Source organism: Leiobunum rupestre, chromosome 4 (genome assembly GCF_980474605.1).
Source record: "Leiobunum rupestre chromosome 4, qqLeiRupe1.1.hap1, whole genome shotgun sequence".
Taxonomy (NCBI): domain Eukaryota; kingdom Metazoa; phylum Arthropoda; class Arachnida; order Opiliones; family Sclerosomatidae; genus Leiobunum; species Leiobunum rupestre.
The window spans coordinates 52706219-52821733 of NC_143387.1; the positions used below are offsets into that span (position 1 = coordinate 52706219).

The 115515-nt window shown below is 37.9% G+C and overlaps 3 protein-coding genes across 4 annotated transcripts; 2 read left to right on the forward strand and 1 right to left on the reverse strand.

Moving 5' to 3' along the window:
* Nucleotides 1-15984: 15984 nt before the first annotated feature.
* On the reverse strand, nucleotides 15985-83467 carry LOC149948244 (uncharacterized). Its single transcript, XM_090173216.1, has 4 exons — nucleotides 83114-83467; nucleotides 39076-39138; nucleotides 19597-20001; nucleotides 15985-16632 (listed from the first exon to the last, which is right to left on the reverse strand). The coding sequence occupies exons 1-4, from the start codon at nucleotides 83160-83162 to the stop codon at nucleotides 16385-16387; spliced, it is 765 nt and encodes a 254-aa protein (XP_090029342.1). The 5' UTR covers nucleotides 83163-83467; the 3' UTR covers nucleotides 15985-16384.
* Nucleotides 83468-94970: 11503 nt separating this feature from the next.
* Nucleotides 94971-99412, forward strand: Mob3 (MOB kinase activator 3). 2 transcript variants are annotated; one of them, XM_090173218.1, is made up of 7 exons: nucleotides 94971-95157; nucleotides 95415-95565; nucleotides 95634-95727; nucleotides 95787-95920; nucleotides 95989-96104; nucleotides 96171-96257; nucleotides 96855-99412. In XM_090173218.1, the coding sequence occupies exons 1-7, from the start codon at nucleotides 95122-95124 to the stop codon at nucleotides 96909-96911; spliced, it is 675 nt and encodes a 224-aa protein (XP_090029344.1). In that variant the 5' UTR covers nucleotides 94971-95121; the 3' UTR covers nucleotides 96912-99412. The 2 variants fall into 2 exon arrangements, with proteins under 2 accessions (XP_090029344.1, XP_090029343.1); XM_090173217.1 differs by having other exon boundaries at nucleotides 95400-95565; nucleotides 96855-99411.
* A 14732-nt stretch (nucleotides 99413-114144) lies between these two features.
* Nucleotides 114145-114876, forward strand: LOC149948246 (uncharacterized). Its single transcript, XM_090171050.1, has one exon. The coding sequence runs from the start codon at nucleotides 114145-114147 to the stop codon at nucleotides 114874-114876; it is 732 nt and encodes a 243-aa protein (XP_090027176.1).
* Nucleotides 114877-115515: the final 639 nt, after the last annotated feature.

Below are 115515 nucleotides of genomic sequence, written 5' to 3' on the forward strand. Positions count from 1 at the left end.
AGCAGACAAACCCCGGCGTACCATGGCGAGCGAAGATTGACTTGCAATGGTTGATGACACTTGCCGTCTTGAAGGACGTAAGGAGCGCAAGTTCCGGATAACGAGAATAAATACCATTTATCTTCAAGGAAAAACAAGTCCATGGCCACCTTCTGCCAAGGCCTTTCTGGAAATACCGAAGGTAACAAAGGTTCGTGGTAAGGCGTACGCTCTTCAATACACCTAAGGCCAGTGCGAACCATGTTGTTGATCTGCAAGGATAGCCTAGGCCACCACACCGACTGCTGAGCGCGCCGACAACATTTGGTGATTCCCTGGTGCCCTTGATGAATGCTGACCAATAATTCTTTCCTCAAGGACGGCGGAACAATGATACGAGAGCCCTTTAAGAGCAAGTCCCTCTTTCTCGATCTGGGCGTACCGTTTCTCAGTATCGCTCAGAGTTTTCGAGGCATACGCAACAGGCTTGAAGCTTCCGTCATCCTGCTTCTGTTTTAGAACGGCTCCCAGCCCATACGACGAGGCATCAGAGGGTACGATCGTTTCCCGCCCAGGGTGATAGCTGGCTAAGACAGACGGGCTTTTTAAGGACTTCTTGATCTTGTCAAAGGCCTCCTGTTGACTCGGCCCCCAAAGCCATCCAGCTGTACCGCGAAGTAGTGCCGTCAGTGGGTGTGCCAGATCAGCTTTCTTTGGAATGAAACGTCCCAGATACGACGCCATCCTTAGAAATCGCTTTAACTCAGTAGTGGTTGTTAGCGGTTTCATTTGCACAATTGCAAGAATCTTCTGATCATCAGGGCGAATCCCTTCGCTATCAATAATATGGCCAAGGAATTTTATTCTTGAAACGCCGAACTCACATTTATCCGGATTCAAAGTCAGACCATGTTTGCCCAGACGCTCGAGTACCTTTCGAAGACGCACATCGTGACAAGCCACGTCACCCGCCAAGATGAGGATATCATCCATATCAAGAAGAACGCCGTCCAGGTTTACTAGCAGTTCCGACATCCACTTCTGGAAGAACTCCGGCACCGCGGAGATCCCAAAAGGTAACCGCTTAAACTTGAAACGGCCCAATGTAGTTATAAAGGTCGTCAGCAATTGAGATTCTTCAGCAAGACCGAATTTCCAAAATCCGGAATTGGCGTCGAGCTTAGAAAATACCTTTGCATCTCCAATCTGCCCCAGGATGTGCTCAGTAACTGGAAGAGGATGAAGTTCTCGATCCACCTACTGATTCAGTGGCGTTAGATCGACAGATATACGAACGGACTGCTCAGGTTTGGGGACTACCCCCCAAAGCACCAATCCGTTGGTTCGTCTACCGGAGCAATCACATCCATCTCAACCATTTTCTCAAGTGCCGCCTTGACACTGCCCATCAACGGAAGTGAAACCCGTCTTGGAGTTGAGAGTGCGAACGGTTTTGCATCCGGCTTCAGTCTAATCGTATACGCAGACTTCACGTGCCCCAGCCCTTCAAACATTTCAGGGAACTCTTCTTTAGGCTTGACAGAGGTGCTGGCCCCCGGAAATTCCACGCCGAAGAGTCGCTTTACCAGTCCGAGCTGCTCACTTGCGGTACTGGACAACAGTGGTTGATCTAGCCCATCAACGACAAAGACTGTGATAGGAATCACGTGACCGTTATATTCAGATTTTGCCCAGAAGGCTCCATCACATCGTAGTAAACCTTTGTCCGGTCCAATTAATGGTCTCTCTGGCGGTGACAACTGCAGATTGAATTTCTGCTTGAGCACTAATAATAATAATAATAATCAGCTAGGCCAATACCCAAGGCACCACCTTAGGCCTAAGTCATCAAGCGACTTTTAAAGCCATTAATTCAGGTGGGTTACAATGCGTAGGAGCGTGGTGGCAAGCCCTTCATGCCACGCGTGCCAACAGCTCCCTACACTAACTATTACACTTCCCTGGTTATAACCGTTTCATCGGCCCCGGTATCAACTCTGAACGTAATTGAGGAGTTGTTCATAAGAATTACTTGAGACCATCGTCCCTGCACCTCAACGGAACCGACACTCTAAATTCCTCCCATGATAAATACATCACTTGGACCCTTTTCTTGGATCTACAGACCTTGGCGTAATGACCAACCTTCTGGAAATTATTGCATTTCGCAGACTTGGCCGTACAAATAGATGACTACTGATGTCTCCATCCACAATGAGGATCGCTATCAGACGAAGTTCTTCTTGACCTCTTCACGAGCCTTTTGCGTCGCCTTCTCCAAAGGCAAGGTGTCGTCAAACTGCATCCTTTCAGACAGACTTCGATCTCGTATACCGACAATTATCCGGTCTCGGATGAGTTCATCATGTAGTGTTCCATACTGACAATGTTGAGACAAATTGTGTAGTGACGTTATGAATTCCTCGACGGTTTCCCCTTCCCGCTAAACCCGAGAATTGAATTTCACCCGTTCATAGACGACCAGCCGTTTGACTATGAAATGAACCTCAAAGGCCGTGATCACCATATCAAAGTCAGCTTGTTGAGTTACAGTCAGCACCAGGGAATCGAGAATATTATCCGCCTGATGTCCCATAAAATAGACCAGGAGATCAATCTTCTCTGAACTAGTTTTAGATGCTAGTCCACTGACATTGAGATAACGTTCGGAACGCCTCCACCACCGTGACCAATATTCGGGGATAAACGTAAACTGCTCCGGAGGTTGAATCATGGACATGGTTGAAGGACTTGAATTGTCTTCAGTTTTCTCTTGAGGACTTACGTGGGTCGTAACTTTCCGAACTGAAATAGGGGAAAACTAAACGCGTAAACAAAATAAAAAATCCCGACTGATTTCAATTACTGGAGTCCCACCGTTGCCACCATGTGTTGTAAGCTCGAATCAAGACATACCATTCGAAAGCATAACGGTAACTGTTTATTACAATGTAACACATGACTTTATATACAAATGATAAAACACAACAATATAAGATAACGTTAGTTTTTTAAGGCAGAAATACGATTACATCACAGGTAGACCGTTTTTTCTCTTTTGGATTCTTAAAGAAATGCGCTGTTTTACCCAAAAAGGGTTACAATAATATGCCGAACAATAACTTCCAGGAATTTTCAAACTATTTTAAGGAATTAAACTCGAATGAAAGATTTATTTCGAAGAGATGAAAACGCGTTTCATTTTTTAAAAATCGTCGATCGGTTCGAAACACGCAGGGCATCGTTGATGCTAGGATGTTTCTTGTCGAATTTTTCGGCTGAGCCTAAGGATACTGACTGGATTCCAACGCTAAATTTACCATCTAGTATAATAATACTCCAATCAAAACGTGAATTCGTGGGGACAAAGGCAGCAAGATTAGAATAAATATGAAATTGGTTAGTTACGATATATTAAATGAAATTGGTTCAAAAACTTAAGCCTTTTTAGTAACTTAAATTACTTAAAAACTCTCCAAGCCCCGAGTTCGTACCGCTCAGCGTCTAAATCATTTTTCCTGTAGTGTGATTAATGATTGGAATTCCCTTCCCCAAGAGATTGTTTCTATCCCCAATCGCCACACGTTTCGCCGCCATGTCTCTGCCTTTTTTCATTTTAAAGATACCTCTCGCGTTACTTGATTTTTAACCAATATTTCCAAATTTACTCATTTGTTTTCGTCTCTCCCTTTATTTAATTTTTTTTTTTAATTTTTTGGTTTTGCGTCTTTCTGTAGCGATGCTCAAACAAAAGCCCACCTGAGGCTTATTGAGCAATTATATAAATAAATAAATAAATAAATATTATTTGATTATGCCTTCTTTCTAGGAAGAGTATAAAGTTTTTATGAATGAATTGGTTCACCAGCAAAGACTTTCACTAAATTTTAATAATAATTACATGTCACTTGTAGAGATATAACCATAGAAGATAATATGGATAACTATTCTAAAGAAGTTGAAAACTCGTTCCACCGTTCACAACCACAAGATAGTATTAAAAAGACAACCATATAACCATAAGTAACATAATACCACTAAGTATGACATTAGGAAAATGTTCTTCTACATCCTTTCTTCACAGTGACCTCAAAATCTTTTCGAAATAGCGCCACTCGGTAGCGGCGGTATGAACTAATCTAACCAAACTTCCGGGAACGTGATTCCCGCAGTTTTGAAAACAGACATTTTTAGGCTTAAGGCGTATAGCCGCACTAATTTCGTTTTCGCCACGGAAACTTTAACAACGGAAGAAATTAAAGAAATTGTATGTATTTTCCCCAACAATATTAAATCTTTATATATTAGAAATTCACCAACAACTCGAAATTTGTGGATCACTAGTGTAGTATATTGAGAAGATCAATCTCATTGATGTTTATCAATGTTACGCACCAAATACTGTAGACGTTAAAAAACCTTCAGCTTGTTACGTTCTTAATCATGTAGGCCTAAAAAGGTTTCTCATTTAGTTTACGAATATTTTATTACAATTTCTTCCAGATTTTTACTATTATAATTTGAATATACTTGTATTTTATACCTGGATGAATGCCTCGTTTTGTCCGCTGTGATCAAAATAAAAATGAATTGATGAATTAAAATGTAAGAATTAACCTTTTTAAAACTTCTGGGATAACTTTTACAATTGCTAATTACGCAATAAAAATATTTTTTTTCAGTTCAAACTTTGAAAATGACCCTAATAATATTTAGTATTTAGGTATAATTTTCCGATAGAGTTAGGCCTAATAAGCCGACTACCATAATGGCCATTTTATTTCTTACATTTGGTACCTCATAATATTTTGTAGCGCTATATGATTGGCTAAATTTGAACTCTTGACTCCTTTTCGATGACCAATAAAAAAATCAAATCCCAAAGAGTATTAAACTTCTGGGTTACAGAGTTGCTAGTCGTTTTTCTGATTTACCGTTGGTGAAGAATGGATGTAGTAATAAAAAATGCATGAGCAAGGCTACAAGTATCATACTTAGGGGTATTATGTTACTTATGATATCACCAATAGAGAATTTGCATGAAAATTTTATCCAGAAGTGAATGGAAATGTGCCTACGGAAGTTAACCTACTACCCGAGGCTTTTCGATTAAAGTTTTGTTCTAAAGGAACCCAGACAGACTACGTGAACCTGAATTTGAGAACCGAACTTTACGAGAGAGAATTAGAGCACTGAAAGAGGAAACAAGGAAGATTTGGGGAGTAGAAAAAATAAGAGGCAATGATGAAATGACCAAGTTTTATTATTATTTTAAAAAAAGAAGCTTTTTATTGTGGATTAATTTATCGCTGTCATGATGAGACTGAAAGTCTGTAACGGGGTGCTAAGTATGGGAAACCTCGGTAGGCCTTTTTACTCCTTTTCCTAGGTATTCTGTTGGGTCGGGTGGTTAAAGGTCGTCAACGGCGCGGTCTTTTCGGCGTATAAAAACAGCATGCAGAAGAAGCTTATGGTCAGATCAAGATTGGTAATCACAATTGTAACCTGAGCTCCTGTGAATAAACTATGTTCTTAAATCCTGACTGCAAAGCCTCCTCGTGGCGAGAGCCGGGCAACGTATGGCTAATAACCTGCGGCTGATTTGCACAGGTACACTGTTCCTATCCAGTGGTTTGAGGGGGTCACTGGAGCTCTTGAGGGGCTCCACACCCGGCGTTCGGTGTCGCGGGGCACTTGGGGGCGGTCCACACCTGGTTTGCTGGGTCACTGGAGTCCTTGAGGTGTCTCGTGATCGGGGCGCTGGGTCACTGGAACCTCGGGGGTGTTCCATACTTGGCATTCAATATCCTACTGGGGAGGATTTTTGTGGTGGAAGAGGAAGTCACTCTAGTCCTCAGCTGTGCGAGGGTGGGAATTAGGGCAGCCCATGGTGTCGCCTTTTGTTGGGCCATGATGAGGGCGTTTGTTTGCCATATGTGAGCCTGTCTTTATGGCTGTCTCACTGGCCGAACGTTTGTTTCGCAAGGTGCATTTTTGTCCGGCATAACTCTTTGTCTTGTGTGCCGCCGTAGTGCCCAGCGGAACGGCGGAGTACAAATACATAACTTTATGTTTTTTAAAGTATTATAAAGAACTCTTTTGTTGAAACTCGACACACCCTTGCAAGTCCAATTCGAGTCTTAAATTTATTCCAAGTCTACAATTTGCAGTTGAGTCCAATCTGAGCCTTATATTAGTCAGAATCATTCCAAAAATTAAATCATGTTTAAAATTAGTACCAATGTAATTAAACATTTTTAAATATTACGAAGTAATTAACTAATTTTCTTCAAAAATGTTTTTAAAATTTCTAGATTTGTTGGTTTCTAACTTACAACAGGAGCTATTTAATATTCACCAACAATTTACCATAGAAAAATAGAATATATTTTGCATTTCCATTTCACAAAATCAATGTTAGAAATCTCACAATATTAATGTATAAAAAAAAACTAAAAGAGCTTAGAAAGGAACTTTGTTTTAGTTAGCTGTATAATTTTATATAACATTGAAATTATTTTTAAATTTCCTATAAAAATAAACTACAGGAGTTTAGAATTTTCAATCTCTTAAAACTTAAATCCTTAGTAATCCTAATGAAGTGGTTTGAGTAAACCATATCAGTTAATTTTCCACTCTGGTGTACCTTTCCATGTAAAAGAGTAGCGCACCTACATGACTCTGATGTTATAATATACAAAAAATATATAAACCATTAGAAAAATTTTAGAACTTGCTAATAAGTTACAGAAAATATAAGAACACAATTATACCCAATAACCAAATCGCAAGCCCCACCACAAATAGTTCTATAAAAATTGTCAAGTCCGAGGCGTACCAGCCTGGGTTCAGGGGTACATTTAGAACTGTGCGCCAAAAACACTCCTATCTTCAAAATATCAAAGCTATTTATAATTTGTTTTGTCTAGAACCGGGTACCATTTACCCACAGTACGCCTCTAGGTCAAGTACCATAACCACAAGGTAACTGACGGATCTCCTAGATGGGTAACATCTTGATTTGATGTAAAGAAACTGCCCATAAATTTATTTATTTAGAATGAAAAATTAGTCACTCAACTCACCACACTCGATTCTAACCCACCGATAATATCGTTCGCTTCAAGATGGGCCACTGCTTTTTCAAAACCTTTGAAATGTTTATTGCTGTTGTTGTCAATGATCGATTTTTCATATAATTGTAAATTTCAACAGATGTAATTTGTAGTAGAGTTGAAGGAAGGGTACGAGTTTTCCAGTAGAATATTTTATCTGGGAGCATCTTTCCCGCATAAATCTATTCATTAAAGATATAAAATGTTTAATGACTTAAGTTATTAAAACCTAGCAGTATTTTTTTAATCAACTTACCTTGGAAAAACTTATGAACACCTAGCAAAATTTCAGGCTTGTTCTTTTTGGATTCCTTTGATATTTTAGTTGGAGCTTTTCTTTTACTAGAGCATTCCTCCAATAACCATTGCACATATCAAATTCTTAAAAAAATTGTAGAGCTTCCTCAAATTTTAACAAAATAGTTAAATGTGCTTTCCAACTTCTGTAGAAATAGAAGGCCGAACAACATCCACGTTTTCGTCAAGGCCTAGATTTTCATCATGATCTAAGTCCGGCAAACCGTACCTGTTACCACTTACATGTAATATTGTCTCGTTTTCTCTCTTTTTTCTTTAATTCAGTAATATAATCACTTTTTTCATTTAAATTTAATTCCTAAACTTGTGTATAATACTTTCAACGTTTTATTATAAGTTTCACTAAACATTCGTTATCCATAGTTAACATACGGAGAGATATGGCGTCGTCTGCTTCTAAGAAACATTGGACCGTAAGCGCATGCGCGAAATAAAAAGCAAAAAGGTGTAATCATAGCCGCCTAGATTATCTAGGCGGCTATGGTGTAATCCGCGAAACGTCCCACGTCTCAGCCATAGAAATCTCATAGGTAACTAGAATGCTGCCGTGTAACTGGCAAATGGGCCAAACGCCGTGGCAGACGATAGCCAGATCTCAGCCAATCAGAACTCAAAGAGTGGCTCTGCCAAGAATTTAATGTCACCAGAGAGAATGACGTCACCTATCTCCCGCTATAGTAGCGGATCCAAGGAGGATTATTATCCTCCTTGGCGGAACCACTCTACGGCCTCTCATTGGCTGAAGGCTCAAGGCGAACTGGCGTCAAGCTCGGCCGTAGGCGGCAGCATTCTAGTTACCTATGAGATTTCTATGGTCTCAGCGGATACTTTTCGCGCAAAGATAGTCGATGTAAACAAACCGTGACGTCACGATTTTGAAAGCACGTGTAAAAGTCGTCTGCTTTGCCTTATCTATTTGGAACAAACAAAATGAAGATATATTAATTTTAGAATTTAAAATAAATTATCCTAATAATAAATTAATAAAGAAAAGAAAAGATCGCAACGAAAAAGTCTAACCCTAGGGCTCATTTTCTAACAAATCCAGGAGAAACCATTCCTACTATGACCAAATGTGTGTTATTGTGGAGCATTCATACGCAAACTAATTTAAAAAAATTACACAACAATCTCTTATAAATGGTTTATTGTATCACCACCATACCTTATATTCATCTGTTTCTACCTAAATTCACACGTGAACTGTATCACTATCTAGCGCTATGTTAGCGCCTACTGTATTCCCACTGGCATGATGGGCATTAGCTTTTGCCAGTTAATAAAAACTTAAGAACTTTATAACCTAGCGATCCATTCTTTACATAAATGGTTTGTTTTTAGGTTTTGAAAATGGTACAAAAAAACCTTTTCTTTGTTCTTCATAAAACGCGAGTCATTTTTACAGCTCCCATTTACACATCTTTTAGTTTTTCCCATTGTTAAACCTATCTGGGATAACCAACATTTTCAAGACAATAGTAAAATGCTAAAGCTCGCCTAAATAACACTCGGCTCCGCCATTTTGTTTGTTTACATCAAGGACAGTAGATACAGGGACGAGAAAGCAGGAAAAAAAATTTCGATTTTAAACGTCTTCATATTCACGGGGAGTTAGATGTAAACAAACCGCGGCCATTGTTAAGACGTGGTTCACCATGGACCGTATTATTGTAGTTAGTTTTTACCATTTTGATGTTAAATTAAAAATAAAACTACGAGCGTAAATAAAAAATGCCCTTTTGTTTTGAACACTTAAGCCTCGTCAAGAACCGCTAAAATTAGGTGATCGCCATTTTTTTTTGTTTACAACTAACTCTCCTTGCGTTTAGGTTGTTTTAGGTGATATATTCCAACAGAGGCCGCCAATACACTTTCTCGTCCCTGTATCTACTGTCCTTGTTTACATCGACAGTGTTGCCAATGTTTGACGAGCCAAAATCCCACAGTCCAGTTCCAAAATTTCCAGCCAAACCCACTACACGTTTTTAGCCACGCCCCCTCCCAAAACTCAGCGGAAAACATGCCAAATATTTTCCAGTTTCGTAGGCCAGCGCGGGAAAAAAATTAAATAAAAATTACTAATAATTTTTATAAAAAAAATCTTTAGGAAATGTTTTGTTAAGTCATTTTACCATCTTCTTTGATTGAAACGTACGCTTAAATGAGCAGTATTTTTTAAAATTGCAAGAGATTTAATATTATGGTTATTGTGATTATAGAAGTCTGATATTTTCGGTTTACGAATTTCTGGAAATAGTGCTTTTTCAAAAATTCAGGCCAAAAGTCCTACCAAATCAACGATTTTCGCTTAAAAATCCCTTTATCCCACACAGCCCAAAAAATCGCCAAAAATCCCACAATGTGGGATTTACCCCACACATTGGCAACACATGCTCCTTTTAACCGAGAAATTTTGTTTCAGTACTGCCAGATTTTGGGACATGTATGGCGATAATAAAAAAAATGGGCGACTCCATTCAGTGACTCGTCCTGTATATAGAGTGCTAGCAGTTGATGCTTTTTTAAAAGTTAGAGACGTCACAGCCGTAGCTTCCGTAATGGTTGTCATGAAAACTCACGTTTTTTCTCAATAGACATTTGACATTGGTGACGTCGCAGGGTTTCAAGCTGCTAGCACTCTATTGAATGTCCGTGAGCGAAGCGACTCGCAGGACCTCTGGGAGTACGACAGCATTGGGTCAGAAATTTATATCCCGGTGCTCCAAGCTAATAAAAAGCCTACTACACCGGTGGTCTCATCATAATGCCCTACGCCAGCGTCCACCACCTCGGTCAGGTGATAAATCCAGCATGGGTAATAGTACCCTACTACTGATGGTCTCACCTTCGACGCGAGCCACTCATCCCGACAAAAGGCGCAGCAATGGGGCGAACACTTCCCACTTCGCGCACAGCTGTGGAATAGAGAGTGAATGCTATTCGCGACCGAAACAGCTCTAGGTGGCGATGCGGTGCCTTAGTTTTCCCGCCACTTCTTGTGTGTGTAGCGTCTGCTAGAGCCGAAAATAAATACATCTGGGGTCTATGACGTTCTGTGTTGTATTCTAATAATAAAACTAGTAACTTCTGAGGAAAATATTATATATTTTTATATATTTCAGCGCGATTTAAAACTTTGATTGTTAGTACCGTCTGCTAATGCGCGACCTGTTACTGCTTCCGTCTGCTGCCGAATGAGGGCGTATCCATAGTTTTCGGTCGCGAATAGAAACTCCAGTCGACACCCAACCTACGTAAGTAGAGAGCCATACCCTTCGGAAAGAGCTCCTGAAGGGGAACGACGGGCGCACAGCGGTTCACGTAACCCGGTGTGCCCCAAAAGGCCGAGAAACAGGACCACTGCGCCTCATTCGGAGACCCGCCGCCCCACAGCAAGCTACCCAATCCACCGAGGTGGCCAGTTTGCCCGGACCCTCTCCGTTAGCCTGAGCCGAAACCCAGTTTCCAGCCCATACCTGACCGAAGTCGGAGGTGGATATAGGACCATTTGATCAGAGCTAACATCTCCCAGTGCAACACCACCGTTATGGGTTACAAGTGCCGGACCCCGACTCCCCGGTAAAGCCACCAGTTATTGCACACTCTGACCCGTTAAGGGCCGGAGTACGACAGCAGAATTTGGCTAACGGTTTGTGAACGAGAATCTAGTAGCGATTTCCATTTTACTCGTCGAGATTCTCTCCGAATCCATCGCTGACGTGATTGATCACACTCCGATCGACAAGGAAATGGGACTTGTATAAAAATTTTGAACTCTTTATTTCCGAGTGGAAATAATTTATCGCCGGTAGAGGGATGGCAGTTTGTGTTTGCGCTCTTGCTAAGGAACTTCAGTCGAAGAAGGTCATTAATAAGTCGAATATAGCGTGGAATACACAAAACATAATCACTCGTTGATATTTTTTATTTCATCATTTTATTACATATCACAATTTTTTGGATTTGACACCACGCTTACTGCGAAAAGCATTTTTGATCACCAATGTAACAATTATTTTTACAAGCTTCAACACTAGCTTTTTAGGCAAAGGGGATTTCGTATCACATTCAAAATACCTAAAATAATCTGATTTGAGAGGTTAGAAGTGGAAGTTTATCGCTCGCGCATTCTGGGGGAATAAAATAACTGCGCGAATATTTGGGTGGTGTTAGTTTTTTGGTCCAGGGTGTAGAAACCAATATATTTTTGCTTAAAAGTGTTCAAAAAATACCATTTGGTGTAAAAATTTTATAAGTAACGAACATGTACACGTGATATATATGTATAATAATTGGTAGGGGAAGCCCAAAGGGATCCATTTAAAAATTCCACCTAACAACACTATATTTCGGATTTGGCCAGCGCCCAATTTATTCCAAATAAACTGCCAATTAAAATTTAAACGATAAACCATTTTATTTTTAGCTAAATACGTAATTTTTTTTAAAGCGCACAAATTTCACGAAACGACATTTTCCAACGATATGTTTATTTCGATTCTAAAATTGCATCAACAGTTAACGGTGCTTTTTTGAAAGAGCATTTTTCTTTTCGATGACGTAATTTTAAACGCTTATTAAAAAGACTAAGAACAAATTGATAAATCCTAAACAATTCCAATACCGTAAAACTCTATTATATCGCGAAACTTAACAATTTTTTTTCAATCGGTGGCATTTAGTTTTAAATAATTTTTAAATCCGTCAACTTGTCATAAATATTTGATTATTCTTTTGTTACACAATTTTTTGGGCTGAATAGGGTACGAGAGTAAACACAAGCTAGAAGCTTTTAATTCAATATTTAAAAAAATTACTGCGAGGTAAATTAAAATTAACGGTCATTCGTTTATATGTAATTACAATGTGTAGTTGGCTACAGAGCATAGTGAGTTACAAAATTTTCCGTATGGACGAAGAAAAATGTAGATGGACTCACTACTTACATGAAAAATGATTTTTCTGCAAAAACAACAATTTATGGCGAGTCTAGTTCATTCCCGATAGGATAGAAATATATCCAAATGGTGAAGGAAATTCTTTTAGTAGTAGCATCACTAACAATTTTATAACCACGCCTACTTCGTTCATAACGTATTTACTAATGAGTGCCTCTATATAATTCTTAGTCCATAACATGGAGGATAATAAGGAGAGCCAACTCGTGCAATTTCTTGAAAGGTGACTGGTTATGGTTAATACTTTTATACCCGCAAGATAAAGAAATGGCGATAGTTCTTTTCCGTCTGTTCTTTCAATTGGTGGTCACAGGGGTTTACCGTGGGACGGATAGTGTCGCTTACTCGCTTTCCTAAATCACTGTAGATACCTCAAAGGCCAAGTTGGCTCTCCTAAAAGTCTCGCTATTTCCTTCATGTCCATGCTCTGAAGACAGCGTCATAGGTGTCGCGGTTGCTAACTTCGCCAAGTTTCAACTATGAAGAAATTATGTGGGTGATATAGGAGGAAATTTAACTGATACAAAGTTAATACAAAGTAGCTATTTAGGGCCAACTGGCACGTGATAAGGACCAATGGGCGCCGACATTACAATCTGAATTTCCGGGATCGTCGGCTAAAAATATTAGGTAGTTGGAAACACTGCAGTACACGACGTGGCCGTTGATACGTTAATCTTTTAGTGTAACCGCGCCCTATTTTTCCAAACCACGTGGTACCGTGATAACATTGAACTGGGGAGACCCTATTTACAATCTTTATCCGGAGTTATGGGTGAACCACTCAATTTAATATTTGTGTGATATTCGAATTTTTTTGGCACACCTAAATTAATTTTTGACGAATTGTGTCTATATCGCCGCAATATTTTTTAAAGTTCATTTTTATTATTTTTCTAGAGAGTGTTTTTTTTTCTCCAACCAACAGGTACTTTAAGAGACGCATTTTCGCAAACATTTTGCTTTTTTAAAATAAATATCCTGTACGTCTAATACGGTCGCGTATGATGTATCCATGGTTTACGCTCGTATACACGCGAGATTGGTTCAAAATAGCGTTGGTTCCAATGACCCGCGAATATTGAACTATCATCCCGTTATTCAAATCTATAGCCTGCACCATATTTTTGAGCATTTTTTTTTTAAGATTTGAAAGTTTTAAACGGGATTTAAGAGACCTTTTTTGTAGAAACGGAGTGCCTCCTACCGGAGAAAACGGGAAACCAATAGGATCGAATATTTTAACGTTAAATGGTCAGAATATTTTATCAACGGAACTTTTTATTGTATTTCTATACTGCGAATGTTATTTTCAATATTCAAAAATGTACCAGGATCTTTTTTCGGAGAGGTCAGCGCACGGGCCTATCTCCGATGTTCGTCACAAGAATAATCTGCTCCTGGTGGTTAGAATGGGAGGACATCAATATAAGTGTCTCGTCGCACCATCTAACACGACCGCTAGTGGAATTCATTAGAAATTTTATAGCAGACTAGACACGATAAGAGGCGCCATCTATTGAATCTTAAATTTTTTAATATATTACATGATTTCTGTTTAAATATTTGGATATTCTTTCAAATCATTAAGAAATAAAATAATTATATTGATACCATAAAATGTCCTACATGTAGTTTGAAGTACTTGGATAGATGGCGCAAAACATCACATATATTGTTTCCTGGTCTGAAACCGACGAAGAAGTTACGAAAAAATACCGATAGTGCGCTGACCTTTCCATAGGAAGGTCTTGCCTGTACTTTCGCGGACACGTTGTCATTAGTGTTCCCAGCGCTGGTTCCCACTGCTTTTTTTATAATTTCATAGGACTAAAATTTCTTATTACCACCTATTCCAGAAATTCTAATTCCCTATTCAAATTATAGCGAGCAGAGGGAAAATCCTTTACCGAAGTTTTCAATTCATTCCCTAACTGAAAATAATCTGATCCCCGCTGTTACCGTGCTAAATGATAAAAATTCGTTTCCATCTTGGAGACATTGAAAATGGTAAGCTAGCCTTGGAAAAAATGTACGTTTGTAGACGAAGCTAGACGTCCTAGCTCAAATAGGTTTGACTCCGTTATTTGCAAATAGATCTATTTAATTATATATAATAACGGGTCTCTAGCTCTACTTAATAAATCGAGGTATTAAAGTTAATCTAAATACCATTCGGTATCTATACTCGCCGCAACGATAAAAGTATCGAATACGAAAAAGAATGAGCTATTTTATTTCAACTTCCCTTCACGACGAGTTTTATTCGGCTGATTTTACAAAATCTACTTTTAATACCACCAGAAGCTCATTAGACTAGGAGTATTCAACAGCTGTTTCGTGGAAGACGAGCTACGTCACGAAAAATGTAGAGGTCGAACTTGATATTTATTGATGAGTACTAATGGGGTGAAACCGCTCTACAGTTGGAAATTTGGCTAATTTTTATACTTTTTAATTAGTTTTGGACTTGAAGATCTATTTAGTCCGAATTTCGCCTCTTTATTTTATTTTCGAAGACATTTTGGAACGAGTACCTCGGAAGTTTTGTAATATCTTGAATTTCTTCTAGGGTTTCCTCATACTTAGAATTCCAGTCAATCGGGGGTTTTTTTAAGTCGATTGTGACGTGTGGGACAATTCAGTCCTCTCGTCCATTTGATTAACGGCCACGCCAACGGGGGGATACGTGGGGATACGTGGGGACAGGGGTGGGGACACCCGTGGCGGAAGTATTCCCACCACCCGTTGGGGGATTGGTGGTCTTCCTCAAACGGCCATCCACAAACTCTGCCTCCCAGACGCCCAGGATTACAGGAGTACGCCACTACTCCCGGCTCCATCGGGCGTTCGTACTAACATAACATTTTGATATTTATTGGAAGTTTCAACTAAGAAAGCCTCCTGTCACACTCGCGCTGCCTATCGTTCAAAGTCGAAATTAGGCCTAATTGTGAGTGGAGTAAAAGACAATAAGTCATTAAAAATTATGAAAATTGTAAATAATACATTATTACTATAAATTAATTTCAAAACAATTAATTTAAATTGTTTATGAATAATGTTTTATATCAATTTTTAATTAAAATTGTTTATAAATGATTTTTATATCAATTTTTAATTAAAATTAGTTTTTTAATTTAAATTGTTTTAAATTTTAAATCAATTTTTTTCAAATTAATTTTTTAAATTAATTGTTTTAAATAAAATGTTTTTAAATTATATTTCTTAAATTAATTTTTTTAAATGAAATGTTTTTAAATTAATTTTTTTAAATAAAATGTTTTTAAATTATATTTCTTAAATTAATTTTTTTAAATGAAATGTTTTTAAATTAATTTTTTAAATAAAATGTTTTTAAATTATATTTCTTAAATTAATTTTTTTAAATGAAATGTTTTTAAATTATATTTCTTAAATTAATTTTTTTAAATGAAATGTTTTTAAATTATATTTTTTTAAATAAAATGTTTTTAAATTATATTTCTTAAATTAATTTTTTTAAATGAAATGTTTTTAAATTATATTTTTTTAAATTAATTTTTTTTAAATTATATTTTTTTAAATTAATTTTTTTAAATTAAAAAATGTATAAATTTTAATTTTACCTACAAAACAAGTTGGTCACCACCATTTGTCTATCTGTCCTTATTTGCTAATTTTAAATTTCTAAGAACGACTCGCCCAAACAGGTATCCGAAAGACACCGTTCGAAGTGGAATACTCCAAGTCTGACGAGCGGCTGATTCCGCGTGTCAAATGACCGGCTCCGGAATTTTCCAGAAATTAAAAAAAAATCGTCGCTTGTTGGGAAGGAAATAAGGCTCTCGTAATTGATCCAAACATTTTGAGGTTTTTCTCGTTTTAGAATAGAACCGAAACAGCGTGGTGGAATTTGTGAAGTGTGTTTATACTCTATAAAATCGTCGAGCGATGTAGAAGATATATTTTGTCGGTGAATAATTGATAGGGCACGTGATTTCTCCGAAACGCTTGGGAGGGCCTCGCTCGTCGTTACGTTTCCGGAATGTTGAGGTTGGCGTCTTCGTGGCAGACTTCCATGTAGTTGGGGTGGCGGACCACGTCCTTGATCATCTCTTTCAGCATGGTGTAGCGCGGCACGATCGGGTAGATCTTGGCGTCCATGTACGAGACTTTCAGTTCGTAGATGATGTTCCTCAACGTCATGTACTTCTTGAGGAAACGGTACAACTCGTTGACTAGTTGGTTGTTCTCCTCCTCGATCTCCTTCACTGCCATCGCTATGTCGCGCGGAAAAGAACGAATCCCCATTAGTGACACCGGATGTGGATTTTATTTTTCTTACGAGTATCGTTCCCCTTATAATGCCGATGTTAATCCCTCGAAACGTGTGCCTTAGCGGGATCTCGCTGATTTTTCAAAATTCTTTTAGGAAGAAAAATAATATATTATTTAGCATCGTGTAATTTTCACATTTTACGTTGTTAGGAAAAGTAATAGGCGAGGTCGTTTGGAGCAATTCTCGCCCGATGGAATCCGCGTCGAGTCTGCTAAGGTACGCGTTTCATTTTTTAGGGCGGCTTAACCGGAAGGAAATTACTCGTAATTCTTAAAAACACACCTAATCTACTTAAAATTTTACAATTTATTTTAATAAAGTATACAGGGTCTTTTTTTTGCTCGGAAAAGTGTTGTTTTTCAAAAACTATTTATAGTACCGATTTCAAATTTGGAAGGTCAATTCTCTATACCGGGGGACATCAGTTTGAGAAATTTGAGCGTTTTCGGTAATGTTTTTCACCAATTTTGAAAAATTATTTTTCGACCACTAGGTGCGAGATAACAAATTTCTATTATAAAGTTGTAGGCCGTCATCGAAAACCCTTAAAAATTGTTCACTCGACGAAAAACAATTTATTTATCAGTGAAAATTCGAGCTTGAAAAATTTACAAGTTGGTGAAGCCAAATTACGATTGTTTGAAACGATAATTGAAACCGAATTACCTAATCCAGTTGAAACTTTGGTTAAAAAAACGACCGGATTTAAAAAACACGAGGCTATAGGTCAATCCTAAACATGCATTGGGTATTTAAAGGAAAACTTTGGGAGATTATTATCAGTGTTTGATAATATTTCGAACAATGCCTCGTTATTCAGTAGCTGAGCGTACCGAGATAGTTGCCATTTACTATGGAGAAGCAGCGCAAAACCTTAGAAGAGTGACTGAAATCTTCGCAGAAAGACATCCAAATGGAGCACCATCTGTAAATACAGTAAGACGAGCAATTCACGATTTCAATCAATTTGGTCACTTGCAACCTAGGTTTCGCGGATTGGGTCAACCGGATTTAGACTTCGAGAACAATGTACTCGCGTACTTTGTGGCATATCCTCGTCACAGTTGCGCTAACGCCGCTGCTGATTTGGGTTGTTCTGCAAATCGTGTGTGGAAAATTCTTCGTAAGAATCGCTATCACCCATACAGAGCTACGCTCCACCAAGGACTAATTGACGGAGACCATCAAAGACGTTATGAATTTAGCAACTGGTTACTAAATGCTGTCCAAGAAGATAGACAATTTTTGCGCCATGTTTTGTTCTCCGACGAAGCGTCATTTTCTAGAGATGGGCCCTTTAATCATCAAAACAGCCATCTTTGGTCTGACATCAACCCACATTGGGGTTTTGAATATCATCACCAGGTTCAATTTGAACGGGTCAATGTTTGGGTTGGACTTGTTGGAAACCGTTTGATTGGTCCCTTTTTCCTGCCGACGAACCTCAACGGCCAAAGGTATTTACATTTTCTACAGAACGAACTGAGTGACGCAATCGACGACCTTCCATTGGCTGAAAGACGTCAGTTGTGGTTTCAGCAAGATGGCGCCCCTCCGCATTTTTCCCGGCAAGTAACTGAGCACCTCAACAACGAGTTTCCTGAAAGGTGGATAGGGAGAAATGGTCCAGTGCATTGGCCAGCAAGGTCACCTGACCTAACACCGCTGGATTATTTTCTCTGGGGATTCGTTAAAGCAAAGGTATACGCCACGCCCATTGAAACTAGGGAGGAACTCATTAGACGAATAATCAGTGCTTGCCGAGACGTCACACCAGAAATGGTAGAGAAAGCGTTTGAGAACTTAATTGTCCGCGCACAAACCTGTGTTGCAGCCAATGGTGATATTATTGAAAATGTTTTGTAAAAATTTATGTGAATAAAATATCTGCATTTAAAAACCAAACGTGTACATTTTTTCAAGTGTGAAAACTCTACTACGTTTGTATTAGACTTGTTCCCTTTTCAATTATCGTTTCAAACAATCGTAATTTGGCTTCACCAACTTGTAAATTTTTCAAGCTCGAATTTTCACTGATAAATAAGTTGTTTTTCGTCGAGTGAACAATTTTTAAGGGTTTTCGATGACGGCCTACAACTTTATAATAGAAATTGTTTATCTCGCACCTAGTGGTCGAAAAATAATTTTTCAAAATTGGTGAAAAACATTACCGAAAACGCTCAAATTTCTCAAACTGATGTCCCCCGGTATAGAGAATTAACCTTCCAAGTTTGAAATCGGTACTATAAATAGTTTTTGAAAAAAAACACTTTTCCGAGCAAAAAAAAAGACCCTGTATATTAATATAATCATTCAGTTTTGCGTAATTGAAAGGTATTTGATTTAATTATTTGGAAAATAATCCTCGGGTGCAAAAACCCACCATTCTTCAAAACTTCTCCAACACGTTGTGGAAATGTTTTCTCCGGTCATTCGTAACCCGTGTTGACCAACAATATTGCCAAAATATTGATTCGTATGAATAGGACTTTAGTTTGAATTGGAAATGAGAAATCCGCTTACGGAGCCAAGTTACATAATAACACACGCTTGATACTTCGGAATAACACCAAAAAAAGCACCCTATATCAATCTACGGTTAAAATTTCAATAAAATAATCCATTTCACATCGCTCGGCCAATTAACTTTAAAGGACCACAATGGACGATTTTTGTCGTTGCTATTTTGTCCCCCTCTCCTGGATTTGTCACCGCGTAAGCCTATCGCTCTCGTTATTTCTCTAAAGTGTCGAACACTTTGGGAAGAAATGTTAAACCTCAATTTCCGGAATTTTCCCATTGAAAGTAACGGGGCCACGGGCGTCCTAGGAGCGGCTCTTTCGGCGGGAAACCCTTCTGACATTCCAAGGATACGTTAGAAAGTGGAGAGTCATTGGTCGCTCACCTTCGACACGCGCCCGTTCCTTCTCCCTTTGTTCGTCGTCGAGGCCTTTGAGGGCGGATTGAGCGCCGCCGGCGGCCACGGTGGAGTTGTCCCCCACCGTCCTCGTCTCGGAGGCCTTTTCGAGGGCGGAGCAGGCGCGCAGGACGTAGGTGGCCACTTGCTCCTGCTTCTCCTGTTTGGGGATGTCCAGTAGAATCCAATATTGGACCTCCAACACGATGACTTCTTTGATGATGCTGCGGTACGAGTTGTATTTGTGGAAGACGTTCCGTTCCGACTTGGATTCCTCGTAGCGCTTGTGCAGGTTGAGCAGCGAGTTACGGACCATCGTGTACGACTCCGACACCTTGTGCGTCGTGTTGCGCAAACGCTCGTTCGTCTGAACAGCGCCCTCTCTCGTGCCATCTAAAAGAAATTCGCCAGAAACAATGTATTATCACGGTCTTTTAAAGAACTGGGCAGCTCGCTTCCGTCTTTTTGCGCAACTCGGGTAAAAGATAATATAGAACTCTGTACCCTCGATTCGAATTCAGAGAGCTTTGCGATAGACGATTTTATAACGAAGCGATTACCATTTCCGGTTCGTGTTCTCCGAAAAATCGGCCTCCATCGATTGCTTCCCCTTTATGTAGTATGTACTTTCTTAGCATGAGCAGACTAGGCTTGTGACATATTGGTTGCAATTCGCCCCGTGCGCTGACGCACTAACCTCTCCCAGCGCGTTTGAAACTATTTTAAAATCCAAAACATTTTTTGGATTTTTAGACATTTTTAGACGTATTCAATTGCGATAATTTAAAAGAAATAATAGCCCAGTTCACACTATACAAAAGCTAGGGGTGATTAGCGCTAGTTAAGTGCTTAACAGAAGCTAGCGGTGATTAGCGCTAGTGAAGTGCTTAACAGAAGCTAGCGGTGATTAGCGCTAGTAAAGTGCTTAACAGAAGCTAGCGGTGATTAGCGCTAGTGAAGTGCTTAACAGAAGCTAGTGGTGATTAGCGCTAGTTAAGTGCTTAACAGAAGCTAGCGGTGATTAGCGCTAGTTAAGTGCTTAACAGAAGCTATGGGTGACTTAAAAAAGTCATCGTGCGTTTTATACTTCCTTTAAAGGGAATAGGAACTGCAAAAATCGTAGCTTTCATAATCTTTAAAGTCTTAAGCCGACCAAAAAGGTGGAGTGGTCAATACATAAATTGTCGCCTACATTCAACCGTTGGTCAAGATGAAGTCATTTTCTCGGTAATCTCAATAATTCTTGGTCCAGATTCTGTAGCTGTTAATGCAAGTGGGATTTCTAATACACTGTTGAGTGTATTTGTATAGCGGGTACACAAATAACTAGGCGTACGGCCCGTCTGTTTGGCTGTGTTTCCGTTTGTATGTGTCACATAAATCTCTAAGCTGGCTGTTTTATTTTTGTTGAACAAAGGTCTCGCGAGTTACGTCCTTAAAGGCAATATAACGTCCAACGCCTTGTTTACGGAAGATCTAAACAATTTTAGGGATTACCTCCGCGACAGACCAGCGTCGAAATTGTCAAAAGCCAGAGGAACGAGCGGACAATATTGGAACCGTTTGGCCAAGGCGACTGAAATACTAGAGGCTATATTATCTTTAACACTTACACTACAAAAGCGACACTGAATTGATTCACGTGGCTTTTTCTCCTTTTCGAGCGTCGTTGAATAGTCCGTAAATTTTAAGTTCGTGGTAAGAACACATAGAAGTAACAAAAAACTGTGAAAATATTAAATATTGGCACCATGAAGTAATACTTCTCAAACACGGGAAATTGACTGGCGTCCTCTAGTGCCTACATTTCCATACTGTCGAGGAAAATTAAAGTCTATAATTTATTATTATTTATTGTTATTATCAATATTTTATAATTAAAAGTTATTATATTTTAATCAGATAATTTAATTGAAAAAATTATTTGACAATTTTTGAATCTTCAATCATAGTGAGGAAAACATATCCCACTTTTGCATTGTCTAGATGGCGTTACAGACAGATATTTAGGGCGTTTTCATTTTTAGCAGTATAACATCAGGGCAGCCGGGGACGATGTTATCGTGCACAGTTCTTAGTTACTTCTACGCCTTCTTGGTCGTGGATAAACAAAATTAAAATTTTACCAGAAAAGAAATAGTACTTTTTCAAAAAAAAAAACGTCACGGTGGTGAAAAACATATGTTCGAGTTTTCAAATTTCGAGTTCCTAAAAGACTGAAATATATATTTGACCAAAAAGATATTTAGGCTACTGAGAACCTTGAGTCTACCTTCCGTGTCCACTAGCATGATCTCCCTTAAGAAAATAACATGATCCAACGTTCAATTTTGGATCTATCAGCATTGTAATTTTTTCGAATTGAACACATTTTGTAATTTTGATCGAAGTCGACTTAATTTTCTGCCCAATTTTGGAGACAAATTTGATCCACCATTTTCGTAATGGCTAATACCTAACGATTATCTCACAAACGGCAAGCCGCTCAAGCTAACCTGACATATTTGTACCTCACTCTCTTCTCAAGAGCGGTCTCTCTCGCTCATATATGCTCGTATCAAACGCGTTTACTGATAGTTCATCCCTTTGCTTATTTATATTTTGTAAGAAAAGCGACTGCTCACTCATTCGCTCATTACTGCAAAAGCTCTCTCGCACTCAGCTCAAAGTAAATATAATAAATTCCGCTCGTCTCATAAAACAGGTCAACGAACGTAGAAAACTGAATCAGTTCTTTAAAAACCACTGAAAACCTAAACTAATTCCATCATATTATCTATATAATCAACAAAATAAATTCTAGAGATTCCAAAATGATATAATGAAAAATCAACGTAAAAGCGTAGATTTAATAGCCCAGAATACACGCTTTTTAAGCTCGTCTCAATTGTCGAGATTTTAAGAGTGAAAAAGACAGCTCGAAGCCTCGGCTCTTTTCTCGCTTAACCTATTACTAATAGCAGCGCAGAGGGATCCGACATTCTTAAAAATCCTACGCACTCTAGAGAAAAACCATTTTAAAAATCTGGAAAGCAACTTGAAAATCCCGAAATCTAGGCGAAAAATCAGTTCCAAAATCTCGAAATCAGCCTAAAAACAGAAATCAACACGAAATTTGCACTCCGAAATCCAAAATCAGTTTCTGATATCTGAAATCACCTTGAGATTCAGAATCCGGTACACTAAATTTTCAAATGTCGGAGCCCTCGTGCAGCGCTCATCTCTCTTTCACTCTTTTAATCACTCTCAAATTTCGGTTCTCGCTTAATAACTAAATATAGAGGCAGCTTCGCTCTACTCCACTCAATTATTTGAAAGTTAGCGCTCATTCCAACGCCAAACGCTCCGACTCTCACTAAAATGTGCGGAAGGCGCCCATCACAGGTTTTCTCTACCCGTTTTTGTACACGCTAAAACGGCTACACCGACTTTTTTATTTTCCTCGCTAGCTGAAAAAAAGCTTGTGAGTTGTCGGATTCATCGAAAATTTGAGATTGAAATGCAAGGGGTGTTATTTTATTTATTGTTTGCGTAGTTTTATTGCTTTTTCAAGGCGCGCAAATAAATATTTTTTCTCGGAAATAAATATTTGATATCAAATAAGGCTGGTTCAAAAAGCTTTAAAAAAACTATTAAACATTAAAATTTCAAATTAATGATAAGTTAATTACAACCGTACCAGTACGCTTTACTAACTTAGCAAGGGGTTCAACCTTCGCAAATTTTGTTATTTCAGAAATCAGGGGTCAATTTCAGAGCGTAGATTTCTGTTTTTTTAGGCTGATTTCGAGATCTTTGATCTGATTTTCGCCCAGATTTCGGGATTTTCAAGTTGTTTTAAAGATTTCTAAAATCATTTTTTCAATAGATAAATGATAAAACGGCAATAATTTGAAAAATATTTACAATCTTACGTAAAACAGCAATATTTTTCCAAATTGATCAAATTGATCTAAAAATTAAAATTTTGATAAAAAATTTATAAAATTTTATAAAAACAGATTAAGCTTGATTATTTATTGAAAATCGGGTAAAAATGGATAAATTTAATTTATTTGATCAAATCTTGACCTATTTTGATCAATGTGATCAAAATGAGTTGAAGTAATTCAGAATGAGTTAAATGAATAAATATAAGAGAAAATGAATAAAAATGGCTGTATAATTGGCTAAATATTTTAAATGTTTGGTAATTCAAATTATTTTTAAAAAATTATAAAATTTTAAAAATTTTATTATTTTGATAAAATTGATCAAAAAGGTGAAAATGGTTAAAAATTAGTAAAAACCAAAAATTTTAGAGAAAATGAAGAAAATGATATAATTGTCGAACAAATATCTAATTTTATTTAAAACAAATTTAATTTAAAACATTTATAAAACAGGTTAAACATGATAAAATTTTATCAAAATTGATAAAAATTTATTAAATTTGAATAATTACCTAATATTGGGTAAAAATATTTTTAATTTTATATATTTGATCAAATCATAACGAACTTTGATAAATTTCATCAAAATGTTATAAAATGAAAAAAGGAAATGGGTAAAAAGTGCTATAATAGTAAAAATTTCTCAAACTTCATTTAAATTTGCTTTTTGTTTTTCAAAAATGATCAAATCGGCCAAATTTCACCAACTTAGAATCGGTTCCTTTTCTCATTTTGTAACATTTTGATGAAATTTATCAAAGTTCGTTATGATTTTATCAAATATATTAAATTGAAAAATATTTTTTTAAATGTTTTCCATTTTTAGTTTTTTACTCAATTTGGTAATTTTTTACTCATTTTGATCAAATGGACCAAAAACAAAAATGCATTTAAACTTGATGAAATTTATTTTTTTTAATCAATTTTAATGTATTTTTCCGGTTTTTGAAATTTTGTTATTTCCAATGGAAAAATTTCCAAATTATGTTTTCAAAAACGTTTTCGGTTGCCATGGCAAAACGAAAGTCCGTCACAACTTTTCCTTCGCAGGTTTTTCAAGTTACATAGAGGTGTACATTATACCCGATTTTGAACAAAATCGGTGATTATCACCTCGGGTCGTCTCATTGGGAGTGTGGCAGCGCGTTCTTAAAATTATTATCACACAAAAGTACCATCTTGGCCAATCGCTATAAAATAACAGCGCGTGTCAAAACTATTGAAGTTGGCTGTACTCGTGGTTTTTGAAAATACCTTTATATTATTGGGGGTAACGGGTCACCGGAGTGGGCTTCAATCACGTCGGAAGACGTTAAGTTTAGGAAGCTTACTGGTTGAATCATTCTCCCTAAGTAAAAATATAAGTAACATAATATACATGTATATAAATTATATATAGGAAATATTCCAATTCCTATTCTCACAACGCTATGTCATTGAATGATAGTCTAATAATAATAATAATCAGCTAGACTAATACCCAAGGCACCACCTTAGGCCTAAGTCATCTAGCGACTTTTAAAGCCATCAATTCAGGTGGCCGGGTTACAATGCGTAGGAGAGTGGTGGCTAGACCTTCATGCCACGCGAGCCTACAGCTCCCTACACTATCTATTACCGTTAACCTCCACAAGTTTTTATGGAAGGGGAAACCGAAGAGCTCACGGGAAAAGCCCTTATACCAGCGGAGAGAGAACTTTCAAACTCAACGCGGAAGGAGTTGTTCCGAGTTTTCACACAGTGCCCCAAGTTGGGATCGAACCCAACTCCTCCGCCTGCGTGGCGAAAGTGCTAACCACTCCGCCACCCCACCATCCGTTTCACCAATGACTATATAAATCATTATGTTTCTAAGGACTGACAAAGCAATTTACGATTATATTAGTTAGTTATTATTCAATTTGAGAGTTGAACGCGTTTTCGCTCGTATTAATAATAATAATAATAATAATAATCAGCTAGGCTAATACCCAAGGCACCAAACTAATTTCGCCAGCAAAGAGAGAAAGGAGCTAGTTTCCGGTTAACGTGACTTCCGATTACGCAATCACTCTACGACAGACTATCATTAATTGAAATCGTTCAGTGTCATACTTATGTTATAATGTTACTTATGGTAAAAATAAAAACTTGTAGAAGTTAACGGTAATAGTGAGTGTTAGGAAGCTGTTGGCTCGCGTGGCATGAAGGGCTCGCCACCAGCCTCCTACGCGTTGTAACCCGGTTACCTGAATTAATGGCTTTAAAAGACGCTGGGGCCTGGCTGATTACTATTATTAGAGAGATTATGTAAAGCGCTCCAGAAGTTTAAACAACAACGTCGGGGGTATCTAGCCGTTCGAGGATAAACATTCTTTAAAATTGGTTAAGCGCACTTTCAGGTCGCCGGCTAACGCAATCAAGTAAGTTTGCAATTGAATTTTAACAAATTTCACACCTTTCGCTAACCCAGGCTACACGAAGAATTTAAAACGTTGTTTTAACAGTATTAAAACAGGCGTTATGAGTGTTGTCGAAACACAATTATTGGTTTCTTCGTGAGCCCGGGTGTACCGGGCCAAACGTCTCTCTCCGTAGCTTTGGCCATGGCCGCCATTGTGGGCGCGAATTTTTTATGAATAGGAAAAAGCATGGGTGACGTTGTGTGACGTAGCACTGCCATTACTCTAAACTCGTACTTATTTCACCAAATTCGTCTAGGTGTACCACAGAACCACGGATACACGTTACGCTTCACTGAAAATTAGAAACTGTTCCGAGGAGAGGTATATTTCGGCTGGCCAACTTGTTAACAAGTACGCTGTTGGATAAATAATAAGTTGTCATAACCTTGGAGGAATAAAACAAGTATACAAGAGTTGCGGAGAGCTGCGAAATCGGTTTCGTCAGTGACCGTGAGCTCGCGCGAGACGGAGGGGTTCAAACGCGACTAGCGCCAACTGCATACGGAATTTTGCAACTATTCTCATTTTATATCATTGTTTTCGCGTCGTCTGGTTTGTTTTGAAACATTTCTAAATTCCTTGCGCCTTTTTCCAAAATGACTCGTATTTGTTTGGAGGAATAAAACAAACCAGACGACGCGAAAACAATGCTATAAAATGAGAATAGTTTCAAAATTCCGTATGCAGTTGGCGCTAGTCGCGTTTGAACCCCTCCGTCTCGCGCGAGTTCACGGTCACTGACGAAACCTATTTCGCAGCTCTCCGCAACTCCTGTATACTTGTTTTATTCCTCCAAGTCATAACTCGGTCTCGATTTGTTGAGTTTTTTTTTTTGAGATACACACACATCGGTGTCGACCGAGGCCTTAGACACCAGCACACACACACAATAACTGATTAATCAGGGCGAGATATGTGTAACGGCCCCGCCAACGGGGGGATACGTGGGGACATAAGTATATGTATTTGTACCCCGCTGCTCCGCCTTAAGCACTACAGCGGCCACCTTAAACAACCAGCCCTGGACAAAAGTGCGCTTTGCGAAACAACGTTCGGCCAGTGAGACAGCCATTTTGACCGCCTCACATATAGCAAACAAACGCCCTCATCACGGCCCAACAAAAGGCGACACCATGGGCTGCCCGAGACCCACCCTCGCACAGCTGAGGACTAGAGTGGCTTCCTCTTCCACTGCAAACTACCCTCCTTAGTAGGTCACAGAATGACGAGTGTGGAACACCCATGAGGTTCCAGTGACCCAGCGCCCCGATCACATGACCTTGAGAGCCGGGTATGGAGCCCCCCACAGCCTCCAGTGACCCCCTCACACCACTAGATAGGGACAGTGGGGACAGGGGTGGGGACACCCTTAGCGGAAGTATTCCGACCACCCGTTAGGGGATTGGTGGTCGTCCTCACACGGCCATCCACAAACTCTGCCTCCCGGACGCCTGGGATTACAGGAGTGAGCCACTACTCCCGGCCGATTTGTTGAGTGGGAAAATTATAATTTTCAGTATTTTTATTTAAAAATTTAAAAAAATATTACGGCGTGTCCCGTAAGCTCAAGAGAAAAATGGTCTCGTCCTGAAGTTGTGAAATATTCGACTCCGAAATACAAACGGGAAAGCAAAAGGTCTAAAATGTTCACGTGACCCCCGACGTTGTTGTTCAAACTTCTAGAGTGCTCTGAATAGCTATTTTCGTTACTTCTAAACTCCTTATCCCATTTCTTCCACTTTTTTAATTAATGAATAGTGTTTTTTTGGCTGATAGTACGAATGAAGCCTTATTGCCAAAGAACCAAACTAGAATTTATTAAAGCGCTTAGATAAATAAGAAAACTGTTTATCCGAAACCTCCCTACAGGGGGTATTTCTCCGTTAAAACCTACTTTTTGAGCTGGAGTCGCCGTATCTTCACCTTTTTGAAGTTTTAGATGTCGACTTAGAAACGCGAAGTTGGAAAGAAAAATGTCCGGGTCTACTTTATCTGGCGCGTGAACGAGTGTTTAGTAGCGGAGCTTTTTAAGGCACACTGCCTTTATACGCGTCAAGCGAATAATGTTCTTTTTATAGCGAGCTTTAGGATGAGGATCGTATCTTTAGACTTTTAAACGGAATACTATTTTATGAAAATAGCCTCGATATTAAGGGGAGCTCCCCTAAAGAGTACCCGAGTTATGGTTATTTTTTCCCCACGAGCAATATCCCCAAATCCTTCAGAAAGGCACGTACATTGAGAGAATATAAAAGCTGAACTCCTTAAAAAAAGCTACAATTTATACATCCTAAATTCCTAACCAAAATATAATATATTTATTTTACAATAATATACAGGGCTGGCTGGTTTAATCCACACTGGTCTAATGCGAGGCTTAAACCACGGTTTAATCCTTTACGATTTACTCTAAATTATCGCCAATTATGTGTACATTGTCGTACCAAAACACTACGAAACTAAAACAAAAACGTCTTCTTGGCCAAAATATTTGTACATAATAGAAACTAAAACGTCGTTTCTGGCGAGAATTTTGTAATATTAAGAAAACAGAAAACAATTATTATTGGTTAATAATAATTGACTAGACACAGATAAAGTATCTAAACTTGCGTGCTTGTTTAAAGTCTTTAACAAATATGTTAAAGAGAGTCAAAGAAGTGTAAGTAGAATAGTTCATAATGAAAAAGGATAAGAAAGCTAAACCCTAAACAAATTTTAAGAACCTTAAAAACTTACAAATAGCTCGTACCAAAAGGTCTTCTAGCAAACAAAAAGACGCGAATTAAATGAAATAGCCGGAAATTCCAATGGTAGACCGGTTTAGACCTACAAATTTCTTCAAATTTGTTTAGGGTTTAGATTTTTTAACCCTTTGCATTATGGATAATTCTACTGATTCGTGTTTGTTATCACTCTTTGCAATGTGTAAGCCCTTTAAGTATAGTCCCAAAAATAAAAAAGTTATTTTTTTAATGTGCATATAATTTTGGTACTTTTTAACTCAAAATAAATTTTAGCTAATTAAGAACAGTATGTACAGTTAAAGAGAATTAACACAAGTGAAAAAAAAACAGTTCAAAAGTAATGTAAACCAGTGTATAAAAAACCTGGTTTAAACCAAAAAAAATGGGTTATTTTGATTTTAATTTTCTTTCCCCCAACCCTGATAATGAATGCCGCCACTGAAAATAAAGACAATTTGTATTATATTCAGTTTACCTATGTACATAACGTTTTATAAAAATTAGCTCTACTTCTATCCTTTTAAAAAGCTTACAGGAAACAAGAAACCTTTCTCGGGAACTTGAGGCATCTCACATCTGTGGTTCAAAACGTTGCGCGTAGCTTTGACGGCTAAAGCACTCGCTTTCTGGTTTTGTTGGTGCACTAAGGACCTGCAGTTTCAACTATGGTACACCAGCGTACCCGACGTGATTGAACAAAATATCACATTATATTCATTTTTCATTTTTGCTTTATGGAGAAAAGTACAAATGTTGAAATGTTGAGGGTGTATTGCTGGTAGAGTTTTAAAAGCATTAGGGGCCTACCGTCAAAGAAAAATTACGTTTCTTCGAAATATCATGTCTTAGATAATTATAATAATTCGCCAATTTCTATAATGTAAAAGTATTTTCAAAAACCACAAGCACAGCCAACTTCAATAGTTTTGACACGCGCTGTTATTTTATAGCGATTGGCCAAGATGGTACTTTTGTGTGATAATAATTTTAAGAACGCGCTGCCACACTCACAAGGAGACGACCCGAGGTGATAATCACCGATTTTGTTCAAAGTCGGGTATAATGTACACCTCTATGTAACTTGAAAAACCTGCGAGGGAAACGTTGCGACGGGCTTTCGTATTGCCATGGCAACCGAAAACGTTTTTGACAACATGATTTGGAATTATTTCCATTTAAAATAACATGAGAATCTGAAGGATTTTAAGGGTCCCCCAATTGACCAAATTGTATTTAAACTGGATTAAATTTATTTTTAAAATCAATTTAAAATTTTTTTAACGTTTTTGAAATTTTCAAAGTTTTTCATTTTTTAAAAGGTTTCACCCTTAAAATCCTTCAGATTCCCATGTTATTTTCAATTGAAAAATCCAAATCATGTTGTCAAAAACGTGTTCGGTTGCCATAGCAAAACGAAAGACCGTCGCAACTTTTCCCTTGCAGGTTTTTTAAGGTACATGGAGGTGTACACTATACCCGAGTTTGAACAAAATCGGTGATTATCACCTCGGGTAGTCTCCTTGTCAGTGCAATTTTATTTTAAACCGATACATGGCGATAGTGTTATGTAAACTGGCAAATTATTATGTCTTTAGCGGTTTCACGCGTGTTTAAAAATCTAAACATTGAAAATGAACCTGGTTCTCAGATTGCTCTTCCAAAATGGCAGACCAAATCCGAGGGGTCGGACATTTACCAAAATCCCGTACAATTTGCCTAAAATCACAAAATCTTTCAACTCTCTCTATGGTAAATTAACATTGAAATCCTAAAATCACTTCAAAAAGTATTGAGGAAATCGCCAAAATCTCTACGAAATCGCGAAATCCCGTACAAAATAATGGCAAGTGTCCGACCCCTCGACCAAATCAAATGCAAAAGCGAAACAAGTAACCGGTTTATTGTGAAGTATGCCATCCGATCATGGCTCCCGCGGGTCGCAGGGTGGTTCCAAATTATTTTTATTTTCAAAATGCAAAATGCAAAACATTTTATCCATAACTCAATATGCAAAATGCAAAATATTTTCTCCATAATTCAAAATGTAAAATGCAAAATACTTTTTCTAACTCAACATGCAAAATGGTATTTTTCATTTTGCACGAATTTTCAAAATGCGTTTTGAACAACCCTAGCGGATCGTCTCTGTTATGATCAGAAATATGTTAATTAATTACTCCAAAGACCAGTTTATTTAACCATGGAGTTTATTTAACTGGGTTCGAAGACCAGTTGAAAAAAATTATTTCCAAGACTGTTCACTATACATAGCGCTTTACAGCCACCGATGGAGGCTGAATTTTCGGAGGTCACGGGACGTAAGTGGGTAATCTCTTGGTCATCAAAGCCGTCAATCGGAAATCTAGTTCAATTCGAATACATAGAAAACATGTACGGAATTCTATATTAGGGTGTTTCTTTTCGCTTGTTCCGGGATTTCGGAGTACGGTAAGAAGAGTAACGCTATGACGTCATTTTACTCCGATTCTGTGGTGGAGAATAGTTTGAGTCGGAGTAAAAACATTTTCCCAACATGGCTGCCTGTGGCCTTTTTAGCAGATAAATTATGGCTAGCAGACGACAAAATCCAATGTACTCCTTTACACCTTTTCAGAAGGAATAAAATGAGTAGCCCTAATCACGGCCAACTTTGATCACGCGCTGTTCGGGCTACAGCGGCCAACACATTCGTCGAAATTCCGCGAGCAAGGATTGATTTCAATGTAAAAACTATTCTAAAAATAATAATCCGCTAGGGGCGCTCACGTCATACACATCTTTTGCTCATAAGTTAACACAGAAACGTCAATGAATGAGATGGCCGCTGTAGCGCGAGAGATCAAAGTTGGCCGTGCCCTAATACACGGAACAAGCGATTAGTTTAGAGAAAAAGTGACATAATTACCAAAAGTGTGACAATCCCTGTACTTTCGTATACAAAAGGTTTAATGAACGCTCGACTAAAGATCGACCACATAAAAGACTATTTATTGTCGCCTTTCTGGATCCTTTTTACCTCTCCGAGGGGACAAAGTCCCCTAGGAGGGGTTATACAACCAGCGTATCTGTCTGTGGGTCTGTCTGTCAGGCCTGCGAACGCGTTCGCATTTTCGGTGCAAAGTGTAATCACTGCGTACGCAGTTTCTCGAGATCTCTGCGTTCGCAGTTTCTCGAAGGGTTGGCAAAACCACCGTGTGACGGTGAGCGTTAACGGATTCATTTGCGGTTTGGTTTGGATGGTGTTTTTTCGCTCACCGTCGTGACGGTTTGGTGTTTTACGTTTTTGTAATGTTTATGCGTAGGTTGTGAGTGTTGAGTTGTTTGTGTTCTGATGGTTGTGCATGTTGAGTCTGTTGTGTTTGTATGGGCATTTTCTCTCCAACTTCTTCCTAATGACTTTGGGACGGACCGAGTGCTGAGTGTAATGCTACCTCTCAACGTCCAATGGCAGGGTATCCACCGGTTGTACACGGTATTCGTCTTAGTATCAATTTGCGATCGCATCGGGCGGGATTTGAACCCGGGACCTCCTGCTTGACAGGCGGACGTTCTACCACAGAACCACCGACACTTGTTACGCTTTATTGAAAATTAGACCTTCAGCTTTATCGGAAGCGTATTTAATAGAGTACGAAATTTTGGTTTAATTGAAATAGAATTGAAATTGAAATTATTGCATCGAAGAAATTCTAATTTAGCGTTTCTCTATTGATTAAAAACAAATGCGCCACCCAGGTTTCGAACCCAGGTCATCCGGCTTGGCAGTCGAGCGCTCTACCACAGAACCACCGATAGCTCCTTAGGTTCACTGAAATTAAGACACGCATCGTAAGCATAATAGGTAATAAAGTCTTTTTTTATTAATGAATTTATGAAGGCCTAATCTGGTTTTTTTACGAATGAAATTTTAAAGGTTAAATCTTGTTTTCGCGCAGTCAGCCGAGATTAGAGGGTTAAAGGGTAGACCCTTTGGGTGGTCCACTTTGTTAGTTTTTTGTTATTTATTTACGGGTATTATTAACGACCTATATATAGTTGTGTTAATTCAAAGGAGATAATTTAACGTTAATTGCTTAAGAGCTGGCGGTTAGTCAAGTGGCTCTCTGTGCTTTGTTGATGGTAAGGTTTTTGCTTCTTGTAAATATATTTGGTGTGGATATTTGGATATCTACGATTTCTAACGCAGTCAATGATTTCCTGGGTGTGCGAGTCATTATATGATATTGGAAATTGGACGGCATTGGTCTTTTTCATGCGGTATGTGTCACAACGTCAACTGGAAGTCTACGAGAGTTGAAATAAAATGAGCGTTAAAGATGCGGCAAGTATTTCGTAAGCGAGAAAAATACAAATACCATCTGTAGATATTTCTTTCATTAAAATTTGCTTAGTATTATATTCAACTGATAAATATGTACTGTAAAAAGGGTTAAATTCAATTGTGCATTGTTTTAGTAAGTCTAACTCGCTGTTGTAACTACCTAATTTATAATATTCTGAATAAATTAAACTCGACTGTTTCGTCTCAATTATTTAAATTAAAATTAAAATTTTATACCGGGCAGGGTTTGAACCGAGAATACGTTTTTCGTAAATAACTCTGAATTGCGGAGATATCTTTGGGGGTCGTGTCGAGAAATTAATACCACTAGGGACCATTCTTCCAAGGAGAGGTATATTTTGGCTTGCCAACTTGTTAGTCTAAGGTATTATATCGTAGGTAGATGGCGATATCATCTCCGCAGAACGACGAAAAATAAAAAAATTCACTAACTTTGACCAGTGCTACTTAGTTCCTCCGTTCCTCACTACGAGGCGTTATTTGTTGGTTTTAACTTCCTTCCCTCTCCAAGGCATACTTTCCCTTCTCCCCTCCCAACTTGTATTTCGCTCGTAACATTCATTACGAAATAGGTCCGATTGACACACTTTTGGTCATTACGTCACTTTTGTTTAGAGCCGTAGTAATTCTCATCCCCGGAACAGGCGAATAAAACGTTTTGGTGTAAGAAGAGTACACTTTTAGTGCGAGAACAGGCGAAAAGAAACCACCTATTATATTTGCTATTACTTTCCAGAGTATTTGGAGCTTAGTTTTCATTTGGACGATTGCCAAGATTGGATCGTACCACGGGATCTATAGGGTATTGTGACTAGTAATCTTCGCGGTGAGCGTATTGGCTCGGATTTAGCTCGGCTGTAATAAACGGCGCAATAGTAGAGCGCTTTTCATATTTATCTCTCTGTTTCTCCCCGTGGGATGGTAATTAATTTAATATGGTGGGTAGTTTTATATTCCCATTTCTGTTTCTGGGGCCTTCTTCGGTGTAAGTAATTAACGCGCGTATGACTGATCACTAGTCTCTCGAGAACGAAGGGGACGCGGATAGCCACTTCGTAAGAACCCTTTCGCGGGACTCGCCAACCCTTCCCCTTCGACTTCCAGAAGCTACCGACGCGGACTTCGCGTTCACCGGACGCCGCGTTGCGGAGTACCGCGCGAAGGTAAAGACTGCGACTCGCGGACGTAACCGAACTCTTTAGGTGTCGCGGTCGTTAGGGGAATTTGGAGATAAGCCTCGGGGTTGGGGCGGCTCTGGCGTAGTGGCGCCATCTATCATATTCTCTCTTTCAAATAGTGCTTTTTTTGACGGACGTCATTAGGCGGCCCTTTTTCGAACGGGCTTACTTTAATAAAGTCATTTGAATATATCCGAGAAGTATTGGATGCGCGCGGAAAAACCCTGCTTATTCTTTTTCTCTTTTAACTATTCTCTTTCGTATCTCCTTTTCGCGTGTTGTTCTTTGGCCTATTTCATTCGTAGACGTCGTAATGCCAGAAGCGAATACGCGAGAAGTGAATCTATGTAGAACCTAGGAGCAATAAACACAGCACTGCCCACACGAGGAGAACGCAACCCGTCAAAAGTCGTGCATTTTCATATGTACATTTTTCATTGGTTAGATGCTTTAGCGCCTGCTGCCTTCGAAAGGTAAAATTCAGAAATTGTCTTCCCCCCGCCATTAAATCGTTCAGCGTAAAGGCTCGTCCAATGAAATTTGCACGCAACACTGCCTTAGCGCGTTTAAAGGCTAGCTGCGTTCTCCTTGTGTGGGGTGCTGTGTTTATTACTCCTAGGTTCCACATCAAAAAACGATCCAGTGCTAATAGCTCAAAACCATTAACGATACTACGTTGGTTTCAATTAGAAATGGGTTCCCCGTCATATTTTAAGTCCAAACAACTTTGACCATACCTAATTTGACGAATAACAAGTCGAGAAATTTGAGACAAACAAAAAGGTCGCGATGAAAATAATGTACCAGAGACCAGGTGGAAGGACAAATAACTCGAAATGTACTCATTCTAGATTATCAAAATTTGCTAGACATACACGTCTTTAGAATTTTCCAATGAAATTTGTACACAACACTGCGTTAGTGCGTTTAAAGGCTAGCTGCGTTCTTCTTGCGTTTGTGGCTCCTGTAGGTAGAACCATAGTGGCAGAACGAACTTGACTAGTGGCGTAGCTAGGATTTTTATTCGTAGGGGAGGAATAAAAAATGTATAAAGTTTGTACAACGATACATTTCGGGGTGGCACGTTCCCCAGCGCTCCTTTTAGGCAAACGCCACTGACCTTGAATAGTCGCTGTCGTCGTCGGGAAAGAGTGAGTGCCTAAGGCAGGTAAGAGTCCTAGCAACGATGATCCTTTGGCTTATCGCGAGTTATAACGGAGAATTTTTCAACAGCTTTCGCGGTAATTGATAGATGGCGTTAATCAATCTGAGTTTTTAATTTTAAAGTTGCCAGAGCCGATAGGAATTTAGTACCCTTAGTTTCGGTTTCGAATCCATCATTATTCCAGCTCAACTTATCTTAATTGTTTCGATGTCAAAGATTGAGGGCAATGTTTGAAAGGGAGAGGACAGACTGTGTCTCAACGCGAAAGCCCGCCGCTAAGCCTCGCCAGCCGGTAGTTCATCTTTTTGGGAGAGGGACGATCCGGGGGAAAGTGTCCTTCTCCCCCCCCCCCCGTGTTTGTCCCCTCGATTCTATTGATTTTCTTCTCCTCCTTCCCGGACGTACGAGATCTCCTAGGCCTTTGGCCATCCCTTTTAGCAGCTAGCAGACACGGCCACACGAAAGTCTAAAAGACCAAAATAGGAGTATACCGATAGGTTTTAGCAAACAGCCAAAATACCCGGGAATAATAGTTGCCTCGCTTTGCAGACTTCAAAACGATTGGTTTCAATCTAATTACTCGACTTAGTAACTTCGTTTTCAAGTACTTTGATTTATAAGACTAGGTTTCTATTTGGTCCCCAAACTGAATTTCTTTGCTTAGTACCAAATCAAAAAAAAACAATTTTTCCTTAAAACATATCATTTGACTTTTTCTGGCATAAAATAAAAAAAAACAATATAAATCACAACGGGCATTTAACATGAAAAATATAAATTTTGTCTGTAAACATTCTTATCACGCAGTCCCGGAATTTTAGACAGATAGTTGCCCCATCTGTTGTGCCCAGTTGGAATTATCCTTTTCAGGAGGGGGGAGGGGCGAGAGGAGCGCGTGGCCTGTACAAAAGCGATCGCGAAGACGTCTTTCAAATCATTGAAGGCCAAAATAGGCCGCGTCGTAGGCCGTAAAGCTATATACGATAAACGGGAATAACGCGTCGTATTGTCGGGTGGTTGGTTTTTGCAACGCCTTCTCTCTCTCTCTCTGGCGGCCCGCGAAGAGGTGAGCCACCTCTCTTCCCGAAGATAAACCCCCTAAAGCGGAAAATTATATTTCGGAGGCCGCGTTCCCAGCAATGAGAGAGGGAGAGAGAGAGATTAGCCGTATATTTCCCAGCCTTAGATTCTCTGCGTGCGAGGCGCGTCAAGCCGAAGGATTGGTTATAAGTTTTAATTACGCTTATTTCGGGCAAAGGGGGAATTTCGCGTCTAAGGGCTCTTTGATTCGTTTAAGTAAATCGCTTTCAATTAACAGTTAACTCGTTTGAAATCCAATCTCTCGCGGGAGGCTTCCTCACCCTCCTGGACTGCACCCGCTGCTGCCGTAAAATGTCTTAACGCGTCCTCCTATAGAATTACGCCTGTGATTTTGCATTATATGGTAGGCTTTTAACAGCAGATACAAGATAGCGGAGCTCGTGTGACAATTTCATTCGCTGAAGGCGGGAAATGAACCTTTTTTTTTGCACTAGTGGACGCGTAATTTATGTACTATCATATGGAACATAATCACGTAAAAATGGGGATATTAAAACATTTTCTTTTATGAAACTTTGTTCGCGGGATGAGTCGTACATTACGTAATTTCCAAGTCAGTGTCTAAAACGCGTCATCAACTTTATAGAAGGGGAAACGGAAGGTATCGAAGCGGATTTGGATTTTCTGACTTTGACAATCGATAGTGTATCTCGTTCCTCGCCATCAGGAGATTTCGTTTCCATGGTAACGAGGATTATAAGAATTTTCCAATTTTGGGTCCACTTAATATCGTAGCAATTTTGTCTATGGAAATGTTATACAAACTAAGGCAAATTATGTCATCGAAGGCCTTTCTAACCGAAATTTCAAAGGGAGGGGGTGCTGATTAAGGGCACTATCGTACCGGCCCCCTAAAAAGCGTGTTTGTCGGCCCTTTTCCGTTGGACCCTGGGGATTTGGTACCCTGTTCCCCCCTTTCTGCACGGCCCTGTGATTGTGTTACATTTGCTACTTTTAATTGTAACAAACAACATATTGTCAGTACATTATGGCTACAAGCTTATTTTGAAGGTGCTTCTGGAATTTTTAAGCTAAGGTCATACTAGACCTCAAAACCTAGCTTCAATCAGTTTGAATGCCAGTTTTGACCAAATAAAAATAGATAAACTATCCATGAAAACTGGTTTTGGGTATTTTTCCAATACAAGTCGATCTGCAAGAAAACGATATTACACCCTAGTGTGCTACTTCTCCTATAACAGCCGTGAACAGCGTATGGAACACTTCTACAGGGGCTAGTAGGTCATAAATAGGCCAGATTCTTATTACAAATAGATATAAAAATGACTTTACGTTCCTAAAAGACGAAAAATGAGCTTCAACTATGCCTCGCTATCTCCTGACTAACTTATAATAAATAGGATCCTTTATTTATCTGGCGAATAAACAGACGCAGTCAGTTCCCAAAAAACTAAAAGATTTCCGGTACACCCTGTTACAGACCAAATGAATGGTGAAACTAACTTCGCGAAAGCTATAGATCAGAAAGCTAGGATGATCTATTTTGGGCGTTCTTTATTGGCGGCGGAGCGGCTTGGACTTGCTTGACTATGAAAAACGAACTCGGACACTTTTATTTCTCGAAAAAAACACGCCGCCATTTTTTCTCCACTGATTTTGTTATTTTAGTTTACTTTCCCTGTCCATTTTCATCACTGACTTCGAGTTAAACCTATTGGCTTTTTATCGAATTCTTTTTTTTAACAAAATTTAGCGAATAAATCCTTTTTAACGAACTGCCAAGCTCGTGTCGTTCGTTCTTGGTTTCTGGCGAGATTTTTTTCGCGTCTAATTTGAAAACCGTGACGTAAAACAGTCCCGCCCTCTGCCGGAGAGACGCGACTATTCGGAAACATTCTGAAATTATTTTTTTTAATATGAAATATTTGTTTTAACCGGTTCAAATCGGTTTCGTTCGGGCAAATTCGCGTGTCTCGCGCTTCGATGCTTAATATTTTTCGCTTCATTCTTTGTACTTTGGTTTCCGGGAGGAAGGAAAAGCCGTTTATTTCAATCGATTTTGTTAAGCCTTTGTTAGTTTTTCTTCGGCTAGCAATCTAAAACGTTTTTTATCGCGTTTGCTAGGGGGAAAACTCGATTAGTAGAGTTTTTAAATCTCTCTTTTTCTCTTCGTATTGGCATGGCAAAAGCTTATTTTCAGTTGGTTTGATTCCGTTGCTTATTAGGGGATACAGAGTTAGGCGGTTTCAAAATTGAGCCCTTAAAAGCTTATTGGGAACTAAAATCGGCAAAAAAATAAAATAAAGTATTTGAAAAAAAAACTGCCTCAAATCTAAACTCGAGCATATTTTATCGATCGACGGAGACTCGAGTAGCTGCTTTTGAAATTGACCATCCGCGTCCTGTCAAGAACGGCCAAATTTTTCATATATGTTTATGGAAAAGTAAAAAGGTAAAGGAAGGTAGACTCGGCCAATTTCTCTTCTTCTAAGCCTCGTATCTCTGTTTTCACTCGCGGAAAAAATAAAATAAAAGTTGGCGCCATCTCTGAATAACTCTGATCAAATATAATCCGTTGCAAAAAGTCGAATACTTACCACTTTCTACTTCCTGGACGAATTTTTTGACTGATGTTGTGAATCGTCCGACCAAATTAGAACCTGCAACAGATAATTAACATTAAATTCAATTCAATCTGTACATCTATATTGATAACAAAAGTTAAATTTAAAAAATGTTTAGAAAATATCGGTTTTCAAACCATATCCGAAAAGCACACTGAAGCTTTCTTGTTTAAAATGTAATAAGCTTTTCTATAAAGTATCATTTTCTTTCTTGTTTTGATGTTGCTGCTGCGTCATGGATGACGTATCGATGACGTTTTACTACGAAAAGCCCTGGTCATAAGAGTAATTTCGACGAGGCACCCTGTTTTTAAGCATAAACTGAACTGAACTTCTACGTATTTCGTGACGAAAGAGCTACATAAAAACTAGTTCAGCAGGCGTAGCTTATTTTATTGAAAGGCCTATTGTAACCTCCAGTGCATTTACACATTTACGTTCTTACGTTTTTTCAAGAGCCCATTATATTTCCGCATAGCCGGTTTTTAGCTTTGAAATTCGAAAATTTATAAATTAAAAGTTTACGTTATGACTCAAACATTATCGCGACAAATTATTTGATAAGTAAAAATACTAATTGACAAGTATTTTTTTGTATAGTAAAAAATCGGTTTGTCCAATAAAATATATTTTTGTAAGTATTATATTATTTGCCCGGTATAATATATTTTGGTCCAGTAAAATATATTTTTGATAAGCATTATATTATTTGCCCGGTAAAATATATTTTGGTCCAGTAAAATATATTTTTGATAAGTATTATATTATTTGCCCGGTATAATATATTTTGGTCCAGTAAAATATATTTTTGATAAGCATTATATTATTTTCCCGGTAAAATATATTTTGGTCCAGTAAAATATATTTTTGATAAGTATTATATTATTTGCCCGGTAAAATATATTTTGGTCCAGTAAAATATATTTTTGATAAGCATTATATTATTTGCCTAGTAAAATATATTTTTGCCCAGTAAAATATATTGTTGTCCAGTAAAATATATTTTTGATAGGTATTATATTATTTCTTATCCAGTACGAACAATCATTGGCGCTTTAGCTTTGGAAACGACAGACCTCCCAATTTTTGACCCATTTGATGAAGTGGAGGAAATACGGCCCAAGAAAAGAGCCAAAAAAATATAAAAAAATTGTGTGTTTGCGAATTATTTCGACAACAAAAAATCGGCCGAAAATCCTTTAAAACTCAAAGGTACTTGGGGTTTCGCGTATTCAAATACCAATGAAGAAGGTGTCGCTAAGAATTATCGGTGCAAAAAAGTGAAATCACGAGCTGACCAGTACGCGTCTTCCATCAAGTTAGTGTTTAATTGCGTTAGTGATGTTCAGGACAGACATAGACCATACGTCATTAAAACTAAGACTGGATTTGGAATGAACGAAGAAGTGAAAAAGTTATATTCTAGTTTTGTTTATTAAATCTCGCGAAAAACCACTCGAATCCACCAAGCCTTCGACAGGTGAATAACGTTTTGGTTAATTTAAAGAAAAAACGTACGGACCATCTCAAATAAGCTTAGGGGAACTTGGCAACTCGCTAAGTGACTTCGGGAACACAGTGCTGTTCCGGAAGAAATCTCTAAGCCGTTCGTTTTGGACTACTTTACGGATGACGCTGATGATGGCAGATTTTGGCTTATGGTATCAAACAAAATTATTTTGCAAATTACACGTTTTTACACGTGGATGCTACGTACAAATTAGTTTGGCGGGGATTTCCAGTTCTATTCGTAGGAACCACAGATCGAAATCGCAAATTTCATTTGTTCACAATTGCTATTTGTACAAATGATCAATTGAGTTTATCTTCCGTAGTTTAGCGACTAGCCTGAAGAAGCTTTTTGACCACGATTTGAGACCCACAGTTCTGATCGCTGACGCTGCACCTAGCATTCGGAACGCTTACCAAAATGTCTTTGCAAAAATGGGGATGATTGAATAAAAAAGAAAAGCTCGTACCAACTTAGATTCAAAGATAATTTTTAATTCGAGCAGCAAATTCGTGAGAAGCTCAACTGGAAAATTTAGCTACGAGCTACAAAGATTTCGATGTCTTTAGAATTAAAACGACATCTTTTAGAAAATGTATCTACCCTCAACGGATGATTACAAAAATGGCCGTTGTTCAATGTTCATGCCCAAAGTTCCTTAAAACATATTTTTGTAAACATATTTTAGGATTCGCAATTAGATTCAAATACGTTGAAAAAATAAAATGGGGTAGACCAGCCAAAACCAAAAACGCCCTCCTAACTCACGAGTCAGTCATATTTTTTCTGTAACTTTAAACAGATCTGATCGAAATACAATATTTGCCTTTAAATATCGAACAGTTCGATTTTTCCAAGATTTATTTAGAAATAAATTACTTATCTTAATACTTTGCTTAATTTTGTTTTTTTTATAAGCTCATTTTTCAATAAAATATTGCCCTAGTAATATTTAGCATTTTACTCTCGTTTAGTGTTCAAAAATTAAAATTATGCTGTTCATTTTAAAATTTTATATTCGCTAAATTTGTTAATCGTTACTGGAGAAATAGTATTTTTACTGGACAAAATGGAAGAAAATACATTGTGGTTAAATACTAGCCAAAAATTACTTTTACGAAGTAAATGCTATTTTTTTACTTTTGAGAGTGTTTTCAATTTCCCATGGGTAATAATAATAAAATAAAATAAAAGAGAACCCGTGATCGGGGCTTTGTTAAATACAGTCTATTTTCCTAAGGAGTGGCCTTTAAGGGAATATAACCTGCAAAGCAATCTTTAAGGAAGACCCCTTCAATTTTTCAAATTTCCCTGTACAGTGGCGCCAAACATTTCTAAAGCCAAAAGCCAGAGCGGCCCTAGCTGCAAACGTGGGTGTTCCACATCAAATACCTGAGGTTATATTCCCTTTAATTTTCTTTCAATGGCGCTGTTCGGCGCTGTTTGGTAGCGACGGGGGCCAGCCAATGAGTTTAAAAATACGCGTGACGTCTTATATTCGACGTAGTTTATGCCCTACCATAGGTCAAGAATCTAAGTGGACTCATAGTTCAGGCTTTAAATCGGAAAATCACGATAATTAATTTTTGTTCAATTTTGACAAAATGGCGCCGTTGTGGGCGGTTAAATGATTAGGCTTAGTAAGTTTTAGACCTTTTATTATTGAAATTTGGTTCTTTAAAAGTTTAAGTAATGGTAATTAACCATTGTGCTAAGTAAAATTAACCAGTAAGCCGCGTATGGCTGAGGTTTTTTTATCAAATTCACTGGAATCCATTTCATTTCTGAACAACTTTCTCGCACGTGCTGTCGCCTTAGCCCCGCCTAAGCCTCTCGTAGTGATAGTTGAACAGAAATCTTGAGGCACTTCCGATTTAGGCCACACCTACCGTGTCAAAATATCGGGAATAGTGAGTCCCCTTAGATTCTTGGTCCATGGCCGGTTCCAATGGATCCATAGACATTCCACGTTTATACGTGTATAATTTACCTCTGTTATCTTATAAGCGGTGCTGTATTCCCTGACTAACCTCCATTATAACGCATTTTATTGTTCAAAGAAAAACTTTGTTCAAAATGTATTTCACTTGAACGGGCGAGTATAACGTACGGAATAAGGCAGCGCATTGGCGTTCAACACGCGAAATAGGTGCGCTCGTAAATTTCCAGAACTCGGGTTCTTACTTCCCTTAATAGGGGGTTTCCTTGAAGGAGCTTAGCCGGCCATTTTTAAAGATGGCGAATAAATTAATAGTTTAAATTTTTGTTTAATTTTTGTTAAATTTAATATTTAAATAAATAGGATAACTTTAGAACAATAATTGAACGCTAACATAAATTTTAGACTCAATTGGGATTTTCAGGACTAGAGAATTTGAGCGAGTCTAATATTGTAGGACTCCACCTCCCAAAAACCGGGACTCGAACATCCCTAGTTTTTACGGTGTTCCTCCTCGGACGCAAACTTCGTAATTAGATAAGCATTATTGTTCTCCGGAGACAACAGCGCGCCGTTCTTTTTTCCCGCGGACGGATTTCCTTAGCGAGGCCTTGGTCTAACTCGTTTTTCCTTTACTTTGCTAGAAAGTTTGGTCACGTACTTAGCTGCTTGTACGTAATTTATTACTTTAGCGAGCGTCATCTGGTGGCCGGTTTACGAGTTCCATTTTACCACTTCGAACCTTTTAATTCGTTTTTTCCTTCTCTTCTTCGAGAAAATGACGGCAATATTAGACCTTTCGTAGTTAATATTTCTACTTCAGTGTGTTCCGGTGACATCTGGCGGAAAAAGCTGATGCTTCGAACGGTTTTTTTTGGTCGATTTTGGAAAGGTTTAACGACTCTGGTCTAGAACATGCTGATTCAACTGGTGGTGTTCCCTCAAATATTTAGCGAAAAAGATATATATTTCAGATTTTTGCTCGGTTCTTGACTATCTAGTCGATAAGTCTCGCTTCGTATAGGGCTACTTAAGTTTCTTTTGAGGAATTACACGTTGTATCCCTCCGCTGTAGCAATGGTAAAGGACGACTGAAATTCCCAAGAGACTCTTGGGGTGTAATATTTTTATTAGCAACTAAACAAAGATTTAGTTCCAGCTAGGAGCAACAAACGCAGCACCCCACACAAGGAGAACGCAACCCGTCAAAAGTCGTGGATTTTCTCGCGTACAGTTTTCATTGGTTAGACGCTTTAGGGCCTGCTGCCGTCGGAAGGGGAAAATTCGGAAATTGTCTTCCCCCTTTCCGTAAAACGCTCAGCGTAAAGGCTCGTCCAATGAAATTTGTACACAACACTGTGTTAGCGTGTTTAAAGTCTAGCTGCGTTCTCCTTGTGTGGGGTGCTGTGTTTGTTACTCCTAGGTTCCACATCGATATACAGGGTGTAAACGAAAAACGATCCAGTGCTAATCACTCAAAATGAGTCTTAACTACGAATTTGAAATCTTCCGGACATATAGAACGTGCCGGGGGTAACTTGACAACGGAAATTTTCATGACCCTGAACCATGTCTTCAAGGTCATTCAAAATGTATCTCGAGAACCATTAACGATACGAAGTTGGTTTCAATTAGAAAAGTGTTCTCCGTCACATTTTAAGTCTAAACAGCTTTGACCAAGTTTATAAATTTAAAAGTCCCCTACCAGATGAGAATTTCTAGCAAATTTTGATACTCTACTATGGGTACTTTTCGAGTTATTATCCCTTCAGCCTGATCTCTGGTACATTATTTCATCACAACCTTCTTGTTTTGTCTAAAATCCCTCAATTAGGTATTTCGAAAGCTATTTAGACAAAAATTTTACGGGAACACGTTTCTAATTGAAATCAACTTTTTATCTCTAATAGTTCTCGAGATAAATTTTAAATGACGTTGAAGACATGGTTCAAGGTCATTAAAATTTTCCGTTTCAAATGCCCCCTTGCACGAGCTACGTGACCTGAAAATTTGCAATCAGTACCAAAATGAAATTTTGACTTATTAGCACTGGATCGTATTCATGTTTACACCCTGTATATATCTATATATATATATATATATATATATATATATATATATATATATATATATATATATATATATATATATATATATATATCTCTCTCTCTCTCTCTCTCTCTCTCTCTCTCTCTCTCTCTCTTTCTATATCGGGTGGAACTATTGCTAAGACCGAAATGTAGTAGTAGTAGTTTTTTCCGCGACAGCATTAGAGACTGCGTCGAGTGAATATGATGTTTTTAGAACTAGACTCGAAGGGTGTTTCGATTCCGGGCCTCTCTACGTGCGAGGCCGAAGATACCTTATTTGTTTTGGAACTCTCTCTGGTCTCTAATGGTTTTCCTCTGACCCCCCCCCCCCCTTTTGGTTTATCAATGCGCTTGCGCGAAATCTTTAAGAGGGCAGCGTTGCCAGACGTATGAAAACTATCGTCCCTGTCTATAATATTGAACTGATTTTTCGGCCGTAAAATGTTTTCGGATATTAATTTTCAAAATATTCTGCGTCTCTACCATATAGCCTGACGGGAGTAAAATCCGAAGTAACAATATACATAAGTATGACACTAAATGAAGCTGTGTAACGTACCATCATAAGTAACAATATACATAAGTGTGATACTAAGTGAAGCTGTGTAACGTACAATAATAAGTAACATAATACCATTAAGTACTCAATGACGCTGTACGCGGTTTTACACGATACTTAATTGGTTTCCCTTTGAGATTTTGTAAAATTAGAAGTATAGTGTTTTGAACATGCCTGGGGAAGTAGTTTAAAACATACGATGTGGAATTTCTATTAAGGCCGACTTGTTTTAACACATTCTTATCCCTGATTGGCAGTGCCGGACTTAGAGATCCTGGGCCCCTTTTTAGAAATATAGTAAATTTTGGTAATTGTAAAACAAAATCTTCAACGCAGTTCAACCTTGCAATTTCTAAAATTTTCATGCCTTCGTTAACGGTACTTAAGGTCACTGGAGGGTCCCTTCCAAGGATGGCCCCCTAGGCCTGCTGATTAGTAGTAAAGAAAAGGAGAGCCATATTTCTTATAAAGTGGTTAGTAACACTGCTATAATTATACTATCCGCGAGATGACAAAATGGCGCTATGCACTTTTCATCTGCTCTCCCATTTTTCCAAGTTTTCAATAATAGTCGTCATCATTAAAATATATCTTGAAAAAAGGAGAATGACGGGAGTATATCCGGTAGATGGCGCAAGCGTCACGTATCAAAAACATCTTCATACCTTATTTATCCTTCATGCCCTTACTTAGTTGTGATTTTCTCTAGTGGCTAAATCGTGTCACGAACAAATTTGGCGTTTTTAGCTGGAGTATAGAGAACGCGGTTTTGGAAAAATAGCCGTCTTATTATAAACAGGAAACTATAGACTCTTTTTTTTTTAATTTTGCTGGGCGCGTCCATGTTGAGTTTACCCCCCTTAACCCCCATTCTCCATATTCTGGGACCAAAGACCCGAGCCTAGACCCCCCACCGGTGGTTCCAGGTAATGGCCGACTAGCGGGCGGCCAAAAATAGGGGTCGAATAGACCGCGAAAAAGAGTGTATATACATTTGGAATTTCTAAGGAAGACTACGTTTGCCCTGATTATTACCGTCCAGATTTTCGCTGACGACATCGTTCAGTAAGAATGCATTTATTTAAACCAATGGAGACGATCCACCGCCATCATGGCCGAATTTCGTCATCGGCGTGGCCTTCAATCGCCAAAGAAGACGACAGTTTGAGGAAACCGAAGCGATTTTCTTTTTTGGAAAAGCGAAAAGCGCGCGTCTGCCGCGACACCTGGTGAGAAGTCGGTGAGACAGAAAAACAACGTAAAAGCGCGCTGCTGAAGACGCAAAAAATATGTTTTGCACGCGCGGCGCGTTCCAGTTATGAGAGACCTAAGCCTAAATTGCGCGATTTTAAAAGTTAGGATAGTTCGCAAATCGCTCATACGGGGTCAGGGGCGCTGGCGGCAGCCCCTAAGATGGCGGCGAAAATTCAAACCCAAACACCTGGCTTTATTTTTCGTTTTAACTTTTTGGGCGAAAAGCTATTTTTTCAAGACAAAAAAAGGTACGTGTTAGTATATTGAACGTCTTGTTAATCTTTTGATACGGAAATAAGGCCATATTTGGAAAAGCTTGGCCGTTCCCCTTTAAAATCGCGAATCCCACGTTGATGAATTTTTACGTTTTATTTTGATGTCGCTAAAAAATAAATATAACTAATACCATAAATAACATAAGTAACGTAAGTATGTTGGCTTTCAACGGATTTAAATACGTAATACCATAAGTCTATAAGATTATTCCATAAGTTTGTCACTTTGGGGAATTTTTTACTGAGAGCTAGTAATGGAGTGGCGTCATCGCAAGAAGAACATTTCCCCGTAGCGAGGCGCTGTCAAAGGCTACGTGTGACGCGGAAGCAAGCGGACGCAAAACGGCGACGAAGCCCGTAATGCAGTTCTCTGTTTTGCGAATAGCTCTCAGTAAAACTTTTAATATATATATGCAAATATAACGAAGTTTTTATTTATTACAAAACTTACTAACAAACGCATATAGTAACAAGTGTACCATTACCTAAGCCTTAAAACTTTTACATGAGGAAGTGTCACACTTATGTTTTAATATTATACACTTATGGTAATACATCTTACAATAATTTCTGATTTCACCAAATTTAAGTTCTACGCTACTAAACAATTAAGTATTAGAATTATAAATTAATATAATTTCTTAAATTATTATTATTCCAAGCAATCTGGTCCGTTCGCGTATTTTTCTTCGCGATGAGATTATTCGACTAAAATGAGAAAAACCTAACTTAGACGCTTGACTCGGAAAATGGTTTTCCATTTTGAAACGCAATCAGCGAGCCACGACGTTCATTATACGAGGCTATTTCGGAAAATGTCGAAAAACAATGCTTTTCCCAGAAAGCAAATTTTGAGCGACGAAGGTCCGCTACTTTTAGCGAGTTTCGCCGACGGCGTCTCTTCAATATTCACGCTTTCTCGCGCTGGAATTTCAATTACGAAGACTGGCTCGATCGGTATAAAATGGGCTCCGGCCTTTCGACGCGGTGTTTACCCATCGCCCTCGCGGCGGCTTCACCGTGACGCCAGCCTTTGAAATATGTCGCTGACGGCCAAAATGATGACCTCGATAAGTTTCCCGGGCTCCCAGTCCGCCGTCTCCCGGGCTTCGCTCTGCACCGCCTCTCCTCGAGCTCGTTTCACTTCGGCCACGTGTCTCCATTTTTTCTCATTATCTCTTCGTTAAGATATTGTAATTTTTAATTTATCACGATTAAAAAAGATTTTCGAGTTTCTGATGGAATTCTCGGTTGGCCAAAGATTGCATACATGGCCTTAATTAGTCCCGTAAGTGAAATTAGTTCCTTATTGAGAAACTAATATAAGTTACGGAAACTCTTATACGATAAAGTTAAAGAAATTTGGAATATTTTACCAACTGATGAAACTAGCGATATGAAAGCTGAAACGGACCTGGGGCCCTATTCTGTAAGCAGTTCTCGATCGAGATATGTTCTCACGAGATGTCGAAAAACGCTATTCTATAAAATATTTGTCGAAAAATGCTACTCGAATTCGATGGACTTCTCGAAGTCGATCTCGCCGTGTCCGAAGCTTACGAGATCGCTTTCGACAGAGGTTTCAACCAATCATCGAGCTGGTAGTTCTTTTTAACTCCCTCCCCCCACCCTTCTCCCGTGTTGCCAAAAAGCTACCACTAGTCCACTACCCAAACCGTCTTTCTTACTTTCAATGTCGCTTGAATTGTTCATGATGAGACAAAAATTCCACTATTTCCTCTTGCTGGGAAACTGAAACACGACTTTGTCTCTCCGACATTGAAAAAATTAGTTCAGCGATTAATTTATTTCTTTATAGAAGATAGTTCTAAGCTAATAAAAGAAATTTCACTAAAAAAACACAACCAATTCTTTACACCTAAACTTTTTACCAAACAATAAATCCTTTGGACTTTAAATATATACTGCAGTATTACAATGAAAATAAATATCCTTTCTCTAAACTATAAAGCATGTGCGTTTGTAATCAGCTGTTTTTGTGATCGTGTATTCTTATTGGTCGGAAAATAGAGAGCCTATGCGCGATTACAACCGGAAATATGTAGAACCCACGTGGTCTACTCGCTTGTCGAGAGTCGAGATGTATCACTTCGAAGTCGATTTCGATGAAGTATAGAATAGCGTTTATCGAGAAATGACTTCTCGATCGAAGTGATCGCCTTCGAGATCGACTTCGAGTCGACATCGAGAGTGGGATCGAGATAAATTAGAAAATAGCCTCCCAGCTGTAACCAGGACAAGCGGTTTTATATTTTCGTTTTCGATGCGTTTTACCATAAGTGGCATAATTACCGTAAGTGTGAAAATAAGAGCCTTTCCCATAGAAATTCATCAATGAGAGCTTGTTCTACACGGACCAAAGAAACGTAGGACTCGAGAATTCCGATCTAGTGCCCTATGTGGTCTTTGTAATGTTCCCGCCAATTTCGTCCCCGAATAAAGTGACGTATATTTCGTCACTGGGAAAAGTGACGTCATTTACGTCATTTCCGTTAAACAAGGTATCATTGTAAAATTTATCTTACTGACACAATTAGGGTAATTATGCCACTTATGGTTTTACGAATACAAGACCAACCCCTTGAAGTAGTACACTTGGGAGACCGGCCTCTTTGACGTATTAATAAATGTGAAAGACTGCCCTTTGACGTAGTAGACGTGAAAACCGCCCTCTTTTACGTATTAGTAAATGTGGAAGACTACCCCCTTTGACGTAGTCGACGTGAAAAACACCCTTTTTGACGTATTAGTAAATGTGAAAGACTGATCCATTTGACGTAGTAGACGTGAAAAACCGCCCTTTTTGACGTATTAGTAAATGTGAAAGACTGATCCATTTGACGTAGTAGACGTGAAAAACCGCCCTTTTTGACGTATTAGTAAATGTGAAAGACTGATCCATTTGACGTAGTAGACGTGAAAAACCGCCCTTTTTGACGTATTAGTAAATGTGAAAGACTGATCCATTTGACGTAGTAGACGTGAAAAACCGCCCTTTTTGACGTATTAGTAAATGTGAAAGACTGATCCATTTGACGTAGTAGACGTGAAAAACCGCCCTTTTTGACGTATTAGTAAATGTGAAAGACTGATCCATTTGACGTAGTAGACGTGAAAAACCGCCCTTTTTGACGTATTAGTAAATGTGAAAGACTGATCCATTTGACGTAGTAGACGTGAAAAACCGCCCTTTTTGACGTATTAGTAAATGTGAAAGACTGATCCATTTGACGTAGTAGACGTGAAAAACCGCCCTTTTTGACGTATTAGTAAATGTGAAAGAATACATATTTTTAGGTAATACTATAGTCAGAAATCCATACCTCTAGTTGGAATGCTTATCCTGGCGTATCGCGTATGGTAAGATCACTCTGACGGCTTTGGCCCCGCCTACGAGAGAAAAAATCCCCTCTGCGCGCGCTCCCCTCTCACGTTGTCGTTTGTTAAGTTAAAAAAGTGACGTCAATAAAACCGTCAGACACATCGAGACGAAAATCTACCGCGAGAAGTATTCCAAGTAGAGGTGTGGATTCCTGGTATAGTTTAAAGACCGCCCATATTCGATGTAATAAAATTGAAATGCCGCCCTCTTTGACATCCACATTTTATTTTTAAGAAATTGAAGATACAACCATTTTACTTTGAAACCGGCCACCTTTGCTAACAAATTAGATAATGGTTTTTTTTAGAGATAACGAACAAAACAACGTTATATTTCAACTTTAAAGTGAAATTGTAATTACGTAAATATAAAGTTTAGACGTCCTAATTACAACGAAGAGAGCATGGGTGAATAATGAATGCGAAGTTAAAAGAGGCGAATTCGCTAATTTGTCCTCGTAATTAAGCCGAGTAAAGAAAATATCCATTAACTTCATAATTTGGTACGCGCCTGCCTTTTTAAACTCCTTTTTTGCATTTTTTCTTCAACCTTTTGACGAATTTTTCGTCCGAATAACTTTGAAAAGGTGCGCTGCATCGTGGATTTGACTCTAGAGGGGGTTGGAATACTTCTACAGCCGATAACTCCTCGCGCGCTCTCTGGCGGCCGTCCTTTTATTCAAAATCCCCCCTTTTTTGTGGAGCCCCGAAGGAAGTCGTTTTCCTTTGGAAAAGTCTTAAAATCTTACGTACCTTCATTTTAGCAGACCTTTTTTAGGCGGTCCTTCAGTCTGCTTTTGAGGGCCCTCTAGCGGAGGGAAAGTAAAGGATTTTTAAGGGTCGGCGGAGGAGAAAAAAGGATGTGAAATTTCGTTTACTCCCAACATTAGAACTCTCGCGCGGCTTAGGTTCAAAGTAGTTACGGAAAAGCGTTTTAGGGATTTTTTTAGGTTACCCTTTTAATATGTACAGTCCATGGTTTATTTTTAGCTGTGAATATTTTAATCGTTTTTCAAGTGATCGCGTTACTTGGATCACTCGATTTTTCGGATCACTTGATTTAAATAATATCTAATTAAATGTAATATTAACAGTCACACTTTAAACTAAATGTTTAAAATCAAATTTAAAATGTTATTTTAATAATCAACAATCACGAATCGAACTTTACAATTTTGGCCAAATATTAAAAAATAGATAGTATAAAGATTCATAGAATCATTTAAAAAGTTGTGGTCGAATTTCTGGTGGCTTTTCCACTTCCATCAAGTGATTCGGACATACTATCTAGCTCCACTCTCAACATTCAAAGATTTCGTGGCGCTTTGAGTCCGAGATAGAGTGACTTTTTGAAACCGTTTTGGGTTTTTTAGCGCATACACACCTGCACTTTACCATACGCGTTTTCTAGCGCGGATGACTCTATTCAACATAAGCCTGTTATACAACCAGCGTGCGTGTGCGTGTGCGTGTGCGTGTGCGTGTGCGTGTGCGTGTGCGTGTGCGTGTGCGTGTGCGTGTGCGTGTGCGTGTGCGCGTGAAGAGTAATCACTGCGTACGCAGTCGAACAACCGTTTTAGCAGTTTAAAGGTTAGCAAAACCACCGTGTGACGGTAAGCGTTAACGGATAAATTTGCGATTGCGTTTGGGACGGCCCGAGTGCTGAGTGTTATGGCAACCTCTCAACTTCTAATGGCAGGGTTTCCACCAATTGGTTACGGTATTCGTCTTAGTATCAATTTGCGATCGCGGGATTTGAACCAGAGACCACCTGCTTGACAGGCGGACGTTCTACCACAGAACCACCGACACTTGATACGCTTCATTGAAAATTAGACCTTCAGCTTTATCGGAAGCGTATTTAATAGAGTACGAAATTTGGGCTTAATTGAAATAGAATTGAAATTGAAATTATTACATCGAAGAAATTCTAATTTAGCGTTTTCTCTATTGATTAAAAACAAATGCGCCACCCAGGTTTCAAACCCAGGCCATTCGGCTTGGCAGTCGAGCGCTCTACCACAGAACCACCGATAGCTGCTTAGCTTCACTAAAAATAAGACACTCATCGTAATAAAGTAATAAAGTCTTGAATTCTTTTATGAATGAATTTATGAAGGCCTAATCTGGTTTTTTTACGAATGAAATAATGTTGATTTAATCTTGTAAATATTTATGAACTGAGTTTATATTAAATTTATAATTTTATAACTAATTTATGAATTAATAATTTATTTGTAAAATACGATCAGGACGAAGAATCGAACCCAGGTTGTTGTATTACTGAGCAGATGTTTTACCGCCGAGCTACTGTTTTCCCTGAAACAAAACACATCACAGGCAAAATATTGAAGTAAAGGAACCGTTATGATACGGCGATTTTTTTATTTTGGTGAACTTGTTTATATTATTATAAATGAATTAAACTCCGTGGTTTCGTCTCAATTATTTTAGTTAAAATTAATATTTTATACCGGGCGGGATTGAACCGGGATTACGTTTTAAGTAAATAACTCTGAATTGCGGTCGTCTCGAGAAATTAATACCACTAGGGACAATTCTTCCGAGGAGAGGTATATTTTGGCTAGCCAACTTGTTATAATGTTCATTTATAAGTACAATCGTGATTCGAATTTCTAATATCTTATATCTTATCTAATCAGATAAAATCAGTAAACCTTATCCCAATACGTTAACTGATCAGATTTTAATTTGAAAATCCAATAATTAAACGGCTATTGATTTGATTACGATACAGTTGAAAAAGCCTACGTGTTATCAAAGTACCAGATGACTTATCGCTGTTGAAAGCGTTAGTCTTATTATAAATTAAAACAATTATTAATTAAGTATTCTATTTTGATAAGTATTTCGACTTGGCATTACGATATTTCGATCGTTACATTATTGAGGCACGAAAATATTCGAATACAAAAAGCAAGACTCACTTGTGTTCGCAATATTTTATGGATACTTCATTAATAGGCGTTTAAATAAAAGACCACCCATCGCCGATTATAGAGTTTGTGCTGCTGCGACTGGACTTATAACGGGTTTGTCTATGGTTTCTCTTTATACTGCCGAAGCTAAGAATTTTCTATGCATGGATCTGGCAGCATTTTTCAACAGGGGGGGCAAGACAGTCAGAGAGGGGTTTATTTAACCGCCTATTATGAATTTTCATCTAAGCTGATGTTTATTCGTCGAAACATATTTTATCAGAGGAATTCCTTAAAAATACATTTCTTTTGAGGATTAAATATGTAGACGTAAAATTCGATGAAATTCGGGTGGTTTAGACTTAGACCTGGGCTACGTTCAATAGCGAAAAAAACTGCTCTTAGATGAGAATCGGAAAAACGGTTTTCAACGTTTCCGGTTTTGACGTCCCGATACCCATCGCAAAAAGTTTATTTTATTGGAAACACGCGTAAAGTGTAAAAAAATTGATTATGGAAGAATTTGTAACAGTAACATTAAGAAGTGGTAACATGGACTTTACTCTCCAAGTAACTTTAGACGATTATTCCAAAATCTAAATGTGTAATAACTTTTCTTGCATTTTTCCAGAATTTAATTGGAATACCAAAAATATTTACTTCTAATCGTTTTGTATAAGTCGCACAAAGAAGAATTTGATACGGTAAGAAAATCTCAAGTAAAATGGAAGAACATGGATACACTGTATCACATGAGGATGGTGTTATAAAATTTCCGGTATCTAAAACAAAGGTACACATTAGAATTTACATAAATTTGGTATAATAATTATAGTTTCAAAAATGGTAAAATTAAGTCCTCTAATACTGAGCGATCATATTTTTTACGAGGGGCTGATCACTCCGCGTAATCGGTGTACAGAGCCGTACCTTTGACTGTACTAATGGGATTACGCGTAATCTTTGAAGTCCCTGCCTTTGACAGTGGTAATCTAAGCGTAATCCGGTGTACAGATTTTCTAAGAGTGGTTAGCCCCTCGATTTTTTAGAGAAGATCACTCAATAACTCAATTTGATGTTTTCATCAACAAAATCTAGTAAGCTAAAGTAATGAAATTTTAGTGATCTGGTAAAATCAGTATACAGTGCATCGGTAATAAGTGGATCTATTTCGAGTTTATCAACGCCAAGCGGATCAATGCTGAGTGTGTTATTGGACACACCTATTGAAACTAAAGACCCAAAAATTGTGCAAAAGGCCAAAAAAAAGAAGTTGAATAAGAGTGTAGAGCCCCCAAGTTTAGAAAAGCACAAAAGGATAATTTCCAAAAAGAAGTTTTGAAAAGTCTCGATGAAAAAAATTGGATAATGGAGAAATAAATGATATTATGGACCAAACGCTAGCAGCATTTCTGAAATAATTTGTTTTCTAAAATTTTATGAACATATTTTAATTTGGATTTAAGATTTCAAATAAAGGGTATAATCTACTACATTTCTCAAGTTATTGGCGATATTATCCCTTTTTTCTTTAGCTTCTTGAGGAGCGTTTTGGTTATCTACTTCCGAATTAACTGGTGCAGTGACAAATACTAACAATTGAGTCATCAATGAAAAAATCTAAATCTTCGTCAGTATCCTCCAATATGATAAAATTGTTCAAAACACATGCAGCCATAATGACTTCGGACATTTCCCCTATTAATAACATATCTAAAGCTTTCAGACATCTCCATCGACCTTTCAAAAGTGCAAAAGAACGTTCAATCATTTGCCTTGAAGAACTATGGTGCTTATTATATGTATTCTTAACAGCAGTTTTTTTGCTTTGTTTTTATATGGTGTCAAGATAAATTGTCTATTGGATAAGCTGAATCTCCTAATATGTGATAATAATCAAGAATAATTTTTCTGCCTTCAATAAAATATTGATGCAATGTACTGTTCCTCCAGACTCGCGCATCATGCATCGATCGCGGCCATCCAACACAACAGTCAATGAAAAAGAGCCGATGATCACAAGTTCCTGATCCCACAAATAACTTCTTAATAATAAAACAAATAACCTTTCAATAATATTGATGGTATTTTATGTCTATTGTAATAAGCATTTTTGTCATTAACAGGGTCCTTTATATCAATACGGAACCCATCCCCAGCAGCAATAACACCAGGAAATTTGTATTTTCCTCACAGTGTTGACCAGATTTTGTCATTGCAATGTTTGAAGGCCATACGATATATACGTCTCGTTTACTGCTCATTAAATTTACAAATTCCAAAAACACCAGGTGTGCATCTCCTTTTGACAAATCAAATCTATCACCTACGCTGCGAAAGGATTCTGGTGCACTCTCTTTTCGATGGAGATTGAAATAAACATTTTTTTTTCGGATAAAAGATTTCCGTATAGTTGAAATAATGCCAAAATGAAGATAAAAATAGTTTAAAACAATAAATGATATTGTAAATAATTTTACCTCGGCAGACATTCTAAAATCATGAGGAGTATAATTGGGAATTACGAGTTCTACTAATCATATTGGGTGTAAGCAGTGGCGGCGCTAGGGGGTAGGCCAGGTAGGCCACTGCCTACCTTAAAATTTTTAGGGGCCGCAAAATCACCCTATAAGGGGCCCCAAATTGATCTAGAAAGGGTCTCAAAATTGTCCCAAGAGATAAAATTATTTATAAATAACAATGAAACAATTGTCGATAATTTATTTAGAAATTTTTGAGGTATCTCCTAGTAAATACTGTTGTTAGAACTTTTTTGTTCGTCATGTACATCACTACTTTATTTTATTGAAGCATTTCGTTGAGAAAAGGGGGGTCCCGGGTCGGGGGCCCAATTATTTGGTTTGCCTACCCTCGCGAAAATTCCTGGCGCCACCACTGGGTATAAGCCTTGGTTTATACCTAGAGTTTTCCAATAAAACCGCAAGCCCAGCTGTTGATCTTTTTATAAACTTCAAATTTCCTTGGCCGTGTAATTGAATTAAACCTTCTTCAAACTCCTCATCATTTGCTAATTTAAAAAGAAAATATCCATTTGCCTTTTTTTCGATTTAGAGCCGTCGCCATCTTCGTTTGACGGCACGAATGGAAACGTAAAAGCCAAGAAATAACCGTATAACAGCCTCTGACGTCACGATTGCAATCGTTGGAATCGCAATCGGAAAAAATATACCGTGCAGTAGCCTTTAACGTCACGATTGCAATCGATTAAATCGCAATCACTTTTTAGATAAATCCGATTTTCTTCATTTTCAGCTATTATTATTTATATATTATTTATTTATTTTTTGGATACAGTAGAACTCGTGATTGAAGTGCATTTAAGTTTTCGTTCAAGTAGAACTCGCGATTGAAGTGCATTTCAGTTTTCGATGAAAAAAAACTCGCGATTGAAGTGCATTTCAGTTTTCGATGAAGTAGAACTCACGATTGAAGTGCATTTAAGTTTTCGTTCAAGTAGAACTTGCGATTGAAGTGCACTTAAGTTTTCGTTCAAGTAGAACTCGCGATTGAAGTGCATTTAAGTTTTCGATGAAAAAGAACTCGCGATTGAAGTGCATTTCAGTTTTCGATGAAGTAGAACTCGCGATTGAAGTGCATTTCAGTTTTCGATGAAGTAGAACTCGCGATTGAAGTGCATTTCAGTTTTCGATGAAAAAGAACTCGCGATTGAAGTGCATTTCAGTTTTCGATGAAGTAGAACTCGCGATTGAAGTGCATTTCAGTTTTCGATGAAAAAGAACTCGCGATTGAAGTGCATTTCAGTTTTCGATGAAGTAGAACTCGCGATTGAAGTGCATTTCAGTTTTCGATGAAGTAGAACTCGCGATTGAAGTGCATTTAAGTTTTCGATGAAAAAGAACTCGCGATTGAAGTGCATTTCAGTTTTCGATGAAAAAGAACTCGCGATTGAAGTGCATTTCAGTTTTCGATGAAAAGAACTCGTGATTGAAGTGCATTTCAGTTTTCGATGAAAAAGAACTCGCGATTGAAGTGCATTTCAGTTTTCGATGAAGTAGAACTCGCGATTGAAGTGCATTTAAGTTTTCGATGAAAAAGAACTCGCGATTGAAGTGCATTTCAGTTTTCGATGAAGTAGAACTCGCGATTGAAGTGCATTTCAGTTTTCGATGAAGTAGAACTCGCGATTGAAGTGCATTTCAGTTTTCGATGAAGTAGAACTCGCGATAGAAGTGCATTTCAGTTTTCGATGAAGTAGAACTCGCGATTGAAGTGCATTTCAGTTTTCGATGAAGTAGAACTCGCGATTGAAGTGCATTTCAGTTTTCGATGAAAAAGAACTCGCGATTGAAGTGCATTTCAGTTTTCGATGAAGTAGAACTCGCGATTGAAGTGCATTTCAGTTTTCGATGAAAAAGAACTCGCGATTGAAGTGCATTTCAGTTTTCGATGAAAAATAACTCGCGATTGAAGTGCATTTCAGTTTTCGATGAAAAAGAACTCGTGATTGAAGTGCATTTCAGTTTTCGATGAAAAAGAACTCGCGATTGAAGTGCATTTCAGTTTTCGATGAAGTAGAACTCGCGATTGAAGTGCATTTAAGTTTTCGATGAAAAAGAACTCGCGATTGAAGTGCATTTCAGTTTTCGATGAAGTAGAACTCGCGATTGAAGTGCATTTCAGTTTTCGATGAAGTAGAACTCGCGATTGAAGTGCATTTCAGTTTTCGATGAAAAAGAACTCGCGATTGAAGTGCATTTCAGTTTTCGATGAAGTAGAACTCGCGATTGAAGTGCATTTCAGTTTTCGATGAAAAAGAACTCGCGATTGAAGTGCATTTAAGTTTTCGATGAAAAAGAACTCGCGATTGAAGTGCATTTCAGTTTTCGATGAAAAAGAACTCGCGATTGAAGTGCATTTCAGTTTTCGATGAAAAATAACTCGCGATTGAAGTGCATTTCAGTTTTCGATGAAAAAGAACTCGTGATTGAAGTGCATTTCAGTTTTCGATGAAAAAGAACTCGCGATTGAAGTGCATTTCAGTTTTCGATGAAGTAGAACTCGCGATTGAAGTGCATTTAAGTTTTCGATGAAAAAGAACTCGCGATTGAAGTGCATTTCAGTTTTCGATGAAGTAGAACTCGCGATTGAAGTGCATTTCAGTTTTCGATGAAGTAGAACTCGCGATTGAAGTGCATTTCAGTTTTCGATGAAAAAGAACTCGCGATTGAAGTGCATTTCAGTTTTCGATGAAGTAGAACTCGCGATTGAAGTGCATTTCAGTTTTCGATGAAAAAGAACTCGCGATTGAAGTGCATTTAAGTTTTCGATGAAAAAGAACTCGCGATTGAAGTGCATTTCAGTTTTCGATGAAAAAGAACTCGCGATTGAAGTGCATTTCAGTTTTCGATGAAAAAGAACTCGTGATTGAAGTGCATTTCAGTTTTCGATGAAAAAGAACTCGCGATTGAAGTGCATTTCAGTTTTCGATGAAGTAGAACTCGCGATTGAAGTGCATTTAAGTTTTCGATGAAAAAGAACTCGCGATTGAAGTGCATTTCAGTTTTCGATGAAGTAGAACTCGCGATTGAAGTGCATTTCTGTTTTCGATGAAGTAGAACTCGCGATTGAAGTGCATTTCAGTTTTCGATGAAGTAGAACTCGCGATTGAAGTGCATTTCAGTTCTCGATGAAGTAGAACTCGCGATTGAAGTGCATTTCAGTTTTCGATGAAAAAGAACTCGCGATTGAAGTGCATTTCAGTTTTCGATGAAGTAGAACTCGCGATTGAAGTGCATTTCAGTTTTCGATGAAAAAGAACTCGCGATTGAAGTGCATTTCAGTTTTCGATGAAAAAGAACTCGCGATTGAAGTGCATTTCAGTTTTCGATGAAAAAGAACTCGTGATTGAAGTGCATTTCAGTTTTCGATGAAGTAGAACTCGCGATTGAAGTGCATTTCAGTTCTCGATGAAGTAGAACTCGCGATTGAAGTGCATTTCAGTTTTCGATGAAGTAGAACTCGCGATTGAAGTGCATTTCAGTTTTCGATGAAAAAGAACTCGCGATTGAAGTGCATTTCAGTTTTCGATGAAGTAGAACTCGCGATTGAAGTGCATTTCAGTTTTCGATGAAAAAGAACTCGCGATTGAAGTGCATTTCAGTTTTCGATGAAAAAGAACTCGCGATTGAAGTGCATTTCAGTTTTCGATGAAAAAGAACTCGTGATTGAAGTGCATTTCAGTTTTCGATGAAAAAGAACTCGCGATTGAAGTGCATTTCAGTTTTCGATGAAGTAGAACTCGCGATTGAAGTGCATTTAAGTTTTCGATGAAAAAGAACTCGCGATTGAAGTGCATTTCAGTTTTCGATGAAGTAGAACTCGCGATTGAAGTGCATTTCAGTTTTCGATGAAGTAGAACTCGCGATTGAAGTGCATTTCAGTTTTCGATGAAAAAGAACTCGCGATTGAAGTGCATTTCAGTTTTCGATGAAGTAGAACTCGCGATTGAAGTGCATTTCAGTTTTCGATGAAAAAGAACTCGCGATTGAAGTGCATTTCAGTTTTCGATGAAAAAGAACTCGCGATTGAAGTGCATTTCAGTTTTCGATGAAAAAGAACTCGCGATTGAAGTGCATTTCAGTTTTCGATGAAAAAGAACTCGTGATTGAAGTGCATTTCAGTTTTCGATGAAAAAGAACTCGCGATTGAAGTGCATTTCAGTTTTCGATGAAGTAGAACTCGCGATTGAAGTGCATTTCAGTTTTCGATGAAGTAGAACTCGCGATTGAAGTGCATTTCAGTTTTCGATGAAGTAGAACTCGCGATTGAAGTGCATTTCAGTTTTCGATGAAGTAGAACTCGCGATTGAAGTGCATTTCAGTTCTCGATGAAGTAGAACTCGCGATTGAAGTGCATTTCAGTTTTCGATGAAGTAGAACTCGCGATTGAAGTGCATTTCAGTTTTCGATGAAGTAGAACTCGCGATTGAAGTGCATTTAAGTTTTCGATGAAAAAGAACTCGCGATTGAAGTGCATTTCAGTTTTCGATGAAAAAGAACTCGCGATTGAAGTGCATTTCAGTTTTCGATGAAAAAGAACTCGTGATTGAAGTGCATTTCAGTTTTCGATGAAAAAGAACTCGCGATTGAAGTGCATTTCAGTTTTCGATGAAGTAGAACTCGCGATTGAAGTGCATTTCAGTTTTCGATGAAAAAAAACTCGCGATTGAAGTGCATTTCAGTTTTCGATGAAGTAGAACTCACGATTGAAGTGCATTTAAGTTTTCGTTCAAGTAGAACTTGCGATTGAAGTGCACTTAAGTTTTCGTTCAAGTAGAACTCGCGATTGAAGTGCATTTAAGTTTTCGATGAAAAAGAACTCGCGATTGAAGTGCATTTCAGTTTTCGATGAAGTAGAACTCGCGATTGAAGTGCATTTCAGTTTTCGATGAAGTAGAACTCGCGATTGAAGTGCATTTCAGTTTTCGATGAAAAAGAACTCGCGATTGAAGTGCATTTCAGTTTTCGATGAAGTAGAACTCGCGATTGAAGTGCATTTAAGTTTTCGATGAAAAAGAACTCGCGATTGAAGTGCATTTCAGTTTTCGATGAAGTAGAACTCGCGATTGAAGTGCATTTCTGTTTTCGATGAAGTAGAACTCGTGATTGAAGTGCATTTCAGTTTTCGATGAAGTAGAACTCGCGATTGAAGTGCATTTCAGTTCTCGATGAAGTAGAACTCGCGATTGAAGTGCATTTCAGTTTTCGATGAAAAAGAACTCGCGATTGAAGTGCATTTCAGTTTTCGATGAAGTAGAACTCGCGATTGAAGTGCATTTAAGTTTTCGATGAAAAAGAACTCGCGATTGAAGTGCATTTCAGTTTTCGATGAAGTAGAACTCGCGATTGAAGTGCATTTCAGTTTTCGATGAAGTAGAACTCGCGATTGAAGTGCATTTCAGTTTTCGATGAAAAAGAACTCGCGATTGAAGTGCATTTCAGTTTTCGATGAAGTAGAACTCGCGATTGAAGTGCATTTCAGTTTTCGATGAAAAAGAACTCGCGATTGAAGTGCATTTCAGTTTTCAATGAAAAAGAACTCGCGATTGAAGTGCATTTCAGTTTTCGATGAAAAAGAACTCGCGATTGAAGTGCATTTCAGTTTTCGATGAAAAAGAACTCGTGATTGAAGTGCATTTCAGTTTTCGATGAAAAAGAACTCGCGATTGAAGTGCATTTCAGTTTTCGATGAAGTAGAACTCGCGATTGAAGTGCATTTCAGTTTTCGATGAAGTAGAACTCGCGATTGAAGTGCATTTCAGTTTTCGATGAAGTAGAACTCGCGATTGAAGTGCATTTCAGTTTTCGATGAAGTAGAACTCGCGATTGAAGTGCATTTCAGTTCTCGATGAAGTAGAACTCGCGATTGAAGTGCATTTCAGTTTTCGATGAAGTAGAACTCGCGATTGAAGTGCATTTCAGTTTTCGATGAAGTAGAACTCGCGATTGAAGTGCATTTAAGTTTTCGATGAAAAAGAACTCGCGATTGAAGTGCATTTCAGTTTTCGATGAAAAAGAACTCGCGATTGAAGTGCATTTCAGTTTTCGATGAAAAAGAACTCGTGATTGAAGTGCATTTCAGTTTTCGATGAAAAAGAACTCGCGATTGAAGTGCATTTCAGTTTTCGATGAAGTAGAACTCGCGATTGAAGTGCATTTCAGTTTTCGATGAAAAAAAACTCGCGATTGAAGTGCATTTCAGTTTTCGATGAAGTAGAACTCACGATTGAAGTGCATTTAAGTTTTCGTTCAAGTAGAACTTGCGATTGAAGTGCACTTAAGTTTTCGTTCAAGTAGAACTCGCGATTGAAGTGCATTTAAGTTTTCGATGAAAAAGAACTCGCGATTGAAGTGCATTTCAGTTTTCGATGAAGTAGAACTCGCGATTGAAGTGCATTTCAGTTTTCGATGAAGTAGAACTCGCGATTGAAGTGCATTTCAGTTTTCGATGAAAAAGAACTCGCGATTGAAGTGCATTTCAGTTTTCGATGAAGTAGAACTCGCGATTGAAGTGCATTTCAGTTTTCGATGAAAAAGAACTCGCGATTGAAGTGCATTTCAGTTTTCGATGAAGTAGAACTCGCGATTGAAGTGCATTTCAGTTTTCGATGAAGTAGAACTCGCGATTGAAGTGCATTTAAGTTTTCGATGAAAAAGAACTCGCGATTGAAGTGCATTTCAGTTTTCGATGAAAAAGAACTCGCGATTGAAGTGCATTTCAGTTTTCGATGAAAAAGAACTCGTGATTGAAGTGCATTTCAGTTTTCGATGAAAAAGAACTCGCGATTGAAGTGCATTTCAGTTTTCGATGAAGTAGAACTCGCGATTGAAGTGCATTTAAGTTTTCGATGAAAAAGAACTCGCGATTGAAGTGCATTTCAGTTTTCGATGAAGTAGAACTCGCGATTGAAGTGCATTTAAGTTTTCGATGAAAAAGAACTCGCGATTGAAGTGCATTTCAGTTTTCGATGAAAAAGAACTCGCGATTGAAGTGCATTTCAGTTTTCGATGAAAAAGAACTCGCGATTGAAGTGCATTTCAGTTTTCGATGAAGTAGAACTCGCGATTGAAGTGCATTTCAGTTTTCGATGAAGTAGAACTCGCGATTGAAGTGCATTTAAGTTTTCGATGAAAAAGAACTCGCGATTGAAGTGCATTTCAGTTTTCGATGAAAAAGAACTCGCGATTGAAGTGCATTTCCGTTTTCGATGAAGTAGAACTCGCGATTGAAGTGCATTTCAGTTTTCGATGAAGTAGAACTCGCGATTGAAGTGCATTTAAGTTTTCGATGAAAAAGAACTCGCGATTGAAGTGCATTTCAGTTTTCGATGAAAAAGAACTCGCGATTGAAGTGCATTTCAGTTTTCGATGAAAAAGAACTCGCGATTGAAGTGCATTTCAGTTTTCGATGAAAAAGAACTCGCGATTGAAGTGCATTTCAGTTTTCGATGAAAAAGAACTCGCGATTGAAGTGCATTTCAGTTTTCGATGAAAAAGAACTCGCGATTGAAGTGCACTTAAGTTTTCGTTCAAGTAGAACTCGCGATTGAAGTGCATTTCAGTTTTCGATGAAAAAGAACTCGCGATTGAAGTGCATTTCAGTTTTCGATGAAGTAGAACTCGCGATTGAAGTGCATTTCAGTTTTCGATTAAGTAGAACTCGCGATTGAAGTGCATTTCAGTTTTCGATGAAAAAGAACTCGCGATTGAAGTGCATTTCAGTTTTCGATTAAGTAGAACTCGCGATTGAAGTGCATTTCAGTTTTCGATTAAGTAGAACTCGCGATTGAAGTGCATTTCAGTTTTCGATTAAGTAGAACTCGCGATTGAAGTGCATTTCAGTTTTCGATTAAGTAGAACTCGCGATTGAAGTTAATATAAGTTTTCGACCAAGTAGAACTCGCGATTGAGGTGCATTTAAGTTTTCCTTCAAGTAGAACTCACAAATGAAGTAATTTAAGTTTTCGATGAAATAGAACTATTGAAAGTAATAGCTTTCTTAGACCCAACTCTGTAGATTGAGTTGTCCAAAATCTTTTATATCGATACTTCCACAACGTATTATAAAATGAGATTTCTATTTACAGCTCCCGAAAATCGAAATATTGTTTTTTGGTTTATAACGAAAAAAGGTTAATATTTTGGTTGCATTTTTTGTTCATTTTCGCGTCCTAGTTCCAATAATAGCCGTCAGGCGGAACTATTTCCTTTCTCACTTTAGGCGTATATACTGAATTATTTATATCTTTTCGAAAATGTCCCTTTGCGATTGCGAAAAAAATCATTGAAAGCTACAGATGATACAATACCGACCTTCTCTACAAAAATAAATAATAAATGGGAATTTATACTATAATTTTTTCTGCCTATCTGGTAAAAAGAGGGCCCGTCTACCGTTGCAACTAATATTATCCAAAAAGTCACATACAAATGGTTCAAGTAAATTGCTTTGTCCGTATTTGGTAGATGGCGCTATTTTCATTTGACTCTATATTTGTGAAATGACGAACGCCTTTGTGTTTTAATATTTCTTATATAATCACTTATTTTGGAAAAACAGATTTCCTCTATTGCGCGAGAATTATTTCGCGAAAGCCAGGAGTACAAGGCTTATGGTTAAAATTCGGCTACGTGTTTCGCGTCTCAACTACTAAATCTTTCCGCAAATGGTGTTTACCAATTGAATTTTTGTAAAGAAAACTGCCGAACGTAAGGCAAATTTGCTTTTAATAGTTTATTCTTTTTAGCTTTCTCCTAAATTTCAAGAAAAAGAAAAAGCCGATAACTAGTATTACGGTTAAGCCTTTGCCCAGAGAGAAATCGCGCCTATTTGAAATTCCACGCCAGTCCGCTACGACCGACGCATTCAAAATTCCGAATTACACTCGTTTTTAGGCCTAGGCTCCATTTATAATAGGCGGGTTTTTTAGACAAAGTAGGAAGAAAAAATATTTAAAAAATAGTGCCAATCGTTACGTAGGCGAAAAGGCCTAAAGCCAAAATGGCAATAAAAACGCGTTTTTTTCCATTTTGCATACGCATTACGCAGTGAGATTAGGTCCGCCTTACAAATAGCCTTACTACACTTTACTACTTTTCGTGATTTTTGTGATATTACGCCTTTGAATTTTTCAGTACAACTTTAAAATATAAGCGTTAATGTGTTTGGGCGGCGGTGCAGCTTTTAGTTGAAAGAAACATTTTGCGAGAGGCTTTTCGCCGTTACGAACATATTGGTATTTGCTCGAAAATGAAAGGGAATTCTGTTTTTGGAAATTTGAAGCTTTTCCGCCGCAAAATCTGTGTCCGCGCAACGAAGTTTTTAACTTTTCCAATATTCGTGTTTTCCACTTTACTTTTTTTTTCTGGTATTCGATCGAGTATGTATGTTTTCCTTTTAAATATTTTTCCAGCCCTGTAAGCTCTATAGAGTAGTATCGCTCTGTAGCTTTGGGCTATGGCCGCCATTTTGAGGGTAGTTTTTTATTTATATTAAAAATCATGGGTAACGTCGACATACGTCACGCCGATATTACTCTATCGCCGAAGTTGAGAGTTTTATTTTAACTTACTTTGCTTTGAAGTAGCGCAGTTCAGTTTGAACGTTTCAAATTACGTTTTATTAGTTTGGTTTTGTATTGATACTAGAATAAGTTAAACTCTTCGGTAATATGAGGCGCGGTACTCGCGACGAATAGTTTTGGATAGAGTAAGTTTTCTGATAAGATGGAATTCATCGATCTACAACGTAAAAATATAGCAACAAGATTTATCCTAATAAAAATTCGTAAAAACGTTAGTAAGATTTAATGTACGACGCTTTGAGGACCATTGAGTAAAAAATAGGCTGGCCAGTGGTAAGATCTCGTTTGGATGGCGTTACCAGATAAGAATTATTTTCGTACGAGATCCCTTGGGTGAATAGGCCTATACGACGACGAAACTAGGTGTGGTTAACGCTTTCGCCTCGCAGCAAGAGGAGCCGGGTTCGATCCCAACTTGTGGCACTGGGTGAAAACTCGGAACTACTCCTTCTGGTTAAAGGGGTTTCCGCGAGTTCTTCGGTTTCCTCTTTCCATAAAAACTTGTCGAGGTTAACGGTATAATAGAAAGTGTAGGGAGCTGTTTGCTCGCGTGGAATGAAGGGCTGGCCACCACCCTCCTACGCATTGTAACCCGGCCACCTCAGGGCCGGCTCAAGACATTTTTCTCACCCGGGCAAGGGGTTTTTTGGCGCCCCTCTTATTTTGAGACTAAATAAAACTACCCCCCCCCCCCCCGTAAAAACGTTACGATGTCCATGTTCTAAATTTACCGTTTTCATAACAATAAATAATCCCTATAATTACTTTCTAAATACTTTGTGTAAACATATTTAATACCTTCTTTCTGGTACATGGTCATTTTACATGGAGCTTAAAACACTAGGTAAGGTGGCAAGACTAGTATACCTTAAGTTCATTAATAATAATGTCCATACTGAATAGTATCACGGTTAATATATGTGAAATAAAAGAATTAGGTTTACGAAGAACCCGTGAGTTAAAGATAAAAATAATGGATATTTTTATTTTTAACTCACGGGTTGTTCTTAGTAAACTTAATTCTTTTATTCCTTACATTAATTGTTTTAAGAACTTAATTAAAACACTTTTTTGCGGGATTTTTTAAGGCCTACACCATATGTAACATAATAACTCAGAAGTATGCCATAAAATCATTTTCGTTAATGAAACCTTGTTCACGGGATATGACGTAAATTACGTACCTTACAATTCCGTGACGAAATAAGCGTCATCAACTTTACTGATTGGAAACGGAAGTTAGTGAGAATTCCTCGCACGTTTCTGGCTTTGCCCATGTCAAGCTTAGCTCGTGCCTCGCGATCACATGATTTCATTTCCATGGTAACCTTTTCAATAGCGCATTTTTGCATTTTAGGGTTCGCTTTATGTATGTTCCGCGTGAAACAAGGTCTCATTGAATTTTTTTCAATGGAAATATTATACAGAGGCATGCTTATGTTACATATGCCTACACTTATGAACATTTTTAAAGCTGTCGCTTGCTTTTCTGCTTCAACGGCTTCTCTTAATTTCCTTTTTTTTATATAAAGAACCTGAATGCTTCTTTTTCTCGGACATCTTAATTCAATTCAACGTGACTCTAATTAATATCCATTTAACTGAAACTAATAAATTTATGGCTTTCTGCGCGTGCGCGTAAAATAGAAGAGACTAACGGTAACCACGGACACACGACAGATTAAATCGTACCGATAGACTGCTTTGGAACTAGCCATCGAAAACGATTTAAATGCATTTTAGAATATTAAATGCAGGTTCATAATAGCCTGAGAAACAAATATAATTCTTGAAGATGGCTAGTTTATTAATCATAAAGCTGGATAAACGACAACGAAATAACAAGCAAGTACATTGAAGTACTGTATTACTTTGGGCTTCCTTCTATTCTTGTGGCCCTAAATGGGTGTGCAATAACTGGTGACTTTACCGGGAAGTTGGGGTCCGGCTCTTGTAACCCATAAGGGTGGTGGCGCTCTGGGAGATTTTAGCTCTGATCAAATGGTCCTACCTCCACCTCCGACTTCGGTCAGGTTAGGGCTGGAAACTGATCTTCGGCTCAGGCTAACGGAGAGAGTCCGTGCAAACTGGCCACCTCGGCGGATTGGGTAGCCTGCTGTGGGGTGGCGGCCCTCCGTATGAGGGCACGGGGGTCCTGTTTCCCGGTTTTTTGGAGCACACCAGCTGTGCCGGGCTATGTGGACCGCTGTGTTCCCATCGATCAACTTTCGGAGCTCTCTCCAAAGGGTATGACTCTTGACCTACGTAGGTAGGGTGTCGGCCGGAGTTGCTATAGCATCCACTCTTAATCCCACCGCTGTGTGCGAAGTGAGAATTGGTCCACCCATTGCTGCACCTTCTGCTGGATTGAGTGGTTTGCGTCAAAGGTGCGACCATCAGTAGTAGGGTACTGGATTTGTCACCTGTCCGGGCTTGGGGACGCTGGCGTAGGGCACTATGATGATAGGCCCCCGGTGATATGGCCCCTGTTGCTAGGTACACCGGGCTAAAAACTCTGGCACACTTCTATTCTTATAGTATCGCTACTACTTTTTCTTCTTAATATTATATACCCTGGTTTATAATGAAAATACCTGGATAAAGCTTCATCCGTCAGAACTATATGCACCGTAATTTTATGATTTATTTGATATTGTAAAATATATAGTCGCAAAAAAAACGTTCATCGACGATGTTGGACATTTTGGTTGGGAAAACGATTTGTATTTCTAATTAGCTAAAGATTTTTCAAATTATGTTATGCTTTCATTAAATTTTTTATAAACAAATCCAATTCTTGGTAAACCAAAAAGGCGCACAACTCAATTTCGGCGCCCCTCTCAAACTGGCGCCCTGGGCAGTTGCCCGGGTTGCCCGGCCCTTGAGCCGCCCCTGGGCCACCTGTTTAAAGGCATTATAAGTCGCTAGATGACTTCGGCCTAAGGTGGTGCCTTGGGTATTAGCCTAACTGATTATTATTATTATTATTATTACTAGTATACATATTTACGAATGATTCGTAAACTCTATTTTCCGTTTATTCTGAACCTTTCAGGAAACTGAATGTAACCCTAATATAAATATCATCGTAAGTAAGTAAGAAGGGGAAGTGTATTTTTGTTGCTTTGAGCCGTTGGAATTCGTGAGAATTTAGAAAGCTCGCTTCTTAATTAGCGTTCTTACTATTCTTGTCTAGATGAAACTGAATCAAACAACGCGACTGTGTCCACGTGACAATTTCTGCAGTAATTAATACGCCCAAAGGTAAATATATGATCTTTTATGTTTGGTAGTTACTGGTTAGCGTACGCGAAGAGCTCGGACAAGTTTTCAAATTTCCTCCCGTAAAACAAACGTTGCGAACTTAGCTATTTTTCCGAGATGAATATTTCAACGGGCAGATCAGGGCGTAGGGAGGGAGCGTGGCCCTTCAGGATGTATCCGCTTTTTAGACCCCTGCTGATTAAATTACCACGTTGGCGAATTAGCCTCGCGAAGGGTCTTAGTTTGTATATTTGGGAAATGGCGCATCCAACGCCGTAACACCAATCAAGTGTCGAATTATTGACGAAAGGCCTTGAATTCCTCTTAAACATCGCGCGGTTCAATGTTTAGGCTGAAACTTAATCGCAATTTAATGGTATAAAATTTCCCAAAATCTGGCTCATTAGGTTCGAATAAAACGAATAAATCTAAGAAGTTTCCTAAAAATTTAAATTAGATTGGAAATCCTCTTTAATTAAAATTAAATTCTTTATTCTTTTCGCAAACAATGATTTAATAAAAGGCGGCTTTCAAATGTCGATCCGAGAAGACTAAAACAGACTTCACTTTTAGGATCTTATGCCAATTAAAAATTTATTTTACTTAATCTATAATGAGCCGCTTAAGGGGTACGATTCTCAGTCGAGCGTTCAATTATTTAAATTGGAGATATAATAGTTTCTGTTTAAAACCGCTGCCAAGAAAACGGGCCTTTATTTGGTCGGGGAAAATAACTGGTTAGAAGTTTGGCTCCGCTTTGGATTTCTCTCTCCGCCGTTAAGTCAACTCGCGGAAAGCTAAGCTCATTTAAATAGGCTTAGCGAAAGAAAGCGCTTCTTCCGCAGTTCAGACTCGTTGGGTTTTTACGGCCTTTCGCGCAATCACCGATGCCCTGTTTACTTTCGCCCGTAAAACTGCTAAGCCTCGCTGGCCGACGCTTCAACGGCCAATCTCTTAAATCGGCTCGCGTATCCACCACCGGGGAGCGCTTATACCTTTTTCGAGTGGTGACCTCTATCCCCAAAACACTGGGTTATAGAGTTGTAAAACAGTTTCGTTCAATTTTAAGCCACCAAAAACTGCTGTTGTTTTTTCCCGTAAGCAGGGGCGTAGCGAAGGGCTTAGGATTGGGGGGGCTAAGTCTATAAAATTGCCAACTCATTACCAATAATTTGCCAACTTTAAACTTACAGTTAATAAGTAGATGAATAGTGTAAGGTAGTAATTTACTATTCACTAAACGCTATTCTAATTAACTAGGAATAACGTCTACCAAATTTCCAAAAATTGTCCGCCCCCATCCCTCCATTGAAAAGAATAAAGGGTCTCCATGAAATTTGACAGTTTAGTTTAAGCGAAAATACATTTTCCGCGTCATGAGTTCTACCTTACATACTTCTTCATAAAACGCTAAAATGCCTGGGTAGGTTATCTTATGGCCTGATAACTTTGCCTTTGAAATAATGTTTGATGAATTTCGACTTAAGTAGGCTGCTTATTTTGTCATGGGCTCTTGGAATATAATGGTATTATGTGAATACAATTCTGATTCTGTTACAAGTGCCACTGGAAAAGAAGAAAATAGAAAACAGTACCATAAATAAAAAGTTAAATACCTGCAATTTTAATCATGTGATATCGCCTTATTCCTTTTGTTTTAATTTTTATTTGCCAAGAAGTGAAAGTGATACCGCATTACAGAAAGGTATTAGAAAATAAATTGTTTGGTAAAACAATGTACACGACGAAAAAACGCGTGATGGTAGACGACGGCCGGGCCATCTTCGATCACTACAATCGCAATCGAATACTCACTGATTTCTATGATGAAGATTTACGTTAGTGTAGTTCAACAATTGTATTTATTTCCTTCGGGCGCTCTGGTTTACCGTAAAGTAGGAAGATAAGACAAATTGGATGTAAATGTAACAGAACTGTTAAAAAACTTATACTGAGTAGAGTAGGAACACAAATCCACAATCAATAATCCAAAACCAAATGGAATTAAATTTTCTGAAATTTAATCTTTTTAAGTAATAAAAATAAAATATGATATTAAAATTACTGGACGTAAATCGAGCTAAAGTGAATAATAATAATAATAATAACTCTGGGAAAATGTTGGGAGGGTGCGATGCGCCCCAAACCCCCCCAAAGCTTCGCCCCTGCCCGTAAGTGAGACTTCCAACGAAAATATTTATCTTAAAAATGTCAAATGGAGCGCCGCGGGTAGAACGCTTCTACAGGCGCCAGTAGGCCAAAAATTGACGTGATTTGACCGCTCGCATTTGACCATAGTCTATGATTTGAACGGCTTAAGTCAGCGCTAGGAAACGGGTAGAGATAGTGTAAGATAAAAAGGTCTGCGCGCAATTAGACCATGTTAAGAACCCTACAAGGCTTAACCCGTCTACTGTCTAGGATTTGCCATCGCCGTGTTTAGCAGACGTTTCTTCAAACTAATTTGGGAGTAATTCATTTTAAAGTTTATTTTTAAAACTTTCGAAAGGGCTTGCACCACTAACTTAATCTCCAAAAGCAATAATTAACGCGTTTTTTCCCGAAACCCAAAATAAATAGATTAAACAAAGTTTTGTCTCGCTTCTCACATGATGATTACCTGTGATCCCTATAACTCATCCCAAGCGGCCAATAACTAATAGTAGGGATTAGCGTTTCATCAATGACGTCACGTTTAACAAAAAAAATAGATCACTCGCATCAGGAGCCTTCTATTACAGGGACGATAAGGTAGACCATCTTTTCCGATTTACAACATCCACGCACTTTTTGGCGTATCATGGACATGGTTGCGATACCAGTGACTAGGAATTTGATATTTTCAGATCGCAAAGCCCACGCAGAGGATCCTTAGATTATTCAAAACTCAATGACCTTGAACTATGTCTTCAAGGTCATTCAAAATGTATCTCGAGATCCGTTGGGCTAAGAGACTCTGTTGCAATTAGAAAGGTGTGCGCCATCACATTTTATGTCCAAGTAAACCGGAGTGAATTGGTCAAAAGGAAGCCCAAAAAAAAACTACCAAAAACTAGGTGTTCATAAATAAAAATATCCAAGAGATCATGCTTAGGTGTTAATAATTTAGAAAGTACTTGTGCTACGGCATCGACATTTTCAGGACAAATTCACTTTCGTAAGGTATCCTAGGCTATTAAATTCGGGTGACCTTGAACCATGTTATTCAAAATGTATCTTGAGAACCGTTAGGTTTGGAAGGCTGGTTCCAATTCGAAAAGTGTACGCCATCACTTTTTATTGTAAGCTAAGGCTTAACAAATTGTTTTGTCTCTGTAGGTCAAAAAGTTCCGCAAACCGATATTTAAATTATAAAAATTTACGGCAAATAAAATAAGCAGGAAACTATATACGTAAACACTTGGAATGTCTAAGGATTCACTGGCACCGAAAGTGGATAGAAAATGGGTGGGCTTCATCTACGTCGAATGTAAGACGTCACGCGTTTTTTTCAAATTCATTGGCTAACTGCCGTTGCTAAGAAAATGAAGGACACTCAATCGGAAAATAGACTTACTAGGAAATGTATTAGCATAAGTCTATGGTATTGTTCCATACGTTTTTCACTTTGGGGAATATTTTACTGAGAGCTAGTAACGAAGTGACGTCATCACAAGAAGAAAATCTCCCCCTAGCGAGGCGCTGTCAAAGGCTACCTGTGACGCGTTAGTAAGCAGACGCAAAACTGCGACGAGGCCCGTAATGCAGTCTGTCTTGTGTATAGCTCTCAGTAAAACGTTTGCGTGTGAAGAATTGGAAGTGTCACACTTATTTAACAATATTATACAACTTACGGTATTAGCTATCACACTAAAGCCGATTCTAACTTACAAGGAGAGTACCCGAGGTGTTTATTGCCGATTTAGTTCAAAGTCGGCCGTAATGTGGACCTATATGAGATTAAAATTTCCCAAAAGGAGACGTTGCACTACCCATTCGATTTGAAATGGCAACCGAAAATGTTTTTGACCACTTACAACCAAAATAAGATTTTTCCCTTATTTTACCCAAAATATGTTACAAATTTACCATAAAAATGTTTCAATTTACCCAAACTTGATGAAATTTACCTAAATGTGGTCCAAATTACACATTTCGTAATTTTCAAAAATTTTCAAAATTTTCGTGAAACCGAGAAAATCCCATGCTTTTTTAAATGGAGATTTTATTGTTTTAAGTGATCAAAAACATTTTCGGTTGCTATAGCAAAACGAATGGGTAGTGCATCGTCACCTTTTGGGAAATTTCATATCTCATATAGGTCTACATTACGGCCGACTTTGAACAAAATCGGCAATAAACACCTCGGGTACTCTCCTTGTTAGTACGTGGCGAGCGAAAATCTCCGCTGTAAATCACGCCCGTTTCAATTAAGACCATCAGAGCATTTTACAAATGTATAAATATATAGTTTCTTGATATAACTGATTGGGCCATTTGGTTTGTTTACATATTTCCCCAAAATGAATTCTAATTCTATTTTTCTATTATGAAATTGAAAAAAGGTAACGTGGTACCCGCCCTTAACTCTCTTGTCCCTGTAATATCCCTGTCGGTTAAAGGACTTCTTCGGTTTCCCCTTACGAAAAACACTGGCTGCGGTTAATGGTAATAGTAAGTGTAGGGAGCTGTTAGCTCGAGTTGCTTGAAGGGCTTGCCACCACCCTCCTACGCATTGTAGCCCGGCCACCGGTAATAGGCTTCACGAGTCACTCGTTGACTTAGGTCTGTGTGGTTCCTTGGTATTAGCTTAGTTGATGATGATTATTATTTATTATTATTTTATTCCGTGTCCGCATGTTTACGAGAACATATCCAAACGGACAAGTAGCTACAACGCCTTTAAAATAATTTTTCGTAAACCATAAATCTTTCTATAAAGTAACGTGGCTTTATTGTTTTAATGTAGCTCTAACGCAACTTTATGTCTTACTTGTACAAGTCTTAAGACCGCGAAAAACTTTTACGATATATTTATTTATTTTAAATTGGAATTTAAATTTTTTAAATCTTTTGAGATAGTACAGAAATGCATCACGTATGAAGCCATGTAATTTGAAACATTGACGCTATGGGTCTTTTTGCCAAGCTGTCTCTTAAAAATGGTGTTATAAATAAGCTTGAAATTTTACATTAGGCAAACTTAACGATGATATAAAGTATATTACGATTTACGATTGTTTTAATCCCGGGTATTTTTGAAAGTCATCTACTAAAATTAGGGGTGTGCAAAATATTTGGTCACACCAAATAATTCGATCGAATACCAAATCGAATATTCGATTCGTCGAATCGAATAGCGCTTGGAAAGGTTCGCGAATAATCGAATTTTTTGATCAAATAGTCGAATATTCGAAAAGATAGGGAAAACGTATTTGGTATTTTAAAATAGTTTGCAAACTGGTCGAATAACCGCGGGTCTTTTTCTAATTTGTTGAAGTTCAAGGCCATCCCAGGAGAGCGTAGTGAAATTTCCGAACTAGTGCTTATTTATAGCACCTCTCTTTAGGCCGCAGCGCGAAGGACCATATAAAGAGTAGCTTGCACGTCCGTTATCCATACCGTTGGTATTAAAACTTCTTAGCGAAAGGCAGAAGCTGTGTATTCTAGCGCCTATTGGCTAGATTACTCGCGTGTTCTCTTTTGTTATGGAATTTTCTAGAATAGCAAAGTAAAACTAAAATTGAGTCTAAAACGTAAACCAAGTCCAAGTAAGTAACTTTATGGATTTTTCTGTTTTGAATTTTTGAGTTAACTAAATTAATAATTATTGATTTAAAATTAATATAAATGCAATTTTTTAATTTGTAACAAAAGATCTGCTCCCTCGCGTTTTACATATATTTAAAAAAATTTAATTACGTGTTTGCAAACTATGAAGTATGTAGCATGTCCTTTGATTTTAGGTGTAGTTAGTAGTTTCTAAAGGTTAAAAGTCGCTAGAAGACTTGGTCCTGGAGTGGTACCTAGGGTATTAGCCTAGTTAATTATTATTATTATTATTTTGCCATGGTACCCAATTAAAATATGTATGATAATTGATAAGTTGATGTGCACTATATTTTTGTAGGTTACAATTAACTCAGTTTGATCAAATCGAAAAAATTGTTCGGAGGAAGGTTGAAAATAAAGACATTTTGTACAACAATTATAATTAATTTGAATAGTAAGTTAGAGTTTACCACAGTGGCGTAATATAAAATTCTTGGCCCGCCTACAGCCTGAGACAATGGACCCCCTTCAGTGTTTTTTATTAAGAGCGTTAGAGAAGGCTAAGTAAAATTAAAAATTTAAAAGACCATCTTTTAGGACGGGCCCGTCATTATACCATTGATTTACCAAGTTCGCCCAGGGAACTTTGTTCTAGGCTATACTGTATTTGGTTTAATATTTTACTATTTTCAAGTAAAACGAACAGTGATTTCAATTACGTTTTTTGACAAATATGCAAACTATTTGGCTATTTGAAAACCCAATACGTCGAAAAATTTGATATTCGAAATACTATTTGGTATTTGATCAGTTAATTGGTCTAAATTTTTGCCCTAAAAATATTCGACCAAATTATTTGACGTTATAAATATTCGATTTGGTATTTGCCGTGCTTTGAAAAAAATATTTGATATTCGATTCGATCCACAAAAAATGGTATTTGCACACCTCTAACTAAAATGAAATCAAAGCGAATAAAGCTAATTTAAATTGATCGTGTTGTAACTGGCAAACAATAGTCTGTCGATATTATTAGTCGGGCGGCTTTCGTACAAAGGTAAAATAGAGTTCTTCTCTCGTCGTGTTGGGTAACTCCTCCTTGGCCAAATATGTCCGCCTACAGAGCCGGGTCAATATTGAACTATCAGACTCTTTTTCTTCCCGCAGCTAGGGCGTCTTTTACTTATAAAAACTAAGAAGAGTATGAAACGCAGTTTACCTTCCTTCGTCCCATTTTCAACACCTTTCGGACACCTCGAATGTTATGCCCTATAAACGTTCCGCTCTTATACGCTCGAGATCACGTCGCGGCTTCGGAGGCTCGCTTGACCTTTTTTCCAAGTCGTTGATATACTGACATCCGCGCCTTGTTTTTAGCGCGCACTTCCCCTTTGACTACTTCAACCCGACAATTTTACTCTAGTTAACCTACTAATTTTATCCATTTAATAAATAACGAAGATGGAAGGAAGTTTGATATCACTTATAGAGTTTTACATTTGATTGCTCAAGATTCGCTCCAGATCTGTCTCTGACGTCATAGCAGGGCCGGATCTAGGCATGTGCCAAGTGTGCCATGGCACAGGGGCCCCCGAGGTTTGGGGGGCCCCCGTCTTCGAAAGAAGTGCATTTCCATTTTTATACTACGACCGAAACCGGCATTTTTTGTTTGGAAATAGTAAATTAATATATTTTTGGTTTTCAAACAGTGAAACATTTCGCTCGCCCGGACCCTTAAATTAAAATATTTTTCTTTGCAAATAGTGAAAATTCATCTTTCATATCTCTCTTAGGCTATTCCACTTAGCTGCTCTCGACCCCTTTTATTTAAAGTTTTCTTCCCGTATTTCAAAGTCCATCTTTCGCCTCGGCTCTTCCACTTACCTATTCTCCACCCCCTACCTGGGGTTTTTACAGAGCATTTTCAGACAGCGAATCTCGTATCCGCTCTTCCATTTACCTACTAACCTATATGGTCTAAAATCACAGTGGCGCTCTCAAAAGAAAATTAAAAGAACAAAAAAACACCAAAGAACTTTCTCTGGCACAAAACATCCCGAAAATTACATCATTTCTTAAAGTACCAGAACTTCCAGAAGCAAGTACAAGTAGTGTCAGTGATTTTAACTTTGATTCAGAGATTGAAGTTGGACCAGATAACGGTTTTTTGGAATCGGAAGTTGAAAATGAACGCACTCAACAACCTGCAGGTAATAAGGATGCAATTTTAACAAATAACAACGATAACGTCGAAAGGGTGGTATCAGAGCAAATTCCTAGTACTGATCCTGCTCTCTGGCCAGATATAATAAATGAAAATTTCAAAAAATTCTGGGTTGCACGTGGTCCAAGAAGTTGCCAGAATAACGATGGAATCTTTGCTAAATCAGCTCGACGACAGACTAATCAAACTTCATCTAAACAAATCAGAGGCCCCAGGTTTTTGACAGCCATGCATTTCACAAAAAAGAAACACAACGGTGAAAACACTTATAGAGAATGGTTGTTATATTCACCTTCATTGGGCAGTGTGTTCTGCTTTGTTTGTAAGTTATTTGAAAACAGTAACCGATCAGCGTTTTCTTCAACTAACGGTTTCTCAAATTGGGGTCATGCAACCAAGTGCATAAAGTTCTGCTCACCAAAATGCAATGATAGTTTATTGCACTCTCCAGCGAACCTCTGGAAGAGTTGATTCAAAGCTAACAAAACAATACCACGAAGAGACCAATTATTGGAAAAATGTTCTGAAAAGAGTAGTGGCAGTCGTAAAATTTTTAGCGGAACGAGGTCTTCCGTTTCGAGGTGATGATGAAAAAATTGGTTCAGTTCATAACGGCAACTTTCTTGGTACCATCGAGCTTTTAGCACAATTTGACCCGTTCATCGTTGATCATTTGTCTAGATTTGGAAGTAAAGGGCGAGGTATCCCATCATACTTATCAAGTTCAATTTGTGATGAATTTATAAATTTAATGGGTGAAAAAACACTTGCTGCTGTTGTTGCTGAATTAAAGCAAGCAAAGTATTTTTCTTTTATTGTCGACTCTACTCCAGACGTTTCACACGTGGACCAGTTAACATATACTGGAGAAATTGTGGAACGTTTTCTGAAATTTGTTCCAATTCTTAGTCATGCTGCTGTAAGTCTCTTTAATGTTGTTCAAGATACATTTCAAAGTATTGGTATTGACATAATGAACTGTCGTGGTCAATCATTTGACAATGCCAGCAACGTAAGTGGGAAATACACTGGTTTACAAGCTCGCATAAAATAAATAAATGACCTCGCTGTTTTTGTTCCATGCATGGCTCACTCGCTAAACTTGGTTGGAACTTGCGCGGTAGATTGCTGTATATCTGCTACTAGCTTTTTTGGGTTTCTTCAGAAACTATGTATTTTTTTTCAGCCTCAACCCACCGATGGGATGTAATGAACAAACACTTGTGTTATGGAAGTGAAGACACAAAATCTCAGAAATGCCTTGTTTTAAAAAGCCTTTCGCAGACACGATGGTCTTGCCGTGCTGATGCCACTAAAGCCTTGGCAGACGGTTATGATGGTATAAAGTCGGCTTTGACTATTCTCGCTAATGATCCTGATCAAAAGGCTGATGTCCGAAATGAAGCTAATTCCTTAGTAAAAAAAAATGAATAAAAAAAAGAGATAGTTTTCGTGATTTTATTCTGGGACACCATCCTACAAAGATTTAATGCAACGAGTATGACACTTCAAAAAGTTGGTATAGACCTTGGATCTGCAGTAAGACTCTTGGAGTCTCTTAAAACATTTGTTTCTGATTTGAGACATGACTTAATATTTCAGAAATACGAAGAGAAGGTTAGTGCAATTCCTAGTGTGGAACTATATCAGACCGATATCCCTCGAAGAAAAAAGAGACGTGTTGCCCACGATGAGTCTGATACACCAGAAACAGTTTATAGTTCGGGCAGCAAATACTTTCAAATTAACACATACAACGTCATAATTGATCGACTTATGTCTGCACTTGACCATCGGATCCAATCATATTCGACTGTTCACAATTTGTTCGGATTCCTTTATGATTTCAGTGATGTGATAACGGCCGAGAGTATTTCAGCGTCAGCTTCAAAGTTGATATCTACCTATCATCGCGATCTGAGTGACGATTTCATAGATGAATTTATTCAGTGGCGAAATCTGTCGAAAACTCACAATGACAGATCAGTTATTGGTCAGCTTAAGATGATGGAATCACTTGGTTTGGAATCAACATTTACAAATGTTCACACCGCCTTGAGAATCTACCTAACATTGCCTATTTCCAATTGTGAAAGTGAACGGTCATTTTCAAAGATGAAAAGAATTAAATCGGAAATGAGATCGTGTATGACGCAATCGCGTTTAAACTCGCTTTCTGTAATGTCAATAGAAACTGATCTACTTCGTACTCTAGATTTTGATGATATTGTAACCACGTTTGCAATGGCCAAGTCCCGAAAAAAAATGTTTTAAAAATAAAAATAAATTGAATACCACATTGGCGTTAATAGAGTTAAAAATTAAGGTCTGAATTTTTTAGGGCCCCCAAATTCTACTTTGCACAGGGCCCCCAATAGTGTTAATCCGGCCCTGCGTCATAGATCTCGCCCCAATCGACTAGAGTAAAACCACAAATGGAAAATTTCATTAACATATTCCCGTAATTTGAATTTTCGCGTCTTGGTCTGCCGTCTAAAAGGAACACGCCAAAATTTGATCCATCTCGATCTCGATCCGTTGATCTGTCGAAATCGGCAGATCGGTTTTGGGCGATCTCGGAGCACCCGAGAGTGGGAAATGGAACACGCGAAACTTGATTCGAGCACGCAAATGGAACATAAAATGTTGATCAGAGTGATCTAGAGCGCTCGAGAGCAGTCAAATGGAAAACGCTATAAAGCATTATACCGAGACGACGGAGGAGAAGATCCTTTCAAAGGGTAACCTCTGCATTACGCTATTTGAGGCTGGTTTTTAAAAACCAGAATTCTTACCAGATGGCGACAATTGTCTGGAACGTCCAAATTTAAAATTATCTTAAAACCGCTAAAATAAATTAATTTTTTCCTGTTTTTTTTTACGCCATAAATTTCCCGAGTTTTGACAAAATAATATCGCTTAAAATAGTCCCATGCAGAAGTTGGATTTTGTAATAAATCAGTAGATACCTATTTCCTTCCCACCAAAATGTTTCAACTTACGCCATCTAGTGTAAATGTAAGAATTAAGATCGAACCTCTAAGGGCTTCGTTCTAAATGTTTGTTTCCCTGGAATTCATTTCTAAATTCGTCTTTTAAGTCAGCCATATTCGTACAAATAGTATTTTCTGAGGTTTTTTTCCGCGTTTTAATCCAGAAAACGCGACGAAAATTGGGTAGCTGGTCGTGCGAACCGGGCTTACCGTCGTAAATCTACTCAAACTTATATTTAAAATTATAATTTTCCGAATAGACGCTATAGCGACAACAGACGCGGGCGAAAAATCTGTAAATAATGTAAATTTTACCAATACTTATAGCGAAATAACATTCTTGAACGGATATGATACGTGTACGTACCATATAGATGCTCTAAATCTGTCGGCGGAGCAAGGAGTAAACATCGAATTTGAATAAAGGGGGCTTGTTAATTACAGTCGGGAAAGTGGCGTCCGCCTGCAGCTTGTTGCTTTTAATTTACATCTTCCCACTCAGGGACTTACGACTAATTCGAGTTTAAGCGCTTGCCAGCCTATAAGCTGAGTTTCACGAAACATTTGGCCAAGATGGCGGCCGCGTGACGGGACAACGACGCGTTTGCGCTATTTGAGACCCTTAGGCTAGCTCGACTACGATTTTGGGAACTGTATCTGATATGTTTTCATTTAACATCGACTGGTACAAATGTGTTTCATAATGGGTCCCTTAAATATCACGGGTAATATTCCCGCGCCAAGTACGCCCAGACACTGATGGGGGAAAGGAGAACGACACTAGCAGTCTAGGAATCCATTATTTGACGTCACGTTAAAGCTATCTATATAAATTTTGTATATTGTTCCGGTCAGGAACCCGCCATGTTATGAACTTTAACTTTCAAATTGCCGAAAATTTGATCGTTGAAAATAACTTTTTCGCTATAAAGAGCTACAAGATATTTTTATTCTTGAACCGTAGATAAAGCTTTAACTTTTCTATTTACTAAAATGAAAACAAAGATAAGAAGTATATTTCTAACGCTGTTTGCTTTGTGGCGTGAAATACTTCATTTGTATACAGGGTGTTTCAAACGGTTATGCAAACATTTGAAGGAGTTGGAGGGGGTGAGTTGGGAAGTATGCCTGTTTTTCCCCATTTTCCTACGAAGAGTTAAAAGAGCGCCAGAGAGCTTCAAAGTGTGGCCTACTAGCCCTTGGAAGTAGGCTACAACCAGCGCCAAATAAAGCAGCAGGGACTTTAAATTCTGTTTAAGTTTACTTTTTTACGCTGGTTACCTCGATTTGTTTACCAAGTCCTTTTTCACCTATCACACGAGCCCAAACCTTAATGTTCGCGTTTCCCTGCTGCTTGGTTTTGCGCTTGTTGCAGCCTACTTCCATGGGCTAGTAGGCCACACTTTGAAGCTCTCTGGCGCTCTTTTAATCATCGTAGGAAAATGGGGAAAAAATAGGTATACTTCTCAACTCACCCCCTACAACTCCTTCAAATTTTTGCGTAACCTTTTGAAACATCCTGTAGAGGTAGACTAGAGTATGTATTTGGATTTCCAAAGGCCAGATATCTGAAGAAAATCCGTTGGTCAGAGCTCAGATCGGTTAATCTTCTATATTCATCCGACATCAATTTGTTATCATTGACTGGACAAGGTTCAGTTACAGCTGAACAGTTATGTGACCTCTACTTTTAGTATACATATGGAAAGTAAACCAAAATAAACAGTAATTAAAATTTCGAAAGGAATGGAATCGAGGGATATGTAAAATCGAGAACTGTGAGGCATTTGAAATCTACTCGCCTATAGCTTACAATGAATTCGGATTAGTTTCGGGGTTAAACTACCGGATTTTAATTTTGTTCCAAATCAACTGATCTGATAATATCCGAACGTAAACGCGGATAATCCGATACCTGATGTGCCGCAATTAAGGCCTCGGGTCACAAGAACGCGACAGTGATCTGAAAATCGGTTGTAAGCGCTGATTTGGAGAGCCCATAAACGTGACCAAGGAAGGTAAATGGAATTTACAAGGTAAAAGTAAACCCTACCCCTTACATTTGTCACAATATACAGTTTGTTAACTAAAACTATGACAGGTGGGAAATTTGGCGTACATAATACGTCTTGGTATAAATAAATATGTTTACTCGGTATTACATTTTGCGTCGTTACGCGGAGTACTAGACTCTGAAAATTTTAACGCGCGGTGGAACCTGCCTTGAGCCGGCATGAATCATTTTTATAGCCTGGATGGATATTATCTCGTAAGGATGCCGCTTTGCCCCTTGGACTTGTCCGTGCTTTCCAGCAACGCGCGGGTGTATTGTACTTTTGTGGTCGTACAATGGGGCCGTACGAATGAAGGGCGAAAGACGCTCCGTGAGGGGAAAATAATGTTTTACGCCCGGAGTACCCCCTTTCGTTCGTACGTGAAATAACAATACAGCGGCATCTTGCGGGGTTCAATGGGCAACGCATCACCCGGTATTATTTACTTCCGCTAATATTTACTGTTCATTTAGAGCTAGAGCAGTAACTTATGGCTTTTTGGCACATCTCGATTGGCTAATATGTGGAAGTAGTTAGTAGTTTTACTGTTGGGATTATTCTAATATTTACATCATGTCCGTAAAATAAATAGATCCCAAAGTGCTTTAACTTCAAACTAAAAATTAATATTTAACAATTTTCCACGAAGAATTTAATTATGATAATACCGCTGTACCGTTTGTAACTTGTAAATAATAGTATTTTCTCGAAATTTGTACTATTAGAAGTAGCACGTTCAATATCAAACGTATCCGATCAATGTTGTAGACGCGCTATTTACAAAATCGTTCTGGAAATTGATTAAATTTGAATATAAATCGGTGCATTAATCGCCATTAGTATTCCACGGTTTCCATTTGACGTTCGTCTCGTTTTTAGCGAAGCCAACGTAAACCCGCTCTCTTTGGTTTTCAGTTCCATTACTCTAATTAGTTTTTGACGCAATCTATCTGGACCTAACTCATTAAATCGCTTCTTTTCTAATAATAACGATAATTGATGAAATTGCAATTTGTTCGTGGAATAAAGGAAATATAATATATATATATATATATATATATATATATATATATATATATATATATATATATATATATATATATATATATATATATAGCTTGTATTTGTAATTTTTTCTTTCGATTGATAAAGACCTTGCAAGGTTGGAAGCTCTCGCTAACCTGATTTCGCTAATTAACAAAACTTAATTTTCTTTATCTCTCCATGAGTATCTTCTTTTAAAACATACTAATTATCTCAAATACCATGGTTTTTAAAAGTTTTAACATTTATAATTACAGAGCTCATTTATTAAATTAAGATTAAATATATATTTTATTTTCAGCTGAAAATGAGAAATTTTAACAAAATCATTACTTCCATATCAAATAGTCTTAAAATTATTAACTTATTGTAAAAATTGATGTTAAGACCAATAAAGTATACTAATTTATTAGTAAATAGAGACACAAAAGCCACACGTAACAATTCACAATACGTTTTATTTAGCAAAATAAATCAAAGCTTGGAAGAAAAAACTGAACCACCAACAACAATCACAGTTCTTCACACACGGAAGGAACTCTTAAAAAAACGACAGCCAAGGAATTGGAGTGTCAGAGCAAGCACTTACGACTTTCGGATCTTTGATTATCCTTTTTCTTTTCCACTTTCGGTGGCATTTTTTTCTCGAGTAAAGATATTTTCCGGATTTTTGTTAAGAGACCAAATATTTCTCGGCAGACCCCTCGATAACAAAAACGGCGAAAAGAGAGGAAATTTGGTAGAACGACGCTGACGTCGTCGCCGAGGTGGTGCGAGCCGGTACTCGTAGGTTGACGCTGCTTTTCGAATTGGACCCGATCCGGGGAAGGCTGCGCCGCAGTTTGGACTGTGCCTGACGGTATCCTCGATGGGCGCTGTTGTTTTAAAAACTCGAGTAGCGAGGAAAATCCGTTTTGGGTCGCTTTCAGTCCGTCTCGACCGCTTTGTGTCTCCCCCGTTATTACGGGCCGAGACAGATCCCGACCATCCCCGCGTGAGTCTTCGATCGAAGCATCCGTGACGTCATCGTAACTTCTAGCGCCCCCCGTGGCGTTTTCCGCAACAAGTTGTCTCTACTTCACGCGCCGAACTGCTCTTTTGTTTTCCGCCGGAATAAATTTCACTCTTTTCATGGTTGCCAGGCGCCAGTTTTCCCGCTCATTTCCGCAGCTCACGAATATCAGGAAACGAGTTTCCGCATTTTACCTTAACTCTTAGTCGCGTTGTTACGCTAGTAGGGACTGAAAACTGTCTCCCTCTATATCGCGCTTAAATAAAACATCTTCAAGGAAATCGCCAAGAAGTAATATTTCCGAAAGCCAGGACCTGCAAATTACTGTTTATATATAATAATAGAAACATTTCACATGTAAATAGAACGTGTGTTTTTGCTAAGTTTTATTAAGTTATTATGTCAAAAAAAGTGTTTTTGCTAAGCCTTATTATGTCAAAAAAAAAGCTACCTGGTTAAAAGGAAACATTTGATGCGTACCGTACCGGTGAAAATTTTCCTTCATTTCAACAAACGGTAACATGCAGATCCTGTCTCTCGGATATATTACTTCTTGGCAATTTCCTTGAAGATGTTTTATTGAAGCGTCTATTGGGGACCGTCGAAAAGTACAGTGTAGCAGACCAGAAAGTTGCCAGCGCCACCTAGGTTCGATTTGCGGGATAGCGCGTATTAATTCAATTAGCTACCTGGTAAAATAACTTTGTTTGTTTGTGAAATAGTTAGTAATATAGGCGTTACTGACGCAATATCTGTCGTAATGATTATCCCAGTTTCTGTGTCGGCTTGTCACATATGTATCAGTTTTGGTTGACATACGGCGCCATCTTGGAAAATGGCGGAAAAATTATATCCCGTAAGCAATAACTGTCGTTGTTTGTAACCAAATTCGCTGAAACTGTCTGTGTTGGTTGGTCGCATCTATATTTGAAATCCGATACCATATCTTGAATACGATAGGTCCCATGTGCTGATTTGGTTTTTTCATGACTTCCAAGACTAAGGGCATATTAGCAGCATCTCTAGCAACCTTGGACTTCAACTAAATCCCAGTACTACTATTTTTTTCTTAAAAAAAAGTATATTTAAAACATATCTTTAGTTTTCTAAAAAACGTTATAAATAATATTGGCGGGTTTTCACTAGGGCCAAAACGAGGCTCTTACAGCCGATGACTTCGTTGCTGTGACGTCAAAACCGGAAGCCAAAAAAACCCGTTCAGTAAAAAGCGGCTGACCTGAACGCAGCCAAACGGAGATGTTTTTGGTCGACGTTACATTTTTGGCGTAGTAAAAATCAGTCTAAACTGTATTTTACCAACCCATCTATGAAAAGTAGTAGTGCATGTTTTCAATGGACGTTATTCTTATTTCCTCCAAGCGGCGGATTTTGGAAGCTGATGAAGCACTTACCGTTCTTATACATTAAAAAATGCTTGGAAACACTGTTCTTCAATGACTGGAAATCCGGGTTGCCGTAAATTGTTTGGTGTTAAATAAATAAATTATAGCAGAAAATGCAAGGAAATCCTGTTCAAATATCGTCTGCTTCCCCCATTCTATTTATCAGCTTCCAAAATCCGTCATTGGAGGAAATAGGAATAACGTCTATTCAGCCCGTTGCTGTCTAGTGGCGAACTTTTAATTTTTCCCGTTGTCGCTCTGAAGAAACGTTTTGCGCGGGATTCGGGACCACTTGGCAACACTTCGAACACATCGCGAAAGGATGTACGCAGACAGCGCCAGCAGATGTCGCCACGGCCACGCAGGCCTCAACGAAAAAGTTTCGGCGGCTGAGCGCGCGGCTAGTTTATGCCGAGAACGTCCAGGGTTTTGCGTGCCTTTTCGGAAGCTGTCAATGATAGCGGAGGAGGACCCGAAAGGTTAAAGGCAAACGATTATGAAGTACGGGGACGTAGCCGGGGGGGGGGGGGGGTAATCCTATCTACTTGTTCATTGTTTCCCCCCGATTCTACTCCTCCCCCTCATTCTCTAGAGTACCGTTCGAGGGACTTGAATGCCCCTCCCCGCCTTTGTCTCTACGTATTATATTTAAATTAATCGGACTAAATGGGAAAATCTATTTATTATTGGGGGGGGGGGGGGGGTTCAGCCGTGATTTTTAGCTAAAATGCTTTTCGAGGGTTTTCCCCTTCAAATTCAATTATTGGTGGGTGCCAGGCCGGTGTTACGATTATTATAGTGATTTGGTTGATCGGTGGTAATGGCTTTTTAAACTAAAGCACAGCACTGGCTTTGGAGCTACGTTTTTCGTACAGCTAAGCTAACGCTCCTCCACTGTACTATCAAAATTTAGAAGCGACTAAACATAGCATTTCTAATTCCATTGCTTTATTAATATAACAATTCCAACAAGTTTTATATATGCTTCTTGGTTTAAGTCAGAGGCGTACCGAGGGTATATGGCGCCCGGTTAAAAAATTTCAAAATGGCGCCCGCCTATTATTTTTTTGTATATATGGGTCCTATATACAAAAAAATATATATAAATAGCTTTGATATTTGAAAGATGTGTGTTTTTGGCGCCCCTTACTTGAAAGACAGCTTGGCGCCAGGTTCAAAATGTACCCCATGAACCCGGGTCGGTACGCCTCTGGTTTAAGTGAAGGATAGGTTAAGGTTATTTTAGGGTAAGGATAGGTTTAGGTTAATCCTAAGTTAGTTTAGGTTAAGGTGAGCTAGGTAAGGTTACTTTGGGATAGGGATTGGTTCGTCACCGCTTTATTTTGTAATATTTCTGAAATCGCGTTATATATAAGGTGGTTTCTTTTCGCCTGTTCTCAAACTTAAAACACTTTTTAACCTAAGACGTTTTATTCGCCGGTTCCGGGGATGAGAATTATTCCGCCCTATAGAGTGTTGTCGTCTGAAACCCTGCGACGTCACCATTGTAATTTGCCTATTGATAAAAACGGTAACTGTCATGGCGGCCACTATTAACACTACAGCTGTGACGTTACAAGTTTTCAAAATCGTATCAGACGACAACACTCTATAAACTATTCGCTTGTTCCGGGGTATTAGGGCTACTCTTTTTACTCCTTCTGAAAAGGAAATATAAGAGTATATCGGATTTTGTCGTCTGCTAGCCAGAATTTATCTGCTAAAAAGGCCACATGCAGCCATTTTGGAAAATTATTTTTACCCCGACTCGAACTATTCGCCACCACAGAATCAGAGTAAAATGACGTCATAGCGTTACTCTTCTTACCGTACTCCGAAATCCCGGAACAAGCGAAAGGAAACCCCCTAGTGTCGTGACCGCGTAGGGATAAATTGTAGGAGCTACCATGCCGCGTATATGGAATACTTGTTTCTCATGGATCAACAGAAAATTACAAGAACTAAGCATACGTTTGATAGAGCGTTACATGGACACTTTACTTAAAATCTCGAAAATGCACATTCACAGAAAGCCGATAGCATTACACAGTGGCGTAGCTAGAGCTTTCGCTTTCGAGTTTGCGGTTGTTTTTCCCCCTTTTCAGTATTTCTTTTTATGCAAAATCCATGCATTCTTAAGTCGCGAAAATGGCCGAGGAAAGAGAAGTTTCCGAGCTTACCGACAAATCGGATCCTTTATACAAAAGAAATCTAATAAAACAAAGATAAATATTCTGTCGGGGTATAATGATAGGGAAATTGTTAAGGGAGAAGAGATATAGAACCAAGTGTGTGAGGTCTTGGATTTTCTTAATCCCAGGTGAGGCTAGCGGCAGAGAATTACCACGTCCAAGGCCTAATGTTTCAACCTCGATAATAAAAAATATTCAATTAGCAAATAATTTTATTCCAAAACATTGTTAAATCGAAAATATCAACGTCAAACTCTCGGAAACTAACTCAGTTCTTTTCTACATAATAAATAAATTAAGCTAAGCCTAAAATCCTGGGTTCGTTTGTGGTGAGCTAAGAAAATCGAAAAATTCGCGAATGAGAGCGAAATAGCGCCACGTGGCTACACCAAGGAGAACAAGCTTAGGTTTTCGCGCTGCATAAAATCCTCCTTGGAAAACCAACTTATGACTTGTAGAAGCGCCCCCCAACATGGCCACTTGCGTTGCCCTTTAATGATGCTACACAAAATAATTTGATCGAATACTAAATCGAATATTCGGTACGTTGAATTTAAAAATTCTTGAAAATGATCGAGAATATTCGTTTTTGCTGATCAAATAGTCGAATATTCGAAATGGACAGAAAAATATTTGGTATTTCGAATAGTTTGCAAAGTGGTCTAATAACCGCTGGGGTTTTCGTGATTGTTAAGTATAGAAGTACAATTTGGTATTTGAAGTACGATTTGGTATTCGAAGTACAATGTGGTATTCGAAGCATGATTTGGTATTCGTCAATCGGAAAGCTCTCAGAATTCGATTCTAGGGTTCGGAGTTCTATATTATCTTTGGGGCGAGGCAGTGATTTCGAATCTAGGGTATGAGGTCTAATCGCAACCGAAAACTATCGCTACGCCCCCTTTGGTTCACCATTGGAACCTAGATAGGTAGCAGGCTAGCGGCTAAAGCAGACGATAGTTTTTCCTCATTGTTATTCGTAAATTTGACTTTATAAATAATGATACTTGCATTTTAATATAAATTTTGCATCGTTTGCTTATATTTGTATAAGTTTATTTAAGAAAAAACGTTCCTGTGACTTTTAAATTTGTCTGTATCAGATGCTAGATCCAATGAGGTAGAATAAATAGAGATCCAAACAAATCTGGGATTCGCGGGACATGTTTTATTTGAGTAGAAGAATTAGGCTTATGTTTCAACTTTATCCAATCGTGTTGGCGCCGTCTGTTTCTATAAGCAGACACTTTTGAAAAATATATTAAGGTTTAGTTAAGTTCATTTACTAGTCCTAACTCTCCAACTCAACAAATACTGTCCCGCGAAACGGTAGGTCCTGGAAGACGGATTTGGATCTCTATTTATTCTACCTCATTGGCTAGATCATAGGCGCTATCTAAGAGAAGCTAGCGCCGTTACGCCACCTAGACTCGTTTCGGTCGCGAATATTGTCTTCGGTTTGATAAACAGGATTAGCGTCTACTGTTTTTCAAACACGTCCGTTCTTTGTGATAACAGTCGCTGTTACGCCTGTTTTTTCCCGATAGAGGGTTAGGAGGAAGAGTGTTTCTCGCTTGTTAAAGAAATTCAGTGTCACCGAAACGTCAGTGTAATAATTAGCTAAAGATTGCACCGGATCTGCTATCAAGAGGTACGGAAAGGGAGCAGCTTCTGGATTATCACCCAGATTTTTCAAACGCTGGTGTAACAATTTAGTACTGTATTATGTTGGTTCGGTGTTTTTTGTATTTTTTATCTTTTCTCTCTTGAATGATATTTGTTCTTCTCGTCCTATTGTAAATAATTTTTATGTATTACCAAAAGTAGCGTAAGACCCAAAAGTGTGTCAGCTGTACCTTCGCGCCTATTAAAACTTCTAGTGAGACCTAGTCACACTACATAACCTACTAGTTGGAATAGTACTAGCAACTTTATATTTAGTCTATTATAGTCTGGGGCGATTATCTGTCTTCGATTTACTCGCCCGTTGACATACGTTTTAAAACGCCTCACTCGGCGGCGCTAGAGTACCTCGATTTTGATGACGTATTTTCCGACCCCCTTCGTTTCCCCCTTTTACTTTGCGACAAACTCTCATTAACTACTATACCGTTCTGACACACTTTTGGGTCTTATGCTACTTTTGGTATTACTTGTATATGTGTATTTGCTCTTGGTCAGCACAGCTGGAAATAAATTAATAAATTGGCTAGCGAAAATGATGTCAAAAGAAAATAAGGAGACGATTAAGATTGTAAAAAGAAAGCTAGGAAGTTAATATATACATAAATATATGCCTTGTAAGATAATATAAAAATATTGTGTTGCACAAAATATTGTTACTTATGATTATAATAAAACTCGATCGATAGGTGGCGATACCTTTAATTAAAATTTTAAATTGTAGTGCTTGTACATAAAGATAGAGCTTACTACATGAATTTTTAAATAGATGCTCCCAATCCACCTCCGCTCTAACAGTACGCTCCTCCCCCTCTTAAAAATATCAACTCAGCTCGCTATTTCATTGGTAATTTGGTATTGCATACCCGCGGCGAGTCTCAACCATGGTCTCAACAAAGTATAAATAAATGAATCATTTTATAAAGGAAAGATAAGGATCCGTGGTCAGTAGAATGGCTAAAATTATTTTATCCATAAGATGACGCGATGTACTTTTCGTCAGCTGTTCCATTTTACAGCCAATTCGCTAATAGGTGCTATCAATAGAAGTCGAAAGTGAAAATACCAATGAGTTGGGAATATTAATCTAGAGATCCAATCAAATCTGCTCCCCGCGAAACAAGTTTTTGAAAATTACGAATATGCCGTCTCCTCTAAAATCTATTCCGAGCTAAAATTACGAGAAAACGTTATCATATGACCCGTGGCGCCATCCATTATTTTTGAAAAAAAATCTTTTTGCCGGAAAACGCGTCTTATTTGAACGAACCATTGAGATAGACGGTAGAATGAAAAGGTTTTCTCATCATTTGGGAGCAGACGGCAGTATTCTTATTTTTTAAAAACTTGTTTCGCGAAATACTGAAATCCGACGTTTTGATTGGACCTCTGGATTAATATTCCCAACTCAATGGAGAGTCTTATAAGCCAGCGGCGTTTGACGTCATTTTCTAATGTTCTTAGACCAACTTGTTTTCAGTTCTATTACAGCGCCATCTCGTATTAAAAATAATAGTTGAAAGTCTAAGAAAATAGAAGTGGTGGTCGCCATAACAGTTAGTTAAAAGTTTGAGGCGACTGAAAATTTCAAATTTGGAATATGGGGCGAGTATGTTGTATCACGGCCAACTTCGATCGCGCGTACCGTGCTTTAGCGGCCCCGTAAATCACCTCGCATCTAATGTTAATTTGCGTGCATGAATAATCCCGATAGGGGCGCTACATATGACCAAAAACCTACTATCACCAAAGGCGGGGAATACAAGCGAAATCGCGGAGAAATGTTTTTTCTTCGGTTTTCCACTTTCCTATTTAGAAAAAACAAGGTATAGTAAGTTAAACTATCTGTTCGCAATATATTTATGTATAATTCATAATTTAAAAAAATATTACCTTTAAATATTAAATGAAGAAAAAGAGACGCGTTTTTAACGCGAAGGCGCCATATTAGAATACATAGTTTTGAAGGCTGTAGAGGTGTTTAGAGCGTTTTGACGCGTAAATAATGTCTCTTAAAATTTATAAATCTTTAATAATAACAAATCTTTATTAATAGTATATATATATATATATATATATATATAGCAAATTCACGAGTTTATAGCCGTTCTTAGGTAGTATTTTCTGTAAATCTAATTAGTTTTAAGAGTAAGAATCTTAAAACTAATATAATTGAAGATAAAAGATGCTTAGGTACATCTTTGGAACTAAATAGGTAAAAGATAGATGGACTAAGATGGTCTTCAGCCTGCATTTCAAGGAGGATCATTTCTGTTCAGGTTTGTATCTTTATTATGGAAAAAATTTTCAGTCAGATAAAATTACAAACCGGCCCTTACTAAATATACAATATTATTCTAGGTTTAAAAAGACGAAAGCTTAAAACTTGTTGAAACCTAAAATTATAATTTATTGCTCTTATAATATATAATATATATTAACTTAATATTATTTAATAAAAAATGTTAAAATAATATATTTACCCTGAAGTTACAGTGAATCTTTTTTCACTTATTGTTTTATTTATTTATTTACATGTGTTTCAAGTATTAAACAATAATACTATGTTGCTTTCAGCATCTAGAGGATGTTCTTGGTTTCTGTTTAACTCTTTTATAATTTATAAACACCGTTAAAAAATTAGAATCATTAAAAAATTTTGTACTATTAGTTAAATATTAACTTACATTCGGTTTAATTCAATGTTTTTTAAAATGTATTTAAAAATAATTGTTTTTTGTGGATTTTTCCTATCTGACTAACATTAAATTTTGGTCGTAGCGAAACCCTGGTGGGAAAATATATACACGGTAAATTCAGGCGATTTACGGGGCCGCTAAAGCGGGGTACACGTGATCGAAGTTGGCCGTGGCTGTGCAGACTGCAGAAGCTAGAGTCCTGCAGCTTTCTCCGCTTTCATCAAAGAAGAACAACGCATGAACGCAAGAGCAAAGATAATATAACTACGTACCCTAGATTGGAAATCAAGCTCCTTGAACGTAACGCAGGCTCTTACCAAAGATAATTTAAACTCGTACCCTAGATTCGAATACTGAGAGCTTTCCCATTGACGGTTTTGTTACGAAGCGTTTACCCTTTTCCGGCACGTGACCTCAGAAAAATCGGGCTCCATCGGTTGCGGCACGGCCAACTTCGATCACGCGCTGCCGCGCTATATAGCGCGTGATCGAAGTTGGCCGTGGTTGCGGTAAGGCGCAAACCATGGAGCGAATTTTTTCTGAGTTCCGGCGGGAAGTGGTTAAACGCTATCGGCAACGCACGAAAGAGTAATTTCGAATCTAGGGTACGAGTTTAAATTATCTTTGCTCTTACTGAGTTCCCTGCGGAAGTCGGAAAAAATGGCCTCCATGGAGCTGGCAGGGCTACCGACATATAGTTAAAACGTAAAGTTTTAGTGAAAATTGCGCCGTTGTTTTTGACTTGCGGTTTTCAAGATACCAGATATTTTTGCGTTATATGGTTTTAAAACAATAATGGATCATGCCTGTAGCTCTAAAAATGTTTGTAAACGAAAGAAAACTAAAGGTGAGTAATATAATCTTGGGTTATCTCTTGAAATTCCTTATTTCCCACCCTGCTATGGAGCCCGATTTTTCCGAACTTCCGGCGCGAACTCAGTAAGAGCAGAGAGTGTAAAGATTATGAGAGGCGTCTCTTCCCATTCCCGTAACGTTAAAATTTCGTACAAGATTTTGAGAGCGCGCGCCCATAGGAGAGGTTCCGATACTACCCGCCACACGATGGCGCTACTCAAAGAAATTTCAATTTTGTAAACATCCGGAAAATATTTTTCATCAGTCATGGCTGTTGAACATATTTGAATTATGCTAATTTAAAATTAATAAAATTCAATTCCATGGAAATAAAGAAACGTAAGTACAAGAAAGCGGACTATTTATAATATTTTAATACTAAAATAATTAATTTGTTTGATTAACCAAGGAAATTCATTGTAAATTTTATGAAATGGCCGAGGCTTAACAACACAATAAATTAAAAATATGATGTAATTAATACAAATTAGAGCGGAATAAATTAAAAAATACGAGGAAACATTGAAGTAGGTAAAATGAGATTAATGTTGTATTTTTAACAGTTTCCTATCTAATCTTTTCTGGGTTTTCATGTATTCATGGTTGATATCTTGTTTTTTAAGGGAACTATGTATGCAGAATTCTATGAAAAAAGATATCATGTTTTGGTATGCAGTTGTACATGGAGAATCTTCATTAGCTTTAAAATATTTCTTGTCAATTCTTTGAATGATGAATCTCTCCAAACGTCCTTTAATATTTGTCATGTGCGATAAAAGCTTAAAACTGGTGTCAAATACTTCATTTGTCTCCATTACAAATTTGAAGAAACTATCAGTTGGTACGATGAGGCTGCCGAAAGAAGAATTCTTTGCTGTTTTGAAAGCTTTAAAGTAAAATAGCAGATTTGTTGGGTCAACAATTGGATTGTCTTTTTTGAGTTGACTTATGCAAGAAGAGCATTGAAGGTTTGAGTAGCAGAGGTGAATTAGATATCCTGAAATGTAACTAAGAACATTTTGTTTTAGCAGGTTTGGACTTTCAATAGAATTACAAAATTCTAAGTCTTCATCGGAACATTGCCCCTGGCTTTGCGAGACTACAAGATTTTCAAAATTGGACAAATCTTCATCCGGTTCTGGAGCTGCAGTTTTAAAAGTGTCAATGTTTAAAATCATCAATGCAATTAGAATCCGGTGGTTTCAAGAGATTATTCACAGAGGTAGCCCGGTATGCAGCTCGAAATTGTTGTGGATTCGGATGATCACGGTTGCCTCCTTTCTGTCTTATAGATCCAAGAAAATTATCTACAAAAGCTTGGCTAATCCTGTCCGTTAATAAAAACTTAAAACCAAAATTATCCTTTAGATCTTCCCAGAGGAGTAGCAAGGCTTGAATTGAAATTACCATTTTCTGAAATTTCCAATGGTGTAGAGTCTTTAAAACTGAAAATTGTTGGCACAGCGGATGGTGTGAGCCTATTTTTAGTTCTAATATTCATGAAACTGGCATCAATGAAATGATTCGCGCAAATTCTATGGTTAACGTGTAAATATTCCGTAGTGTTATTTGTAAGCCCATCATTATTTACATTTTTCAGCCACAAAATAAAAACTAAAATTTATATTAAGTTAATATGCCAATAAGCCTATCTAATGAAAATGCGAATTTACCAGTCTTTTTCCTTTGGAAACTTAAAAAAATATAAACAAGGATTTCTTGTTTTCGATATTTTACAATTTAAAACGGAACAATATACCCCAGACATACTAAATTATTTAAAAACCTTGTAAAACTAGCATTAAAAATCTGGAAAGTTTTTGCGTCTCTTTTAAACCTAACATCGAAACGCACGCGCTGTGAGAACGGCGCCACTGGTGGCGCCATCGCTCTTACGGTAGTAGTGGACATTATTGGGAAAAAAAAGTTAGTACGCTTTTTTGAAAGAGAGACGCCTCTCATAATCTTTACACTCTCTGGTAAGAGCCTCAAGTGCGTTGCCAGACGTACGATAATTATCGCACAGTGCGATAATTTAATCAAAATTTTTAGGGCGTACTATAATTTTCATGGCGTACGATATTGTACCATTATTTCGATAATTCTGACTCAACGTACTATAATGTACGATAATCTTTAGATTTTTTTAAAAACCTACGAACGATTTATATTTTATTATTAATTTATATAACTTTTCTACTTAAAAATGAATGATATACATTTTCTGTAAGCGTAGTCCAGAGTGTGAGTTTATTACTCCTAGCTATTACCGCATTTTTTAAAACATTTTTAAACATATTAAGTTCAGTTAATAATGATAATAGACATTTTGTTTATTTCCCTGAAATAAAACTCATGTAGTGCTTTAAAAAATCATCTAAATTCATCGCATTTATGTATGAATTAAGATTTATCGCCAAAAAGAAATGTACGATAATTTTCCAGGAAAATCGATAATTTTTTGGCGTAGATACGATAATTTCAGATTTTCGATCTGGCAACGCGCCCTCAACAGAAAACGCGCTATCGAGAAACGCCGTGATTTCGAACCTAGGGTACGTAGTTATATATTATCTTTGGCAAGAGTCGCTGACAAAATTTGATTATCGCGCCTTTCGCAATCTTTTCGCACTATAAATTCAGTTCACGCCGACTTGATGAAACAAAATAATCATCCGTCTGGGACTGGCCATAAGTAATCAGTATCAGTAACCCCACCTTGTGGTGACTAGTTCGATTGTTTCAAAATTCGAATGGCTAGTTTTGTCGAATTTTTCCAAAAAGGAAAGGTAATAAATATCATTAATAATTCAAGATTATTTAAATTTTAAGGTTTTCAGTTCGAAGTTTAAAAACTATGATATTAGTTATAAAAGATTGAAAAACCAAGCTATGCTATAACAGTTTAATATAAGCCTTGGCATGTCCTTGAGTTTTTAAAGATTATTAGGCACCTCTTAGTTTACTTCCGTGATGATTCACACCATGGGTGTGCCATGCGCTTAATTTACCATATACTAACATTGCACAGTCCTCTCATTGTCAGACTTTCCGACCCAAAAAGAAGTTTGAACCTGGTACCTTGCGCTATTCATTGCACAAACATGCTCAGGCTTCTCTTAATTCTGGAATTAACTTACGAGAAGTCGTAAAATTACCACCTGGTGAAGATCTTTGTGACTGGCTCGCTGTCCATGGTTAGATTTAGCTTATAAGATATCATTTAAAAAGTACATTTGAATAATATATTAATTTTTACTTTTAGTGGTTGATTTCTTCAATAGAATAAACTTAATCTACGGGACAGTAACCGATTATTGCATCGAAGAGTCATGTCCCACAATGTCGGGTGGTCCAAAGTAATTCTAAACTCATGGTTATTTATGGGTTACATGTTTAATCGATATTTACATCAAAGGTTCGAATACTTATGGGCGGATGGGGCAAAATATAAAAAACCAACTCCATTGCCAGCCCCTCAATATATATCATTATTAATGGATTGGGTAGAGGCCCAGATTAATAATGACAGGTTATTCCCTGTAACAGTCAGTAAGTTGATCATTCTCTTGTTAATCCTGTTTTATATTAAATTATGAATAATAAAATTTTCTTGACAGATATACCCTTCCCCAAGAATTTTGTCCCAACTTGTAAAAAAATTTTAACAAGGCTATTTAGAGTTTTTGTTCATGTTTATATCCATCATTTTGATAGACTAGTGACAATTGGAGCTGTAAGATTATACCAGCAGGTTTTAGTAGAGTGAGTTTTAACTTTGCTCATTTAAAATATTTTTTAGGAAGCTCACGTAAATACGTGCTACAAACACTTCTACTACTTCATAACAGAGTTTGAAATGGTTAGCCAAAAAGAACTAGAGCCTTTGGTGAGTGTACATCAGAACCTTATACTTTAACTTTTTTCTCATACTGTCAGTTCACCCGAAGCTATTAAGTTTTTTGACTGGTTCTGTGGTTTCTCCCACGTTTTTCTGGGTTTATTCATTCTGTGGTTTCACATTAGACACTTGGGTTTTTCTACTGATTCTGATGGTTCACCTTAGACTGCTGCATTTTTTTACTCATTATGTGGGTTTACCCTAAACTCCATGGTTTTTGTTGTTTGGGCCCATCCATCTTATTTTTTAGATTGATCTGCATTTTATTGTTGATTTTAGAGTGGTTTTATTGGTTCCTTAAACTGCTTTAGTGGCTTCTTACTCTATTAATTATACAGGGTTGCCACACGTCAGGGAAAAGTAAGGGAATTTAAAAATAGGCCTAGAAAGTTGGGGAATTTTAAGAATTTGTAAACATTCAGGGAAAAGTTAGTTAATTTTAAAAAGTCAGGGAATTAAATTTTATTTTTACACTTTTTGAAGGTAATTTTACTCTAGGTCTATTTGTGGCAACCCTGTTATATTTTCCCTACCCTGTACCTTTTTCTGACTAATTGATCAATTTACCTTTACTTTCAATTTGAGGTTGAAATGACGAAAAAAATCTGCAAAGATTATGTACCTAACCATCATCAAAGATGAAATGAAAACAGTTGTGTATATTTAAACTACTTTGATACAAATTTATCTATAGATTAATATTTAAGTGATGGGGTAAAAAAATATGAAGAGATTTGAACTGATATAGCTTGAAGATTTTTGTTACAAAACTCAAATCTTATTTTCATGTGCGCAAATTTATTTTAAACACATGCGAGTTATTTGTTTTTATTAAGTTACTCATTGTAAACTTGTAAGATCTATTTTATCTTTGGGATATATACTTTTCGCAAGTTTTATTCTAGTCGCACCCCCTTAGTCCTTACAATTCGATTGTGCGAACAATCGTAAACTAATCCAGCCACTAACCTTGTAAATTGTTTTAAATAAGTGTTTATTTATGTTAAATTTGAAAGTAGGTAGTTTTGGTCATTCCAAAAATGCTCCCCCTTCCCAAATTGATGACACCAATATTTCAAAAGGATAATTATAAAAACGAATTAACGTTGAGATCTTGCACTGTTGTTTCCATAAGTATAGTTTTCAGTTTGCTATTGTAAATTTCTAGCAGTATCCTACTAAAAATTATATTTTAGATTTTCTAATATCGTTAGATTTAGAGTATACCACCAATTTCTTTTTTAAATGCAGTTATTAATTTTTTTAAAGAATACACGGAACTGTTTGTATTTTCATAAGTTAGGCTGCCCTGTTCAAAAGACTATCGGAAAGGAATGAAACTATTTAAATATAATCTTGCCCAGGACTGCATTAGGGTTCTATTGGAAGGAAACTTCTATTGCACGCATTAGTGTAAAATATTGGCTGTTATCGTAATTTGGGAAGGGGCTTCATCAGGGTCTCGGATAAAGTAGGGTAAAAAATGTTGCTATCTACCTCATTTTAACTTAAAATTTATCTAATCCAAATGACATGATAGCCACTATTCGTAGCTCTGCCCTATCTGTGAGCCTGGGATCCATCCCTAATGTGGTGTATTTTTATTAAATCGCCTTAAAAAAAGGGCAATCATAATGCGCCGTTATCTCTCATCTTGTTATTTTCAAACCTTAGCTTTAAACTTTTACAAGACATTGTCTTTCTGAATATTTTAAAATATCGTTTCTGTACATGTATTTATATATCAAGTATGATAGTTTATTTTTTTTATATGTATAAAAAAAAATTGCAGCAGATTTAATTGTTAATGGAAATTAATTTCTGTGGTATAATAATGTTAATTTTATTCAAATTGATTTTTTTTTAAGTTATTTGATAAAATCTCTATATTAAAACTGTTGCAAAATGTAACGTGTTATTAACTGTGAACCACCAACCCAATTTTGTTTCGTTTTTGGGTGTTTTGGCTTTAAAATATTTCAGAATCAAAATTTAATTTGTTTTATAAAGCAAAAGGTTGATGGTTCATGTTGTAACTAAAGTTCAAAAAGTACATGTTAATTTTTCTGTGATACATTGTCTTATTTGCGGGTTAGCTAAAAAGTGCTTCGAGTGAACAGTTTAGCTTGATCATGATAGATTAAAAAAAACCATTCTGACTAGATCCTATAGATTGTACCCGCTGGATGAAAAATACAACATCCCAAAATAAATTTAGAAGTCATATTAATTTTAATCTTATTGAAATACTGAAATAATTCGCCTGCTACTGGGTCAAAAGAGTTTACTGTTGGTTATTTTGTAAATTATTTGCTTGCCAGCTTTACTTTACTCTAATGTAAACTGTTAATAGAAATTGATGCATTTGGTATAAATCATTTTTCTGTTGATCAAAAATAGGATCATGGAGCAGAGCTTCTTCGATCTGACTTGTAGCCTGCTGCTTGTAATTGGGTTGACTTAAGCCAGGTGCTCACTGCTCTTCGTAACGTCTCCGTCCTACCTTTCACAAGCCTTCGCTTTGTAATGAAGACAATGACTCGTGGAAGGCAGAACGGATATGAAACGGAGAGCCAGTGGGCGCCTAGCCTAAGGCAACAAAATAACACACCCACAAATTATTCAGAGCATTTAGGTTACTTGGACCTCATCTTCGAAAATCTCTTTGTGATAAACAATACCCCAGATAAGGGAATAATTTCAGCCAAAGACACGCAACCTGGGTCAAAATCTGTAGTGTGTTGGGTAATTCTTTCGTCCACGGATTTAGGATCTAGAATAGTTTTTTTTATACTATGGCTTGTAATTTTGTACAGTTTTAATTGTGTTGAGCCACAAAGTCACAATCACTGTTCTTATAACCAATTTTATATATGCATGAATACGAAATTTATATTGAAATTTTTTGTAATTTAATTTATTGTTAATATCAATTATTAATAGTAATTATGATTCAGCCGTTTCCTAATAACTTTCTCAGACTATCATTTTATGATAGCCTTTTTTAATCAAAGCAAAAACAAATTACGAACAGTATAGGCCCAATCTCCAAAAGTTATTTTTTAAGTGTATAAAAAACTAATTATAAAATGATAGTCTGCTATAGCATTACGTAGTCCGTATTGATCAAAAGTCAAATTTACAGTATCAGTTTTATTTTCATAGGATATTTGTACATTTCACATATTTACTTTGTATCATACAAATTTAGAAATATCGAAATAAATTGGAAAATCTTAAGTTTTAATAGAAAATTCTTTAAAAAAAAACTTGCAGAGAATAAATATTAAACTTTTAAACAGACTGATGGTATTAAAATAAATACTTAAAAAAGGCCCATGGATTATGCCTAAGTTCATCTATGTTCTACTTTTAAAGGGAATAAAGACTTTAATATTTCTATCACTCTATAGATTCTTTTACGGAGAATATTCGTGGGGGAATCCATAGCTTGACTACATGGGGGGGATCCGTTAGGGGAAAGAAATTTCAACAGTGGAGGCATAGGTAGTACGGCCGTGGCGGCCCCCACTTGGAGGTTGTAAAGGGGGGGGGGCGATAAGCTCGAAAATGTTATTCTTTGCAATTCCCTATTTCTATCCCTCTCCAAATGGATTTCAGAAAATGTTATAATTTGCAATTCCTACATTTTTGGAATTTCAGCGTTGCTCAGTGGTTTTGGGCGGAGGTAATACCCATCAGTCGAACTACTAGTTCCACATCGAGGTAACGCGGGATAGGTCCAATTTTGTGGGCCCCATAGTTTCCAAATTTACATCTCAAACGCAAGAGTACGCTATTTCAAATCGTATGATGCATCATTATCATTTGTGGCCGTAGCGGTTCCGGAGATATCAAAGTCTAAATTTTGTGGGTCCCCTAGTTCCCAAATATATATTTCAAACGCGAAGGTACGATAGTTAAAATTACATTTTGAGGTCGAAAAACCACGTTTTTATAATATCTGCGGGACTGCACTTAATATATTTCAATCTATTGTAATCGTTCGTGGACAAAAAACCGCCTTCATATAATAGGTGGTTTTTTTCGCCTGGTTCTGGGTTTTTTGAGCAGGTTAAAAAGTGTAGCCAAATGACGTCATTTTACTTCAATAGGTGGTTTTTAGTTCCACATCGAGATATATATATATCGAAGTGGGACTATTGCTATGGACGGATTGTCGTTAAGTGTTGTTGTTTGTTTGTTTGTTGTGGAAAGCGACGACACGGTAGATGGAGCTGCGAAAAATAATTTATATTAGTGGCTTCACCGAGACTCGAACACAGATAGCTGCGGGCCGCGTAATCTCCAACAAGTCGGCCCAGGTCGTAATATTAGTTCCACATCGGTGTATTCCTATTGTTTTATATATAATTCACCATCCTATGTTAAAGAGTGGGCACCGCCCACCCTCAGGATACGCGGGTGGGCAAACCAATTCAAAAGTTGTTGAGCCCATGTGATTTACTATTGTTAGATAGACGGAAAGTATCAAAGGTGAAATAGGTAAGCAAAACACGACAAACATAATTTTTTTAAATTATTGAAATTAGTGGAAAAATGATTTAAAAAAATTCTTAAACTGGGATTTAAATGTGTTTATTTTAGGAAATTTATATCAAACACCAGAATTCCTATTATTGCACAAATTCAAAAAGATACCCTTGAATGTAATTAAGCTTAAGTCCGACTGCTTTGGATTTTTGGTCTCCCATATTATTAGTTCATAAATACATTCTTGATTAATGGATATTGGTTTTGACTTAACTTGCAAGGTAATTTGACAAAAAGTTTTATTTTAAATTTCGATCTATTTGTGGCAGAGCTATAAACGGGTAGTCTTTACGTGAACTTGTAAGTTAATATACCTAAGTTTTGCGAATGGTATACGGCAAAGATTATCGTAATAAAAATTTACCTTCATAGATATAAAACTACATATGCCCGAATGCCCCTAGTTTTTTTTATGAGTATGGGAGTCCAATAATTAATAATGGCGGTACGTAAGTGTGTGAAGGGAAATAGAGTCTTCAATGCTTTAACTTTTTAAGCGTACGCGTGTTCTTAGTAATATAATACCTTCTCCCGATAATTGTTTCTTTATGGTTCTATTGCTTTTATTACCCAAAAGGAAGTTCGTCAGGTGTGGATTGAACTCGTAGTTTGTCTTGAACCTTTTGTTTGGTGTAACGAGTGATGAAGTTTTTTAATGTCTCTTGTTGATTTATTTGAATATGAAACTCCCTTGTTATAGTTGGTCTTTTAACCTTGCGTGATGAAACTCGTGACGAAGTTCTTTAACGTCTCTTGTTGAGTTTATCACTGAACTTTTAGACTAGTTTCTCTTTCAACCTTGTGAAGTAATTTCCAAGATTTAGTAACAATAGTTTTCTCCAGAAACGAAGAAAATATTGAAATCGAGCTATTATTTCCTTATGATCAGAAAAACCATAGTCATAGTAAGACTGAAGATAAATGATGCCATCTTTAAAGGAGGAATTTTAAATATAGCTTGACGTCTCTTATAAAAAGTATCATCCAGTGCCATCTTGACTGATATACCGAAAACATTTAGTTCCTTTTATGAAACTTGATAGAGGAAAATGGTCATATTGGGAACCCGTATTGGATCGCGGCACAAGTATTTACATTGAAAGACTCCAAAGGGATTATGGGAAATGTACCACCATTGTCAATTTTTGGGCTCCAATAATTCAACTAAAAATGGAGCAAGTTAAAATCATATAATATTGGCATTATTTATATTAGTAAATTTTCAAGAACAAATCAATGAAGCGAAAATTGCAATTAAAGGTTACTTAAACAAAAATATAACTAAACTTTTTCCATAACATAAATAATTAACAAAAATATGATTCTAATCAACTAATTTTGATGTTGATCAACAAACAATAGAAAAAATAACAAATAATTACAAATTAAATATTAAACTTTTTTCAATGCAACGCGACGAAAAATATGGTTCACGACAGTAAATTAATATAAATAACGTGTAAATCGCGTAGCTCAAACGTGCAATGATAAAGAAGATAGTGCGTATTGTATTTCCTATATTATATATCTATAAAAGAGCTAGTAAATAATTTTGTTGAGATCCGCAAAACTCTTGCCCAACATTCCTGGGAAACTCCATCGCCCATTGGTGCCCATCTCGAAACCTCCTTCCGTTCCCCAAGGTATCCAGCCCGAAAGGATTATACTGTTAGCGGCAAGGGTGTAGCCACGTTTTTTGAAAAGCTTACATATTATTATAGTTGTTTTTTTGAACGATTATGATTTAAGTGTACACCGGATTTCGCGAGTGGTTTCTCTCTCGTTTTCTGGACCCTCAATAAATTTTTGACGTGGCTAAACTCTTTTTTGCGGCCTCCTTTACTTAACTCAAAAGCCAATTAGAGGGGCCCCTTGACGCCAGAAGCCCCCGCCCTCAGGGCCGGCGGATAATGTGGGTATGGTGGGTAGAAATACCCACCCGGGAAATTCCGGGTATTTTACCCACCCGGAATTGATGTCATCAAAGTCTGTACTGTGGGGATAGAGCCACGGCCATTGTCACAGAATAGCTATGTTTCCACTCTCCTCGAAAAGGTTTTACAAAGAATAATAGAGCCATGCCGCCTACAAAATAATTTGCACAATTTTCCCGGGACTACGTATTTTTCCTATCCCCTCCTTGATGAAGTTAGTACCGGCCACAATTAAAAATTCGTAACTGAGAGAAGAACTGCTTTCCCGGTTTTTCCCCACCTTCTTCTTCGCCCGATTGTAGGAGTGAGTCCGAGTAACGTTGTGCAGTGAAAATTCAGTTCCTGATAAGTGGTCAGTGACACTTTTTAGTATAAAAACTGCAGAAGTAAATTTGTAAAATAGGTTATTATATATTAGTTTTTAATTCTAATGAGACAAGCGTGAATAGTAAAACGCAGTCTTCGCAAAAGGGCAAATACCTTTGACAAGTTTTTTCATTTCCTTCGCGTCATTTCCCTTTCTATTTCTGAAAATACTTATATCGGGAAGTGATGCGGAAGTTAAATACAACACTATCTTTATCTCATGCTTTAAATTTCGGTGCTGTTGAAAACTATGCACGCTGAACTGCCCCGATTGAAATAGATTAAAGTAAATCATCAAAATCAAAATTTAAAAATACATAAAATGACAAAAGCATAATTTTCATAAGTGTATTTAAACGTTAATGTTTGTCGTCATTAGTCTCTTTGTATCAAACATTTATATAAAATAGTTATTAGGTGTTACATTTCTACCTCGCGTTGTGAAGTAGGATTGATAATTGCATACACTATAACTTTTAGAAGGTAAACGATACTAAATGTATATTACATATATGTTATTAAGTTGATTATTCGGTTAGTAGTGGGCTCTAATGTAAGTGTTCAAATAATAAATAACTGATTCTCTCTAAACTGCTTATTTGACACTAAAGCCATAAAGTCTCCATTTATTTTTAAATAATTGTAATTTAAATAATCGGTGCCTAGTTTTAACGTCTTCTACCACAAATTGGGGTAGGAAAAGTACCCACAGTTGTCAGTACTACGTTTTACGTTGTCTCAACCTTACTATATAATTGAGTTTAAATATTAGTACTCAGATCCTTCAAACATCGTTACACGTAGCCATATGAATTTTAATAGCTACATGAAATCACCCGTCCAAATATTTGGAAAAATTGGTGAATCAGTTCATTTCCGAAAATGCAAAGCGCAGTACAGTTTTTGCATTGCGCAATTAATACTATGTAATAATAAATTTGAATAATACTAAACTTTTGTAGTTTTTACCTCTATAAATTTCTCTTAATTAGTATTATATAGGCCTATCTTTATATGTAGGATAACCCAATAACCCCCCCCCCCCCTTCCTCTGACTACCCACCCGAGATTAACATGACCCGCCGGCCCTGCCCGCCCTCGTTGCGGGGTCTGCAGAGGCCTTATGTTCACCACTGACCGTGAGTGCCTTACAGTTTGCCCTCCACACATGGGGATCATAGTGGCTAAATTGGCTATTATATGACGTAACAATATCGCCACATATCATGTGTAAAAAATTACGTCGCTAGGGTTCAGATAATCTTACTCGTTAAAATAGTGTAAACAATTACTATAAATCATAATCGCAAGGAATAAATAAAAAGAACCGCATTAATAAATCTTCGATTGTAATAATAAAATGCACGAAGTAACTACAGGAAAAGCATTTAAAAAAAAAGATACATAAATAAATGGATAAATAAGAAAATAAAATAAAGTAAGCTTACGGGGTGAAACCTGTTGTGATAATTACGAAAGCAAATGCCTGCGCACTGTTTTGAAAAGTGGCCATAAAATTTAGTTAAGTTCAGTCAAAACTGCATTTTGGTATAGTATGTTTCGAGTTTTCATCCTAGTTTACACAGTGAGTCCTATAGTAGGAACTTTTTAGAACGAATCAACTGCTAATACGCTAGGAAATTTGCATAAACCAGTAAAAATAGGAGCTTCTTTAGTTCTTTTTAACCCATAAGTAAAACAATGTAAAATCGTTGGTCCACCATAAAATCTGCAGTCCCTACTCCCTTTAAAGCAATATGCTACGATCAAGGCACCGTTTGTCATCATAACTATTATTTTAACATTTCCTGCCCATTTCCATACCCATATTCAGACCTTGGCTTGTCCAAAACATATAAAAAATAGATACATCAGGGCCATTAAAAAATGTTTTCTCAACTGCTCTTGTTATAAAAACAAATCGATTTATGGTATGAATAGTAACTCTCACGGTATAGAGCGAAATATTTTTCACGGAAAAGCTTATTGCCGAATGCCAAGTCTATTTGTGTGTCTCCGTCAGTAGAAAATTTACCATTCAAACCAGGCATAAGCTCGACTCCATATGGGCAGAAAAGCTCCGTAAGTTTTGTCCGCCGCTGTAAGAAATCCAGGTTCAGTGGCGGCGGAACGGGGGGTACAGGGGTACATGTACCCCCCCGCGATTTCATCGAGTGGGTACAAGCTATATACTTGTACCCCCCAAAATTTCATTCTACCTTTCCCCATAATGGAAATTCTTATTTAATTGTTATTAGTGTTATCTATATACTCTTTTCGTTTTCGCGTGCCTTGTTTAATCACTGCTGATTTTTCCAGGCGTGTCTTAATAATTCTATACCGTGTACGTCGTTTTAATTGGTTGATTGTACATTGGAGAAAATATTTGGAGTATATGGATAACGCCGGATACCTGCCAACCAAAACAAACGAACATACATTTTTGGACAGGACTAAAATAAGGATCAATATATAATCGGTTAGTTAGGTTACATTACATTACCTTACGATGGATTAAAGTTATTTTAGGTTAGCTGATAGATTTGTTATATTACCAATATATAAATAAGCCACGATATGCTAAGAAAGTACTATGGCATTTTCGATATCAAACAATAAGTAAATTATAAAAAGTTAATTAAAAATTAAAATACAAATTCAGAAGTTACGCGCTAAATTTATGAAAAATAAAATCGTAAAAATTCGTTCTATAACTCGAGATATATGATGTTAATTTTTTTTAACAAAGAGGTAATATGATAAAAATCAGAAGGAGCCCCCGAAGCCTGGGGCCCTCGGTCAATGGCCGGTCGGGCCCTTTGGCCAGTCCGCCCCTGCATTGTATATTAACATTCATTATGCATGTATATTAACATTCAATATACGTTGTATATTAACATTCAATTTACGTTGTATATTAACGTTCATTATATATTAACGTAAACGATGGTACACATAGCATCCCCTCGAAACATTTGGGGAAATGGGCCCTTTAATACGCCGCTGCTCTGAGTTTGTACCCCCCAATTAAAAAGCTTCCGCCGCCACTGTCCAGGTTGAAATCGCCAACGATGACTGTCGGAATTGAGTTACTATACAAACTGAAAGAACTTTATTGTTTATTTATTTATTTATTTAAATAAGAAAATAAGTATCTCAGTGTGGGGCTTTTAGAGCATTTATAAGTACATATGGGGAAGAAGGCATTTAAAATTTTCGAGCTCGTTTATTCGAGTACTCACTTTCGAGCGAGGCATCTTAAGCGAGTGTGCCCACCTACCACTGCTCACCACCCGAACATTTAAAATTTTCGAGCTCGTTTATTCGAGTACTCACTTTCGAGCGAGGCATCTTAAGCGAGTGTGCCCACCTACCACTGCTCACCACCCGAACATTTAAATTTTTAAAGCTCGTTTATTCGAGTACTCACTTTCGAGCGAGGCATCTTAAGCGAGTGTGCCCACCAACCACTGCTCACCACCCAAACATTTAAAATTTTAAAGCTCGTTTATTCGAGTACTCACTTTCGAGCGAGGCATCTTAAGCGAGTGTGCCCACCTACCACTGCTCACCACCCGAACATTTAAAATTTTTGAGCTCGTTTATTCGAGTACTCACTTTCGAGCGAGGCATCTTAAGCGAGTGTGCCCACCTACCACTGCTCACCACCCGAACATTTAAAATTTTCTAGCTCGTTTATTCGAGTACTCACTTTCGAGCGAGGCATCTTAAGCTAGTGTGCCAACCACCCACCACCCACCACCCGACGCGAAGTTTGAGGTTCACTTGACCAAAGAATATACTTGACCTTAAACTCCGAAAATACACGTAAAATAAGGCGACAAGAATTTCGACAACTAGCCAACTCCCCCCGCGTCGCTACAACTGACGAGAATAGAGTAGAAGTTCCGAACAAATTACGGTAAGCTTTCAGTGGCCGAGAGCGTAAAGGCATCATTACTTAGAGATTTTGATTGGCCGTTTGTGAGTTCGAACCCCGGTTTTGCCAAAATTGCAAATTATTTTTCACAGCCCACGTGCCATGGGCTACGTTCAGTAAAGCTTAACGGTCTTATACCGTTTTACGTTTGCGTTGATTCCGTTGAGACTTTTTATCCTGTCCTGTTGAACGCTTTTTTACGATTGTTGTAATTTTTATAAAATATCGTCTGCTGTGTCGTCCGCAGCTAGCCTTCCCACGTGCTGTGACGTCACGATTCCGTTTAACAACGAAGAAACCGGCCGGAAGAGCAGGTTCAAATGTTTCAGCAACGGTTCAGCAACGCTACGTCACACCGGAAATGGAAAAAAGCGTACAGTAGAAAACCGGTTCCGAAATCTTGCAACGTTTAATTTGTTGCAAGCTACTGAACGTAGCCTAAGTGTCTTCTCCACAACGCCAACAACAACAACAACAACACTTAACGACAATCAGTCCATAGCAATAGTGTCACTTCGCATATATACGATGTGAAACTAACAAGTCGGCCCAGGCCGTAATATTAGTTCCACATCAGTGTATTAGAGTGGACAAACATATACACCCTTAGTAGACACAGGTAGGCAAACTAATACAAAAGCTAATGAGGCTACGTGATTTATTATCGTTTGATAAATAAATTTCCACCCTAAGTTAAAGAGTGGATGCCGCCCACCATCTTATCGAAGTCGTTTAGATGTGGCACAAAATAATATTATCGCCTTCTTGGCGAACTTGTATAGTTTGTATAGTTGGTCCAGAGATTTAGTCTCATTCGATAGAACTCTTTGACGCGCACGCAGTGCCGTTAATTTCCGCCCCTCCGACCAACCCCCTTAAAGGGAAAGTGACCGAAAAAACAAGTGGGTCTCATTCGATAGAGCTCTTTGACGCGCACGCAGTGCCGTTAATTTCCGCCCCCTTCGACCAACCCCCTTAAAGGGAGAGTTATCGAAAAAAACAATTTGGTCGCATAGAACAAAAACAGTAAAAGATTGGAATCGTCTACGCTAGCGTCTACTTGAAAGAGTGATACCAAAAAATCCAAAGCAGTCGAACTTAGGGCGTGTTGCAAAAGTCTGCTTTGCTAGAATCAAACATGTTAAATTCAATGGGCTAGCACTTTGGCTAGGGCTTTGGCCACAGGCCCTTAAGCTGAAAAGTATGCGACCATGGGGACAGAATCTCCGTCTTGCCATATTCTTAGGACATAAATACATTCTTGCACTCTTTAACATAGGATGGTAAATTATATATCAAACGATAGGAAATCACATGACCTCAACAGCTTTTAAATTGGTTTGCCCACCCGGCTACCCTGAGGGTGGGCGGGACCCACTCTTTAACTTAGGATGGCAATTTATTAATCAAACGATAAGAAATCACGTAGCCTCAACAGTTGTTGTATTAGTTTACCTACCTGCGTCTACTAAGGGTGTATGGGATTGCCCACTCGAATACACTGATGTGGAACTAATATTACGGCCTGGGCCGACTTGTTTTCCGCCTGTTCTGGGTTTTTTGAGCAGGTTCCAAAGTGTAGCCCTATGACGTCATTTTACTCCAATTCTATCTTGACGAAAAAAACGAGTTGGAGTAAGAAGGGAGTAGTTAGAGGTTAAAGGTTATATATTTGTTTTGTTTTTAAGATGGTGACCGGTGGTGAGATCATCAATATAAGACTCATTTTTCTTATTTATTTAATAATTTTAATAATAATAATAATAATAATCAGCTAGGCTAATACCATAGACACCACCTTAGGTCTAAGTCATCAAACAACTTTTAAAGTCATTAAATAGCATTAACAATTGGATATTCGTTAATCGTTATTAAAAGCTTGTCACTTGTGAAGATGTTCAAAACCCGTTGCTTTCGTGAAACGAAAGACGAATTTTCTCTATAAGCTAGATTACTCACTCTACACCTCCTTTCTAGGAGTAGTAAAATGTGTAACGTTTGAGCTCTGGAACAAGCGAACAAAATTCGGGACAGGGTAAATCTTACCCCGAGAACAGGCGAATAAAACGTTTTAGGGTAAAAAGTTTACACTTTTTGTCCCGAAAAACCCTTTGTATAATAACTGCGAGACTGGCCTTATCAATCAAACGAAGAAAATTCTATCAAACGAAGAAAATTCTATCAAACGCCTTTGAGGGAATTCGACGTTTGGCGGGAACAAATACGGAGAAGAAACCCCCCTTCGTATAATAACTGCGGGGCGACTGTGGCATGGTTAGATAGAGAAAAGCAGCAGCTTTCAGACGCTAAAGCTAAGAAATAACGCGTAAAACGTGCTAAGCCTTTGTAGCAATACATTCTAGGTAGCAGTCCAATAGGCCTTTCCATAAATTCGCTACGACTGCCCAGCTTGTTCTTGAAGTTGCGCTGTCAAACCTATGGACGAATTCATTAGCTCTCTTTAGTGGGAAAGCGGGGGAAGCATTGTAGAAGCTCAGCCAACTTTGATCACGCGCTGTTCGCGCTACTACGGCCAACACATTCGTCGAAATTCCGCAAGCAAGGATTTTCCCCCTATAAACTGTACTATAATGTGTAGGAGTTCAGCGCCACGCTCGGTGGTTATATTGTCTTCAATGTAAAAACTATACTAAAAATAATAATCCGCTAGGGGCGCTGACGTCATACACATCTTTTGCTCATAGGTTAACACAGAAACGTCAACGAATGAGATGGCCGCTGTAGCGCGAGAAATCAAAGTTGGCCGTGGTAGAAGTAAGAAAAAAAACAGTAAACAAGTGGGCCACGGTAATTTATAGAAAGGCCTATAGAAACAGGCTTTTCTATCAATATTCAATTCAAAAGTTCAACTTCCAACGCCAACGAAATACCGCGTAAAACGCGCTAATTAAGCTTTTGTAGCAATGCATAAGCAGCAGTTCAATAGAAACATGATTTTCTGGGAGCCTATACGGACCAAAGCCCGTAAATGAAGTTCGTTTACTTCTGGCACGGACATTCAATGTACAGGACGAGTCACTGAATTGAAAACTTCGCCGCGAAACGTCCCACGTCTCAGCGGATACTTTTCGCGCAAAGAGAGTCGATGTAAACAAACCGTGACGTCACGATTTTGAAAGCACGTGTAAACGTCGTCTGCTTTGCCTTATCTATTTGGAAGCAAACAAATGAAGATATATTAATTTTAGAATTTAAAATAAATTATCCTAATAATAAATTAATAAAGAAAAGATTATTACTCGGCGAAGTAAATAATTTGAAAGGAGAGGAACGAGTGTTAAAAAAAGTAAAGAGATCGCAACGAAAAAGTCTAAGCCTAGGGCTCATTTTCTAACAAATCCAGGAGAAACCATTCCTACTATAACCAAATGTGTGTTCAAACATGTGGATCATTCATACGCAAACTAATTTAAAAAAATTACACAACAATCTCTTATAAATGGTTTATTGTATCACCACCATACCTTATATTCATCTGTTTCTACCTGGGGATCCATTCTTTACCTTGCCTAAAAGAAGTTCATTTACTTAATTCTGGTGAAAGAAGTTCATTTACTTAATTCTGGTGAAAGAAGTTCATTTACTTAATTCTGGTGAAAGAAGTTCATTTACTTAATTCTGGTGAAAGAAGTTCATTTACTTAATTATGGTGAAAGAAGTTGTTACTTCTGGTAAAAGAAGTTAATTTACTTCTGGTTAAAGAAGTTCATTTACGCCATTTAGTTATTTACTTTAAAATTAAAACCTCATTTACTTCTGGTAAATTAAAATTAGTTCACTCTTGGTGAAAAAGGCCATAGAAATGCAAAGCACAAGAAAGCCTCATTTACTTCTGGTAAAAGAACCCATAGACCCATAGGGAACCTATACGGACCAAGATCTTCGTCCAAACATGGAGAAGTCCCTAATTCTTTCTCCATGGTCCAAATGACCCAAAATAATGAAATATATAACCGCCATTTAAACCAATATCACGGAGCACAATCAGCGTACCCAGGAGACATTTGAGACCTAAAACTAACTAACAATTTTCATCCCCACCCCCCTCGTAAATACGCCCTTGACAATAGGTACGAAGTAAGCATCGGAAATAAATATATACCTTTCAAGATAAAATCAGTCCCATTAAATGTTTGGAGCTAGATACGTGTTTGGGCCCAGAAATAATACACTATGTTTATATGTGCTGACTGGAACGTTCTTTCTTGAAACGACTTAGCTTCTCCGCAGGGGGGAAAGCGGGGATTCAGAGGTACCAGGTGTTTACATATTGCCTTGGATCATTCCAAGAATCATACTAAAGCAGGGGAAAACCTCTCGATTTATACTATTTACTGGAGGCGCTGATAAATTTTCCCCGTTTCTTTTATTTAATTATTAAATCATGATAGGGCAATACTTCACTTCAACGATGCCTTTCTCTTGCATATCACGTAGTAGGTGATGTTTAACATCGATATGTTTCGTTCTTGCATTCGTACGTTCGGACAGGCTCAGCTTTATACATCCTTGATTGTCTTCGAAGAGGACTGTTGGTTTGGTTGACGGGAAACCGAATTCTTGTAGTAGTTGTCGCAACCAGATCACCTCCTGCGTGGCAGAGGCTGCGGCAATGTATTCGGCTTCCGTCGATGACAGCGCTACTGTACTCTGCTTTCAACTGGACCATAGAATGGTACTGTTGCCGTAGTGAAAGAGATACCCACTTTTTGAATTGCGGTCTGCATGGTCTCCAGCCCAATCTGTGTCGACGTAACCATCCAATGCGAGATTTCCATCAGATGAGATATGTAGAGCTAGATCTATGGTTCCCTTTAGGTATCTAATGATACGCTTTGCTGCAGTCCAGTCACGTTGTCTTGGGTTAGACACTCTTCTGCATAAGATACCAACAGCGTTGGCAATGTCTGGTCTGGTTACAGTTGTGATATGAAGGAGGACTCCGATTGCTTTCCTATAGAGCGTATTGTTCGGTAGGCGGTCTTCTCACCTTTTAACTTAGGGTATTCGAGACCCATGGGCATTTTTGATGTTTTGGAATCTTTCATACCGAAGTCGTACAACATTTGTTTGATTTTGCATGCCTGGTGAATTTTAAAACTTCCGTCGCTGGCTCTTTCAACTTCGTTTCCAAGGTAGTAAGAAATTTCGCCCAAGTCTTTGATTTCGAAGTGATGATTCAGCTTTCTTTGTAGGTCATTTATTGTATTTTCATTCTCATTAGCAACCAGAAGATCGTCGACCTATAACAGTATGTAAACCCAGGTGCTATACTTTTCTTCTTTGCAGTATAAACAAGGATCCGCTTTGCTCTTCGTGAAGCCTTGGTCGAGAAGTACTTTGTTAGCTTTTTCATTCCACGCTCGCGTTGATTGTTTGAGACCTCGAGCATGGCAGTAATGTGTTGTTGCATCGTCTGTCCTTCTTGTGAAGTCTTCTGAGAAGAAATAATTTGTTCGCCATGTTCGCTTGTTCATGTAGTTTCTGCAAGGTGAGTCACATATCTCTAGCCGAATTCTTATTGATGATATGTACGAGCTGATCATCTTCCACTGAGAGAGCAACTACTGATTGTGCCTGACGATCTCTTTTATCCCATTCCGCTGGTGGGTTCGTTGAGGGCTTGGCCGTGTCCACCACTTCCCACAAGTTGTCTCGAGCCAGGAGTAACTTTACCTTAAATTTCCAAAGCTGATAATTTGAGTTGTTGAGCTTAGTGAAGCCATGAGGGCGACGTATACTACTACTATGTCTTGAAGACGCGTAGAAGTGGACCTAAGCTAAACTATAATACCCTGTTAGAATTATGACGTTGGCATAAATTAAGACACGAATTTATAAAAACAAAGGTTTATTGAGAACTGAACGTAATTACCATATTAGTTCTATATATTTATATACGGAGTAAAAACCATTTAAGTACTATTAAAAAAACGTTTTTAGTCTATTAGTAGTACGTAGATCGCCGTCGTTATCTTGACCCATTCGAACAGTTACATCAGTGAGCTGCTACAACTCAAACTGAGGGATCTGGTCTTCTAATCCTGGCGTGTGAAACAGTTCGGTTCGTGATAGTCATCTTACTCAACGAAGTATGAATAATCTGATCAGCAAACGACGTGGCATCAAGGGACAGTTAACAAGACTTGAAGGAATCGTCACCAGTCACGCAACTTAACCACTCACGGACACCGCAGTCATACTATACGAAGGCAAAGCGGAGAGAGTAGTACATGAGTTGGAAATGCTTCAAACGTCTATTATATTAGCCAGTACTGCCATAGATTTCGACGCAAATGAAACTGAGTTCAAGGAACTGATCGGAAGGGCACAGACACTTATCATATTCTTTAAAGATCTTTTGGCTCAGCGAACAGCCGCAACAGCACAACAAACCCAGCCAGCAATAACGACACCGACAGTAGCAGACATCAGACTTCCAAAAATGGAACTGCCTATCTATAGTGATAAATATTCCGATTGGTTTACATTTCATGACTTATTTACCGCTACAGTGCACAACTCACCATTGTCCAGAGCGCAAAAACTGCAATACCTGAAGTCGTCATTTCGTGGAGAAGCAGCCCTTCTGATTCAATCAATTTTGATCACCGATGTCAATTACAACGAAGCCAGATAAGTAATTGATGCGCACATTAAAAGACTGTTTCATCAGCCAGTGATCAAGGACGAATCAGCAACAGCCATTCGTTTACTGATTGACACCACTACTGAATGTAATAGATTCTTACGAGCCCTGATCGAACCAGTAGATTCCTGGGGCGCACCTCTTCTCCACGTAGTTAAGGAAAAATTGGATTCAGAATCGAGGAAGCAATGGAAACTATCACTCACCAGTACCAATAGACCGACATTCAAAGAGCTAACCATGTTCTTAGAACAACGAGCCCGTGCATGCCTTAGCTGAAGCCGGATTTCAGCTTCGAAAATGGGCTTCTAACGACCCTGAACTTCTTTCAGCACTACTTGCACGGATGTGCGAAATCCATGGTCCACTAACGCTTGATAACACCGAATGCTTCAAAACACTCGGTCTTCTATGGACACCGGAAACAGATACATTCTCATTCTCAGTCACGGTAAATACAGACAAACCATTATTTCTGAAGAAGCTAAGATATCTGATACGATGGGACTCTTAGCCCCGATAATCATCAAAACGAAACTCTTACTTCAAGATTTAAGGAAACTCAAGTTGGATTGGGATGATCATCTTCGTGATGGTGTTAACCAAAATTGGAAGGCGTTTCAGATAGACCAGAAGAATATCAAACGATTAAACATTAAGCGTCGCATCTCGCAACAGCGAGCTCAAGAATTTAGTCTCCAAGGTTTCTGCGATGTGTCCAAGAAGGCCTACGCTGTGTCAGTATACTTATGGACCAGAAATCAGGATGGTAAAGTACAAACGCATTTGATCGCAGCAAAAACCCAGGTAGCACCCCTGAAACAAGTGTCATTACCGAAGCTCGAACTTTGTGGTGCCGTGCTTCTCATTCGTCTAGTCAAGACACTCCATGACGCACTTAAGAAAACCACCTTAGAAACTCACTGTTGGACAGACTCGATGACGGTCTTGGGATGGCTTGCTTCACCACCACAACGTTGGAAGACGTTTATCGCTAACCGAGTATCAGAGATCCAAGGTTCGGTCACTGGAGTACAATGGCATCATGTCAAAGGTAAACACATCCCAGCTGACTGCGCCTCTAGGGGTATGTCCACCGTTGAACTCCACAATTATTCATTATGGTGGAATGGGCCGTCTTGACTCAATCAGGCTATGGAATTCCACCATCAAGTCATTCCAGACGAAACTGAAGAGTGCCTACTCGAAGCTCGACCTATCTCTGCACTTTCTACGCTGGGTAAGGTAGATACGTCCTTAGTTGATAATTACTCATCATTGTCCGTGTTTCTCCGAGTTACGGCGTACATCCATCGATTCCTGAAAAACACTCGAACGTCCAAAACTAACAGGACAACTGGTCCGTTATCTACAACAAAATCGACTTCAGTGAGGAAATAAGATGTCCTTAGACATCTTCACAAATTCCATCAAAAAGTAAATTACTGTAATTAAATGCATTTCTTAATCCAGATGAATTACTTCGAGTTGGAGGTCGCATTCGAAGATCAAAATTGAATACCGATCGACTCCATCCGATGATCTCACCACGAAGAAACAAATAAACAGATCTGATACTCGTGCATGAACATTAAAGGCACTTACATGCCGGATCGCAGCTGCTTATATCAGTCATTTAGAGACGCTTCTGGGTATTCGGCATTCGAGATGCGGCCAGATTTCATATTCGACGTTGCGTGCCATGAGTCCGACAGAAAGCGACCACCCTCCAGCAAAAAATGACAGATTTACCAGCAGCACGCGTCAACCCAGCTAGAGCGT

Coding starts and splice junctions, on each gene's coding strand:
- LOC149948244 (XM_090173216.1), bottom strand. CDS start 83,162: ATGCCACCGAAAGTGGAAAAGAAAAAGGATAATCAAAGATCCGAAAGT. Junction 39,139..83,113: donor TAATCAAAGATCCGAAAGTC/GTAAGTGCTTGC, acceptor TATCTGTTGCAG/GTTCTAATTTGGTCGGACGA. Junction 16,633..19,596: donor GGAACGGGCGCGTGTCGAAG/GTGAGCGACCAA, acceptor CGCGCGACATAG/CGATGGCAGTGAAGGAGATC.
- Mob3 (XM_090173217.1), top strand. CDS start 95,122: ATGGCTAGTTTTGTCGAATTTTTCCAAAAAGGAAAG. Junction 95,921..95,988: donor GTTATTCCCTGTAACAGTCA/GTAAGTTGATCA, acceptor TTTTCTTGACAG/ATATACCCTTCCCCAAGAAT. Junction 96,258..96,854: donor AAAAAGAACTAGAGCCTTTG/GTGAGTGTACAT, acceptor TTTCAATTTGAG/GTTGAAATGACGAAAAAAAT.
- LOC149948246 (XM_090171050.1), top strand. CDS start 114,145: ATGGACACCGGAAACAGATACATTCTCATTCTCAGTCACGGTAAATAC.